Raw genomic sequence first — 144179 nt, 5'->3', positions numbered from 1 at the left:
TTGTTCGGAACTCGCTTCCATAGTTCATTTCTCGAGGATCTTACCATGTCATCTCGTCAATTTGTGTTGCACCTTTCCTTCTCAGGCATCCAGAGTCTGAGGTATCGTGACACCAATCAGATCTGAATCTCGGTCAGATATGATGGTTGGGACATATCCCCAAGAGTTATAACATTGGTCTCTACATAACCCGGTAAGGTGGTGTCTTTGCTTAGCACCCCTGGCCAAAGGCCCTATTGTTATAGATTCCTTTTTAGCAAGGTTAACCATTCTTCCATAAGGAAATTGTAAGACCTATTCTATAGGTTGTTCCTGATGAATCCTTTGTTTATCCAAGTCCGACCTTTGCTTGAAGACCATATCAATGCTATCTCGAAGCATGTCGGTGGTACTCCGATCTTCAATAAAAACATTTGAAGCACAATGCTAAATTTTCGTTATCAATTATTCAAACACCGATGTTTGGATAATGTCATGAACTTCCTCTTCCCTAACCTAAATGGTTCTCTTCTAACCATTGTCCTTGGGAAGGATATACCCCCGAAATATGTGTTAAAACACATTATTCTTTCCATTGTTCTGATTAAATCTGATAGACATTTTTCCCTTTCCATTGGTTTGTTTAAACCCTTTCTATGATCTATATGATATAAGCAGCAATACTTCCCTGCTTGTACAAACATCTCGATGTACAATTCTGTCAGCAAGATCCTGTTACTATTGTTGATGACATTCCGGTAACCACCGATGGACGAGAACTTTGCCTATTGGCCCACCTCGTTCAACGAGCAGGAGAATGGTTCTCTTCGTCCCTCGCCCTTGGTACCGATGTTGTTGCTGACATAACTGACAGGCTATCCTCTGACATGCCTTGCTTATAGGATCGTGCAAGATGTCAGCGCCCTTTCTACTTTTAACCCACATGGTGGGCCCATAACCCACACTTCCACAGGATCGAAACCTGACTCTCCTGTAAACCCCCTGTTCCCAAAGTTTATTCCTCGCGCGTGGCTTCGTACCACGAGCCATGTTCCGAGATATCATCAATTCTGGTATCAGACGCAATACTTACTCTCGCTACTCTGAACCCCTTTCTCACTCTGGTTCAGGCTTCGAGCAACTATCTATCTGCTTGGAACCTCTTATGTACCTTTGTACCTTACTCTTGATGTATTTTAAATAGGTTCAACTCAAGAGATACTCTTATGCTCATTCATGGGTTAACCCCCAGATTGTTTCCCTCATAAGCATTCTGTCGTAGCCGAGCTGCCCCTTACGTATTCGTAAGTACGTTGGAGTTCCCAAAGAAAGGACACCGACTTCATCTTGATGACCTAAAGTAGCGAAATGAAGACATCAATGTATTGGACCGGCCTCTTCGAGAAGAGCAAGCCAGGATGAGAAGACCCGCTAGCTTCGTTACCAAACCTTCCCCCTTTCACTACCTCTTAAATCTCGGGAAGAGATTTCTTGTACTGGAGAAGAATTGTGACGCCCGGGTAATCAAGCTACAGTAATTCTCTGCTAATGGTGCCACGTCACTTTGATTACTGTTGCTAATCTCGCGTTAGTTCGAAACCGATTCAAATTCAAAATCAAGCAAACAATAAAAGTTTTCAAATATTAAAACTAAAATGTTCGGAGTGAACCAAATATTGCATAGGTAATTATGGTGGAGAAACCACACCTTTATAAAAATGTTTAAATACTATAAGATGAATAAAACATCAGTAAAACAATTATTTAAATACCTTTTGTAATTAATAAAATGTCAAACTAATTTATTTGAGGACTAGACTTTTTGTGACTATGGACAAAGTTAAAATACTAATTTAGATGGTACGTGTATATTTGACTAAGACTAAAATTAATAAGAAACAAAACTAAATCAGCAAAAGGAGAAATATATATAAAGAAAAGAAAGTAAAACAATAGGTAAGGAACCCCCCTGGCCGTTCTGCCACCAGGCCAACCCCAGGCCGGCCCAGCTCCTTCCCCCGGCCCAACCGCGCCTATAACCCCCCTATTACCGAAACCCTAACCCACCTCGCTCCCTCGTCTCCCTCCCAGCGCCGCCTCCCGCACACACACGACACACGCACGCAGACGTGCAGAGGAGGGGCACCCCTGTTCGGTCCCCTCCTCTCGACGCGCACCGCGCCCAAGGACCGCCGCCTCCGCCCTGCAGCTCCTCCAACGTCGCCGTACCGAGCCCCTCCGCCGGATCCCCCTTGTCCCGATCTGTATCTGCACCGGAGCCGATCCCTAATGCCTCGCCACCCCGTCGCCGGATCGCACCCCATCTCCGTCGCTCGTCCCCGACCTCCTCCCCGCCGAACCACATCGCGCCTCGCCGCTCCTCGTCCCTCCAACGCGGGTGAGGCTCGGGCTTTGGCCTTATCTCCTCCCACCCCCCATCAATGACTGCACATGCCGCTGCCCGCTGCTTCACCCCGCGTCGTCCATGCGCACGCAGCGCAGCCCCGTCTCCGCCATCCACCCTGCACCGTGCCTGCGGTCGCGCCACACGGGCTCGCCCGCTCGCCGGCCTGACAGCGCCATGCTCGTCCGCCAACAGCACCGCCCTCTGTTGCTGCTGCCGCTGCCGCTCGCCGCGCGAGTCGAGCCTGTCGTGCCCTCCACCCCTGTCCGCGGCGCCCGTCTAGCTCCTGCTCCGGCCAATGCCTCGCTGTGCCGCTCGAGGACCCCGCGCCCTTCGCCTCGCTCCCTGACTAGCTCGTCGTGGCCAACGGCCCTGCCGTCCCGCTCACCACCAGCGCCCATGCGCCGCCCGACCACCCCTCGTGTGCGCGCGTTGGCTCCTGTATGCTAGCGCCCACGCCCGCGTGCCCCTGGGCGTGCGCACGAACGGGGCGCGCCCGTAACCCGTCGCCCGTGCCCTGTATGGCCCTCTGGGCCTATGACATATGGGCCCCACGCCCCTTTTATTAAAACGAAAAGAAAAGAATAAAAAGGAAGTAATAAAAGTAGATAATTAATTAGTTAATTAGTTAAATAATTAATTAACTTAATTAAATCTGTTAAATTAACCTAATCACTTATTACACTAACTAATCATGTTTAGTCAAACTCTGTCAATGACAAACGGGATCCAGCTGTCAGTTTAACTGGTCAATGGTCAGAGTTGACCGATGATGTCATGGTGAAGTCATAAATGCGTTTCAATAAATTGATATGTTAATTCTTGAAAATGATTAAATCTTTATAAATTAATATCAAATAATCCATAGCTCGGTTGAAAATACTTTGTACATGAAAGTTGCTCAGAACGACGAGACGAATCCGAATACGTAGCCCGTTCGTCCGCCACACACTCCTAGCATAGCAAACACGCAACTTTCCCCCTCCGGTCCATCTGTCCGAAAATGCCAATCACTGGGGATATTTTCCTGGATGTTTCCCTCCTTCGTCAGTATCACCTACTACCGCGTTAGGGCACATCTTGCACCATGTTTGCCATGTTACACTTTTGTGATGCTTTGATTGCTCTGTTATTTATTATGTTCCCCCTCCGTTACTTCTTTTCGGTAGACCCCGAGACTACCGACGACCCCCAGTTCGACTACGGTGTTGACGACCTCTCCTTGCCAGAGCAACTAGGCAAGCCCCCCTTTGATCACCAGATATCGCCTATTCCTTCTCTCCACTGCTTGCATTAGAGTAGTGTAGCATGTTACTGCTTTCGGTTAATCCTATTCTGCTGCATAGCCTGTCATTGTTGCTACAGTTGTTACCCTTACCTGCAATCCTAAATGCTTAGTATAGGATGCTAGTGTTCCATAAGTGGCCCTACACTCTTGTCCGTCTGCCATGCTATACTACTGGGTCGTGATCACTTCGGGAGGTGATCACGGGCATATGTTATATACTTTATACTGTTACATTACTTATGATACTGTTCGGAGATGGGGGCTGAAGGGGCAGGTGGCTCCATCCCGGTAGAGGTGGGCCTGGGTTCCCGACGGCCCCCGACTGTTACTTTGTGGCAGAGCGACAAGGCAGGTTGAGACCACCTAGGAGAGAGGTGGGCCTGTCCCTGGTCAGCGTCTGCGGTTACTTCAAAATAACACGCTTAACGAGTTCTTGGTATTTGATCTGAGTGTGGCCATTTGGTCTATACGCACTAACCAACTACGTGGGAAAGATATGGGCACTCGACGTCGTGGTATCAGCCGAAGCCTTCGTGACATCAGCGACTGAGCGGCGCGTGCCGGATTGGAACGTAAGCCTGGTCTTGTATTAAGGGGGCTAGTTCTGCTTCCGGCCGCCCACGCAACGTGCATGTGTGCAATGGGCGATGGGCCCAGACCCCTGCACCATAGGATTTAGACCGGCGTGCTGACCTCTCTGTTGTGCCTATGTAGGGCTGCAACGTGTTGATCTTCCGAGGCCGGGCATGACCAAGGAAAGTGTGTACGGCCAAATGGGATCGAGCGTGATGGGTTATGTGGTGCACCCCTGCAGGGATGTTTATCTATTCGAATAGCCGTGATCTTCGGTAACAGGACAACTTGGAGTTGTACCTTGACCTTATGACAACCAGAACCAGATACTTAATAAAACACACCCTTCCAAGTGCTAGATACAACCCGGTGATCGCTCTCTTATAGGTCGACAAGGAGAGGATCATCGGGTAGGATTATGCTATGCGATGCTACTTGGTGAACTTACCATCTACTCGCTTCTACATGCTGCAAGATGGAGGCTGCCAGAAACGTAGTCTTCGACAGGACTAGCTATCCCCCTCTTATTCTGGCATTCTGCAGTTCAGTCCACCGATATGGCCCCTTTACACATATACCCATGCATATGTAGTGTAGATCTTTGCTTGTGAGTACTTTGGATGAGTACTCACGGTTGCTTTTCTCCCTGTTTTCCCCCTTTCCCTTCTACCTGGTTGTCGCAACCAGATGCTGGAGCCCAGGAGCCAGACGCCACCATCGACGACAACTCCTACTACACCGGAGGTGCCTACTACTACGTGCAGGCTGCCGACGACGACCAGGAGTAGTTTAGGAGGATCCCAGGCAGGAGGCCTGCGCCTCTTTCGATTTGTATCCTAGTTTGTGCTAGCCATCTTATGGCACCTTATTTAACTTATGTTTGTACTCAGATATTATTGCTTCCGCTGACTCGTCTATGATCGAGCACTTGTATTCGAGCCCTCGAGGCCCCTGGCTTGTATTATGATGCTTGTATGGCTTATTTTATTTTAGTGTTGTGTTGTGATATCTTCCCGTGAGTCCCTGATCTTGATTGTACACGTTTGTGTGTATGATTAGTGTACGATTGAATCGGGGGCGTCACAGGACCTCGGTCTAGAATGCGCGTACCGTGGGAGAAGCTGACCGCCATGCGTCTCCACACGAATATCGCTAGCGGTGGCCGCGCTGACCGCCGTGCGCCTCCACAAGAACGTCTCTAGCGGTGGCGGCGCGGCTAGTGGACGGCAGTCTACGAGAGCGTACTGTGGGAGCGAGAGGATCGCCGTGCGTCCACTCGACGAACCGCGGCGCCAACATATCGGCGTGGCGGGGAGGGCGGCTTTGGCGGAGCGAATGGAGTGGAGGGGGACGGGGCGGGGGGGTTGGGGAATATTATTGGCTAGTTGGCCGAAGGGCGATTGAATCTAGGATTTGGGGGGAATTTTTTGTGGGGGGAGGATTTTCATGCGGTGGGCGGGGGGAGTTTGGCGCATGGTCGGTTTCTCCAAGTACAGTCCCACGTGTCAGTGAAGAGGCAAGCCGAAGCACGTTCCGTTTGCATGAGCCGTGTGCAGGACCGAACGTGTGTGGGGTGCAATGCGACCGCGACAGGGGTGCTGTGAGTGTACCGCCTTTTTCCCTTTTAAACTAGGTGTTGCGCCCCCTCAAAAAAAATCTTGTTGCTTTGCGCGATCCATCGATACTACTACTAGTAATCCGGTAATCCCGACTAAAACGGCGCGGCCGGGTCTTTTCCCGCGCGATATGCTGGGAGGTTGGCTTAGTTTTGTTTTTAGGACGAGTAATGCTACATCTACGTAGTCCCAGTTACGTAATTAACATAATGTGAAACGTGTGAGCTGTTGATTGTAGATTGGGGGAGGGGCCCACCACCATGAAAATCAGGGGAGGAGAGAGAGAGGCAATTTATGTTAACCCTTTCGTAGGTTCCCGTAGATGTAGAAAAATGTGAAATGCGTGAATGTGCATTTGCAGATAAGGCCTTCCCTCGTTCATCCTTTTCTCCCACAAGATCTTGATCTTCCGTGCAACGCATGGGCATCTTGCTAGTACTCCTACAATATCCTATATTATTGTGAAAGTTCATATGCACCGGCCGAGATTAATGCAAACACGGCATATTTTCATTACATTTTTATAGGACATAAAAATAAAAGAAACCCGACCCTAAACCTATTCTACGGCGGCGACCGACGTCCTCCATCTGCGATCTCCACGTACGGGGGTGGGGTTCAAGACCCGTGAAGTGAAGGTGCGGTCTCCCGCGAGGAAAAGTAGAACACGGGAGACGGACCGGCCAGTTGGCACACCATGCCCTGCCGCCTCCCATGCCCTAGTCATCCTCGGAGGAGTCCCCGACCTCGGCGGTGCCGGACGTTGGACGTCGGCAAGTAGGACGCGTGGCTGACGGTGCTCCCGTCATCGGCCGCCAGCGTGGCCACCGCTTGTGCGGCGACTTGAGCGAGGGCAGCGACCTCGAGCTCCATCCCCGAAGACAAGATCTCCCGCAGAGTGTTCGCGCTTGCGGTCATGGCGGATGTGGTGCCAGGTAGGAGGATGATGCGCTATGGTGTGGAGGTTAGCTGGGCATTGCCGCTTTAAGTAGCGCATTCAGGTGAGGCCAAGCGTCCTGGTGTGTCATTAAGTCGTCGGAGTTGGTTCCTCGGGCACCGAGCCTCTTAACGACGGCATACGGACGGACGACATGAATGCGGGCAGCAGGCGCCAGCTGGGAACGCACCGCGCGACGGCGTGAGGGACGAGGGTTTTTGGTGTGCCAGGGTAGTCAGCTGCGGTCGTGGCAACGTTGGAGATGCCCTTTGCTCACATGCGATCGACGCATGTCATTGAAAAAGCAAGACGACCCGGCATGGTCTCAGGTCCTGAGGATGCAGTTGGCCGCGCTACACCACTCCGCGGATGCGTCCCGGCGCCCCGTGCATCCTCGACGAGCCTGGTGTTGGGGTGTGTTTGGATTGTGGCCAAAGTGCACCTTACCAAAATTTTGGTCATGACCCAAAGATTGGTCTTTATTTGGATGGTTGCCATTTTTTTAGGGTTTGGTCATGACCCAAAAATGGATGGTTGCCATTTTTTTGGCATGCCAATGCACTCTAGCCAACTCTAGTTCATTTTTCTTGCCGATGTCGGCCAAATCATAGGCAACCAAAACCTCGACAAAAATTTTGGCTACCCAATGCATTGATGGGGCAACCTTGGGTACAAACCAAACATACTGTTGGTCGTGCCACAGCACTAACGCCACCCTCGGCACACTGAAACCAATAGTGTGTAGCGACGATGAGCGTGTCACTCACCGCGGTCGCCGTGTCCAGAGGCGGTGCTAGAGCTGCGCCACGTTGTTGGCCCCCACGACCCACATGAACGGTTGCCGGTGGCGAGGAGGTCGTGGGCCAGCTCCTCCATTGGACTAGTTTGCGCTACGTCGTCCCGACAGGTGTGCCCCACATGTCGGTTCCCCTGTTTTCCCGGCCATACTCGAGCGTCAGTGCTCCGCGTTGCGCATTAGGCCTTTCACTATGTAGGCCAAGCGAGACAACTTATTGTTTATTTGAGCCTTTCAAGTATAATCATGTGGCGTTTGCTTATTTCTCATTCCTCTCCAACCCTCTTCTCCATCGATCATGTCGCCCTCCGGTCGAATCCATTCTCCCGCATGCCTCATTTGAACATTCCGCCGAGTATCATTCGCATGTGGGCCTAGACCATGCTTGTATTTCCAATGTTTATTTGTAATTTGTCCGACATGCATACAAACAAACAGTTCGTTTGAAGTTTCACTTTGCCTCCACTACGTGTCGCTTCGCATCTTAGTTTTGACATCCCATTCGGTTCATGCCTCGACACATGTTGACGAGGTCGATTGATGTTCAGAGATCAATTGCGTGTCGTGCAAGGAGATAAAGGTTTGGTATGTTTCTATGATAGAAATGACCCGCGCGGGGGGGGGGGTCTGTGGGGATCAGAGGGAGTATATTGTACGTTCATAAGCGAAATGAATGTATTGTACCCACCCTAGTCCTCTTTCAATCGATCTCCAGACCCCGAGATGAAATCGAGAGAGAACGAGTGGGGGCATGTGTGATACCTAAGGCCCCGCATGTCAGTAACTCTATGGGTTCGGCCACGTCAGGGGATCCTCATCCGTAGTATACTACCTCTGTTTTTATTTACTCCGCATTAAATGATGCGGGCGGGGGAGGGGGAGGGACGTCGGTTTGCTGTCAACTGCGGTCCCACAAGCGAGCGAAAATGCAAGACGAAGCGCGTTCCATTTGCTGAGCGATGTGGTGGGTCCAGCGTGCCGGGCTGCAACATGAACGCGACAAGAGCGATGTACACTCAAAACCGATTGACCGGTCGTCACCGGAACCACTATTCGCACCAGAACCTTCGCTGCTCGGCCTACGCAGCCACTGCCCTAAAACCACACTTAATCTCCAGCCCCTTCCCCCACCTTTCGATCCCCTAGCCCGCATCAAGCGTCCCCTAGTTCGCCGGAAAGCCATGGTGCACCGCAAGATCACGTACTACAAGATGCTGACGCCGGAGCGCCGCGCAGAAATCGCGGCGGCGGTCGGTGCCAGATACCTCTGTTCCCAAGCTCGCTTTGCGGTGGGCCAATCCCCGAGTTCTCTGGAGCCAAGCTATCAGGAGGAGGAAGCCGATCCAATGTTCATGGCGGAGGTCGCGGCGCAGAAGGCCCCTGATGGGTATGAGAGATGGACATCGACTTCGTGCCGGCGTTCGAGTCACCCATGGTGCAGGCAGACCAGCGGTTCAACCTGGCGATACTAAAGGAGGACCGGGAGGCAGAGGCTCAACTCGACGCGGAGCGCGCGCATGCCGCTGCCATCGAGGCTCTCCTGCAGGCGGAACCGGATGTCGTGGATGTGAACCGGGCGGCGGAGGCTCAACTTGAGGCGGAGCACGCGGATGCCGCTGCCATCAAGGCCCTCCTGCAGGCGGAACCGGACGTCCTGGACTTGTACCGGGCGGCAGAGGCTCAACTCGACGCGGAGCGCGCGGATGCCGCTCTCATCGAGGCCCTCCTACAGGCGGAACCGGACGTCCTGGAGTTGAACCGGGCGGCGGAGGCTCGACTCGACGCGGAGCGCGCGGATGCCGCTGCCATCGAGGCCCTCCTGCAGGCGGAACCGGACGTCCTCGACTTGAACCGGGCGGTGCTCTCGTTCGTGCAGAGCGCCCGCATTCTCCGCGTGAACGAGTAGTTGGAGGCCGAGGACAACCACGGTGCGGAGACACACGTCGGCAGCTACGGCTGGTTCGCGCCGGCAGCCAAAGACGACGAGGCCGTCTTGTTCCGGGAGCAGTGATAGTTTTTCTTTATGTTGTTGTTTTTATGGATCTTTTGCTATGTAAAAACATATATTGTTATGCAAGTCGCCTGACTTGGGTCAGTCTACCATTTCAGGCGGTTGTATGAATATCCTAGGTCTCCTAACCCTTCTTCCTCACCTCTTCTTCTTCCCCAACAGACCACTGCACGGGCCGTACGGATACTCCCCAACATGCGATTGGATAAACATACTCTATGAAAGAAAATTATGTGTCAGCGGTGGGATGGCTGAGTTTGATTTGTTCACATGCGACAACACATGCCAGTGAGGGTGCGTTCCCTTGGTTGGGTTTGCGGCGTGCAGGAGCGACTGTGCATGTGAGGGTGCAGTGCGACCGGGGCGTGCAGGACCGACCGTGATAGGGTGCGGTGCGACCGCGACAGTCGTGCGCAAGTGTACCTCCTTTTCATTTTGAAAACTTTAGGCAAGCTTGGCAAAAATGTGTGGCGAAGTATGGCAATGCAAGGCCTAGACCCAAACAGGATAAGTACGTAGTAGTACGTACTAGGAGTACTAGTGTTAAAAAAGAAAGGCGGGGTTTTCCTTCACGGGATTAATCGATACAAATCCTCATTTCACGTGTCAATTAATGCGTATTTTTTCCCCAAAGCCCAAAGAGCTAACCATCTCACTCCTCATCGCTTGATTAATGCAGCGCCATGCAAACCAACCTTCTCACTTCCGCATGCATGCAGGGGATATTAATGTCCTTGGTTGCTAGTACGAGGCAAACCCCATCAATTTTGCCTCGATTAGTGTTAGTGGCCTTTTGCAAATTGTAATATTGATATACTGGCCTTGTGTACAAAAAATGGAGGTAGTAACTATATTTGACTTCCTTCCCCATTGCGGTGACGTCGACGATATCTCGAACGTTGTGGTTTGGCGAAGTGCGTTCGACGGAGAACACCATTGAGGGAGACCACAGTAAGTCGTTCGCAAGTGCCGCCTGCAAGCCGAGACAACCGCCTTATTTGCATCTAGGAAGTCTGTTGAACCAAATGACGCGTAAATGTACAAGTACTACTCGTACACAATAGCGCCGTCCGTCCAGCTTAGTGCGGTGAGATGGTTTCTCGAAGAAGACGATGGAGAAGCGGAGTCAGCGAAGAGTGAAATGATGGTTGATTCGTCCGTGCTTTGTGATTTGATGCCTCACTGCTTTGTGATTTGTGATAGAAGGGACAGGGGAGTAGACTCTGTCCTCTATACTGTACATGCGTCCAAGCACGGGAGAAAGAGGAGAGACGTTGCATTTTTCTATTCCTTCAATCAATCAATCAATCAATCAGGGAGCTTCGGTTCCATCCTTTTGGCTTTGACAACACCATCCACAATGGTTCCCACGATGCCAAAAGCTATTTTCACATTTGGCTACACATTGTGATGCCCTTAACCGTACAACTTGGTTTTGCTCCCGTGTGCTATCTATACAAATCTCAATTATATTGATCTAAAAAATTATAGAATCAAGATTAGTAAAAAGGAGGTGATTTTGCCGCGCGGATGGCGGGGGAGGTTTCTTATTTTTAGAGGATGTTGTCCTGGCGGTTTGCTAACATGCGGTCCCACGTGTCAGTGCTTTACCAAGCCGATCTGCTTCCCACATGAGGCAGAACAACGGCAAAAGCAACACGTGGTTAACTTGAAGAAGATGAGGGAGAAGCGGATTCAGCAACGAGTGAAATGATGGTTGCTTCGTCCCTCCAACTTAACTGTGGGAAAGGTGCAGCTTTGTGATTTGACGCCTCATTGCTCATTACTACGCCGGCACCATGACTGGGTGCTTCACCCCGGCTGCTCTACACTGTATTCCGGTATGGCACGTGGACCCGGTAGCTTGATGCCCCACATGTCGGCGAAAGGGACTAGAATAATTATGAAAGCGAGGGCTCCACTCTTACGACGGAGGAGTACACGACACGACGGCCCAGTGAACTGTCACTTGTACTGTATATAGTACTATACTTTTGTTGTTTCGCACGATTCACCGATACAAACCCGATTAAACAGGAAAGGGCGGGATTTTTCCCGCGCGGTATATGATACTGGCCATACATTTCAAAGGCAATTTTAATGTATGCAAACTGAATAATTAAGTAACAATATGATATCTAGTAAAACTAAAAACACATATGATTTATTGTGTTAGAGTGTAGTAGTAGTGTTGTATTGCATAGTTGTTAGATGTAACATGCGAGAACGTGTAGATATGTAGTTTTGGAGGGCCTACAGAGAGAAAAGCGTAATACGTTCACCGAACTTCAGAATAAGCTGATTACGGTCACTATATACATTTTGCGGTGATTATACGGTCACTTGCTCACGGTTCAGCATCGGATTGCACTCTGTTGACCGGCCAAATAGTCTGCGTGGCACCATGTTGACTAGTTAAATTGACCATGTTCCTTGTGGGTCCCACCTGTCAGTTCGCATAGGGAAAAGGTCAGATAAACACAAATTTACGCAGGCGCGACAAGACTCCACCCCGTGTGCGGGAATCACCTGGTTGTGTATGTGTCTGTCAGGGCCTGATGTGTGCGCATGCACGTGTAGGTTGAGCACTTGAGCGTGAGAGTGTGTGTTGGTCGTGTGGTGTACTGGTGTGTGCATGCATGCGTGCGTGTGTGCGTGTGAGTGTTGCGTGCGTGCGTGGCTACGTGTGTACGTGTGAGTGTTGCGTGCGTGCGTGGGTGCATGTGTTCGTGTGAGTGTTGCGTGCATGCAGTTTGTGTGCATGCGTGCGTGTGTGTATAATCACCACACCAGCTCCTGTGTGTTAAAACAGACGGCTCAGCATACCAATACAAGGCCACCTTGTCCGCTGTGCCCGCGGTCATGACTTCGAACCACCATCCAATATTTTTTTGTCATTTGTTTTCATTCTTACTAGCAAGATGCCCGTGCGTTCCATGTAACATCAAGATGCATTTGTATGACTAGTTTATCTTGTGAGAGAAAAGGATGAACGAGGGAAGGCCTTATTTGCAAATGTGGAGAGGTGTGTGGGTACCTTTTTGCAAAATTGTCATAGTTTCTTTCCTATCCGTCAGATATAAATCGGACGGCCTATATTGCAGGATGGCAGGCACACCATCATCACCAACTCTGTTTTTTATAAGAGTGTATTTTATCCCTACTCTTATAAAAAACCATAGTCGGTGATGATCATGTGCCTGCCATCCTGCAATATAGGTCGTCCGATCTATATCTGACGGATAGGAAGGAAACTATGGCAATTTTGCAAAAAGATACCCACACCCCTCTCCACACTTGCAAATAAGGCCTTCCCTTGTTCATCCTTTTCTCCCACAAGATAAACTACTCATACAAATGTATCTTGATGTTCCGTGCAACGCATGGGCATCTTGCTAGCATTTTATAGGAGTGCAGATGTAGAGTAGATACAAGCCGACAGGTGGGCCCGATGGTAGTGAGATAATGTGATGCAACACTAGAGGTGCCACGTGGAGCGTTTAACTGGTCAACTAGTCGTGTCTTGAGCAAATACAGAGTTGTACGGTGAGCCTGTGACTGTATAATAACCACAAAACGTAAATGGTGACCGTAATGAGTGGATTCTGAAGTCCAATGTACGTATCGTGCTTTTGCTTCAAATACAATGATCGTCACTGTATATATCACGAGAGAAAGATGAAACATGTGTGAATGTGCTGGGGGCTTACTTTTAGAGGACCTGGAGATAGTTTGTGTGCGTACGTGAAAGGGGCGTAGAGGGGGGTATGCGATGGAGAGAGAGATGCTCTTCGTTTCTCTTTATTATGACTAACTTTATATATAGTATAAAAATATACAAATTCACAGTGCGGAATAAATATCATTGTGGGCACCATGCAATGCAAGCGTTCATACTCCTCCATATAACTTTGTAATGTTGTATATATGTAGAAATTCTAAAATATTTTTTGGCCACACTTTATTCAAAAGGAATGTTGTATGCGAAATAAACGTGAAGAGAGGGCTTTTTAGATCAATGGGGTACGTGATGTAACATGTGTGAATGTGTAGTTGATGCATTTGGCAGGGCCTAGAGAGGTATGTGTGTGTATTACGTATTCGAGAGAGGCATGGATAGAGGGGCCGACAGGGGGCGTGGGAGAGATAGCACGAGAAATGAGAGTGGTCTAGAGAGAGAGAGACGAATATGACGTCACGGCGAGAGATTCCCTTGAGTGTGTATATGCAAGGGGGAGTGGATAGAGGCACCAGGAGAATATATTTTTTGTGTGTGGTGTCTGTGTTGGTATGTGTGGGTGTGAGAAGATAACGAGACGTGGGGGCAGAGGGTGTGTCACCGCGTGAGGTCCGGTGGGTCGAGGTGAGGCCCTTCGTTCGGTTCCGTCCTGCGCCACATTGGTCGGCCCGTGACGCATTTAGGGAGACCCATGGATGACTAGTCGTACAAGACAAAGATAGCATAATTGTGAAGGACTCTATGTCCACTGACAAAGCCGGCTAGGATTTGTAACCCTAGGTTCTCGGACTAAGGTAACCCCTTTATCTCTGATATTACTATTCATTCCAACCTAACTTTAAGGGGCATCCTACAGAATGCTCTGCTAGAATCATACTCGTCGATTAGGAAGAGAGGTGTGAGACAATGCGTGAGAGACAGGCCTAAAGATAATGTGCGTACAGGAGACACGTAGGCAGGTCTATGTATATAGAAAGGGTCGATGGGGATTGTGCGTGTGTATGCTTGCGAGAGGAAGAGTGCTTGTGATAAAGGTTAGTGAAAACAGTCGTAAATGGTTACGAGAGGGAGGGAGGGTTATATCGAGAGCATGTGTGCGAGAAAGACACCTCGGAGAGAGTGTGTGAGCATGTGTGAGAGACCACCGATGGAGAGTGAAACTACACGTACAAGACTGCTGTACACATTGATTAAAGATATAAATTGTATCCAAATATTAGGATGGGATCATGATATTTGCAATTCGCGTAAGGAACGGTCATTGATCCATCAGACATCTAGATTCTATCGAATTTGAGCATGTCTATGTTATTATTCGACACAATTGATCCACATAGTTAGTATTTTGAACTCCAGACAATGCATCGCTTTAGCAATCGAATATAAACGTGAGTATAGTTCATGTTGTGTGTGTAAAGCACATTATACATACGAAAGTTACACAATGAACATTATAAATAGCTACCTATGAACTAGCATACATTTGAATTCAACTTAAGGTGGTTTAAAAAATCGAATTCAACATGAAGTCCATTCAATTATTTGAATTTGATATCATGGCATTTGTAAATCATACCTAAATTATGGGGGCACCAATCTTTGCTCTGATTTTGTACATAATAGCATATGTAGTCGTGTACAAAATAGATTCTAATTTAGCTCCTCCATTCCAAAATAATCGTAGTTATAGGATTTTCAAGTGTCAAAATTTCAAAAAGAAGCGGATAATTTAATGAGGTTTTCAAACATACAAAGTCAAATTTAACGTTGTCTATTTAGGTCAATCCTCAAAGTTCAAGAGTACTCTAAACGTGAATGCTTGTGTTTCAAAATTTCGAACGAAGCGCCAAAAGAGCCTCTACTCGCCCGAAACCGCGTGAGACCAATGTTTGGTAGTACAAGGAAATTACTTTTCTAATAACTCCGACCCGTGAAACCTACCGGCCCGACGTCCAAAGGTCTAAACCGTGGAAGGTTTGTAGCTTCATCTAGACGCCACGCAACCGCCTCCGAAAAACATTCATACACAATGGCCGCCTAAGCACACATGCGTGCGGCCGAAATCGCTCCCGCCCACTATTTGGGACACCTGGGATTACCATCCTACCCCCGACCCGCAGTAGGTCCGAAATTTAAGAGGGGGGCAAAGTTTGTACTTTCCCTAAATTTCAAACAAGCGCGTCCCATCTTCTGTTCAAAAAAGCCAAAAACAAGCGCGTCCCAGACCGAAACATGGTTCTCCCCCCTCCCCCCCCCCCGCCCGCCCGCCCGTCCAATTCCCCATTTGTACTCTGTGGGCGCAAAAACTACCTCTCCACCAGCCGCGAAACCCCGACGTCCTCCGTCCGCCACCCCATTCCACCCATCAACCGCCGCCCTCCTCCATCGCGCCAGAGCCGATACCCCGACATCGTCGTCCACTGCAACCTCAACCGCAACGCTTTCCACGGCTAGTAGTTGAAGCTGAGGCCGAGCCGTCCGTACCCGAGCTAGTTCAACCACGCCGTCCTGCGCCTCACCGCTGCCGCTCCAACTTCGCCACCCTCCACCACACCGGAGCTGTTCCTGCTACACCGTCCTTCACCGCCTCGGATCTGCTTCCCCTCCGCCGACATACGGCCATGGCAACACAGTCAACAATTTGGCCATGGGTTCGTCCAAGCCTGCACCCTCCAGAACATCGGTTTCCCCGGCAAAAAGAAGAAGCTCGGCGCGACATGTGGAGGCGACCACACCGGCAACCGAAAATGGTACTCCTCTTCCCTTATTCGTGCAAATCTTACATGTCTGCTTGCACGGTATTCATCCCACAGAAGACACTAGTTGACCGCTTCTTCTTGATACTAGATGTTCCTAGTAACTCGCGATGCACAAGGTTTCTCCTCATATACTATTTCACCTTAGCTAGAGGTCCGTCGCCCCCCTGAATTTCAATTCCTGGTCAGTTGATTCCCAATTAACGAAAGCATTCCCCGGCGTAACAGGCGCTAGTCTTCCTATTACGCCGGGGAAGCAGCGCCTCGTTGTTTATCTTAGGGGCGTGTGGGGCCTAGAGCTACTGGCGCCCGATCTGGAGGTCGGCCGGGATTAAAGGGATGGCCTGGGGGCGCTGCCAAGCACGGCGGTGGTGTGAGGTCGAGGGGAGGGCGGGGCGGCGGAGGCAGGGGTCTGGGCCGGTGGTCGCTGGCGGTTCGAGAAAGATCGTCAACAGTGACTGGCGGGAGGTAGACGAAGGCCATCTGCCCGTTCCTTATAGATCGGACGGTTCATTAAAAAATCGACTGACCTATTTATTTTCAGTCGACTGTTATCTTGATATGACCACATGTGGTGGTGTGCTGGAGGAGTACCTGCATTTCCTGTGCTCATATATTACAAAATCATACGGAGTAGAATCTAATTTTGTTTGCCATGCAATGTTGTAGAGCTATCATATGTCTCCTGTCATTTATTTTTCAGCCACCTGCTATCTGCTACTTTTACAGTGCACTAGTTCTGCACACACTTCACCCATACTCTCACTATTGTGTTTTTATGCAAGGGTATTTCAGACTCTGCTGCTATGAGAGAAGCAAAAAAGAAAAGAGAGAAGTCGCTCCAGCGTCGTACGCGGATAGGCCAGACACGTTTCAGCCTTATAATAGGTGCAGTGTCAGCAGATGGAGACGGTAAACGTAGCTCTGGAGTTGATGACCTCGCTCGCAATGAACCACCATCCCAGGTGCTTGCTTTAACTTCGCGGTGTCATATGTGGTTGCATGTTCCATATGGTGTCTAGCTTGTATTCGAAAGGCCGAAGTCGGTCTTTATTAAGATAAGGAAAGATATTTTTTACATGAACCACCATCCCGTGAGCACCAGAAGACAAATAGCTAGTCAGGGCACTGGCCGAGCCAGTGACAAGCCCAGCAAAGAGAGGCATCACCTGGAAGCCAACTAAAAAGCCGCGATGGTGGCGAAGCAGCCCGCCTCCCACCAGGCTCTCAGGTCCTAGATGATCATGCTCACCACTCCAGCCGGATGTCTAGCTTGTATTGCTTCCAATTTGGTTAAATTGCATCTGCTTAGCTTACACATTATACCTTTGAATATGACATGCCTTTCTGTTTTTGGTACATACTAGTACATCTGTGTATTAACCATGTTCTTACATCAAACTAATGTTCTTGTGTATCCCTCATCAATCACTTATGATGAGGCAGTCAGGCAAGTGGATTACTCCTCATTTAAAGAATGCAGCGTCAGCCTCCCGACATGATTCTCAAGAAACAGCAAGGCTAGATGAAGATAGTGAACGTAGCTCTGTAGTTGATTACCGCATTTCCCCTACACTAGCATCGCAGGTGCTTGCTCTAACTTGGCAGCGTGATATGTGGTTGCATGTTGCATATGGTGTCTAGATTGTAATTCTTCCAATCTGGTTAAACTGCATGTGCTATTCTGCTTAGCTTATACATTATACCTGTTAATGTGACATGCCTTCCTGTATTTAGTACATAGTACATCTGTCTATTAAGCATGTCCTCACATAAAACTATTGTTTTTTGTATCCCGCATAAATCAATATGACGAGACACCTTCAGTATATGCAGTGTGATATTAGTTGCATCTTTGATATGATTTATAGCATGCGCTGCTTCTAATTTGTTGAAATGCCATTTATGATGGGACACTTTTAACTTGGCAGAGTCATATTGGTTGCATCTTTCACGTGGTGTCTAGCTTGCATTGCTTCTTATTTGGTGAAATGGTTTCTGCTTAGTTTACACAAACAGTTGTGAATATGCCATGTCGTCCTGTTTTTCATATTATTCCATCCTGGAATCATGTGTTTGCCTTACATCAAAGTAGTGATTGTCAGTATCATGCACGAATGAGTTCTGAAGAGTGAATTTTATTGCTTTTTCTTGTCAGTTTTACTTGACAATTCAAAATCAATAAAGCGGAAGGAAGTTAGCAAGGCAGCGGATGAAGGTGCTCCTTCCAAATGGAGGGCCTCTACAGATTCTACTCCTCCATCCCCCCAAGATGATTTCCAAGACAACACATGCATAGACACTCAACGTAGCTGTGTTGGTGATGAGCACGTCTCCCCTAGTGCACCATCACAGGTGCTCCCTCTCACTTGGCACTGTTATATGTGGTTGCATGTTATGTATGATGTCTAGCTTGTATTGCTTCTAATTTTGTTGAATTTCATCTGCTTACTTTACACATTATACTTGTGACTAAGACACGTGTTCCTGTTTCTAGAACATATAATATATGTCTATCACACCATGTTCTTACATCAAAGTACATTTGTTCTGAAGAACTAAATTCTTATTCATTTTTCTTGTCGGCTTGACTTAACATGGCACAGAGAAAGAGGAAGCAAGATAGAACGACAGGGAAAGGGAAGCGGAACAATCCTGCAGATTCTGCTGGTACTGATGGTGCAATAGAAGGTCAAAGTCCAGTGGAAAATTGTACCGACAGGGTATCCCATGCTACACGAGCTGCAGAACAAGCCAGACAGAAACAAATAGCTGCCACCAAACAAGCAGAGACAACCCTAGTTGTTGCAACACCTTCCACAGTACCACCAGCTGCACGATTTACTCGTTCGTCAACTCAGCTAGTAGCACGTTCCCAAGCTCCCAAGCTCCCATGCCACCTGACACTACTTCCGAAGCACTCTTGACACAAGATGAGTTGGCAAGATCAGATGAACTTTGTGAGCTTCAACAGCAAGAAGGTAGTTGCTGGAGTCAAGTTACAGTTGCATGCTTCTTTATATGTAGTCTCACAGTTTGATGTACACTAACACTTCCTATGTTTGTTGTTGGACTAGCACCTAGGCAAAGAGGAAACAAACATCAGGGATAATGCTCGATAGGTTAACGAAATCTAGAGGAGGAAGAATGGAGATCCATTTTGAGGCAGGTTTAAAAAGGCCAAGTGATGCTACAGAGTCAGCCAAGTTAGTATTAGAGGCAGCGGTTGCTGTTAGGTGTCATGTACGTATCCTCCCAACATGGATTCGGTACAGGAATGCAAAGACGAAACCCAGTTCAACACCTTCCTCGACCATTTATCTGTAAGTATGGTTATGTATGGAAACTAGTAATATCGTCTTGCTCTGTCCAATACTTTCTAGGTTGCTGATAATGAGACTCCCATAATTTTCAACGGATGAGGTTCAAGTTGGATAGCCAAGATGATGCAACCAGACAAGCTTTCACCCATGTTTTCAAGTCTGCTCTGCGATAGTATCGGTATAACTTGAGGAAAACTCACTTTGAAGGCAAGGCTAATAGTGAACTTGCCCAAACATCTCCAGTGGAAAACATATCTGATGAAGACTGGAGAGGCCTTGTTAAACACTGTTCCGATCCGAAGTATCAGGTACATTATATATATGTCATTAGATCACATGTTGAAGTCCTATTTACGCATGTGCCACACAAATCTATCTTCTTGTAGGTGAACTGTTCAAAGAACAAGGCCAACCGTACGAAAGTGAAATTCCAACAGACGACGGGATCTCGTAGCTATATTGCACACTGCGAGGCTCTTGTAATTAGCTGCTGTTTCACTCTTTTTGTTGTACCATATTATCAGATCTATATTGACTTGTTCCAAATGCAGAGAAAAGCCCGCAAGGACCAAAAAGTACTTGAACAAAATGTTGTGGAAATCTTCAAGGACTGTCACACCAGCAAGAAGAAGGGCATGACTACACCAGTCAAAGCCGCTGTTGTAAGTCCTTAATCCTCATGCCTTTTAACTACTACTTACTCTGACTTGTGCCTTGAACTACATGGTTTGCAGCCAATGTCTATTACTCTTTTCAATTTTATACACAATTGTCTTAGCGTATCATTGCACCTTACAAGGTTTAAAAGAGAGGAGTGATGTTCCTTTGATCTTGACCTGTAATCTAGTTCCATGCTGGACTTGCCCACACAACATTACAATTGCCTGTTTGTCTGTTCTCAGTTGTTTTGTGATATGAATCATGTCATACTATGCTTACCGTATTATAAACTTCGTCTCTTTATCCTTAGCCCTCAATACAATGTGAAGAAATAGACAATACATTAGCGATGATACATGGTCATATGTTTGGAACCTGGTTTTATTATGTACTTTGCAATAAAATACAACTATTATTTTACATGGGTTCACCAGAATAAGTTCTGTATATAGACCAAAGCTATTTTGTTTGGTTTTGCTGCCTCCTTAATATCTTCTGTTCTGGTACTACTAATGTAAAACCACAACTTTTCAGCGAGCTATGGAAAAAATGGTGGACCGCCACCTTCTGAAGGTGGTGAGGCAACTATAACTGCAATGTCAGCTCTTGCTGCAGTGGGTCAGTACCTGTCCACTAACAGTGCCAAAAGCACGTTCCTGCGTAATACTGGCTTGGTTGTTAAGGCAATCTCGTCCAAACTGCCTCATGATCAAGATATGCAATCTCAAAACAATGTTGTATCTGCGCTCCAGACACAAGTCCATTCCCTGACAGAGACCCTTTGTGAAACAAGGAGAGACATTGTTCGATGTTGTCAAGATATGCATGGTTTTGAAACCAGACTATCAGACATTTGCTTTGTTGTTCAGGAGCCTAGGAGAACTGAAGGCGAAGGTTATGGTGCTCCATCGGACAATACAGCACGAAAACGTAACAGTCAGGTCAAATGAACTGAGCTTCTAAACTTCTGGTGGTGCATTTATCTGCTAGACTGTTAACTTTTATGCCAACCTTCCTTTTGTTTTATAGTTGTAATTTGTTTTGGTGCGATACAAAATTTGTTCTTAACATGCAGCCACCGGCTGAAGAAAACAGCAAGCCATTTTTGTATAGTGTAGGGTGTTCCCTATATAACACTGGTGGCGAACTTTGAAGCCCACCGGCTGTAGTTAACATGGGCCTCCTACGGGCCGTAGAAACAATGGGCCTTCTAAGGGCCGTAGAAACAGTGGGCCTTCTACGTGGCGTAGAAACAATGGGCCTTATACGGGCCATAGACACAATGGGCCTTCTATGGGCCGTATCATCAATGGGCCTTCTACGGGCTTATGATCGGTTGGCCAAACATGGGCCAATAACAGACCACATTATGGCCGTAAATGGGCTAGAGTTGAAATCGTCCGTTCATGGGCCGACCATAACGGGCCGTCGTTAATCGGCCGTATTTTGATGACGCTATGAAAACAGCCCAACGTATTAACGGGCCACAAACGGGTCGACTGTAACCACGGGCTGAATTTGGCCCACAAGCAGAAAATGACAGTAACGGGCCGTAAGTAAACGAATGTGGAAATGAGCCCAAGAATAAATGGGCCCCGAGAAGGCCGAAAGATAACATGGGCTGGAAACGGCCCAACAGAATAATGAGCCGTTAATGGGTATAAAGTGATACACTGTTCATTACGGGCCAGTTTCACCACCTGCCGTTAATGGGTATAAAGTGATACATTGTTCATTACGGGCCAGTTTTACCACGGGCCGTTAATGGGCCAAGAGTAATAAGGGCCTCATATGGGCCGAAAGACGTCATGGGCCATACATGGGCCGGAAGTTAAAACGGGCTGGAATTATATTGGACGGCCCAGATGACGCTACTGGGCCTAATTCGGATAGGCCGTAAACGGGCCCTGGGTTAGCGGTCTGTAAATGGGCTATATGCGAACATGCCATTAACTGGCTTGCCGTGGGCCGGCCCGCCACCTTTTGACCAAGTCAAACGGGCCGGTCTTTTCACAGGAATGGGCCTCTGTTGGGCCGTGCCACATGTCGACGTATCATAGGCACTTTGGGTCCAATGAGTGGATGACATCTGTCCCAATGGTGAGCCGACACGTGTTTCCTCCAGCCAATGATGATTTTACACGTGGAAAATCCCCATTGGTCGGGGCTGTTAACGGGTTATCGCATCCAAAACCGGACCCGATAGCTTAACGGCGTTCCGTTACGGTGGATGCCACGTGTCGGTCACCCTTGATGAAAGCACTTCTGTGACGCGTGATTTATCGTCATGGAAGTGGACACTTCCGTGATGATAATTTTGGTAATGTCATGGAACACTTCTACGGCAGCACAGGTATGACTATCTTGATTCTGTCATAAATTTGTCATGGATGTACATGCATGACAGAAAACGTGACCTAGTGTGACAAACACGTATCATCACGGAAGTGTATTTTTTTGTAGTGCTTGTCCACGGCACCGGATCTGCTTCGCCGGTACTCTCTTCAACCACAGCTCATCTGCAGTGGCTCCTTCGTACTCCCCACCGGAGACGCTTCGTCCACACCCCCCGAAGCCGCCCCACCGACACCCCCATCGACTGCCTCTGATCCTCTTCGCCGACACCTTCCTCAACCCTACCAGAGCCACTTTGCCGACACCATCATCAACCCTACCGGAGTAGCTTCGCCTATAACATTCTCAACCCTACCAGGGCCACTTTGCCAATGCACAAGTCCACGGCCTCAGATCCGCTTCGTCGCACCCTCGTCCAACCTACCGGAGCAGATTCTGACGCCCGTCCACGGCCGCATATCCGCATCGTCGACACCATCCTGAACCCAACCACCGGAGCAGCTTCACCGACGCCCTCATCCACGGCCTCAGATCCGCTTCGCCCACACCGTAGTCCACCCTACCGGAGCCGCTCCACAGACACCCTACTCGACGGTTCTAGATCTCCTTACCGGACCCCGACAGCCAGCGCAGCGTCATCACCCTTGACATTTCTAACCTGATTCCCACTGTCTGGCAAGATGCCAAGCACCCGCGAGGGCCTAGGTACTTGTCACCTTTAAACCCGTCCAGCATCACCTGCCCGATGTACTTCAAATATACTAACAGGTCGCTGTTACATGTTATACAACACTAGAAGGACGATGTTTCTTCTGGATCTAACAGCTTGGCCAACCAAGATCCTGGACTGAGGCATTGCTATGATCTTGTAAGTGTGTCTCTCTCTCTTGTATTGTTGTGTGCCTGCCAGCGTGCTTTGCTAGGATTTTCGACCAGTAATCCCTTTGTGCAGACAATGATTTCTACTGTTGGCTGCTAAATTAGATATGTAGATGGCATACATGATACTCCCTCCGTTCCTAAATATAAGTCTTTCTAGAGATTCCAATATAGGCTACATATAGAGCAAAATGAGTGAATCTACACTCAAAAATGCATCTATATACATTTGTATGTGGTCCATACTGGAATCTCTACAATGACATATATTTAGGAACAGAGGTAGTACATTACACAAAATCGTAGGTAGCATGTAGGAATTCCAGTGCACTACATTAGGCTCCCTTAGAGTGCCTGCTAGTCCAGCACACAAAGTCATGGCTAGTTTATGCTACGCACACAATCACTAATTGGTGGTTTAAATATGCGCAAGGGATATGCAATGTATTATCATGTACAAATGTCTGAAATTAGCCATGTCAACTTGCATATAGGGTTACGCAATGAAAAAGTACAAGATGTATGTGGCAATTTCATGGAACATCGCAAAAAAAAGGAGAGGCAGCGGTGAGCCTATACAGTGTGCTATGGTAGGTCACTCCGGCCCAGTTCTTTTGCAGGATTCTCCCAGAATCTGCCCCTCTCTAGCTTCCTACAATCTTTGACCCCCTTTTGTTTTACAATCCTACCTAATTAGACCCTAACTAGAGGATTGTAAAACAAATGGGGCTCAAAGATTCTGGGTAGGGGTCAGATTCTGGGAGAATCTGGCAAAAGAACTGGGCCTCCATTGCAATCATCATGACATGTTATTTGTATGTCAGTTCTATTGGCCAAGTTTCTTAGGGACAGTTATTTCGAGTTATCCTAAGAAAATAAGCATCTTTGAACTTGAGCTCCAGGTAATAAGCCAACCAGTTCTTTTCATTGCCTGCCTTTTCAGCTTATCTGTGGTATGATCAGTGAAAAGTCTAGATTGCATTATGTTTTGTCATTTTGCTGCCCATATGAAAATTAATTTGACTTGCAAACACCACAAATTGAACCCAGTGCAGTAATTAATATGATAGGAAAACAGACCATGAATATTTGTTCAAAATGCAAATACAAAGATACCATCTACTTGGCACAATCTACATTGGTCAATGTCTTCCATAGAGATCCCATCGACTAATTTAACTGAAGAACGCATGACCTAAATTTAAATGAAGAACAATTATTTATCGAAATTCGATGGTCCAAGTGGCTGGTTATTATCATATAGCAGCACCACCTGAAAGCATCATATAGCAGCAGCAGCACATAGCAACTCATCATACAATAGCAGCAGTGTGCAATTCAGCATATACCAGCAGCAGCTCATAGCAATTCATCATATAGTAGCAACAGGAGCAACTCATAGCAATTCATCATATAGCAGCAGCAGCAGCTCATAGCAATTCATCATATAGCAACAGCAGCAGCAGCTTATAGCGACTCATCATATAGCAGCAGCAGCTCATAGCAATTCATCATATAGCAGCAACAGCTCATAGCAATTCATCATATAGCAGCAGCTCATAGCAATGCATCATATAGCAGCAGCAGAAGCAGCTCATAGAAATTCATCGTATAGCGGATCAGAATAAAAATTTGGCAAAAAATCAAAAGAGATCCTCACCTTGGTGGATGAGCTCATCCTTCAACAACACCTCAAGGCCACGGCCTGGGAGGAGGGGAGGGGAACGAGGTGCCTTCTGCCGCAGTGTGACATCAGCTATAGTTGTGCGGCGCCCGCCGGAGTAGTGCGTTGGACGGACCACAGCGGAGCAGCTGCTGGAGACCATGAGAATGAGGGGCGGCGCCAGAGGGAGGAGCGGCCGGGGAGATTTGGCCCTACCCGCCGGCCATGTAGCCTACCTGGACAGAGTATCATCGAGGACCAGGCCATATGGGACCAGTGGCAACGGCTCGCTGGAGGAACCCTAGCACTGCAGGCAAGGGATCGAGGTAGAGGGAAAGGGGAGAGGAGATGCAAGCGGGTAGGGCAATGAACGCTTGTGTGTTTGTTTTTACATGAGGGTCAGGTGTGACGCGGGCATGAGCAGTGGCATTTTGAGTGTAATATAGGCAGACAACAGAGTCATTTCACTATTCCCCTTCCCTTCAATTTTTAGTGAGCTTCTACCCGAAACACCCCCCTCCAAAGTGAAATAAGTTAAGCCCAAGCCCATAACTCAAAAATGACTTCTTTACATCTTTTATGGCTTATTTTGATAATAAGCTCTAAAAAGGTGGAATAGAACTGGCCCTTAACCTGCAATTCAATTGTGCGTGCAATGATGAATCACTCCTGCCTGCTATAGTGTACATTTAGGCATCACCATACATGGCATAACCTAATACATGTGCATTTCATTATAGAATCTGAAATATGTAATGTTTATGTTAGTTCATATGTTGCACATGATGTTTAAATGCCCCTTAAATCCGGTCAGTCAAGTGATGGTCTTAAACCTCCTTCTATGCTTCTTTTCTTGACATGTAAGATTTGCTCACACATCTGTTCAATTGCTTGTTTGTGTCAGCCAGCCATACTAGGACTGTTTGCTTTGATTACTTGCTATTCTTGACCTAATAGAGCTTGTCAACGATTTAAACACTAAGGGCTGCTGTAGTGGGGGCTTGTATAACTGATAGGTGACATAAAGGTTTGGCTGTACACTAAAGTAGGCTCTCCAAGAGTACCTGGAGATCCAGTTCGAAGGTATGCATAGTTTTTACATAGTGCACACATAGTAAATGCTCATTTCATTGTGTGCAAGAGATGTGGCATGTTTCATTATGTGGTGTTGTTTTGTTATAATATCATCCTTTTGTGTTGTTCACAGACTGGAAAGTGTGCATATTTATCTTCCAAGGAGACCAGTAACTAGTTTGTGTCACCTTGCAGAGGGGGTGCAATGAAGATAAGATTGAGGATTTCCAAGTACAAGATGTTAGGAAGGAGCCTTGCAAAAGAAGGAGGAGCAGCGCTGAGCCTGTTCAACCAGTTAAGGTAAGTCACATTGTATTACAATTACCAGGACATCCTATTTGTCTGACATTGTGCTTGTGTAGGGTTCTTCACCTGTAACCCAGTCATTGGGCCATTGATTAAAACCTCCTCCACTCACTACTATATGATGTTCTAACCTTTTTGTAAATCAGATGTATGTAAACACATTTTAATGTGTCTGTTCACTCATTATGGATGTAGTCTAGTTTTAAATATCTAAAACATCTTATAGTAGTGAACAATGTGAAACTGCTTCCTGCCATGGTAGAGTTGTCGATGGCATAAATGTCAAAACCAAACGCATATTCACATCATTAGCCTCCCTATCATTACTAGGATATTGATTACATACTAGTCGAGATACTTCATAGGGGGCAAACAATATTACATTACTTGTTCCTTTATATAGTAAATGTAGCTAGGCCATGGATGTTATTGAGGCATGCATGTATTGTTGGGGAACGTAGTAATTTCAAAAAAAATCCTATGCACACGCAAGATCATGGTGATGCATAGCAACGAGAGGGGAGAGTGTGTCCACGTACCCTCATAGAGCAAAAGCGGAAGCGTTATGACAAGGCGGTTGATGTAGTCGTACGTCTTCACGATCGACCGATCCTCAGTACCGAACGCATGGCACCTCCGTGTTCAGCACACGTTCAGCTCGGTGACGTCCCGCGAACTCACGATCCAGTAGAGCTCGAGGGAGAGTTTCGTCAGCACGACGGCGTGATGACGATGTTGATGAAGCTACAGACGCAGGGCTTCGCCTAAGCACCGCTATGATATGACCGAGGTGGATTATGGTGGAGGGGGGCACCGCACACGGCTAAGAGAGATCAATGATCAACTTGTGTGTCTATGGGTGCCCCTTTGCCTCAGTATATAAAGGAGGAGAGAAGGGGAGGCCGGCCAGCCCCTATGGGCGTGCCAAGTGTGGAGTCCTACTAGGACTCCAAGTCCTAGTAGGAGTCCACCAAAGGGAAGGAGGGAACAAGGAAGGAGAGGGAAGAGAGAAAGGAAAGGGGGGCCGGCCCCTAGTCCAATTTGGTTTGGGCTAGGGGGGCCGCGCACCCTGCCTTGCCCTACCTCCTCTCTTCCACCACTTGGCCCCTGAGGCCCAATACTTCTTTCCCGTATTCCCGTATCTCCCCGGTACTCCGAAAAATACCCGAATCACTCGGAACCTTTCCGATGTCCGAATATAGTCGTCCAATATATCGATCTTTACGTATCGACCATTTCGAGACTCCTCGTCATGTACCCGATCTCATCCGGGACTCCGAACTACCTTCGGTACATCAAAACACATAAACTCATAATACCGATCGTCACCGAACGTTAAGTGTGCGGACCCTACGGGTTCGAGAACTATGTAGACATGACCGAGACACATTTCCGGTCAATAACCAATAGCGGAACCTGGATGCTCATATTGGCTCCCACATATTCTACGAAGATCTTTATCGATCAAACCACATAACAACATACATTGTTCCCTTTGTCATCGGTATGTTACTTGCCCGAGATTTGATCGTCGGTATCCTCATACCTAGTTCAATCTCATTACCGGCAAGTCTGTTTACTCGTTCCGAAATACTTCATCCCGCAACTAACTCATTAGTCACAATGCTCGCAAGGCTTATAATGATGAGTATTACCGAGAGGGCCCAGAGATACCTCTCCGACAATCGAAGTGACAAATCCTAGTCTCGATCTATGCCAACTCAACAAGTACCATCGGAGACACCTGTAGAGCACCTTTATAATCACCCAGTTACGTTATGACGTTTGGTAGCACACAAAGTGTTCCTCCGATAATTGTGAGTTGCATAATCTCATAGTCATAGGAACATGTATAAGTCATGAAGAAAGCAATAGCAGTAAAACTGTAACGATCATAATGCTAAGCTAATGAATGGGTCTTGTCCATCACATCATCCTACTAATGATTTGATCCCGTTCATCAAATGACAACACATGTCTATGGCTAGGAAACATAACCATCTTAGATGAATGAGCTAGTCTAGTAGAGGCATACTAGGGACACATTGTTTTGTCTATGTATTCACACATGTATCATGTTTCTGGTTAATACAATTCTAGCATGAATAATAAACATTTGTCATGAATTAAGGAAATAAATAATAACTTTATTATTGCCTCTAGGGCATAGTTCCTCCAGTCTCCCACTTGCACTAGAGTCAATAATCTAGTTCACATCACCATGTGATTTAACATCAATAGTTCACATCTTTATGTGGTTAACACCCATAGTTCACATCTACATGTAACCAACACCCAAAGGGTTTACTAGAGTCAGTAATCTAGTTCACATCGCTATGTGATTAACATCCAAAGAGTACTAAGGTGTGATCATGTTTTGCTTGTGAGATAATTTTAGTTAACGGGTCTGTCACATTCAAATCCGTAAGTATTTAGCAAATTTCTATGTCTACAATGCTCTGCACGGAGCTACTCTAGCTAATAGCTCCCACTTTCAATATGTATCTAGATCGAGACTTAGAGTCATCCAGATCGGTGTCAAATCTTGCATCGACGTAACTCTTTATGACGAAATCTTTATCACCTCCATAACCAAGAAATATTTCCTTATTCCACTAAGGATAATTTTGACCGCTGTCCAATGATCTACTCCTAGATCACTATTGTACCGTCTTGCCAAACTCCTGGTGAGGTACACAATAGGTCTGGTACACAGCATAGCATACTTTATAGAACCTGTGACTGAGGCATAGGGAATGACTTTTCATTCTCTTTCTATTTTCTGCCGTGGTCGGGTTTTGAGTCTTTACTCAACATCACACCTTGCAACACAGGCAAGAACTCCTTTGACTGATCCATTTTGAACTCTTTCAAAATCTTTATCAAGGTATGTACTCATTGAAAAATCTTATCAAATGTCTTGATCTATCTCTATAGATCTTGATGCTTAATATGTAAGTAGTTTTACCGAGGTCTTTCTTTTGAAAAACTCCTTTCAAACACTCCTTTATGCTTTCCAGAAAATTCTACATCATTTCCGATCAACAATATGTCATTCACATATACTTATCAGAAAGGCTGTAGTGCTCCCACTCACTTTCTTGTAAATACAGGCTTCACCGTAAGTCTGTATAAAACTATATGCTTTGATCAACTCATCAAAGCGTATATTCCAACTCTGAGATGCTTGCACGAGTCCATAGATGGATCGCTGGAGCTTGCACACTTTGTTTAGCACCTTTAGGATTGACAAAACCTTCTGGTTGCATCATATACAACTCTTCTTTAAGAAATTCATTAAGGAATGCAGTTTTGTTTATCCATTTGCCAGATTTCATAAAATGCAGCAATTGCTAACATGATTCGGACAGACTTAAGCATCGCTACGAATGAGAAAAACTCATCGTAGTCAACACCTTGAATTTGTCGAAAATCTTTTGCGACAATTCGAGCCTTGTAGATAGTAACACTACTATCAGTGTCTGTCTTCCTCTCGAAGATCCATTTTATTCTCTATGGCTTGCCGATCATCGGGCAAGTCAACAAAAGTCCATACTTTGTTCTCATACATGGATCCCATCTCAGATTTCATGGCCTCAAGCCATTTCGCAGAATCTGGGCTCATCATCACTTCCTCATAGTTCGTAGGTTCGTCATGGTCAAGTAACATGACCTCCAGAACAGGATTCTGTACCACTCTAGTGCGGACCTTACTCTGGTTGACCTACGAGGTTTGGTAGTAACTTGATCTGAAGTTACATGATAATCATCATTAGCTTCCTCACTAATTTGTGTAGGAGTCACACGAACAGATTTCTGTGATGAACTACTTTCCAATAAGGGAGCAGGTACAGTTACCTCATCAAGTTCTACTTTCCTCCCACTCACTTCTTTCGAGAGAAACTCCTTCTCCAGAAAGGATCCATTCTTAGCAACAAAGATCTTGCCTTCGGATCTTTGATAGAAGGTGTACCCAACAGTCTCCTTTGGGTATCCTATGAAGACACAATTCTCCAATTTGGGTTTGAGCTTATCAGGATGAAACTTTTTCGTTTAAGCATCACAACCCCAAACTTTAAGAAACGACAACTTTGGTTTCTTGCCAAACCACAGTTCATATGGTGTCGTCTCAACGGATTTACATGGTGCCCTATTTAACGTGAATGCAGTTGTCTCTAATGCATAACCCCAAAATGATAGTGGTAAATCGGTAAGAGACATCATAGATTGCACCATATCTAATAAAGTACAGTTACAATGTTCTGACACACCATTACGCTGTGGTGTTCCAGGTGGCGTGAGTTGCGAAACTATTCTGCATTGTTTCAAGTGAAGACCAAACTCGTAACTCAAATATTCTCCTCCATGATCAGATCGTAGAAACTTTATTTTCTTGTTACGATGATTTTCCACTTCACTCTGAAATTCTTTGAACTTTTCAAATGTTTCAGACTTATGTTTCATTAAGTAGATATACCCATATCTGCTGAAATCATCTGTGAAGGTGAGAAAATAACGATACCCGCCGCGAGCCTCAATATTCATTGGACCACATACATCAGTATGTATGATTTCCAACAAATCTATTGCTCGCTCCATTGTTCCGGAGAACGGTGTTTTAGTCATCTTGCCCATGAGGCATGGTTCGCAAGCATCAAGTGATTCACAATCAAGTGATTCTAAAAGCCCATCAGTATGGAGTTTCTTCATGCGCTTTACACCAATATGACCTAAACGGCAGTGCCACAAATAAGTTGCACTATCATTATTAACTTTTCATCTTTTGGCTTCAATATTACGAATATGTGTATCACTACAATCGAGATTCAATAAACCATTCACATTGGGTGTATGACCATTGAAGGTTTTATTAATGTAAACAGAACAACAATTATTCTCTGACTTTAAATGAATAACCATATTGCAATAAACATGATCAAATCATATTCATGCTTAACGCAAACACCAAATAACATTTATTTAGGTTCAACACTAATCCCGAAAGTATAGGGAGTGTGAGATGATGATCATATCAATCTTGGAACCACTTCCAACACACATCGTTACTTCACCCTTAACTAGTCTCTGTTCATTCTGCAACTCCCATTTCGATTTACTAATCTTAGCAACTGAACCAGTATCAAATACCGAGGGGTTGCTATAAACACTAGTAAAGTATACATCAATAACATGTATATCAAATATACTTTTGTTCACTTTTCCATCCTTCTTATCCGCCAATTATTTGGGGTAGTTCCGCTTCCAGTGACTATTCCCTTTTGCAGTAGAAGCACTCAGTTTCAGGCTTAGGTCTTTAGCTTTGGGCTTCTTCACGGGAGTGACAACTTGCTTGCCATTCTTTTTGAAGTTCCCCTTCTTCCCTTTGCCCTTTTCTTGAAACTAGTGGTCTTGTCAACCATCAACACTTGATGCTTTTCTTGATTTCTACCTTCGTTGATTTCAGCATCATGAAGAGCTTGGGAATCGTTTCCGTTATCCCTTGCATATTATAGTTCATCACGAAGTTCTAGTAACTTGGTGATAGTGACTAGAGAAATCTATCAATCACTATCTTATGTGGAAGATTAACTCCCACTTGATTCAAGTGATTGTAGTACTCAGACATTCTGAGCACATGCTCACTAGCTGAGCTGTTCTCCTCCATCTTGTAGGCAAAGTACTTGTCAAAGGTCTCATACCTTTCGACATGGGCATGAGTCTGAAATACTAATTTCAACTCTTGGAACATCTCATATGCTCCGTGGCGTTTCAAAAACGTCTTTGAAGCCCCGACTCTAAGCCGTAAAGCATGGTGCCCTAAACTATCAAGTAGTCATCATATCGAGCTTGCCAAACGTTCATAACGTCTGCATCTACTCCTGCAATCGGTCTGTCACCTAGCGGTGCATCAAGGACATAATTCTTCTGTGCAGCAATGAGGATAGTCCTCAGATCACGGATCCAATCCGCATCATTGCTACTAACATCTTTCAACTTAGTTTTCTCTAGGAACATATCAAAAATAAAACAGGGGAGCTAAAAGCGAGCTATTGATCTACAACATAGATATGCTAATACTACCAGGACTAAGTTCATGATAAATTAAAGTTCAATTAATCATATTACTTAAGAACTCCCACTTAGATAGACATCCCTCTAATCATCTAAGTGATCACGTGATCCATAACAACTAAACCATGACCGATCATCACGTGAAATGGAGTAGTTTTCAATGGTGAACATCACTATGTTGATCATATCTACTATATGATTCACGTTCGCCTTTCGGTCTCAGTGTTCCGAGGCCATATCTGCATATGCTAGGCTCGTCAAGTTTAACCCGAGTATTTTTGCGTGTGCAGAACTGGCTTGCACCCGTTGTATGTGAACGTAGAGCTTATCACACCCGATCATCACGTGGTGTCTCGGCACGATGAACTTTGGCAACGGTGCAGACTCAAGGAGAACACTTGTACCTTGAAATTTAGTGAGAGATCATCTTATAATGCTACCGTCAATCAAGCAGAATAAGATGCATAAAGGATAAACATCAAGTGCAATCAATATAAGTGATATGATATGGCAATCGTCATCTTGTGCCTGTGATCTCCATCTCCAAAGCACCGTCATGATCACCATCGTCACCGGCGCGACACCTTGATCTCCATCGTAGCATCGTTGTCGTCTCGCCAACTATTGCTTCTACGACTATCGCTACCGCTTAGTGATAAAGTAAAGCAACTGCAGGGCGATGGCATTGCATACAATAAAGCGACAACCATATGGCTCCTGCCAGTTGCCGATAACTCTGTTACAAAACATGATCATCTCATATAATAAAATTTAGCATCATGTCTTGACCATATCACATTACAACATGCCCTGCAAAAACAAGTTAGACATCCTCTACTTTGTTGTTGCAAGTTTTACGTGGCTGCTAAGGGCTGAGCAAGAACCGTTCTTACCTACGTATCAAAACCACAACTATAGTTCGTCAAGTTAGTGCTATTTTAACCTTCACAAGGACCAGGCGTAGCCACACTCTATTCAACTAAAGTTGGAGAAACTGGCACCCGCCAGCCACCTGTGTGCTAAGCACGTCGGTAGAACCAGTCTCGCATAAGCGTACGCATAATGACGGTCCAGGCCGCCTCATCCAACAATACCGCCGAATCAAAGTGTGACATGCTGGTAAGCAGTATGAATTGTATCGCCCACAACTCACTTGTGTTCTACTCGTGCATATAACATCTACGCATAAACCTGCCTCGGATGCCACTGTTGGGGAACGTAGTAATTTCAAAAAAAATCCTAAGCACACGCAAGATCATGGTGATGCATAGCAACGAGAGGCGAGAGTGTGTCCACGTACCATCGCAGACCGAAAGCGGAAGCGTTATGACAACGCGGTTGATGTAGTCGTACGTCTTCACGATCGACGGATCCTCAGTACCGAACGCACGGCACCTCCGTGTTCAGCACACGTTCAGCTCGGTGACGTCTCGCGAACTCACGATCCAGTAGAGCTCGAGGGAGAGTTTCGTCAGCACGACGGCGTGATGACGATGTTGATGAAGCTACCGACGCAGGGCTTCGCCTAAGCACCGCTACGATATGACCGAGGTGGATTATGGTGGAGGGGGGCACCGCACACGGCTAAGAGAGATCAATGATCAACTTGTGTGTCTATGGGTGCCCCTTTGCCTCAGTATATAAAGGAGGGGAGGAGGGGAGGCCGGCCGGCCCCTATGGGCGCGCCAAGTGTGGAGTCCTACTAGGGCTCCAAGTCCTAGTAGGAGTCCACCAAAGGGAAGGAGGGAAGAAGGAAGGAGAGGGAGGAGAGAAAGGAAAGGCGGGCCGCCCCCCTAGTCCAACTCGGTTTGGGCTAGGGGGGCCGCGCACCCTGCCTTGCCCTGCCTCCTCTCTTCCACCACCTGGCCCATGAGGCCCAATACTTCGTTCCCGTATTCCCGTATCTCCCCGGTACTCCGAAAAATACCCGAATCATTCAGAACCTTTCCGATGTCCGAATATAGTCGTCCAATATATCGATCATTACATCTCGACCATTTTGAGACTCCTCGTCATATCCCCGATCTCATCCGGTACTCCAAACTACCTTCGGTACATCAAAACACATAAACTCATAATACCGATTGTCACCGAACGTTAAGCATGCGGACCCTACGGGTTCAAGAACTATGTAGACATGACCGAGACACATTTCCGGTCAATAAACAATAGCGGAACCTGGATGCTCATATTGGCTCCCACATATTCTACGAAGATCTTTATCGGTCAAACCGCATAACAACATACGTTGTTTCCTTTGTCATCGGTATGTTACTTGCCCGAGATTCAATCGTCGGTATCCTCATACCTAGTTCAATCTCGTTACCGGCAAGTCTCTTTACTCATTCCGTAATACTTCATCTCGCAACTAACTCATTAGTCACAATGCTTGCAAGGCTTATAGTGATGAGTATTACCGAGAGGGCCCAGAGATACCTCTCCGACAATCGGAGTGACAAATCCTAGTGTCGATCTATGCCAACTCAACAAGTACCATTGGAGACACCTGTAGAGCACCTTTATAATCACCCAGTTACGTTGTGACATTTGGTAGCACACAAAGTGTTCCTCCGGTAATTGTGAGTTGCATAATCTCATAGTCATAGGAACATGTATAAGTCATGAAGAAAGCAATAGCAGTAAAACTGTAACGATCATAATGCTAAGCTAATGAATGGGTCTTGTCCATCACATCATTCTACTAATGATTTGATCCCGTTCATCAAATGACAACACATGTCTATGGCTAGGAAACATAACCATCTTAGATGAATGAGCTAGTCTAGTAGAGGCATACTAGGGACACATTGTTTTGTCTATGTATTCACACATGTATCATGTTTCTGGTTAATACAATTCTAGCATGAATAATAAACATTTATCATGAATTAAGGAAATAAATAATAACTTTATTATTGCCTCTAGGGAATATTTCCTTCATGTATGCATGCTGCCAACTCAACTGTTCAATTGCTTGTTTCTTTCACGCATAGTTAAATTGCTCTTTTCAATTGCTTTATTTGCCATCAGTTAATCAGATGCCCAAACAATGATGCCTGATGTTGGGTACTTGTATAACTATTAGTTGACATAATTAAAGGCCTTACCATTTAATTACTCTGGCGAAGTGTGCCTGAAGCTTTGAAGTCTATTAACCAACTATTACTGCATGAGGCTCACAATCTAGTTTATACTAGGCTAATGATTGCATAGTTTTGCTTGCTGTAGTAGGTTTGTATGAATCCCTCTTTTGTTCATTATGCTCCCTAAGACTTCAATTGAGCTACAGAATAGCCAACTGCTTGCTTACTTATATGCAATGTGCTGTCTAAATTTGTAACATGTCTGTGTTTTGGATTTGGCCCCAACATCATGCTCCTCTGGTGAGCTAAGAGAGATTTCTGTCTGCGGGCTGCACAGACTACCATTTTTATAATTTTTAAAATATCACCTGCTTATGCTTCATGATGTGTAACATTATTGTTAGTCCTGTTTTGCCATGTACAAAATAGTCTGTCTTGCTCGCTTCACTGTTGTAACTATATTTTTGCCCTAGTCATGTGTACTTAGAGAAACATTTCAGTATGAAGTGACATCAACACAAAGATCTGCGAGCAGTGCGGCAAGGCCTTTACCAAATGATTATGGATTGGAATTGGAATGTGTTGATGTTCTCGAGCATCAACTAGAGGTGGCAAGACAACGTGTACATGATTCTCAACGTGCAATCAACAAGTTGAGACCGGACTTGCGGGTATTAAATGCAGGAGTCAAAAAATGAAACGAGACACTAAGGTAACCATGAAGGAATTGGAGATTTTGCAGACTGAAAGTTGTGCTATCTGAATCCGACCAATCCTATTTTCTGAAGAGATTATAGTTCAAAAGGTAAGTTCTGTTGATGCGTGTCCATGATGTATGAGATTTATTTGCCCAGTGTATGTAATTTGCTGTTTGTGTACGCTTTATTATCACTGGTGCCGAACTATAATGCCGAGTGGGTATAATCGGCTGTAATTTCTTTATTGTACAGTGTAGGATTATTCTACGTTTCTATGCCTTAGTCTTTTTATCGTATAGTGTATGTTTTTTACACGCGATAGTACAGAGTAGGATAATTCTTTGAATATGCTATATCGTTGAAACGGGGGCCAACACGCCCAAACATTTCCTGGACGCCATATGAACGAACAAACATGTGTAGTCAAAGCGGGCCTGTAACACCCTGGTTTTTGGCCCTTTTCTTTTTCTGTTTGATTTATTGGTTTTTGCTCTGATTTTCTTTTTGGAGTGGATCTGTTGACTTGAAACCCTTTTTCTGTTAAAGGAATAGTCATGTTTGCCCTATGTTGTGAAGCAACCTATATTTCCGTCACTCCCAAAATTCCCAAATAATTCTCATAATTTCTTTGGGTCATATATTGCTCAAATATAACCAAACTTTCCTGTCCTAGCCCCCTCCTCTCCTGGCTATATAAGCCGTCCCCGACCGCTCCCAACCTTACCATCACTCCCTCTCCTTCCCAGAAGCGCCCCTGACCACTGCTCCGAGCTCGAGGACTCTCATTCCCTCCCATCGCTGCCACGGCCGCCGCCCCCTCCCGCCTAAATTCCGACGAACCGTGGTCTATCTCCCTCTCCTTTCTTCACCACTGGAACCAGAACACTCCAACGATCCTCCCTAGCTCTTTTCCCTGCCTCCGGAGCGACCATGGCCTCGACCCCAACTCCGGCCGAGACGTCGTCCGATGCAGCGAATGCAGCCACCGTTCTCGAGCTCTCGGTGACGGCGCCACCCATAGGAGGGTCCGTCTCTGTCTCCTGGGCACGCCGGTGGGTCGGGCACCGCAGATGGTGGTTGGAGCTGCGAGAACGGCCGCTGGCGCTGGCCCTGCCCTCTGCTCGCGCGGGCGAGCGGGAGGTTGGAGAAGAAGATAGGCCAGGTGGGCCCCACCGCCCACGGACCCCACAAGTCAGCCGCACACGCGTTGACCCCGGTGCGGTGACGTTGATAAGTGGACGCGGATTTCCCAAAATACGTTTTCACTTGACCGAAAGTGTATTCCACTTCTTCTTCAGGCCGAATGTAACATCCCAAATTTTCAATTTGGTATGTTATACATAGATCATCATTGCATATCATGTTTTATTGCATTTTGACAAATCCTCGATAAATCCTAAGCAACTCAAGGACCCTCGGAGAGAGTTGGGGATTTTCTTAAATTTTCATATTTGATTTTCATCAAATAATAAGACGAGGATTTTGGTTTTAATTATTTTCTCTCCGGAAAAATATTTCATTTTAAAAATAAATGAGAGGAGAAAATATGACTTCTCCAAAACAAGTTAAATACTGGAGAAAAAGTGTTAAAATCATTTATTGGATTTATTTGGATTTTATTTGCAATTTTTATTGCATTAAAAATATTGCATGTTTTCAAAATATTTATTTTGTGTTAAAAAATGTTCACCCTATTCTAGATTTTCTAACTAGACGGGGAAAATTTATTTTATATTTTTCTGATTTTTATTTATTTTTCTACGAATTATTTTTTGCGGAACTTATTTAAAAAAATGTGCGACGCCCGCTGGGCCGACGCCCAGCCGAGCGCCGGCCCGCCCGCGCCTCTCTCCTTCTCCCGCACGGTGCCCGCCGCCGGAGTCCGCCATGGCCACGAGCTCGCCTCCCGCTCGGCCACCCCCTTCCCCAAGCCACCCCGGACCCCCCCCCCCTCCTTAAATACCCCCCCTCTCTCTTTCCTCTCAAGCCGTCGCCGCCGCCGCACGGGAAGCCGCCGGAGCCGCCGCCCCTCGCCGCCCCTCGCGCCCCCCCGAGCCCCGCACCCCGCCGCCCGAGCCCGCGCCCGCCGGAGCCGCCCGACGAGGTACTGCCTCGCTGCCCCGTTCGTCGTTGTCGGTTTTTGTTAAAAAAACCCTAGATCGGTTTTTTTCGGTTTTATTATTTTGCGAGCGTTCACCGAACCGTTCGTTTTAACGAACGCGTTCGTCGGTTTTTCTCTGTTAACGAACGTCCGTTCTTTAACCGTTCGTCCGTTTTTCAAGCGCCTAGAGTTTCGTCTCGAAATTCTCTTTCCGTTTAACCTACTCAAACAAGTTTTTTCTACAGTAAAATTTGACCTAAATCCAGATTAGTAAACGAAGTTTCTTTCTTTCGCCGTTTGACTTTCGTTGCTTCTTTCGAGTTGATTCTTTTTGCAAACCGGAGTTCTTATGTTGAACTTTCTGGTTGGATCTTTCATTCGAGTTTTACCTGTGCATTAGATGAGTACTGATTGTATGCTTGTTTGTTTGCGATAGAGTACCCGGAGTGTGCCGCTTGTTACTTCGAATCGCTAGGTTTTGCGGATCATCAGCAAGGCAAGTAACACTTTGATCATATACCTTCCATACCCAGTTTTTATTGCATTAGATCTGTTTTCCTCAAACACTTGCATGATTAGGATCTAATTAAATTGTGGGTATTGGGAAGTAGATGTGGTAGTACCTATTGCCCTGTTTCTTATCAAACCCTTGGGAGTTACTTCTACGTTTGCTATTATTATTGCCATGCTATGCTCGTAGACGTGGATTGGGTTTGAGTGAAATTCATGACAGATGTGAGATTGTTAATTAATGGTTTACTTAAGGTGGCAACTAAAACTCACATCTGGGTGGATTGAGGTACCTGGGTATTCCAGGATTGCCCTGTTTTTCTTTTGGACCGCCACCCAGGTTCAAAGGGATCATGAGATTATTCATGCTAGAAACTTCCATGTGCAGCCGCAAGCTATTATGGGCTCTAGCATAGTTGACTAAGTTGTGTGAACTCTTACAGTGGTAGACTAGCAGATGTAGGGGAAAGTAGGTGTAACTGTCTACCCATATGTAAGGTGCAAACACTTCTGAAAGACTGTGTCTCGGTCATCCGTTTCTCAAACAACATGTAGTGCGAGAATCAAGCGGAGGCGATCGAGTCTTGTGGGGAAAAGTGCACAAACCTCTGCAGAGTGTATAAACTAATCATGGTTAGCCGTGTCCCCGGTTATGGACAACTTGAGTATCTAGTACTTGGATTATCATGTGAATCTCATCACTATGTTACTACTAATTAATTTGTTGGGTTATTGATGACATTTAATTGGGATTGAGATGCTGTCAACCATCTCAATGTTTCACAACCACCATGATAGTTAAATAAAATTTATTCCTTTGAGGTAGGATAAAATTGGCTTTTCGCAAAATTGTAACCATAGAGCTTTCCACCAGCCATATATGCATGTAGTATAGCATTGTTATTGTTCATTATTCTCTATGTGTTACATTGCCAGCATATTCTATGTGCTGACCCGTTTTCGGGCTGCAACGTTTCATGTTGCAGACTTTTCAGACGACGAGTAAGGTGCCTTAGGTCGTGGTCTTATACTCAGTGATGCCGCTGGAGTTGATGGACTCACTTATCTTCCAAGTCTTCCGTTGTTATCGTTGTTAGGTGGCCTTAAGCCATGTTTATCATACTTATTCTCTTTGGAGATATTCGATGTAATAAGTGTGTGATTGCTACTCTATTATAAATCCTCCATGTGTACTGTGCGTGTCAGCATTACTGATCCAGGGATGACACTGGTGCACAGCAGCACAGACCATTTGAGGTCTGGTCGCGACACCGAAATGCATTTTCCTTTCTAGAAAACATATTTTCGGAAAAGATGTGTTTTGTTTTTTCTGCTAAGGACCTGTTTGTGAGGATTTTATTACAGTTAGGCCCCTGGCAGAAAAACAACTATACCTTTTCACTCACAACTCCGATTCAGGTGATTCGAAAGCCCACTTCTTCATCTCGTCGAGCCCGTTCCGCTGGTATCATTTTCATGATGTTGTCACATTCTAAAAATGAAAATTTTGCCCTTGCCCTTAATCAGCCCCCTCCGGGGGAGATCGTTTTCCGGCGGTCCTTTCCACGAGTTCCTCGCACTTTTTCCCGATGAATCCATCCCTTTCAGGCAAGCCACACCCTCCACTTGCATGACTGCAATGCAATGACATGGTTTATCTATTTAAACTCATTTAAAATATTGCTTTAGCTACATGACTTTGTGCATGGCATTTCCTGGAGTTGTTCTGATCTTGCTATTGCCATGCTACTGTTAGGATTACTAGTATTTATGCTTGTAGTTGATGGATATCATGTTGCCATTCGATTATTAGTGGCAAGTGTTATTTTCATCGTGATGGTAGTTGATATTATGTTTTGGAGTATGATTTTGGATAGGATGATTGCATGTGGATCTTAGCTGGATAGCTCGTTCTTGCTATTGGAGGAGTAGTATTATTGTTCTTGGATTCAGCATGCTCTTAGTATTTTGTTTATCCTCGGAGATTATGATATGACTATATCATTCTTTGGATTATTTGTTGGATATTGCTATGACTTGGATCAGAGGTTGATAGATGATATCGGATCATCAGTTATCGTAGATATACTTTGGGGATAAATTCCGTCATTAAGTTGGTCAGGTGCCACCAAACCGGTCTTTTCCAGTGCAACCACATTTGCCTTTATGGGAAGGCCCTAATGTGGTCTATTTTAATGTCTCTCGCCGGTGCCTCCAATGAGGGAAGGGTATGGGCATGCGTTACCCTGGCCCGGTAAGCAGACATAACCTTGTGTGCCCGTGGTTGGTATTGAGATCTCATGTCCCCGTTTGGGACCGTTTTTGTTTTGCCACGACGGTGGCCGTTGGATGTCACGAGTTGACATCGGGGCCACCCAGGACTGAACCCAAAAGGGGAGTTGGTCGGAGTGGCCGGGAGAGTGTCATGGCAGTAGACTGGTTTTGTCGGAACGCCGTTGGTCCACCCGAATGGGAGCAAGAGGCCATGGGTTTTGTGATGTGGGTACAGTGTGCTAACCTCTACAAAGTGTGTGTTTAATCTATCAATAGCCGCGTCCTCGGTCATGGGCACAAGTTCGTACTAAGTCACACCGTTCGATCAACACTCACATGATGGAATGACTTTTAGATGATTTATATGTTGATATATTTGAGCAGTACAGTTTGGCAGGATGATGATATTGGGATGATCTTGACGATGATCATTCAGTTTGTGATGTGGTCACGCAATGATCACAAGGGGGTATTGATCACAAGGTGCTCGGGGTGATTTATTGATTGGCCGGATAGCCAAGAGTGAGATGGTTCTTGAGATGGTGGTTCAGCAGTAATATTAGTTGTTTCATATCATGCTTAATATTTGCTTCCACATCATAGTAGTTGTTAATAACTTAATCTGTTAAATTCTATGTTATTGTTTTGCCTTGATGCTTTTGGTTGTTATGAGCTTGCAAGTACATTCAATGTACTGACCTGGCGTGTCATGCCAGATTGCAGGTGATGTCGTGATTGATTGCTTGTCGAGGTTTCCGTTCGTGCGAGCTAGATCGTGTCCCAGCCAGAGTCGCTGCAGAGTGGAGTTCACCACCACCGTCATTGTTCCGCTGCTAGAAGTATTCCGCTGCCACGAGTTGTTCTGCTGCTAGCATAGAGCTACCGTAGCAGGCGTAGTGTCGTCGTGCTGATGTGATATGTTGTAACATCAGACCCTTGTACCATTATCCTTTGTAATAAGAGCTATTTTGTTCTATGTCAAGCAGTGTCGTATTCCAGAAGACTTGATCTCTGGGCTGGAATACGTGGTGTTCCAGTTTCCCTGAGCCGGGGTGCCACAAGGCCTTAATTGGGCTGGTCAAAATAATATTTAGTGGATGCCAAGTGATGTGGCCCACCATAACAACAGCTCTTAGCAGGTCGTTAACAGGACGAAAGCTTGATAGGGCCGTATAAATGGAAATGGCATGCGGGCCTCTAGAAGGCTGAAATAAATGTAAATTTTGTCTCGGCCCTACAACCTTGAGGGCGGCGCCGAGGATGAGGACGCGGTCGACTTCAGCAAGGGGGATGCGGAGTCCACCAACGGCGGCATGTCGCCAGGACAAGTCATCGACGTCTCATCTCACACCGGCGATGCATAGGCCGGCACGGCGGCGGATTTGTTAAAATTATGCGTACTTAGGCTTTGTTTTTAATGCTAGTCTTTTGTTAGAGCAATGTTTAGGTCAACTGGCTCTGTTTAATTACTAAAATTGCTCGATTCAGTAAGTGTGGTCTGTCTGCTGTACGCTCTTTTGTGTGCCCAAATTAGGAAGCGATGTTAAATTATGCAATGACGTACCCGGGGAAATTTCCACCAAAATTTGAATTATCAAACTCATCCCATGCGCGTAAAGCAGAAGAATCGTTTGCGATGCACACAATCATTCAAAGTGAATGGTCCGGCGGCACCGCGCGCAAAGTTTCCCTCCACATTTCCAAAATTTTGGCCTACCGCCAAAATATCTATCCCCACCCCCATTTCTCCCCGTCCACAGGTCACATTTCCCCTGTTTCCTCCTTCCTTCCTTCCAAGCTAAGCTATAGCCGCTTCCTCGCTCTCGCCGCCTCGCATCCTACTGTCGCGGTCGCCATGGTCTTCTTCAAAGACCTTTCCAGCGGTTCCTCCTCCGGCGACTACTCCTTCACCACTCGGGTATGACTCTCTTCTCTCTCTCGGGCTATGACTTGGAATGAAGGATTTTTACCCGGTGGTCAATTTGAGTCATTTCTTCCTCTTGTAGCTCCCTAGGACCATCAGTGGCAACGAATGGAGCGGGATGGCTAAAGATCTATCTGCTCGTTTTCACCATCAATCTCCATGCGTGAAGCTAGTTGCGTTTGATTCTATGGACAGTCGGAGGAAGTTTCTGGCATGTGCAGAGAAGGTTAGACCCTCTTTCGTTGTTACAAATCATTTGTTAGATGTGATTCAGACACTGTCACAGTCCCAACCCATTCATACCACACCTTCAACCAAATGCATCCTAAGACAGTGTCACAGTTTGTACCTAGTATCTTAAATTGTTGCCATCTCATCAGCGGTGCCATTAGAAAATTATTTGGCACCGCTTCAGCAGTTTGTGCAGCCAACTTTGGTCCACACATCCGAGCAGCCAAGCAGTAAAATACTAAATCTTTATGGCATGAAGGAACTGGGCATCGGAGCAACTACGTGCTCCAGAGTCCGGGTCCCTGATTTTTTTCCGCTGCATCGGCTTGCCAGTGCAGGGCACCGGTGCGAGATGTAGCAACAGTTGTCTTTACCCCAGTTTTGGCATACATAGTGGATGGCCTTAGTGCTATTAGTTCTATGTTACTAAATTTGTGCATGTACACACCTATTAGTATCAATTTGCTGTCATCCAAACACTGTCGCTATGCTGTTGCAGTTATATTTACCTTCCTCATAAAATGTTCAATTTGTTATTTATTGTACATGAGTAAGAACTTGTAGCGTCGTTGTAGTTAATTATAGCTTCTGATGTTCCAGAATTTGGTTGCTGTCTCAGTACCAATTATTTCATTTGCACATTGATCTTTTTGAGAAGATATGTCATAATTAACATGTTTCTTCAGTTTTTCAAAATAAGCATTGGTGATTTTCTATGTTGCTATAAACCCATTTCCCCTACAATTGTTACTGATCTAGTTTTAAATATTATAGGATGAACGGAAGTGTTCTTACTTGGAGTGGGTTGATCAAGAGTGGCCACAGTCTTTGAAGATGTGCCTAGCGAAGCTCTGGAGCATGTATGAGGAAGAGAACACACGTAGGCTTAGAGAAACTGTTGTCAACGCTGAAGCACATTTCAAGATGTGGGATAAAAAGTTGAAGGTGGAGAATGAGCTCAGATTTTTTAAATCAGACTTTGCTAAGATGGTGTTGGCGAAGGAGGAGGCACTTTCCCAGTTGGCCCATGCAAAACAGGTTCTTACTGAACTGAAAGCAGAGGTGGATAAGACGAGCCTGGATGATCTCGATTAGGGAAATGAATATATTGTTCTTATGAAGTTGAACTAGCTATATGTTGTACTGTGCTATTTTCATGTAGCTACCATACTGTGATGTTATAATATATTTATGTGCCTGATATGAAATTGGCAAACATATGTTCGATATGAAATGTGAATTTGCATAATACTGGAATTATTAATTGTAAACTAATAAACCTGCTAAATGTGTCATGGACCTTTGCAAACGGTTCTAGCAGTAAAAGCGCTTGCGATGGATAGCCCGATGCCTCGCAGTTTTCTTCATCAAATCATGTGTGATATAGTTGATAAAAGCAAACAGTTAACCAAGGCAGACCGTGTGTGATAGTTACACCTTTCACACACGAGCCTACACATAAAACTGTGTGGGATGTATGTCCGAACGGAAACGTTTTCCCTGGATTGATTGTGTGGGATGTACATAAGAACGGAAACGTATTCCTTGGATTGACTGTGTGTGATATACATACGAACGGAAATGTTTTTCTGGGATTCACCGTGTGGGATGTACATACCTACGGAAATGATTTCTGGGATTCACCGAGTGGGATGTACATACCTACGGAAATGATTTCTGGGATTCACCGTGTGGGATGTACATACCTACGGAAATGATTGGGTTTCGATGCCTCGCCCGATCGCACACAGCCCCAGCCTGGGTCCCAGGAGGGCCTATCCCCGACGATTTCTGGATCGTGTGGGAAGGACCCCCCCCCCCTATCGCCTATACTCACTTGGCGACGGTTCCAAATGTCGTCGCGAAAAGGGGTTAAACACTGTTTGTTTAGGACCGACGTGTACTTAAGCTATGAAAAATTTCCACGGTGTGGAAATTCTTCCGAATTTTTGGACTAAAATAAGTATGAATATTTCTTCATCCTTTACAGACTGTCCTGTTTAGACAGATTACTATTATGTTTGCATATGTTTGCTTGTTTAATGATTCTATTTGAGGATAGGAGTATTAGATATGTAGATGCATTTAGTATGCAATGTTTAATAATAATTTTAGTGATTTAGAATGATAAGGTTTAGCATTGATTTATACTAACTTATCTCACAAGTTCTTGTTGAGTTTTGTGTGGATGAAGTTTCTAAGATTTAGGAGAAACCGCGATATGAGATGAATTAAGAAGACACAAGAGCTAAAGCTTGGGTATGTCCAAGGCATCCCAAGTTAATATTCCAAGAAGTATCAAGCATCTAAGCTTGGGGATGCCCCGGTAGGCATCCCACCTTTCTTCATCAACAGCTATCTGTTAGTTTTGGTTGAGCCTAAGTTTTTATTTGTTCACATGATATGTGCTATTCTTGGAGTAACCTTCTATAGTTGTTTGTTGTTCGAATAAAATACCTAGATCTAAAAGTTTTTAATGAGAGAGAGAGAGTCCTAACATAGCTACTTAATTATTTAACTACTCATTTGATCTTCACTTATACCTTTTTTGAGTAGTTTGTCATTTACTCTTGTGCTTCACTTATATCCTAAGAGTGATTTGTTGAATGAATTGAATATCATAAATTTGAAATTATATGTGCTTCAGATACTTGTATCATGCTTAGTAGCAGTTTCACATTTGGTTTATAAAGTAAAATTTATTGAAGTTTGACAATCACAATATTGGTCATACAAGCAATTCATGAATGATTAGTATATGGAAGAGAAATTTCACATACAAATATAATATCTAGGACATCTTTTATGAATACCCATTAATTATTTTCAAACTTGGGCAAATTAGTTGAAGTTGGACAAGGAAGACAGCATAATTAGTACAGAAATTAGTTGAAGTTATATTGTTATGAATCCTCCAACATGTGGTGCTTGTTTAGAATCTTTTGCTAGCAAACATTTCTGTACTAAGCAGGAATACTACTTGTGCATCCAAAATTCTTGAGCCAAGTTTCTTCCATGAGTGTCCACCATATCTACCTATATACGATATTACCATGTCATTCCAAGTAAATTTGCATGCGCCATCTATAAAATCTTCAAATAAACATCTATTTTGTGTGCCCGTGCCGCTCATGGAGCGACGGGGTGGCCAGTATCTTCCATGCTAAGCGGGTTATTCTCATGATGGGTGTTTATTCACTTGTCCTCGCATGAGAGAGGCTGGTATAAGGGATGCCCAATCCCGTCAATCAAAAAAATATAATAAAGAAAAATATAATAAAATAAACCCCCTCTGGAAAGTTGATTGTTTGGAGGGCACCTGTGAATTCGGCTAGCCATGGATTATGATTGTATGGTTGAGGGGGAGTAAACTTTTCATTTCCGCATGGGAACTGTCAATAATGTATTTAGCATGGAAGATATTGAATACCTTACTTGTGACATTGGCGGGAAATGCGCACCACTCAAAATGTATTCATCTCTGTTTTAAGCAATGAGCTCTGGCACCTCTGCCAATCCATGCTTCCCTCCGCGAAGGGCTTATCTTTTACTTTTTCTGTTAATTTTATTTTTATTGAGTCAATTTCTTATTCTAACCTATTATTTAGTTGGTAATCATCATGTGGTGGGGAAAGATCCAGATATATATGGCCATTCAAATATATTTGATCATGAATTATTATTGTTGACAATTATCTCTATGATAAATGAGTTGGGAGGCAAAACATTAAGTCCCTATCTTTCTCTGTGTTCGATGAATACTATTTGTTCTAAAGATATGCTTTGAGTATTAGAAATCATAGAAGACTATATGATAATTGAGTATGTGGGGCTCTTACTTAGACTTTATTGAAAATAATATGCATTAGAATTGTTTGGTGACTAAGAACATACGTTGTTAAGTTTCAGGAGAGTGCATTGTTTGAACCATAACATGTGAATTGATTGCTACTTTATCAAGATGAGTTTTATAAGAAAGAGTTGTTGTTAATGATGTTAGAAAAGGTGATTGAAATTATCATTGATCAAACTTATGCATTATGCTAGCATTCACACTTCATAAATCATTTCCTTTATCATTTACCTACTCGGGGACGAGCAGAAATTAAGCTTGGGGATGTTGATACTTCTTCAACGTATCTATAATCTACCATTCTAAAGAAGTTGCTCCCCACTTCTACCTATTCTATCACCATGCACACTGTCCACATCAGCTTTATGCCACATCATCAGTCAGTTGCAAAATCATCCAATTAATCTTATTCCCCTACGGTCATGGCGTTGCAAAAAAAATCTTTTTTCCACTCTAGCAGCAGCTCATCCTGGGGATTTCAACCTCGCCTCTCTAAAACACCGTTGCTACTCTTTCCCCTTCAACCTCTCCATTTGATACGTCGTCCTCTTCTCCTTCCCACTATGTCCCCACCATAAACACACAAGAAACGGATGGTGGCATGCGAGCAATCATCTGTCTTCAACACCAGTCGAGGGATTTTATTGCCCATCTCCTTCCGGTGATGGGACAAATTGGAGCCGCCCGGGATTCGGTGTCTCCTCGCCGCTACCTCTACCACTTTGCGGCACCGCAGATGCTTGCTGCCGGATCCAAATCCCCCTGCTGGTATGCCTTCATCCACCAGAGTTAAAGCCCCCGTCGTGACTCATCTGAATCCCCGTGTGGGCTGAACAGGACAGATCTGCAGCCATCACCGCCATCGCCACGCTGCTCTGTGACTACATCTTCTTCTTCCCCAGTCTGGTGACGCGCTCGAACAACACCTCACCTAGCACCATGGGCGGCATCTCCAGCTCTCCAGCACCTCCCCTATGGTGGGTGAGGCCATGAGGCACTGGCTGTGGATGTGGACTTGCAGGCGCTCCTTCTCGCCGACGACAACGAACTATTCCACCTCAACCAAGCGAGGACGGAGCGTCCAGCACCGTGCTATCCATCATCTGCATCCGACTGTGAGGCGGAGTATGAGACCCCGTTTGCAAGAAAAAACCATGGTGCGCGTTCTTACTTCCTCTCCTTGCTTCCTCCTACTCGGGATTGTTCAACCTGCAATTAGTTCGTTGACTATAGGCTAGGTTACCGTCTGCATTAACCCTGTTCTGTTTTGCAGTTGAGAATCATATGGTGATGCTTTGGAATATTTAACCCTTAGAGCCTTTATACACTTATAAGGCTGAAGAATATACCACTCCAAGTGTTAGCTTTGCAAGGGGTTCCTGTTCTGCCAAATAAAGGATACGAATGCCATCTACCATACATTGAAAAGTTTCTACAAGGAGATAGTGTGCAGTTATTTTGTTCCGATGAATCTTTCTTATGCGAGAGTATGTATGTGTGAATTTTGTTTACAATTTATGGATGATGATTGGAAAGTACATGGGTACTGCTTTGAAATTAGGAAGGACTAAGGAGGAGTAGCCTAATTAACCAGAGTCAGTACAAATTTAGGTTATGTAGTGTGCCAATGTTGATAGCTCCTAGGTACGACTAGCTGGTTGTAAGGATGGTCCTGGTATGCAATGATCTAATGATCTTGAGTGAAGTGGACCTCTTAATCCTATTTACTTGGACTATCTGAATTTGCATCTTCCTTATTTGTTATTACACGTTGCGATGTGTCCTCTCTGTTGCACTGGTGAGTGAGCAAGTCGTTGTTCCTACACAAGATTCAGTCACCTTCTGCGTCGTAGGATTGTCACACACTAATACTTCGTAGGGCTGTCACATACTAATATTTTTAATGGCTGGACATATAGATTTGTTTGGATAATTTGTGTTGTTGTTGCTTATTTAAAATTTGATTGTTCTTTGACTATTTGTTTTGATTTGAGTAGTTACACCAACACCTTGAGGTACTATTAGTCTGCTATTAACTCACCCACTCTCATTTTGTTTGTGCAAACATTTTTTTAGTCATGTCGACAAGGTAGTTGATGAAAATTCAAACAAGCTGCAAGTGAGGTGACCGGTGTAATCTTTATAATGTAGTCAAAGAATAACCCCATCTCCCTCATGTTGTTCTAATTCTACATATGTTATTTTGAAGTTATTAATTTGTTTTTTACTCTTTGATTTAACGACTTCTCTTGACCATGTATGAAAGCTAAAAATATATTGGTAGCATGATTTCTTTAATCATACATTTATTGTACACAAAATGTAACAGATGTCCTCCTATCTAATTGTCAAGTTGCTTTATACACAGGAAGGTAGTACAATATATGTCCAGCCTTCAAATCAGATATATATGAATTTTATGCCAAGTGAGGCTCTTTCAGTCTCCATGCTAGAGTCTGAAGATTGTGGTCTTCTCTGAGAGCTTCTTGACATAGGTTTGCCAAAACAACATGTTATCACCATTATTATCAATCCATAACGAACTATTATAGTAGTTTCAGGTTTTTCTTCCAATGTTGGTAAGTGGTCATACAACATTGCTAGCTGAGGTAACTAACTGCAGATTGTCACTCAAGATTGTACGCAATAGGGTAGGCAACATTCAAGGAGCAAACTAACAAAACGTTAGTTTGTATAATTTCCTGGTTGTTTTTCTTGTCTTGAAGTTCTTGTAGTATAAATATTTTGTCCTATTTACATATAGTAGATATTGGTGCTTGCCATTGAACTGCGCGACAATGGCACATTATCAATGCCAGTATTTTCACATGAAGGGGCTGTGTATGACTGCTATTTTATTATTCTCACTGCCATTCACAACCATGACCTATCAATTTTAATACTATATACTCATTTGTTTATGTCATATACTTTTATATTGTTGAAATTCATCTATAAATTACTGCAGCAACGCGTGGGGTATCATCTAGTTTACGAAGTATTCATGCCATGTTTACAATAATTTTATATAGTTTTGGTATGATTTGAATGGAACTAACCCGGACTGATGTTGTTTACAGTAGAACTACCATGGTGTTGTTTTTTGTGCAGAAATAAAAGTTCTCGGAATAGGCTGAAAATTTACGGTGATTTTTTATGGACAAAAAGAGACCCATGAAGTTTTGAGGAAGGGCCAGAAGAGCCATGAGGGCATGACAAGCCTGGGGGCGCACCCTCCCACTAGGTTGCGCCCCTTGAGCTTGTCACTTCCTTGTGGACCCCCTGACATTATTCCAACGCCAAATATTCCTATATGTTGAGGAAACCCCCAAAAGAAACCTAGATGAGTTGTTCCGCCGCCACAAGCCTCTATACCAAAGCAATCTCCATCAGAGGCCTGTTTTGGCACCCTGCCGAAGAGGAAAATCATCACCGGAAGCCATCTTCATCACCCTGGCGGTCTACATGACGAGGAGGGAGTAGTTCACCCTCGTGGCTAAGGGTATGTACCAGTAGCTATGTGTTTGATCTCTCTCTCATGTTCTTGATCCGGCACGATCTTAATGTAACCATGGGCTTTGTTAATATAGTCGGATCATATGGTATTTTTCCCTCTCTACCTTGTTGTGATGAATTGGGTTTTTACCTTTGAGGTTTCACTATTATCGGATTGAATTTTTTTGGATTTGATAACACTTGGTGTATGTCTTGCATGTGGATACCCGTGGTGACAATGGGGTGTTCTATTGATTCACTTGATATATGTTTTGGTATCCAACTTGCGGATTATCGTAACATTGGGGTAATCTATGCATCGGGGTTCATACACATTTTCGTACTACTTTCTCCGGTAGAAACCTTGGGGCACTCTTTGAAGATCTTTGTGTTGGATTGAATATTATGAATCTGAGATTGTTTGATGCATATCGACAGATACTTGTGGTGACATTGGAGTATCTAGGTGACTGATACGTCTCCAACGTATCTACTTTTCCTAAATCTTTTCCTCTTGTTTTGGACTCTAACTTGCATGATTTGAATGAAACTAACCCCGGGCTGACGCTGTTTTCAGCAGAACTATCATGGTGTTGTTTTTGTGCAGAAATAAAAGTTCTCAGAATGGAACGAAACTTTGCGAGGAATTTTTACCCAATAAAAGAGAATTTCTGGGTCGAAGAGCCACCCGAGGGGGGCACCTGAGCGGGCACAACCCACCAGGGTGCACCTGCCCCCCAGGCGTGCCCAGGTGGGTTGTCCCCACCAGGTGGCCCTGCAAACCCTGAAACCTACGCTATAAAATCCTATTTTCCAGAAAAAAATCACGAAGAAAGAATAACCGCGTTCCACGAGACGGAGCCGTCGTCACCTCCTGTTCTTCATTGAGAGGCGAGATCTAGAGTCCGTTTGGGGCTCCAGAGAGGGGGATCTTTGTTCTTCGTCATCATCAACCCTTCTCCATCACCAATTCCATGATGCTCCCCACCGGGAGTGAGTAATTTCTTTGTAGGCTCGCTGGTCGGTGAGGAGTTGGATGAGATTCATCATGTAATCGAGTTAGTTTTGTTAGGGCTTGATCTCTAGTATCCACTATGTTCTGAGATTGATGTTGCTACTTTGCCATGCTTAATGCTTGTCACTTTGGGCCCGGGTGCCATGATTTTAGATCTGAATCGTTTATGTTATCACCTATCCATGTTCTAGATCTGATCTTGCAAGTTATAGCCACCTACTACGTGTTATGATCCGGCAACCCCGGAGTGACAATAGTCGGGACCACTCCCGGTAATGACCGTAGTTTGAGGAGTTCATGTATTCACCGTGTGTTAACGCTTTGTTCCGGTTCTCTATTAAAAGGAGGCCTTAATATCCCTTAGTTTCCAATAGGACCCCGCTGCCACAGGAGGGTAGGACAAAAGATGTCATGCAAGTTCTTTCCATAAGCACATATGACTATTTACGGAATACATGCCTACATTATATTTATGAACTGGAGCTAGTGTTGTATCGCCCTAGGTTATGACTGTCACATGATGAATATCATCCAACAAATTACCGATCCAATGCCTACGAATTTCCTACATATTGTTTGCGCTATGTTACTACCGCTGCTGTTGCTGTTGCCCTTGCTACAAAATTACTGCTATCACTGTTACTGTTACCATTGCTGCTGCCACTATTATCAAACCTATCATATTACTTTGCTACTGATCACGTTGCTGCGGATAATTAATCTCTAGGTGTGGTTGAATTGACAACTCAGCTGCTAATACTTGCAAATATTCTTTGGCTCCCCTTGTGTCGAATCTATAAATTTGGGTTGAATACTCTATCCTCGAAAACTGTTGCGATCCCCTATACTTGTGGGTTATCAAGACCTTTTTCTGGCGCCGTTGCCGGGGAGCATAGCTATATTTATTGAGTGACTTGGGATTATTATCAATTATTCACTATGAAGAATCTGAAGGATGCTAGGACTAAGATTTTTTCCTCTAAGACGAGGGGAGGTAAGGAACTGCCATCTAGCTCTGCTTTAGATTCACCTTCTGTTATAAGTAAACTTGCAACACCACCACATGTTATCAATCCTGATATGTCGCAAGTTATTGATGATGCTACTTCTACTATGAATGATGCTTATGATGATGCTAGTACCTTGCATGATGATGATGTGCCACTAGGTGAATTTCTTGATGAACAAATTTCTATAGTAAGACAACATGATGTTGTTGAATCTGATGATGAGCTTGAAACTGGAAATCCTGAAACACTTGCTAGAACTAGCCTTCCTAGATATGAATTGCCTAAGGTACCAGAAGGTTATGTTATGAATGAGGAGACAACTAGAGATATTCTTGCATCTAAGGATAGAGATGATTTAGAAAAATTACTATGCAAGTATAAAGAAAAATCTCTGAATGCTAGAATGAAATATGATCATGAGTTTGCTACCTCACCTATCTTTATTGATGATAAGGATTATGAATTCTTTGTCGACCCAGAGTTAATTACTTTGGTTGAATCTGATCCTTTCCATGGTTATAAAACTGAAACTGTTGTGGCACATCTTACTAAGTTGAATGACATAGCCACCCTTTTTACTCATGATGAGAAAACTCGCTATTCTCAAATTATTTCAGTTCTCATTAAAGGGTGATGCTAAAGCTTGGTACAATACTCTTGCTCCTGGTTGTGTCCGTAGACCCCAGGATATGATTTATTACTTCTCTAAAAAATATTTGCCTGCTCATAAGAAACAAGCTACCTTACAAGAAATATTTAACTTTGTGCAAATTAAAGAAGAGAGTCTCCCACAAGCTTGGGGGAGGCTTTGCCAATTACTTAATGCTTTGCCTGATCATCCTCTTAAGAAAAATGAAATACTTGATATCTTCTATAATGGACGAACTGTTTGACAAGCTAAAGAATTATTGAATAATATATTGAAAAATTATGATGATTGGACTCTTCCCGAACCAACGCCTAAACCCACTCCGAAGAACAGGGGTATATTATATCTCAGTCATGAAGATATGGAAGAGGCAAAGAAATCTATGAAGGAAAATGTATTAAAGCTGAGGATGTCAAAAATTTACCTCCTATTAAAGAGATACATGGGCTTGATACACCACCAATGCCTAAGGTGGTAGAGGTAAATTCTCTAATGAAATTCAACGATCATGATAATCCTCACAATATGCACCCTAGCCAATGCCTTTATGAGTTTGAGAATTATATTAGAAAACAAGATCACTTCAATGCAAATGTTATGAAACAATTGAAATATAACTCTGATATGATTGCTCACTTGAGTGACCTGCTATTTAGAATCTCAAATGATGTTAGAGGTGTGGAAAAGCATGCTTATATGGTACAAACCCAGTTAGAACAAGTTGCTAAATCTCAAAGAGAGTTGCTTGATGAAATAAATAACAATATACATGACTTTGCTGTTAGAGTTGCAACTAGTGGAGGTAAAATGACTCAGGAACCACTTTATTCCGAGGGACACCCAAAAAGAATTGAACAGGATTCACAAAGGAACAACACTACTGCACCTAGTCATTCTAAAAAGAAGAAGAAAAAGAAAAATGATAGGACTTTGCATGCTTCTAGTGAACCTGAAGTAGAAAAGCCTCCTGATAATGATAATTATGTTTCTGTTTCTGATGCTGAAACTCAATCTGGTAATGAACATTCACCTAGTGATAATGAAAAATATAATGCTGATGTTCATGAAGATGCTCAACCAAACAATGAAAAAGAACCAGACAAAGATGTTGAAATAGAACCAGCTGTTGATCTTGATAACCCACAACCCAAGAATGCACGATATGATAAAAGAGACTTCATTGCTAGAAAACACGGTAAAGAAAGAGAACCATGGGTTCAAAAACCTATGCCTTTTCCACCTAAGTCAACTAAAAGTAAAGATGATGAAGAATTTGAACGCTTTGCTGAAATGCTGAGCCAGTCTTCTTCCGTACTCGCTTGACTGATATCTTGAAAATGCCTCCTTATGCAAAGTACATGAAAGACATCATCACTAATAAGAGAAAAATACCGGGAGCTGAAATCTCCACCATGCTTGCTAATTATACTTTTAAGAATGGAGTACCTAAAAAACTTGGAGATCCGGGAATACCAACTATACCTTGCTTCATCAAAAGAAATTATGTGAAAACTGCTTTATGTGATTTAGGAGCTGGTGTTAATGTTATGCCTTTCTCTTTATATAAAAGACTTGATTTGAATAAACTCACACCTACTGAAATATCTTTGCAAATGGCTGACAAATCAGCTGTCATACCTATCGGTATTTGTGAGGATGTGCCCGTTGTTGTTGCTAATGTCACTATTTTGACTGACTTTGTTATACTTGAGATGCCCAAGGACGACAACATGTCGATTATCCTTGGTAGACCCTTCTTGAACACTGCAGGGGCTGTTATTGATTGCAATAAAAGCAAGGTCACTTTTCATATCAATGGTAATGAGCATACGCTGCACTTTCCGAAGAAACAATTCCAAGTGAATGGTATTAATGTTATTGAAAAATCTCTGGCGATCACTATTGGAAGTTTTCAACTACCACTACCTACTACCAAAAAGAAATATGAAATGCTTATTGTTGGGGACATTCATATCCCCGTTGAGGTAACTTTGTGATTTACGAAAGTTCTTCGATTTCATGCTAATCGAAAGTGGTTGTTAGTAAGACTTGATCAACCTTATTAATGGATCATTTTTGAGAGGTATGAAGTTCCTGAATTTAGTGAGCACTACCTTCTGTCCCTACCTTTTATTTTTTGTTCCTACAAGTTAAATAAAATAAAATGCCATGTTTTGTCTGTTTTCTGAATTTCCCGTGCGATAAAAAATGACCCAAAAATAAAAGTTCTCAGAATGCTCTGAAAATTTAATACGATTTTTTCTGAATATTTAAGAATTTCTGGTGCAAATAATATCAGAGGGAGGTGCACCAGGTGGGCACAACCCACCTGAGCGCGCCACGACCCCCAGGCGCGCCCTGGTCGGTTGTGGTCCCCACGTGGGCCCCCTCACTTATCTCTTCACACCATATCATCACCTACCTCCGGAAAAAATTCACCATTGCTCTCTCTCTCTCTCTCTCTCTCTCTCTCTCTCTCGTGTTCTTGCTCTCAAACCCGCGGATTTCGATCTCTTTGCTCGAAGCTCCATTTCCGAAACTGTTTTGGGGGATTGTTGCTTGGTATGTGACTCCTCCGTTTATCCAATTAGTTTTTGCTTTAGTGGTTTATATTTTGAATAATTAGTTGCTCTTGGTGCTGCTGTAGATGAGCTTGCATGTTGAATTCTTAGAGTTCTAAGTAGTTTGAATGCTTGCTATGGCCTCTAGGCATCCCTATGAGTAGTTGCTATCAATCTTGTAAAGTTTTGTTGAGAAAAAATTGTGGACTAAAAATTTCAGAAATTTTGTTCATAGGAAAAGGATGAATATCTTTAGGAAATTTTCTTCCAAGAAGAACTCCAAGGGAGTTATTGGGGAGTCATCTGATAGTGATCTCCACCCCCGGAGATTGGCGAAGGTACGGCCATGCGAATGGCCGCATACCCCGTTCATGGAAGAGGCTGGAATCCTTCAAGAGTTCACACAATATGCTGCTAATGCCGGCCTCACCGACTTCATCGCAGCTGAATGTGAACCGTATCATCTCCTCACAAACATCTTTGTTCAAAGTTTTAATTTCCTTTATAGGAATAATCCTCCTGAAGTGCAGTTTAATTTATGTGTTGAACCCCATCAGATACCGCTTACTGAATTTTGTGAGATATGCTTGCTTCCTTCTAATGGTAGTTTGGCAGAGCCTAGGCCCACTGAGTTTAAAAGCTTTTATCGTACTCTGACAGTGGGTGATGAGAGAGGGGTGTCGAGTATCACTGCTGCTGGCTTGCATTTTCCCGTTGTTCATTATTTTGCTCTTTTCATTGCAAAATGCTTGCTTGCTAGAGAGAAGGTGGGTGCACTCAGTTCACCAGACCTTGCTGTTTTGCGTCGTGCACTAGAGGGCAACAACACTTATAGGTTGGGAGCTACTGTGGCACGTCGCCTCCACATTAATAAGTCCAGGGGTAGAATACATGGAGGTATTTAAGCCACTCGTTTGACGGCTCGCTTTAATGTTCAGATACGCCTGCATGATCATCCCCTGCCTAAGGTTTACTTAGATCGCGCTGCCATGAATTACCACCAGTTTACTGATGTCGATTATCTTGACATTCCTATTCCGTATAACCTGGTTTTTAGTGTGAGAACTCGTGATATTATTCCATTGCCTGCACCTGCTTTGTTTGATCCTGTTGCCAGGGGTGGATACAGGATTATGCCTGCGGATATCATCGCCTACCGGAACAACCAGGCTGCAGCAGAGGAGGAGCCTCAGCAGTGGGATCTGTGGATGCCCGCTCCTTAGCACCCCAACTATCATCCAGGCTACTGATCGACTACCAAGTTAGGCCAAAAGCCTAAGCTTGGGGGAGTACGTATTCCCACTGACATTACATTCATGTTCATCTCATTCTAGTTGTCGGTGTTCACACTTTTTCATTGTATTATCCATGCTTAATTTTTATTGTCTTGCTTTCTTCTTGTGTGTTTGAAAAGCTTTGAGAAAATCCAAAAATATTTCCTGCTTCTTTTTTATTTTTCTTTCTAGAGTAGTTAGCTGTATCATTAAAAAGAAAACCCAAAAAGATTTCCTTGTTCTTCTTTTGCTTGTTGGGAGCTTTCTCGTGTAAATAGTTTTTCTCGTTTTTGCTTTTCCCTTTTATTTTCTTGTTCTAGAAAACCAAAAACTCCAAAAATATTTCAGTGTGTTTCTCTGAAATTCTTTTCTGTTTATTGAGTCGTACCAAGGAGAAGACCATGATGAAAATGTTGAATGGCTCTCATATGCATTATTGTTGATCTAACAAAGAGCCCAGTTTACCTTGTCTTCTCCTGTTGAATAAAATGTTTGCAGATTCCAGCTTAGTCCATGGCATTCTTGCGCTATTATTATTTTCATATCGTTCGGTCGTGCAAGTGAATGGCAATAATGACGACATTCGATGAACTGACCGTGGCAGAGAGAAAAGGGCACGAACTCGACTTGTTCTGTTTTTGTAAATATGTTTAACCTAGTATCCATGATTCGGCCCATTATGATTAAACATGTTTGCAATGACAATTAGAAATTATAGTTTCTCATGCCATGCATAAGTAGCTAGGAGTGGATAATGATTTATCTTTGATATCACCATTGCGTTAAAATGATTGTGATGTAGTATGATGATATGGTATCCTCCTCTGAATGTTCGAGTGGCTTGACTTGGCACATGTCCATGCATGTAGTTGAATCAAATCCAACATAGCCTCTATGATATTTATGTTCATGGTGTTCATATCCTACTCATGCTAGTGTCCAATGTTACTTATGCATAATGCATGTTCATGACCGTTATTGCTCTCTAGCTGGCCGCTTCTCAACCTATTTGCTAGCCTTTGCCTGTACTAAGTGGGAATTCTGCTTGTACATCAAAAACCTTGAACCCAAGTTATTCCAGATGAGTCCACCATACCTACCTATATGCGGTATTACCCTGCCGTCCTAAGTAAATTTGCATGTGCCATCTCCAAAAACTTCAAATAAATATCCTTTTGTGTGCCTGGATTGTTCATGGAACGACTGGAGGTAGTCGGTATCTTCAATGCTAAGCGGGTTATTCTCAGGTCGAGTGTTTATTCACTCGCCATCGCACGAGAAAAGGGCGGTAATAGGGATGCCCAGTCCCAAACTGCAAAAAGAATTGATCTCTCGAATAATCAAACAAAAACTCAAAATGGAGTCATAACCTTTACTTTTCCACTTGGGAACCGCCACTAGCGTGCTTAGCATGGAAGATATTGATAACGGATGGTTGCGAAGTAAACAAGAAGGGTGCACCTCTCAAAATTTCATTTACCTCTATTTTAAAAACTTGAGCTCTGGCACCTCTGCAAATCACTGCTTCCCTCTGCGGAGGTACTATCTATTTACTTTTATGTGTGTCATCACCTTCTAAAATAAGCGTCAGAACCTAAGAGCACTGCTATCATGCTGATGTATTGTGTGTAGCTAATATTGGGTGCATCATGACTGGATCTTTTCTACCATGAATTACAATGTTTAGTCGTTGCTTGAACTTTGGAGGTGCTCTGCATTTATGTTATGCGATCTCAGAAAGGGCTAGCGAGATACCACTATTGTCATATTATATCATGGTTGTTTTGATAACGTGTTGCTGTTTGAGATATCTTATTATTGCTCACTAGATGATTATGTCATTGATATGAGTTAATATAATTTTTAAGAGTTATTGTCGACATGGTTAGTTATAATATTGGCTGGAAACCTGGGTGCTGTTTAAGCTTATTTATGCAAACAAGAGCAAAAGAGTTCGTAAAAGTTTTTCTTTTTCACTTTCGGTTTATCAACTGAATTGCTTGAGGACAAGAAAATGTTTAAGCTTGGGGGAGTTGATACGTCTCCAACTCATCTACTTTTCATAATGCTTTTCCTCTTGTTTTGGACTCTAATTTGCATAATTTAAATGAAACTAACCCCGGACTGATGCTGTTTTCAGCAGAACTACCATGGTGTTGTTTTTGTGCAGAAATAAAAGTTCTGGGAATGGAGCGAAACTTTGCGAGGAATTTTTACCTAATAAAAGAGGATTTCTGGAGCCAAGAGCCACCTGAGGGGGGCACCTGGGTGGGCACAACCCACCAGGGCGCGCCTGCCCCCCAGGCGCACCCAGGTGGGTTGTCCCCACCTGGTGGCCCCGCAGACCCTGAAACCTACGCTATAAAGTCCTATTTTTTCAGAAAAAATTAGGGAGAAAGAATTATCGCGTTCCACGAGACGGAGCCGCCGTCACCTCCTGTTCTTCATCGGGAGGCCAGATCTAGAGTCCGTTCGGGCTCCGGAGAGGGGATCTTCGTTCTTCGTCATCACCAACCCTTCTCCATCGCCAATTCCATGATGCTCCCCACCGGGAGTGAGTAATTTCTTTGTAGGCTCGCTGGTCGGTGAGGAGTTGGATGAGATTCATCATGTAATCAAGTTAGTTTTGTTAGGGCTTGATCTCTAGTATCCACTATGTTTTGAGATTGATGTTGCTACTTTGCCATGCTTAATGCTTGTCACTTTGGGCCCGGGTGCCATGATTTCAGATTTGAACCGTTTATGTTATCACCATTATATCCATGTTCTAGGTCCGATCTTGCAAGTTATAGTCACCTACTACGTGTTATGATCCGGCAACCCCGGAGTGACAATAGTCGGGACCACTCCCGGTGATGACCGTAGTTTGAGGAGTTCATGTATTCATCGTGTGTTAACGCTTTGTTCCGGTTCTCTATTAAAAGGAGGCCTTAATATCCCTTAGTTTCCAATAGGACCCCGCTGCCATGGGAGGGTAGGATAAAAGATGTCATGCAAGTTCTTTCCATAAGCACGTATGACTATTTACGGAATACATGCCTACATTATATTTATGAAGTGGAGCTAGTGTTGTATCGCCCTAGGTTATGACTGTCACATGATGAATATCATCCAACAAATTACCGATCCAATGCCTATGAATTTCCTACATATTGTTTCTGCTAAGTTACTACCGTTGTTGTTGTTGTTGCCCTTGCTACAAAATTACTGCTATCACTGGTACTGTTACCATTCCTGCTGCCACTATTATCAAACCTATCATATTACTTTGCTACTGATCATGTTGTTGCAGATAATTAATCTCCGGGTGTGGTTGAATTGACAACTCAGTTGCTAATACTTGCAAATATTCTTTGGCTCCCCTTGTGTCGAACCTATAAATTTGGGTTGAATACTCTACCCTCGAAAACTATTGCGATCCCCTATACTTATGGGTTATCAGTGACATTAGAGTTGATCGATACGTATCATATGGTGTTATTTTAGCACGAACTCTAGGGCTACTTGTGACACTTATAGGGATGGCTCAATATATTGATCAGAAAAGATAACTTTGAGGTGGTTTCGTACCCTACAACAATTTCATCTTATGTTCTCCGCTAGATAAGAACTTTGGAGTGACTCTTTGTAGCACACTGAGGGATTGTTATATGATTCAGTTATGTTAGCACTGTTGAGATATTGCACTAGTGAAAGTATGAACCCTAGGCCTCGTTTCTAAGCATTGCAATACCGTTTGTGCTCCGTTTTATCACTTGCTACCTTGCTATTTTTATATTTTTAGATTACAAAAATATATATCTACTATCCATACTACACTTGTATCACCATCTCTTCGCCGAACTAGTGCACCTATACAGTTTACCATTGTATTGGGTGTGTTGGGGACACAATAGATTCTTGTATTTGATTGCAGGGTTGCTTGACAGACCATCTTCATCCTACGTCGCCCACAGATTGATAAACCTTAGGTCATCCACTAGAGAGAAATTTGCTGCTGCCCTACAAAACTCTGCGTTTGGATTGGAGGCCCAACACGAGTCTACAAGAGTAAGTTGTGCAGTAGACATCAATCCTATTGCTCCTATGGTTCTTGGTAGACCATTTCTAAGAATTAATAAAACTGTGATAAATGTGTTTGAGGGGAATGTTAGATTTGACTTACCCGCTAAAAATCCTTTTGTGAGACATTTTCCCAGGAAAAAGAAAATAAAGACCTACTCCGGAGAAGGCATTTTTGTCAATGCCAAAAGCTATGGTCTCGGTGTGTTTGCACCTACATGAGCATCACTACGGTCGAGCTAACTGACCGAAAACAAGCGCTTCGTGGGAGACAACCCACGCGAATATAGACAAGTAAGTTTATTTTTCTTTTCAATAGAATGACCGTTGAAGTTCTAGATAAAGAAGTTGAGTTTGAAAGAGTTGTTCTAATGAAGACTTTGTTATGTGCAAATTAAAATATATGTTGTATTGACGTTTGAATGCCTGTAAATATGCCTATGTATTGTGTTGGAACTAACCCTGCAGGAAAATGGAGAAAAAGAGAAGTTTCGAAAGAAACAAAACAAAAGACGGCCTATTGTGCGACCACCATGGTCGTTTGGGCGGTCTCGTATAAGCGGTCGTACATCCTCGACTAGAAGAAGAAAAAGATCAAAGCGCTCGACGGCAGGCGCCGTCGGTCATTTTAGCGGTAGCATGAGGTATACACAGAAACAACTTCGCCTACAGAGTGAACAACCTTCCATTTTAGCGGTCGCATGAGGTATACACAGCCTTCCATACGAGCGCTTACGCTCGCATGCCCAGTCATCTGGCGCCCTGGCGACCACAAGTAGGCTGTGGAAGGAGGTATTTCACTCCCTCTCTCTTTTCTTCTTCTTCTTACTCCAAATCTCTCCAAACCCTAGCGAAACTTCGTCTGATCTCTCTACTCGTTCGATTTCAGTTCAAATCCTTCCTTGTGATAAACACAACGCATTTTATAAACATCAACACTTTCTTGTAAACAACAACACATCAAAACATCAACACATAGACATAAACACTAGTACATAGTCATACATTTTAAGTTTGCAAACTCACGACAAAGGGTAGAGGTAATTTTTTTCGTACTTGTAGAATTTATAAGGCTACATGGGTATGCTAGTATGAACTATATGATCTCATACGCGTAGCCACTCTATCTGATGGGTTTGAGATTTCTCTATTTACATATCCATGGGTATTTTTTTATCCCATACCCTTACCTTAATAGGGTTTTTACCCACAGGGTGCATGGGTAATGAGTACCCATTGCCAACCCAAGGTAAGGTGATACATGCTAGTAGTACAATAAAATTTCAGTTATTTGCTGAAAACAAATCTCTATTAGCTGAGCTGGCTTGTGGACGGGAGCTCCCAACGTGATGTCGCTTGTTCGAATCCTGCGTATTTTAGTGTTTTGCTTATTTCTTTCTTCCAACCATTAATAGGAATGACAGGTGGGTGTGTTCCTCTAATGTTTTTCTTCACAAATTAAAAGGTGAGTCCCACACAAAACCACGTCCACGTCATATAAAAAACCCACCGGAAATAGTATGAGGGATTAAAGTTATCTGTTTTGAGTAGTTGAGGGACTATATTTTGCTGGTTTTACAGTCGAGGGACCATTTTTATACTTTTGAAAAAGTAGAGGGATGAAAATTACAATTTTCCATTAAAAATGACATTTGCGAGAATATTTTTTATGAACAGGAGCATGGGCTCTCAAGAGCTGAATTGAATTTCCGTTAAACATGCAGTTTTGTGATGGTATGGGTGTTTAACATCTTGTAAAAACTCTAAAAAAAGGACTGCAGTCCTTGTCGCCGACGAGCGGCACATCGTTCTCATGCATGTATGTATGCTACCGATTGCACCCGAAACCTGCGAAACGTTACCATCAGCACACTGTACACGTACGCTCCCCTGCATTTACGCCGATGCAACCTTCCACGTTGACACGACACGGTTAGTTTTTTCAAGCCTCCTTCTCTCATTTCGGAAAACACACCGACCATTAATTTTCTGTGCACAGAGTCGGCCAAGCACATGAACACGGGCACGGTCGGTTTTGCCTGCTAGCTGCGGCAACCACTCGGTCGACACGTCCGGCCGGTCAGCACGCACCACGCTCCGCAAGAAGACTACTCCACTCCAGTGCCGGTCTCATCGATCGTAATAAGCAGGAGTACGTGCCACCATACCGACACTTGCGCCTGAATGAGCTGCAGATGCACTCCGACCATACCGACTTCTGAGCTCTGACTAGCTAGCGGCTGTGGCAGCAGGACGAGGACGCGGGACTTCGCTCCGTTATGACGCGCAAAAACGCGTGGGGTGGTCGTTGGGTACGTCGTCTCCCGCCCGGCCGGACGTTGTTGGGCTCACGGTCACTCACGCAAGTGTCGAGCGGCGTTTGGCTACATATTCCGTCTCGAGATGATAAGATTAAGAATCTAACTAAGATTGGGTTGGATAAACGTACGTTGCCTTTCCACAGATTTGCTGATGCAAACGCGCGTGGCGAGCTAGGCTTGTAAAACATGTTGCTTTTGCGTGGTCAAATGAACCTCCTTTTCCACGACCGGTGGATAACATGACATAATGTGTTCTGGTTAGTATAGTTACATGTTGATTTCTGACAGTCAAAGGTGGAGCTTGACAGTAATTTAACTTACCCATCACACTGTAATTATCCAGTGCAATCCAATCCCGATCACTCCCATCTGCATCCCCAAAGCCCGTCAGGCTCAAACCATGCCCATGTCCTTGTCCATGTCGACGACGAGCGGTTGCTCCTGCATGTCTGCCTCTGGGCCCCTAGATAGAACGCTCTACCTGCGAAACGTGTACATCAGCGCACACTAGTGTGCACACACGTAGGCCACCCTGCATTTACGCCGATTCACCTGCCGCGTCAACGGGACGGTTCTCTCCGTTCGTAGATGCTTCCAAGTGCAGGAACTACCAACACGGTTCCACGAACTGGACGTACGTACGCAGCGCAGGAGACCACCGGATGGCCGGTGCAAGGCTGCAATGTGCGACATCACATCGATCGAACGATCGATCTCACTGTCGGTCGGTATCACCGTACTGTGTCATGGGAAGTGGGAACACAATTCGCAGATTTTTCCCGATCAAACACCTGCGCCAACGTGAACCGGTCACGCGTGCGTGCACTCGCGCTCCGACTGCCTACTTGTTCGGCTGGCTTGTAGGCTAGGATAGGTTCCGTTGGAACGCGCAAGATATCGTCGTCAGTTATTACTCGGTAGTTAGCTTAGATACGTCCGGTTAACTGCGGCGCATGCACGCTTGTGCAAGTGTCGGCCGGCGACGTGAGCGGAGCCGGAAAGTTAGGGGACAGTGCCGCGTTGTGTAGTCGATAAAAGCATCTCCAGCCGTTGGCCCCTCAGGACGCGTAAAAATCGCCTTCGGGGGTGAGCCGGCGATACAATCGGCGTTGGGGCGGTTTTGCGCCCAGCCGTCGCCCCAGGCGCCGATATTGGCCCACTTTTCAGCCCTCTTTCGGCAAATAAAGGATCCATATGGGTGAGAATAGGCCCATATTCGACGTGGTTCGCCGTGGCTCGGCTTTGAATTATGAACATAAATATTTTTTCATCACATAGTTCATCACAGAAAAATCAAATAGTTCAACAAAATAGTACAACAACAAATAGTTCAATACAAATTATATAGTTCAACAAATAAAAACTCATATTTCATCACACGTCGCGCCCGGCGTCGTCCTTGAGCCTCCATAGGTGCTCCACCAGATCATGCTGCAGCTGATGATGCACCTGTGGGTCTCGGATCTCCTGACGCATACTGAGGTAGGCAGTCCAGGTTGCCGGTAGCTGGTGATCAACTTCGGCTAAAGGATCATGCCTATAGTATGGTTCAGTGTCAAACATTGGGACTTCTTGCTTGCTCTCGATGATCATGTTGTGCAAGATGACACAGCAAGTCATGATCTCCCACATTTGATCTTTCGACCAGGTCTGAGCAGGGTACCGGACAACAGCAAATCGAGATTGGAGCACACCAAATGCTCGCTCGACATCCTTCCGACAAGCCTCCTGCACCTTGGCAAAGTGGGACTTCTTGCCTCCTGGTACAGCATTTGAGATAGTCTTCACAAATGTAGACCATCTCGGATAGATGGCATCAGCTAGGTAGTACCCCTTGTTGTAGTGCCGCCCATTGATGTCGAAGTTCACCGGAGGAGAATGACGTTCAACAAGCTTGGCAAAGACAGGAGAGCACTGCAACACGTTGATGTCATTGTAAGTTCCTGGCATATCAAAGGAGTGCCAAATCCAGAGGTCCTGTATGGCCACCGCCTCAAGTACCACACTCCAACCGCCTTTGGCACCTTTGTACATCCCCTGCCAAGCAAATGGACAATTCTTCCATTTCCAATGCATGCAGTCGATGCTTCCAAGCATCCTAGGAAATCCTCTTGCTGCATTCTATGCTAGGATCCGAGCAGTGTTTTCCGCATTGGGTGTTCTCAAGTATTGCGGTCCAAACACTGCCACCACTGCCCGACAGAACTTGTAGAAACACTCTATGCTGGTGGACTCGTCCATGCGCCCATAGTCGTCGAGTGAATCACCGGGAGCTCCGTATGCAAGCATCCTCATCGCTGTCATGCACTTCTGGATCGAGGTGAATCCAAGTTTGCCGGTGCAATCCATCTTGCACTTGAAGTAGCTGTCGAACTCCCTGATGGAATTCACAATCCTGAGGAAGAGCTTTCGGCTTATCCGATAACGGCGCTGAAATGTTTTGTCGCCGTGAAGTGGAGCATCGGCGAAGTAGTCGGAGTAGAGCATGCAGTAGCCTTCGAGACGATGCCGGTTTTTTGCTTTCACCCGCCCCGGCGCCGAGCCACCTCGCCGCGGCTTTTCATTGCTCGCCAGCAGCTGGACGAGGGCGGCGAGCACCATGAGATGCTCTTCTTCCTGGACGTCGGCCTCGGCTTCCTCCTCCAGCATCGCGGCGAGCGCTTCCTCGTCATCCGAGTCCATCGCCGAGGCAGGAAAATCGCCGAACACCTTGCGCCCGGTGGGCGTGTACCCGCCGCTAAACTGCCCCTCCGCGACCGGAAACGGCGGCCGGAAACGCCCAGCTGCTGTTGGAGGGGCTGCCACGGCGAACCTCCGCTATTTTTCCGGCGGGGATTGGCTATCTAGCAGTGAAGGGCGGCGGGCGGCGCCGGGATATAGCTAGTGGCGGCCGAGGGCGCGGGGGTGGGAGGCGAGTCGGGGAAGAAAATCTTGACTTTTCACCTGACGGTGTGGGCCAGCCGCGCTTTTCCCCTGCGCCGGAGCCCCCGATCGCCCTAGTGCGCCGGGTTCGGCCTGCGACCGCCGGGCGGAAAAAAGGGCCGAACCAGCGCTTTTCGGCGTCCGGGGGGCACGACTGGGCCATTTTTGACGCCGACGTCGAAAAAGTGGCCTGAGGAGCTGTTGGGGACGCGGTTGGAGATGCTCTAAGATTTTAGTGTTGTCAAACGAACCTCCTTTTCCACGACAGGTGGATAACATGACATAATGCGTTCTAGTTAGTAGTTACATGTCGATTGCTGACGGTGAAAGATGGAGCTTCACACTAAATTAACTTATCCATCATGGTACGCATTAAGCTTCGAATAGGAGAGAACTTATCCAGTGCAGTCGAATGTCGATCACTCTCATGTGCATCTCCAAAGCCCGTCGGGTTTAAACCATGGCCATGGCCATGGCCATATCCACGTCCTTGTCCATGTCCACGACGAGCGGTTGCTCCTGCATGTCTGCCTCTGGGTCTGCGCCCCTAGCTAGAGCGCTCTACCTGGGAAACGTCTACGTCAGTGCACACACGTAGACGTAGGCCACCCTGCATTTACGCCGATACATACATGCAACACCTGCCGCGTCAACGGGACGGTTCTCTCCGTTGGTAGACGCTTCCAAGTGCAGGAAAATCCACACGGTTCAATGGAGACTTGCGCAGGATGGACGCACTGGCCGGTGCAAAGCTACAATGTGCGACGTCACATCGACCGATCGATCTCACCGTCGGTCGGTATCGTCGTACGGTGTCATGGGGACACAAGCTGCGGAGTTTTCCGATCAAACACCTGCGCCTACGTGAACCGGTCATGCGCTTGCGTTCACTCGCGCTCTGAATACCGACTTGCTCGGCTGACTTGTAGGCTAGGAGTAGGATAGGTTCGTTGGAGCCGTCGGTTACTCGGCAGTTAGCTAGATGGATACTGTACGTCCGGTCACCTGCCGACCGGACGCTCGGCGCATGGACGCTCATGCAAGTGTCGACCAGCGTTTGGATTGCCGGCCGGCGAATAAAGAGTGCTACTAAACCATGCCTTTTTGCTGATTCGCTGATGCGCTAACCTCTAGCGACAGGGATAGTACTAGTATATTATATTGTACTCCCTCCGTCCCATAATGTAATATGTTTGTTTGACACTACACTAGTGTCAAAAAGCGACTTATATTATGGTTATGGTGGGACAGAGGGAGTAACTCTTTCCACAGTCAAAGTGCGCGATGATAGCCATGGTCGACAGATATGGATAACGCGATGCCTTTTGTTTCCCTTTGACCTGCAGCACGGGTCCTCCATTGATGGACCGACATTGGGCCCAAGCTTATCGACTTACTCCTGCAAGGCCTATTGCTGCCAGCTACGTGCAAGAAGTAGCCGGATGCGGTGCGATGTACACCGTACACCTGCGTCATATACATGTACACGCGTGCGATTACCGCGCATGCATGTCAGCGCACACTTTCAGTTAATGGCCGTGCGTACGTAAGCGTCTGGCGGTACGTGCGTTAGATAAACCAAATTCAGTACGTAGTAGTTATCACTTAGTATCAGTGTATCCAGCCATACAGCTCTCTCTAGTGCGTTCTGCAGACGGAGTTCGCATGGTATACTGTCAGGATCGAACTATCCTACTGTCTGTGAGGATCTCCTTCGCAATCTGTTCAACCTGCCTTACGCCCGCCGTCGTTCACTTTATTTTTTCTTGATTTGTCTTCAACATATTCCAATCATACAACCATTTAGTGATCATGTTAACATAGAGCGCAGGGATTAGTAACCCTGCTATTATCAAACACTACCTTCTTTCTAAGTTTTCATAATGTCCAGAAGATAGCCGGAATCCCAATTGTCGGGAGATCTCTATCACTTTTATTAAATTTTCTGATCCAAATCAAGAATAAGCGTTGGATGTTATCAGGAATGTCATGCATGCCAAACGAGCATTTCATGACCATCCACAACAGTCTAGCAATGGAACAACGAAAGAAGAGATGATTAATATCGTCTTCCCTCCCACAAAAAGAATATTTACTGTCTCCAGACCACCTCCTCCTGATCAAGTTATCTTTAGAGAGTATACTCACTCTCAAAGTGAGCCACATGAAAACTTTGACCCTAGGGGTCATTTTAACTTTCCATAGAAAGTTATGCGGGTACCTGAAACCAGTTTGAACCATATATCTATAACAAGATTTAACAGTATATTTCCCATTGCCCATCAGTGTCCATCTCACTACATCTCTCTGCTCATTCAGAGTCACACTCCCACAAGCCTCTCTTATATGTTCCCACAATTCCAAAGATTCCCTATACAAAGTTCTCCTAAACCTGCCATTATTCAAACCTCCTCCCAAAATATCAGCAACAGATAAAACACACATTATATAACCTGGGATAGCTTCTTTCAAAGACTTAGGTCCTATCCACTAGTGTTCCCAAAATCTGGTACTTTACCATTCCCAACGCAAAATCTACATAAAAAACACTTTGTGTTTTAAGAGCTCAGTCCAAAATTGTGAGTTCCCACTTTATGCTTAATGCCAATAATACAAGTATTTTCGATATATTTACCAGCAAGCACATCCTGCCACAACCCTTCTGTGTTATAAATTTCCCACCACCATTTACATAACAGGGCTTTGTTCATTAAAGCAAAGTTCTGTGTTCCCAGTTCCCCCATATCTTTAGGTTTACAAACTTTAGACCATATGACCAAATGATATTTTTTTTCTTATCAATACTTTCTTGCCATAATAATCTTGCTCTAAATAAACCCATTCTCTTATTTACCCCATAGGTAGTCCATAAAAGGACATCATGTAATAAGGTATGTCAGTCAAAGATGACTGAATCGGAGTGATCCTACCAGCACTAGCCAACAATCTCCCATGCCAAGTACCACATTTATTTTCATTTTCTCTTCTGGAGGTTTCCAGTGTTTAATTCTAATCCTTTTTATCAATAGGGAGGCCCAAGTATTTCAAAGGAAATTCGCCTACACGGCAGGCGAAGATTTTAGAGTTCGCATCCCCACCCCCACAATCTAGTTGGTCCTCGCCCTTCAATCTGGATCGATCTCATCTTCCACCTCGCGCACACATCTCTTTTCGCCGAAAAAGCATGTGATACGTCTCCAACGTATCTATATTTTTTGATTGTTCCATGCTATTATATTATCTATTTTGGATGTTTTATATGCATTTATATGCTATTTTATATGATTTTTGGGACCAACCTATTAACCTAGAGCCCAGTGCTAGTTTCTGTTTTTTCCCTTGTTTTTGAGTTTTGCAGAAAAGAAATATCAAACGGAGTCCAAATGAGCTGAAAATTTACGGTCATTTTTTATGGACCAGAAGAAGACCCCGAAGCGAAAGAGTTGGGCCAGAAGAGCCATGAGGCATCCAAAAGGGTGGAGGGCGCCCCCTTAGGGCGCTCCCCCTGACTTTTTGTCGCCTCGTGGACCCCCTGACGTGAAACCGACGCCAAAAAATCCTATAAATCTAGAAACCCATATAAAGAAACCTAAATCGAGAGTTCCGCCGCCGCAAGCCTCTATAGCCACGAAAAACCAATCGGGAGCCCGTTCCGGCACCCAATCGGAGGGGGAAACCATCACCGGTGGCCATCTTCACCATCCCGGTGCTCTCCATGACGAGGAGGGAGTAGTTCACCCTCGGGGCTGAGAGTATGTACCAGTAGCTATGTGTTCGATCTCTCTCTCGTGTTCTTAGTTTGGCACGATCTTGATGTACCGCGAGCTTTGTTATTATAGTTGAATCATATGGTGTTTCCCCCCCTCTACCTTCTTGTGATGAATTGAGTTTTACCTTTGAGTTTTCACTATTATCGGATTGAATACTATTATGGATTTGAGAACACTTGTTGTATGTCTTGCTTGGGATACCCATGGTGACAATGGGGTGTTTTATTGATTCACTTGATGTACGTTTTGGCACTCAACTCGTGGATTCCCGAGGTGAAATTGGGGTAATCTATGCATAGGGGTTGATGCATGTTTTCGTCCTTGTTTCTATGGTAGGAATCTTGGGGCACTCTTTGAGGTTCTTTGTGTTGGATTGAATATTATGAATCTGAAGTTGTTTAATGCATATCGTATAATTGACCCACGGATACTTGTGGTGACATTGGAGTATCTAGGTGACATTAGGGTTGATTGATGTGTGTCATATGGTGCTATTTTACTACGAACTCTATGGCTGTTTGTGACACTTATAGGAATAGCTCAATGGATTGATCGGAAAGAATAACTTTGAGGTGGTTTCGTACCCTACAAGCAATTTCATCTTATGTTCTCCGCGATAGGAACTTTGGAGTGACTTTTGTCGCACGTTGAGGGATTGCCATATGATCTAATTATGTTATCATTGTTGAGAGAACTTGCACTAGTGAAAGTATGAACCCTAGGCCTTGTTTTGAAGCATTGAAATACCGTTTTAGCTCACTTTGACCACTTGCTACTGATGACTCACAAGTATATGGGATCAATATTAGCTCTTTTCGATAAGTAAGAGTGTCGAACCCAACGAGGAGCAGAAGGAAATGACAAGTGGTTTTCAGTAAGGTAATGTCTGCAAGTGTTGAAATTGTAAGTAACAGAGTAGTTTGATAGCAAGATAATTTGTAACGGGCTAGTAATGATAATAGTAGCAAAAGTGCAGCAAGGTAGCCTAATCCTTTTGAGGCAAAGGTAGGCCAAAACGGTCTCTTATAATAGGCAAAGCATTCTTGAGGGTACACGGGAATTTCGTCTAGACACTTTTATCATGTTGGTTCGATTTGTGTTCGCTACTTTGATAATTTGATATGTGGATGGACCGATGCTTAGGTGTTGTTCTTACTTGAACAAACCTCCTACTTATGATTAACCCTCTCGCAAGCATCCGCAACTACGAGAAAAGTATTAAGAATGAATTCTAACCATAAAATTAAACTTTTGGATCCAATCGGTCCCTTACGGAATAGCGCATAAACTAGAGTTTAAGCTTCTGTCACTCTCGCAACCCATCATCTAATAACTACTCCACAATGCATTCCCTTAGGCCCAAACATGGTGAAGTGCCATGTAGTCGACGCTCACATGACACCACTAAGGGAATCACAACATACATACTATCAAAATATCAAACACATATCAAGTTCACATGATTACTTGCAACATGATTTCTCCCGCGACCTCAAGAACAAAAATAACTACTCACAAATGATAATCATGCTCAAGATCAGAGGAGTATTAAATAGCATAATGGATCTGAACATATAATCTTCAACCAATTAAACCATATAGTAATCAACTACAAGATGTAATCAACACTACTAGTCACCCACAAGCACCAATCTATAGTTCCGGTAACAAGATTGAACACAAGAGATGAACTGGGGTTTGAGATGAGATGGTGTTGTTGAAGATGTTGATGGAGATTGCCCTCCCCAAGATGGGGGAGTTGTTGGTGATGATGATGACGATGATTTCCCCCTCCGGGAGGGAAGTTCCCCTCGCGGAATTGCTCCGCTGTAGGGCAAAAGTGCTCCTGCCCAAGTTCCGCCTCGAGACGGCGGCGCTCCGTCTCGAAAGTTCTCTCCTTATTTTTTTTCTAGGTCAAAATGACCTATACACCAGAAGATGGGCACCGAAGGTGGGCCTGGGTGAGCACTACCCACCAAGGCGCGCCTGGGCTCCCTGGCGCGCCCAGGTGGGTTGTGCCCACCTAGTGGCCCCCATATGGTACTTATTTGCTTCAATATTCCTCAAATATTTCATAAAAAATCTCCGTGAAGTTTCAACTTGTTTGGAGTTGTGCAGAATAGGTAGCCTGACGTGGCTCTTCCAGGTCCAGATTTCCAGCTGCCGGAATTCTCCCTCTTTGTGTGTACCTTGCATATTATGAGAGAAAAAGGCATTAGAATTACTCCAAAAAGCATTATTATGCATAAAAACATCATAAATAACAGTAGGAAAACATGATGCAAAATGGACGTATCAACTCCCCCAAGCTTAGACCTCGCTTGTCCTCAAGCGAAAACCGAAATCAAAAAACATGTCCACATGCTTAAAGAGAGAGAGAGAGAGGTGTCGATAAAAACAAAATACGAACATAGAAGCATCATGTTGATTATTATAACAACAACAAATTTAAACATAAAACTTTTGTCATAGAACTTTTATCATAGACTTCTCATGAATAAGTGACAATTCATCACACAATCGAAGTATAAAGCATAAACTCTATTAGAAACCAACAAACTAGGTTCTCAGTCAACTTTGCAACTACAATTCATTATCTTTTCAGGAAGGGTCACGTATCGGAGCCTTTAGGCAAGTCCACATACTCAACCGTCATATAGTCTTCTATGATTGCTAACACTCACCGCATACACATGAGCAAAACGTTTCAACCGGACACATAGAAAGATAGGGGCTTATAGTTTCGCTTGCCAACTTACTCACCTCAAGGGTGATGTCAACAATAATAACTCATGCTACCCATATTCAACTGGACATATGTGTCAAGATCTTTCCTCACCACATGATGCTTGCCAAAGGTGAAAATAAAAAGGAATAGAGAGAAAAACTTTGACTCTTTGCATAAAAGTAAATACATAAAAGTAAAATATAGGCCCGTCGCAGAGGGAAGCAGAGGTTGCCATGCGCTTATTTGTTTGTATGCTCAACCCCTTAGTGCAAAAGAACGTCATGTTGCATTGCCCCTTGTGATAGCGACCTTTATTATGCAGCACCATCACAAGTTCGTACAACGCTCAATTTTCTCTTACACTAAATGATCTCACACTTTTAGAAGCAATTTTTATTGCCTTATTGCACCCATGACAACTTACTTGAGGGATCTTGCTCAATCCCTAGATAGGTATGGTGGAGTCTTGAAAATAAGATTTAGGTTTAAGGGTTTTTGAATGCACAAGTAGTATCTCTACTTAGTGCGGAATTTTTGGCTACCAAAGATAGGGGGCAAGCACCACATGTTAAAGGATCTATGACAATATAACTTCTGTGTGAATATGAACAAACATAAATCATTAAGTTGTCTTCCTTGTCCAACGTCAACCATTTTGGCATATAATATTTTGATGGGGGCTCACAATCACAAAAGATTTCTAGGATAGTGTATTTATATGTGAATCTTCTCTTCCCTTATTATTTCTTTCACGAATTGCATCATTGACCAATGCTATGTTTGTCAATCTCTAATAAAATTTTCTACTTATACTTTTCCTTATGTGGTGTCATCACCGACCATAAGATTAGCATATGATATTTTTCATTTATTTCCTTTCTTTTTATTGCAACGTGAAAGTAAAGAAAACAAAAACTCAAACTAAACTTTATTATATATCTCGCACACGATTACAAGGATAGATCACTAAGCAAACTCTTGAAAGAAAGGATCGAACTAAACTTTTATTGATCTAAAGCAAAATATAACTATGGATCGAACTAAGATAAGTAAATACAAAAGATAGTAGGGATGATATGATTCCGTGGCACCTCCCCCAAGCTTGGGAGAAGCCAAGGGGAGTGCCCATACCCAATACTTAATTTTCTTTCGGTGATGAAGAAGAAGGTGGTGGTGGAGTAGCAATTGTTTCCTTCAAGATCAAAAGGTTCTCCAATCTACGGACGATACTCCGGAGGAAGATGATGTGCTCTTGATGCAGAATATTTTAATGAGTAGAATATTTATTTTGCACACGAACCGTTTCAATGATCCGAAAGGCTGCAATCTCAGTAGGGGTAAGGTGAGCATAGTAAGGTTTAACGATATCTTCTTCTTCTTCTTCCTCTGCCAGCAGTGCTTGCTCAACCACCGGGACTTGATCTTCAGCAGTCTCCTTGCCCTTGTCTCCTTTGATGGCTTCTACGGGCTCCTCTCTCTTCATCTCAATCTTCATCAACCAAGCATCCTCTTCCATGTTGTTGTTGGAGGAGGAAGACATGATGCCTGGCCTGACAGATCTGACTGAAAACAGCAAGAAAAGAGAACAGAAGATTTCTCCACGATACGGTGGTCAACAGGTTCGGGGGGTATATAAAGATTTTTATCTTGGGAAACAAGCAAACTGAAGAAAAACGGAGTCCGGAAGGTACCCCAGGTGGGCACAACCCACCTGGGTGCGCCTGGCGCCAGGTGCGCCCTGGTGTCTTGTGCCCACCAGGGTATGCTTCCTGGTTGTTTCTTATTTTCCTAATTTTCTAAATATTCCAAAACTGACAAAAAATATTTTTGCGGATTTATCGGAGTCCGTTTACTTACCGTATCACGTACCTCCTTATTTTCACGATTCTGGTGTTCCGGAAGGACTCTTTTATGTGTTCTTCCGATGTCAAAGTTTGGATAATATTACTTTCAACATTAATGGGCGTACCTGAGATATAATGTTTTGTTCGTTGCCCATTAACAACCTTCGGGTTAGTACCTTCGGCATTATTTATTTTGATAGCTCCAGACCGATAAACCTCCTCGATAACATAGGGTCCTTCCCATTTTGAGTGGAGTTTTCCTGCAAAGAATCTGAAATGAGAGTTGTACAAAAGAACATATTCTCCAACCTTAAACTCGCGCTTTTGGATTCTTTTATCATGCCATCTTTTAACTTTTTCTTTAAACAACTTGGCATTTTCATAAGCTTGGGCTCTCCATTCATCTAAAGAGCTATTATCAAATAACATCTTTTCACCAGCAAGTTTGAAATCATAGTTGAGTTCTTTGATTGCCCAATATGCTTTATGTTCTAAGTCAAGAGGCAAATGACAAGCTTTTCCATAAACCATTTTATAAGGAGACATACCCATAGGATTTTTATATGTTGTTCTATAAGCCCAAAGTGCATCATCTAATTTCTTAGACCAATTCTTCCGAGACCTATTGACAGTCTTTTGCAAGATTAATTTTATTTCTCTACTGCTAAGTTCAACTTGACCACTAGACTGAGGATGATAAGGTGATGCAATTCTATGGTTAACATCATACTTGGCAAGCATTTTACGGAAAGCGCCATGAATAAAGTGTGAACCACCATCAGTCATTAAATATCTAGGGACTCCAAACCTTGGGAAAATAACTTCCTTAAGCATTTTAATAGAGGTGTTGTGATCATCACTACTGGTTGGAATAGCTTCTACCCATTTAGTAACATAATCAACAGCAACCAAAATATGTGTATACCCATTAGAGGAAGGAAAAGGTCCCATGTAATCAAATCCCCAAACATCAAATGGTTCAACAACAAGTGAATAATTCATAGGCATTTCTTGACGCTTACCGATATTACCTACTCTTTGGCATTCATCACAAGATAAGACGAACTTACGGGCGTCCTTGAAGAGAGTAAGCCAATAAAATCCAGATTGCAATACCTTGTGAGCAGTTCTATCTCCAGCATGATTCCCTCCATAAGCTTTGGAGTGACATTTCCGTAGGATTTGTCCCTGTTCATGCTCAGGTACACAACGTCTAACAATACCAAAAGTAATGTCTTAAATCATAAAATATTTTTTTTCTTTTGTTGGTAAGTAAAGCTAGGTGGCAAATATTTAGCAACAATGTAATTAGCATAGTCAACATACCAAGGAGTACTATGAGAAACATTTATTGCAGCTAACTGCTCAACAGGAAAACTATCATCAATAGGTAGTGGGTCATCAAGCACATTTTCAAGCCTAGACAAGTTATCAGCTACGAGGTTCTCAGCTCCTTTTCTATCAATGATATGTAAATCAAATTCTTATAACAAGAGAACCCTACGGATAAGTCTAGGTTTAGCATCTTTCTTTTCCATAAGATATTTAATAGCAGCATGGTCTGTGTGAACAGTTACTTTGGAATCAACAATATAAGGTCTAAATTTATCACAAGCAAACACCACTGCTAAGAGTTCTTTTTCAGTAGTAGCATAATTTCTTTGAGCACTGTCTAGAGTTTTACTAGCATAATGAATAACATTCAGTTTCTTATCAACTCTTTGTCCTAGAACAGCACCAATAGCATAATCACTAGCATCACACATAATTTCAAAAGGCAAGTTCCAATATAAATTTTAGAAAAGTCTTTGATAAATCTCCTATAGAAACCGACATGACCTAGGAAACTACGAATACCTTTGATATCTTTAGGACATGGCATTTTCTCAATTGCATCAACCTTAGCTTTGTCCACTTCAATACCTTTTTCAGAAATTTTATGGCCCAAGACAATACCTTCATTAACGATAAAGTGGCACTTCTCCCAATTCAAGACAATATTTGTTTGCTCGCATCTTTGCAAAACTCGATCAAGATTGCTTAAACAATCATCAAAAGACTTCCCATAAACAGAGATGTCGTCCATGAAAACCTCAACAACCTTTTCACAAAAATCAGAGAATATAGTAGTCATACATCTTTGGAAGGTAGCAGGTGCATTGCATAAACCTAAAGGCATACGTCTATAAGCATAAATTACAAAGGGACAAGTAAAAAGTAGTCTTTTCTTAATCAGGTTGAGAAATAGGGATTTGTGAAAAACCAGAATATCCATCAAGGAAGCAAAAATGTGTGTGCTTAGATAATCTTTCTAGCATCTGATGGATAAAAGCCAGAGGGTAATGATCTTTTCTAGTGGCTTTGTTTAATTTTCTAAAATCAATTACCATTCTATAGCCTGTAACAATTCTTTGTGGAATAAGTTCATTCTTGTCATTAGGAACAACAGTAATACCTCCTTTCTTAAGAACACAATGAGCATGACTTACTCATCTACTATCAACTATAGGATAGATTATACGTGCTTCCAGAAGTTTTAATATCTCCGTTCTTACCACCTCCTTCATCTTCGGATTTAACCGTTGTTGGTGATCAACAACGTGTTGGGGAACGTAGTATTTCAAACTTTTCCTACGAACACGCAAGATCTATCTAGGAGATGCATAGCAACGAGCGGGGGGAGTGTGTCCACGTCCCCTCGTAGAAAGAAAGCGGAAGCGTTTAGTAACGCGGTTGATGTAGTCGAACGTCTTCGCGATCCAACCGATCCAAGCACCGAACGTACGGCACCTCCACGTTCAGCACACGTTCAGCTTGATGACGTCCCTCGATCTGTTGATCTAGTTGAGGACAAGGGAGAGTTCCGTCAGCACGATGGCGTGGTGACGGTGATGATGAAGTTACCGGCGCAGGGCTTCGCCTAAGCACTACGACGATATGACCGAGGTGTGTAACTGTAGAGGGGGGCACCGCACACGGTTAAGAGAAACTTGTGTGTCTTTGGGGTGCCCCCTGCCCCCGTATATAAAGGAGGGAGGAGGAGGCCGGTGGCTAGGGAGGAGGCGCGCCATAGGGGAGAGTCCTATTTGGACTCCCGGTCCAAGTAGGATTCGCCTCCCCCCTTTCCTATTCCAACTAGGAGAAGGAGGCAAGGAGGAAGAGGGGAGAAGGAAGGAGGGGGGCGCCGCCCCTCCTAATCCAATTTGGACCAGCCCATGGGGGGGTTGCGGCCACCCCTTGAGGCCCTTCTCTCCTTTCCCCTAAAGCCCATTAAGGCCCACTAACTCCCCGGCGAATTCCCATAACCCTCCGGTACTCCAAAAAAATACCCGAATCACTCGGAACCATTCCGATGTCCGAATATAGCCTTCCAATATATGAATCTTTACCTCTCGACCATTTCGAGACTCCTCGTCATGTTTGTGATCTCATCCGGGACTCCGAACAAACTTCGGTAATCAAATCACATAACTCATAATACAAATCGTCATCGAACATTAAGCGTGCGGACCCTACGGGTTTGAGAACTATTTAGACATGACCGAGACACATCTCCGGTCAATAACCAATAACGGAACCTGGATGCTCATATTGGCTCCCACATATTCTACGAAGATCTTTATCGGTCAAACCGCATAACAACATACGTTGTTCCCTTTGTCATCGGTATGTTACTTGCCCGAGATTCGATCGTCGGTATCATCATACCTAGTTCAATCTCGTTACCGGCAAGTCTCTTTACTCGTTCCTTAATGCATCATCCCGCAACTAACTCATTAGTCACATTGCTTGTAAGGCTTATAGTGATGAGCATTACCGAGAGGGCCCAGAGATACCTCTCCGAAACACGGAGTGATAAATCCTAATCTCGATCTATGCCAACTCAACAAGCACCATCAGAGACACCTGTAGAGCATCTTTATAATCACCCATTTACGTTGTGACATTTGATAGCACACAGGGTGTTCTTCCGGTATTCGGGAGTTGCATAATCTCATAGTCAGAGGAACATGTATAAGTCATGATGAAAGCAATAGCAATAAAACTAAACGATCATTAATGCTAAGTTAATGGATGGGTCTTGTCCATCACATCATTCTCTAATGATGTGATCCCGTTCATCAAATAACAACACATGTCTATGGTCAGGAAACTTAACCATCTTTGATTAACAAGCTAGTCTAGTAGAGGCATACTAGGGACACTCTGTTTGTCTATGTATTCACACATGTACTAAGTTTATGGTTAATACAATTATAGCATGAATAATAAACATTTATCATGATATAAGGAAATATAAATAACAACTCTATTATTGCCTCTAGGCATATTTCCTTCAGTCTCCGACTTGCACTAGAGTCAATAATCTAGTTCACATCGCCATGTGATTTAACACCAATATTTCACATCTTTATGTGATTAACACCCATAGTTCACATCTCCATGTGACCAACCACTACTGCATGATGCTGCTAACGCGACACTACGATGAGAGACCCTTCGATGAAACTGTGTGCGATGCCATAATCGCAAACGATGGTGTAAAAAACCGTCAAAAAAGGTGCAAAATGTTTGCGATGGCGGAGCCATCAAACACGGTTCAAATTTTAGTTGCGTGTGCGATGCAGGGCATAAGGTTCAGTTCAATTAACTGTTTGCGATGAGGAGGAACAAAAGAAACGGGCAGCCAGATGGAGGTGTGTGCGATATACAACATATGATTCACTCGGATGAACTGTTTGTGATTAGGCAACACAAAAGAAACGGTCAGCCAGATGAAGGTGTGTGTGATGTACGGCATGCGATTCACTCGGATGAACTGTTTGCGTTGAGACAAGAGAACAGAAACGATTCAACTTAACAAGACGTGTGTGTTGTGCGATGGGATTGCATACATAACAACATATATATATATATATATATATATATTATAGACACACACACACACACTTATAAAGAACATGTTTGCATAACCAAATTAAACATCCACTTACATAGGTGGCTACTACAACCATGGCATTTGCACACACCAAAGTAAACTATTACATGCATAATTACATAGGTGACTACTACACACATGACATTTCCACACACCAATAAATTAAACTATATATTACATGCATGATTAACTAGCATAAACGATCATCTGATCATCATCTACTTCTTGTGACGCTTGCTATGCTTGTGGCTCGATCCGGGCTCGTCGATTTGGGTACCGAGGCACTTCCTCGTGTCAATGATCCGCATGTGCATCTCGTAGCTTGGTGAAATCCTCCAAAATCCCAATGCTTACAGGCCTGCTATAAAAACCCTCACGGCCAGCGAGTCCCGCATCGCATTTCCCCTCCCTCCCTGTAGCTTATCTCGTCGGCTTCTCCCACAATCGCCAATGGCACCGGTCCGTCGTCGTCGCTCAGCCACTCCACCGTCATCAGAGGACAGCTCCAGCTGGGAGGCTACACCGGGGCGACGGCGCAGTCCCCGGCATAGTGTAGTGCGCGTGGCGTCCCATTTGGCTGTGCGCGGAACACCCCCCACACGCTCCGCCGCAGCTGTTGCCAGCCGCCGTTGCTGCCACACCACCGTCGAAAGCCAGGGCCATCTCCCGCTCCGCCTCCGCGGCCCGAAGGCGGGAGGTGGCCGTCGTGGCCACCACCCCACTATTGGCCACCGTGGCCATCACCCGCTCTGCCACCGCGGCCCGAAGGCGGGAGGTGGTGGTCGTGGCCGCCAACCCATGGTCGACCGTCGGTCATCACCCGATCCGCCACCGCCGCCCGAAGGAGGGAGGCGGAGGGGGAGGCCCGCACATGCGTCAGCGACCTTGCGCGCTACATCGAGTTCCTGCGGGAGGAGGAGGAGCGCCTTGTCGAGCATGCAAAGAGCCTTACCACAGCCGTGGCCGCAGCACACGCCGACGCAGAGGCGAGGAATCAGGAGATCTACGAGGAGTCCGGCCGCTTCGAGAGGGATCGTTTGGAGCGGCAGTGGGCGTTCGAGCTAGCGAGCGTCGCTGAACGTGCAGTAGCGGCAGGCACCATATTGCATTTCTCCAGCTCGTCGGTAGGCTCCTCCTCCTCTGCCTCTTACTGAGCGCGCTCGGCAGAGGAGAGGCTGCCGGAAGTAGCACAAAGCCCCTCCGTGGTAGTAGTAGTATTTAGGGGCAATTTTGCTCAGTTCATTTGACTATAGATGTGTGGTCGAACTGTACAGCGTACTTAAAATTAGCTAGTATATATAGTTGAACTAGCTATTTCAGTACGTGGTTGGCAACAATTGGGGAAAAGTTTGATCGGTTCAGCTGTCGAGTTGAACTGTTTGTATAAATTAAGAACGTCTGCTTAATCTATGAATGAAATCTATGCTTAATTACTGAATTTTAGTTGCAAAAATTAGATAGTGCTAGTGATTTCTAGCTGCATATTTTGACAAATCGCATTGTTACAAGGATTGACAAATGGCAACGTTACTAGATCAACAAATGTAAATCTTTCCAATTTGACAAATGGCAACATACCCAATATGACAGATGCAAATCTTACCAAATTGTTTGTACGTGGTTGCACACAGAATCCAAAACAACCGTTTGCGTTGAAGGGATGCACAAATCCTGCGCTGCGGATTTTCCCTCGACTTAAGGGGGAAGACCATAGCTCTCACTATGCATACGGGTGTTCTATCTAAAACGTTTGCGATCAAGAGCTGCACAAATCCTGCTCGGCACATTTTCCCTTGGCTTCCTGGGGAAGCTGTCGGTTTGCATACGGGTGTTCTAACTAAAACGTTTGTGATGAGTGTTTATATTTAAAAACCGAATTAAACTGCGGCTTGGGCACCATTAATGGAGAGGATGCGAGCAAGGCGGGCGGCCATGGAAGTCAAAGGGCTCGCTTCCCAGTGAGCCTGCGCAGCGTACAGCTCGCACGCTTCCCGGTGAGCCTGCGCATTCAAGGAAAGCTTGCACGCCTCTCGGTCAGCCTGCGCACCGGACGACACTCACACACCTCCTGTTCAGTCAAGGTCAAGCAGCTGTCCGCACGGCACCTCCTACAGCCATTAAAACCAAGACATGTGGCGTCACGTGAATGGTTAACAGAACGCACACAATTTAAATTATACAAAACGTTTGAGATGTTACAGTGGCAGCTATTTGTTTCAAAATGCCTTTGTTGGCTGTTATTCGAGTGCGCCTTCTGTTAAAATGGACACGAAAAATACCATAGCATGTCGGGTGCCATTCCATTATAGCATGCCAAGTTTCATGAATTTCAGACGAGTTTTGGATTTACTAGAATTTAAAATCAAAGTATCTCAACGTTTTGCTGGCAATCAACAGTGCTCTGGTGTTTTAAATTCATTCTCATTTCTTGCATGGGACCTAAGCATGCCCCGAAGGACACATATTTGATTTTTAACCAATTTATATGCACTGGAGCTTGTGCATGTAGTTCAAATTTGAATTATGCACATGAAATGCCTGGAAAACCCAGTTAATGTATAAAAATATCCAAACGAACCCCAAAAATTCCAAAAGTAAACACAACACTCCTGTTGTTCTATGTTGACACTAGAAGTTTTTTGAAAGCAATAAGAGGCAACAGATATTGTTTCGTCCCCAAAGGTGGCACGTTCCCTACAGAAACCATCACGCTTGTTGTGAGAAGCTAAGGTTTGTGAGAAGCTTATACCCAAACCTGCCCCAAATAGGACAAAATTTTTACCATGACATTTTGATGCTGCTCCATGATAGCATGCCAAGTTTCATGAATTTCAGATGAGTTTTGGATTTACTAGAATTTAAAAACTATGTATCTCAATGTTTGCGGCCGAGTGACGGTGGCAAGGTGTTTGAAATTCATTCCCATTTCTTGCATGGGACCTAAGCATGCAACCAAGGACACATATTTGATTTCTCAACCAGTTTATATGCACTGGAGAATGTGCACGTTGTTCAAATTTGAATTATGCGCATAAAATGCCTGAGAAACCCAGTTAATGTATAAAATTGTCCAAACGAACCCTGAAAATTTCAAAATTTAACACAACACTCCTGTTGTTCTATGTTGACACTTGATTTTTTTTGAAAGCAATCAGAGGCAACGGATATCGTTTCGTCCCCAAAGGTGGCACGTTCCCTACCGAAAGCATCACGCTTGTTGTGAGAAGTTTATACCCAAACCTGCCCCAAATGGGACAAAAAAATTACCCCGGCATGTTGATGCCGCTCCATGATAGCATGCCAAGTTTCATGAATTTCAGAGTTTGGGATTTACTAGAATTTAAAAGACATGTATCTCAATGTTTGCGGCCGAGTGACGGTGGCAGGGTGTTTGAAATTCATTCCCATTTCTTGCATGGGACCTAAGCATGCACCGAAGGACACGGATTTGATTTTTCAACCAGTTTATATGCATTGGAGCATGTGCATGTAGTTCAAATTTGAATTATGCACCTGAAATGCCTACAAAACCAAGTTAATGTATAAAAACGTCAAAACGAACCCTGAATAATTCCAATTTTTATGACGACACACCTATAGTTGAATGTTCACTGCAGATAAAAGTTCTAGCAATTCAAACACCATCCTTTGCAGCTGTTACCCCATTACGTAATTCAAATCAAGACGAAAAATCAAGTAGATCGCACACAGTTTATTATCACCAACCATGTGAGATGCAGCACAAAATATCTTGGAGCACCGTCGGTGTATAGTACGCCCATGTCTTACGCGAGAAGGTGCGTCGGCTACAGTCCACGACCGGCGTGTCAAGCACACTAGCTCACTCCCCAAATATCATTTCACTGTTCAATCGTCGTCGGTGAAAGATGGGGACGTGGACCCGAGTCGTGAGGGCAACTTCGGCGGCCCACTCCGGCGAGAGCGCGGCCGCTGCCGCGAGGCACGTGCTAACAAGCTTCATGAGAGCGACCGCAATCTGCGTCCGGGTGGCCAAGGCAGCCCAAACGGCCGCTGTTGCTTCTCAGGCGGCGGCAGCAGCATCTGCCTCGGGGATAGCAACTGGCGAGAGTGGCACAACAGTTGTCCGTTCCGCAGCGGTGGCCTTAGCCCTGATGGAGGCCGCCCACCACCATGTCGAGGCCGTCCACGCCCAACTCGTGGAGCTCACCACAAAAATTGAAGGAAGCTTCTCCGACAACGGTCGGCAACCCATGGCCGAAGAGTTGGCAATCACCGAGAGAGTTCGAGCAGCCATCCGTTCCTGCACAGCATACCTTGCCACGACGCAGCCCGCCAAAGCCCAGATCGCGTCCGCCCACGCCCACCTCGTGGCGGCCTATTCCAAAGATATGGCGGACGCGGATGGCGAGATGCTTGCCGAGTATGGTGCGATTCATGCCATGTAGCCCCTTCCCCATGAGACCGTCGGGCGCGAGCTGGACATGGAGATGGTGGCGGAGATCGACGAGCACCAGCAGTAGTAGTACTCTTTGTTTCGTTTAATTAATAGCGCCGGTCTTTAATTAGTTAGAGTAATGTTTAGGTCAGCTAGCTCTATTTAATTGCTGAACTTTCTCCATTAAGAAGTGTGGGTGTGCTGTAGTCTCCTTTGTGTACCCAAATTATGCAATGACGTGGATGACCACTGTAACCATGGAAATTCGAACCAAAATTTTTGACGTTCAAACTCATCACACACGGGTTAAGCTATCTGAATCGTTTGTGATGTTCACATATCGTACACGGTTCTGAATAAGGGACTGTGTCTGATGACACTTTGCGCGCCAGTTTTTTGGCTGAAGCGATTCCAAATTTTCGGCTTCCGCGGAAATATCTACCTCCCCGCCCCCCCTTACCAAAAGCCACATTTCCCCCCTTTCCGCCTTCCTTTCCAAGTTGAAACCTTCACTCCTTTCTTGCTGCGCCGCCTCCTCGCCGGCGACCCTCCTTCACGCTACTCGGCCTCGCCTATCCAGGCAGGTAATCCACACCCGACCCCCATCCTCCTCCTCCTTCCACATCCCACATGCCCCGACCGCGGGCGTGAGCGCGACACCTTCCACCCAAATCAGCGACCCCTCCACCAAATAAGCGCCGGCCTAAGCCGTGGTGCACGCAGTATAGCCAGGATCTCGAGGAGCATTTGGCAGCGGAGAAGCAAATCGCGGCCGCACGCGCGGATGGGTCGCGATGGCTGCCGTTCGAGCCGACCCCCAGATCTTGGAGGAGCACCTCGCCGTCGAGGCCACCGTTGACGCCTCACGCGCCGGCGCCGCGACACGGTTGGCTGCTTTAAACGACAGTTCGTGGCGTTTTCTCGAGGCCATCGTTTGCTAGCTACTGCCTTTCCTTAACAAATTCTAGTGAATTGTGCTATCTACTTTTACCATGCAATCTTCTGCTATAGTGTATATGTTCTATATGTCATGCAATGTGGTGTTCAGTTAACTGCTTGGTTCAATTCTGCAAATGCGATGTTCAATTCTTCAGGGTGCAATATTTCCAAGTTGTTAAGCATACTTGGTTTGGTTAACTGTCTGATCTTCTATTACGAGTATGTTATATTGTGCAATGTGGTGCTCAGTTAACGTTTGGTTCATTTGTTGTGGTGTTTAGTTAACTGCTTGGTTCAATTCTGCAATGCGATGTTCAATTGTTGTGGCTGCATTCTGTTATTGTATACCATGTGAGAAATAAATCGAATTTGGCTGTACTAAGTACATGAGAAACAAATACAATTGCTATATTTCCAAGTTGTTAAGCATGCTTGGTTTGGTTAACTGTCTGATCTTCTATTAGGAGTATGTTATATTGTGCAATGTGGTGCTCAGTTAATGTTTGGTTCATTTGTTGTGGTGTTTAGCTAACTGCTTGGTTCAATTCTACACTGCGATGTCCAATTGTTATGGGTAGAATTTTGTATTGTTGTGCATGTGAGGAATAAATCGAATTTGGTTGCACTTAATACATGAGAAACACATACAAGTGCTATATTTCCTAGTTCTTAATTATGCTTGGTTTGGTTAACTGTCTGATTTTCTATTAGGAGTATGTTATATTGTGCAATGTGGTGCTCAGTTAATGTTTGGTTCATTTGTTGTGGTGTTTAGCTAACTGCTTGGTTCAATTATACACTGCGATGTCCAATTGTCGTGGGTAGAATTTTGTATTGTTGTGCATGTGAGGAATAAATCGAATTTGGCTGCACTTAATACATGAGAAACATATACAAGTGCTATATTTCCTAGTTCTTAATCATGCTTGGTTTGGATAAATGGGTTTTCCATGTGGCTTGAATTAATCTGATGAATCTGCAATGTGCTTATTTTTCATCAACATATTTTACTGATAGCATGCGAACGCTTACTTAACCTGATGACTAACTACCTTATATGTGTTGCAGGGAAACAATGGGAAGCACTGAGGTTTACAATCGAGGTTAGCACATGCATGGTCCGTTGTCTAATAGCACATTATTGTGCAATTGCAGGAACCATTCTAATATTTAGGTTTTTAACAATTTGGTCTTGCACATGTAGGTCCTGCTATCAGAGGTTTTGACCCACTGTTCGACCCTTTTTGCATATGGGGAAATGAGTTGTCCATGAATATCAGTCAAGTCAAGAAACTCGGAAAGATTGTTAGGATAAAGAAATTAGCGACAAAAAACAACAAGATCTTCGTCTGCACAATGAAGAAGACATCAGTTCACTACATGATGGTACTAACTATTATACCTTGCCTTTTTATTCCTTTGCCCCATTTCGAATATAGAGAAGATATTTATGCACATCCTTGTTTTCAAGCCTTTCCAAAGCAGTTCACTGATGATTACCTCTCAAACCACTTGTATGGTCAGGAGGCAAGGAAGTTATTCATACAACACCCACGGTTCAATATTGAACTGTTCCTGAAGAGGACGAAGGATGGACGGTCAATCATCCACAGGCACTGGCCTAAAGTTACAAAGACCTTCAACATCAATGAAGGCTCAATATTCGCCTTCTGCTTCAGCAGTTTTCCAGATGAGATACATCTGTCTATGTACCGTCTATGATGTTAATTTCGAAAGGTTATAGATGTTGCATGTTAAACTTGGTCCTGGTGTAGTTGTGTAATGGGGTAGCTGAGTGCTGAAGCTATATGATGTTGTACTCTAATGTATTTCAGTTATGAAAAAGAAATATATTGTGTGCTTAATATGAAATGTCAACAGATTAATAAATGGATTATGAATAATCGGATAATTAGCCTGCTGATTTTTTTATTGCAAACGGTTATTGAGAAAACACCGTGTGCGATGCATTCAATAACGCACACAGCTTCTAGGAGTAAACCGTGTTAGATTAATGAACAATCACACACGGCATCCTCTTGAAAACTGTTTGTGCTAGGCCACCTGGCGCAAACGTTTACCACATAAAAACTGTGTGTGATGGACATCCCTTAACACACAGTTTCTTCTAGGCACCGTGTGTGATGAATTCAATAACACAAACGATAAAATTGTTAATACCGTGTGCAATGGAAACACTATCACAAACGATTTAACCGGGAAGATTGTGGTGATGTACTTGCGAACAGAAATGTTTTCCTTGGAGCGACTGTGTGGGATGTATATACGAACGGAAACGTTTAGCGCTGGTTGACCGTGTGGGATGTACTTACGACCGGAAATGATTTCGCCTGTATAATTGTATTTTTTAGCACTACTATACGTATTTCTGTATTTGAGTGCTTGTCGGTCGCACACGACCTCATTTTGCCGAGCGTGTGTGCCAGGAGGGCATATCCCCGACGGTTTCTGGGTCGTGTGGGAAGGACCCCCCCTATCGCCCACACTCACTTGGCGACGGTTCCAAAGGCCGTCGCGGAAAGGGGTTAAAAACCATTTGTTTAGGATCTCGCTATACTAGTGAACACTCAAAAGGTTTACTAGAGTCAATAATCTAGCTCACATCGCTATATGATTAACACCCAAGAGTAATAAGGTATGATCATGTTTTACCTGTGAGAGAAATCTTAGTCTATGGGTCTGCAACATTCAGATCCGTATGTATTTTGCAAATTTCTATGTCTACAATACTCTGCACGGAGCTACTCTAGCTAATTGCTCCCACTATCAATATGTATCTAGATCGAGACTTAGAGTCATCCAGATCGGTGTCAAAGCTTGCATCGACGTAACTCTTTACGACGAACACTTTGTCACCTCCATAACCGAGAAATATTTCCTTATTCCACTAAGGATAATTTTGACCGCTGTCTAGTGATCCACTCCTGGATCACTATTGTACCCTCTTGCCAAACTTATGGTGAGGTACACAATAGGTCTGGTACACAGCATAGCATACTTTATAGAACCTATGACTGAGGCATAGGGAATGACTTTTCATTCTCCTTCTATTTTCTGTTGTGGTCGGGTCTTGAGTCTTTACTCAACTTCACACCTTGCAACACAGGCAAGAACTCCTTCTTTGACTGTTCCATTTTGAACTACTTCAAAAACTTGTCAAGGTATGTACTCATTGAAATTTTTTATCAAGCATCTTGAACTATCTCTATAGATCTTGATGCTCAATATGTAAGCAGCTTCACCGAGGTCTTTCTTTGAAAAACTCCTTTCAAACACTCCTTTATGCTTTCCAGAAAATTCTACATTATTTTTGATCAACAATATGTCATTCACATATACTTATCAAAAATGCTGTAGTGCTCCCACTCACTTCCTTGTAAATACAGGCTTCACCGCAAGTCTGTATAAAACTATATGCTTTGTTCAACTCATCAAAGCGTATATTCCAACTCCGAGATGCTTGCACCAGTCCATAGATGGATCACTGGAGCTTGCACACTTTGTTAGCACCTTTAGGATTGACAAAAACTTCTTGTTGTATCATATACAACTCTTCTTTAAGAAATCCATTAAGGAATGCAGTTTTGATATCCATTTGCCAGATTTCATAAGATGTGGCAATAGCTAACCTGGTTCGGACAAACTTAAGAATCGCTACGAGTGAGAAAATCTCATCGTAGTCAACACCTTGAACTTGTCAAAAACCTTTTTGTGAAAATTCGAGCTTTGTAGATAGTAACACTACTATCAGCGTCCGTCTTCCTCTTGAAGATCCATTTAATCTCAATGTCTCACCGATCATCGGGCAAGTCAATCAAAGTCTATACTTTGTTCTCATACATGGATCTCATCTCAGATTGCATGGCCTTAAGCCATTTTGCGGAATCTGGGCCCATCATTGCTTCCTCATAGTTCGTAGGTTTGTCATGGTCTAGTAACATGACTTCCAGAAAGGATTACCGTACCACTCTGGTGCGGACCATACTCTGGTTGACCTACGAGGTTCGGTAGTAACTTGATCTGAAGTTTCATGATCATCATCATTAGCTTCCTCGCTAACTGGTGTAGGAATCACTGGAACTGATTTCTATGATGAACTACTTTCCAATTCGGGAGAAGGTACAATTACCTCATCAAGTTCTACTTTCCTCCCACTCACTTCTTTCGAGAGAAACTCCTTATCTAAAAAGGATCCATTCTTAGCAACGAATATCTTGCCTTCGGATCTGTGATAGAAGGTGTACCCAATAGTCTCCTTTGGGTATCCTATGAAGACACATTTCTCCGATTGGGTTCGAGCTTATCAGGTTGAAACTTTTTCACATAAGCATCGCAGCCCCAAACTTTAAGAAACGACAACTTCGGTTTCTTGCCAAACCACAGTTCATATGGTGTCGTCTCAACGGATTTAGATGGTGCCCTATTTAACGTGAATGCAGCCATTTCTAAAGCATAACCCCAAAACGATAGCGGTAAATCAGTAAGAGACATCATAGATCGCACCATATCTAATAAAGTACGGTTGCGACGTTCGGACACACCATTTCGCTGTGGTGTTCCAGGTGGCGTGAGCTGCGAAACTATTCTGCACTATTTCAAATGAAGACCAAACTCATAACTCAAACATTCACCTCCACAATCAGATTGTAGAAACTTTATTTTCTTGTTACGATGATTTTACACTTCACTCTGAAATTCTTTGAACTTCTCAAATGTTTCAAACTTATGTTTCATCAAGTAGATATACACATATCTGCTCAAATCATCTGTGAAGGTCAAAAAAATAACGATACCTGCCGCGAGCCTCAACACTCATCGGACCGCATACATCAGTATGTATTATTTCCAATAAGTCAGTTGCTCGCTCCATTGTTCCGGAGAACGGAGTCTTAGTCATCTTGCCCATGAGGCGTGGTTCGCAAGCATCAAGTGATTCCAAAAGCCCATCAGCACGGAGTTTCTTCTTGTGCTTTACACCAATATGACCTAAACGGCAGTGCCACAAATAAGTTGCACTATCATTATTAACTTTGCATCTTTTGGCATCAATATTATGTGTATCATTGTGCTCGAGATTCAGTAACCCATTTACATTGGATGTAAGACCATAGAAGGTTTTATTCATGTAAACCGAACAACAATTATTCTCTGATTTAAATGAATAACCGTATCGCAATAAACATGATCCAATCATATTTATGCTCAACGCAAACACCAAATAACATTTATTCAGTTCCAATACTAATCCCGAAGGTAGAGGGAGTATGCGATGGTGATCTTATCAACCTTGGAATCATTTCCAACACACATCGTCACCTCGCCCTCAACTAGTCTTTGTTCATTTTGTAACTCCTGTTTCGAGTTACTATTCATAACAACTGAACCTTTATCAAATACCTAGGGGCTACTATGAACACTAGTAAAGTACACATCAATAACATGTATATCATATATACTTTTGTTCACTTTGTCATCCTTCTTATCCGCCAAGTATTTGGGGTAGTTCCGCTTCCTGTGACCATTTCCTTTGCAGTAGAAGCACTCAGTTTCAGGCTTGGGTCTAGCTTTGGGTTTCTTCATGGGAGTGGCAACTTGCTTGCCATTCTTTCTTGAAGTTCCCTTTCTTTCCCTTGGCCCTTTTCCTTGGAACTAGTGGCCTTGTCAACTATCAACATTTGATGTTTTTCTTGATTTCTACCTTCGCTGATTTCAGCATCATGAAGAGCTCGGGAATCGTTTTCGTCATTCCTTGCATATTATAGTTCACCACAAAGTTCCAGTAACTTGGTGATAGTGATTAGAGAATTCTGTCAATCACTATCTTATCTGGAAGATTAACTCCCATTTGATTCAAGCGATAGTAGTACTTAGACATTCTGAGCACATGCTCACTAGTTGAGCTATTCTCCTCCATCTTGTAGGCAAAATACTTGTCAGAGGTCTCATACCTCTCGACTCGGGCATGAGACTTAAATACTAATTTCATCTCTTGGAACATCTCATATGCCCCGTGGCGTTCAAAACGTTTTTGAAGTCCCGGTTCTAAGCCGTAAAGCATGGTGCACTAAACTATCAAGTAGTCATCATATCGAGCTTTGTCAAACGTTCATAACGTCTGCATTTGCTCCTGCAATAGGTCTATCACTTAGCGGTGCATCAAGGACATAATTCTTCTGTGTAGTAATGAGGATAATCTTCAGATCACGGACCCAGTCTGCATCATTGCTACTACCATCTTTCAACTTATTTTTCTCTAGGAACATATCAGAAATAAACAGGGAGCTATATCGCGAGCTATTGATCTACAACATAGATATGCAAAAAAATTTAAAGTTCAATTAATCATATTACTTAAGAACTCCCACTTAGATAGACATCCCTCTAGTCATTTAAATGATCACGTGATCCATATCAACTAAACCATGTCCGATCATCACGTGAGATGGAGTAGTTTTCAATGGTGAACATCACTATGTTGATCATATCTACTATATGATTCACGCTCGACCTTTCGGTCTCAGTGTTCCGAGGCCATATCTGCATATGCTAGGCTCGTCAAGTTTAACCCGAGTATCCTGCGTGTGCAAAACTGGCTTGCACCCATTGTATGTGAACGTAGAGCTTATCACACTCGATCATCACGTGGTGTCTCGGCACGACGAACCGTAGCAACGGTGCATACTCAGGGAGAACACTTATACCTTGAAATTTAGTGAGGGATCATCTTATAATGCTAGCGCCGTACTAAGCAAAATAAGATGCATAAAAGATAAACATCACATGCAATCAAAATAAGTGATATGATATGGCCATCATCATCTTGTTCCTTTGATCTCCATCTCCAAAGCATCGTCATGATCACCATCGTCACCGGCTTGACACCTTGATCTCCATCGAAGCATCATTGTCGTCTCGCCAACTATTGCTTCTACGACTATCGCTACCGCTTAGTGATAAAGTAAAGCAATTACATGGCGATTGCATTTCATACAATAAAGCGACAATCATAAGGCTCCTGCCAGTTGCTGATAACTTGTACAAAACATGATCATCTCATACAACAATTCATATCTCATCACGCCTTTACCATATCATATCACAGCAAGCCCTGTAAAAACAAGTTAGACGTCCTCTACTTTGTTGTTGCAAGTTTTACGTGGATGCTACGGGCTTCTAGCAAGTATCGTTCTTACCTACGCATCAAAACCACAACGATTTTTCGTCAAGTGTGCTATTTTAACCTTCAACAAGGACCGAAAGTAGTCAAACTTGATTCAACTAAAGTTGGTGAAACAGACACCCGCTAGCCACCTGTGTGCGAAGCACGTCGGTAGAACCAGTCTCACGAACGCGGTCATGTAATGTCGGTCCGGGCCGCTTCATCCAACAATACCGTCGAATCAAAGTAAGCCGTTGCTGGTAAGTAGTATGACTATTATCTCCCACAACTCATTGTGTTCTACTCGTGCATATAACATCTACGCATAGACCTGGCACTGATACCACCGTTGGGGAACGTAGTATTTCAAAATTTTCCTACGAACACGCAAGATCTATCTAGGAGATGCATAGCAATGAGTGGGGAGAGTGTGTCCACGTACCCTCATAGACCGAAAGCGGAAGCGTTTAGTAACGCGGTTGATGTAGTTGAATGTCTTCGCGATCCAACCGATCCAAGCACCGAACGTACGACACCTCCGCGTTCAACACACGCTCATCTCGATGAAGTCCCTCGATCTCTTCATCCAATTGAGGACGAGGGAGAGTTCCGTCAGCACGACGACGTGTTGACGGTGATGATGAAGTTACCGGCGCAGGGCTTCGCGTAAGCACTACGACGATTGTTGGGTAACGTAGTAATTTCAAAAAAAATCCTACGCTCACGCAAGATCATGGTGATGCATAGCAACGAGAGGGGAGAGTGTTGTTCACGTACCCTCGTAGACCGAAAGCGGAAGCGTTATCACAACGCGGTTGATGTAGTCGTATGTCTTCACGATCCGACCGATCAAGTACCGAACGCACGGCACCTCCGAGTTCAGCACACGTTCAGCTCGATGACGTCCCTCGAACTCCGATCCAGCCGAGTGTTGAGGGAGAGTTTCGTCAGCACGACGGCGTGGTGACGATGATGATGTTCTACCAACGCAGGGCTTCGCCTAGCTCCGCAACGATATTATCGAGGTGTAATATGGTGGAGGGGGGCACCGCACACGGCTAAAATATCGTATATCAATTGTGTGTAGAGGTGCCCCCTGCCCCCATATATAAAGGAGCAAGGGGGAGGCCGGCTGCCTTGGGCGCGCCAAGGAGAGGGGGAGTCCTCCTCCTAGTAGGAGTAGGACTCCCCTTTCCTAGTCCAACTAGGAAGAGAGGGGGGAAGGATAGAGAGGGAGAGGGAGAGGGAAAGAGGGGTCGCGCCCCCCTTCCCTAGTCCAATTCGGACTCCTCATGGGAGGGGGCGCGCCACCTCCTGGCTGCTGCCCTCTCTCTCCCCTCAAGGCCCACTAAGGCCCAATACTTCCCCGGGGGGTTCCAGTAACCCCTCCGGCACTACGGTTTTATCCGAAACTTCTCCGGAACACTTCCGGTGTCCGAATATAGTCGTCCAATATATCAATCTTTATGTCTCGACCATTTCGAGACTCCTCGTCATGTCCGTGATCACATCCGGGAATCCGAACAACCTTCGGTACATCAAAACATATAAACTCAGAATATAACTGTCATCGTAACTTTAAGCGTGCGGACCATACGGGTTCGAGAACTATGTAGACATGACCGAGACACCTCTCCGGTCAATAACCAATAGCGGAACCTGGATGCTCATATTGGTTCCTACATATTCTACGAAGATCTTTATCGGTCAGACCGCATAACAACATACGTTGTTCCCTTTGTCATCGGTATGTTACTTGCCCGAGATTCGATCGTCGGTATCTCGATACCTAGTTCAATCTCGTTAGCGGCAAGTCTCTTTACTCGTTCCGTAATACATCATCCTGGAACTAACTCATTAGTCACAATGCTTGCAAGGCTTATAGTGATGTGCATTACCTAGTCGGCCCAGAGATACCTCTCCGACAATCGGAGTGACAAATCCTAATCTCGAAATACGCCAACCCAACAAGTACCTTTGGAGACACCTGTAGAGCACCTTTGTAATCACCCATTTACGTTGTGACGTTTGGTAGCACACAAAGTGTTCCTCCGGTAAACGGGAGTTGCATAATCTCATAGTCATAGGAACATGTATAAGTCATGAAGAAAGCTATAGCAACACACTAAACGATCGGGTGCTAAGCTAACGGAATGGGTCAAGTCAATCACGTCATTCTCCTAATGAGGTGATCTCGTTAATCAAATGACAACTCATGTCTATGGCTAGGAAACATAACCATCTTTGATTAACGAGCTAGTCAAGTAGAGGCATACTAGTGACACACTGTTTGTCTATGTATTCACACATGTATTATGTTTCCGGTTAATACAATTCTAGCATGAATAATAAACATTTATCATGATATAAGGAAATAAATAATACTTTATTATTGCCTCTAGGGCATATTTCCTTCAGTCTCCCACTTGCACTAGAGTCAATAATCTAGATTACACAGTAATGATTCTTACACCCATGGAGTCTTGGTGCTGATCATGTTTTGCTCGTGGAAGAGGCTTAGTCAACGGGTCTGCAACATTCAGATCCGTATGTATCTTGCAAATTTCTATGTCTCCCACCTGGACTAAATCCCGGATGGAATTGAAGCGTCTTTTGATGTGCTTGGTTCTCTTGTGAAATCTGGATTCCTTTGCTAAGGCAATTGCACCAGTATTGTCACAAAAGACTTTCATTGGTCCCGATGCACTAGGTATGACACCTAGATCGGATATGAACTCCTTCATCCAGACTCCTTCATTTGCTGCTTCCGAAGCAGCTATGTACTCCGCTTCACACGTAGATCCCGCCACGACACTTTGCTTAGAACTGCACCAACTGACAGCTCCACCGTTCAATGTAAATACGTATCCGTTTTGCGATTTAGAATCGTCGAGATCAGTGTCAAAGCTTGCATCAATGTAACCATTTACGATGAGCTCTTTGTCACCTCCATAAATGAGAAACATATCCTTAGTCCTTTTCAGGTATTTCAGGATGTTCTTGACCGCTGTCCAGTGATCCACTCCTGGATTACTTTGGTACCTCCCTGCTAAACTTATAGCAAGGCACACATCAGGTCTGGTACACAGTATTGCATACATGATAGAGCCTATGGCTGAAGCATAGGGAACATCTTTCATCTTCTCTCTATCTTCTGCAGTGGTCGGGCATTGAGTCTTACTCAACCTCACACCTTGTAGCACACGCAAGAACCCTTTCTTTGCTTGATCCATTTTGAACTTCTTCAAAACTTTGTCAAGGTATGTGCTTTGTGAAAGTCCAATTAAGCGTCTTGATCTATCTCTATAGATCTTAATGCCTTATATATATGCAGCTTCACCGAGGTCTTTCATTGAAAAACTCTTATTCAAGTATCCCTTTATGCTATCCAGAAATTCTATATCATTTCCAATCAGCAATATGTCATCCACATATAATATCAGAAATGCTATCGAGCTCCCACTCACTTTCTTGTAAATACAGGTTTCTCCAAAAGTCTGTATAAAACCAAATGCTTTGATCACACTATCAAAGCATTTATTCCAACTCCGAGAGGCTTGCACCAGTCCATAAATGGATCGTTGGAGCTTGCACACTTTGTTAGCTCCCTTTGGATCGACAAAACCTTTCGGTTGCATCATATACAACTCTTCTTACAGATCCATTCAGGAATGCAGTTTTGACATCCATTTGCCAAATTTCATAATCATAAAATGCGGCAATTGCTAACATGATTCGGACAGACTTAAGCATCGCTACGGGTGAGAAGGTCTCATCGTAGTCAATCCCTTGAACTTGTCAAAAACCTTTCGCAACAAGTCGAGCTTTATAGACAGTAACATTACCATCAGCGTCAGTCTTCTTCTTGAAGATCCATTTATTTTCAATGGCTTGCCGACCATTGGGCAAGTCAACCAAAGTCCATACTTTGTTCTCATACATGGATCCCATCTCGGATTTCATGGCTTCAAGCCATTTTGCGGAATCTGGGCTCACCATCGCTTCTTCATAGTTCGTAGGTTCGTCATGGTCTAGTAACATAACCTCCAGAACAGGATTACCGTACCACTCTGGTGCGGATCTTGATCTAGTTGACCTACGAGGTTCAGTAATAACTTGATCTGAAGTTTCATGATCATTATCATTAACTTCCTCACTAATTGGTGTAGGTGTCGCAGAAACTGATTTCTGTGATGATCTACTTTCCAATAAGGGAGCAGGTACAGTTACCTCATCAAGTTCTACTTTCCTCCCACTCACTTCTTTCGAGAGAAACTCCTTCTCTAGAAAGGATCCATTCTTAGCAACGAATATCTTGCCTTCGGATCTGTGATAGAAGGTGTACCCAACAGTCTCCTTTGGGTATCCTATGAAGACACATTTCTCCGATTTAGGTTCGAGCTTATCAGGTTGAAGTTTCTTCACATAAGCATCGCAACCCCAAACTTTAAGATATGACAACTTTGGTTTCTTGCCAAACCATAGTTCATAAGGCGTCGTCTCAACGGATTTCGATGGTGTCCTATTTAGAGTGAATGCAGCCGTCTCTAAAGCATAACCCCAAAACGATAGCGGTAAATCAATAAGAGACATCATAGATCGCACCATATCTAATAAAGTACGATTACGACGTTCGGACACACCATTACGCTGTGGTGTTCCGGGTGGCGTGAGTTGCGAAACTATTCCGCATTGTTTCAAATGTAGGCCAAACTCGTAACTCAAATATTCTCCTCCACGATCAGATCGTAGGAATTTTATTTTCTTGTTACGATGATTTTCAACTTCACTCTGAAATTCTTTGAACTTTTCAAATGTTTCAGACTTATGTTTCATTAAGTAGATATACCCATATCTGCTCAAATCATCTGTGAAGGTGAGAAAATAACGATATCCGCCACGAGCCTCAATATTCATCGGACCACATACATCTGTATGTATGATTTCCAACAAATCTGTTGCTCTCTCCATAGTTCCGGAGAACGGTGTTTTGGTCATCTTGCCCATGAGGCACGGTTCGCAAGTACCAAGTGATTCATAATCAAGTGATTCCAAAAGTCCATCAGTATGGAGTTTCTTCATGCGCTTTACACCGATATGACCCAAACGGCAGTGCCACAAATAAGTTGCACTGTCATTATCAACTCTGCATCTTTTGGCATTGACATTATGAATATGTGTATCACTACTATCGAGATTCATTAAAAATAGACCACTCTTCAAGGGTGCATGACCATAAAAGATATTATTCATATAAATAGAACAACCATTTTTCTCTGATTTAAATGAATAACCGTCTCGCATTAAACAAGATCCAGATATAATGTTCATGCTCAACGCTAGCACCAAATAACAATTATTTAGGTCTAAAACTAATCCCGAAGGTAGATGTAGAGGTAGCGTGCCGACGGCGATCACATCGACTTTGGAACCATTTCCCACGCGCATCGTCACCTCGTCCTTAGCCAATCTTCGCTTAATCCGTAGCCCCTGTTTTGAGTTGCAAATATTAGCAACAGAACCAGTATCAAATACCCAGGTGCTACTGTGAGTATTAGTAAGGTACACATCAATAACATGTATATCACATATACCTTTGTTAACCTTGCCATCCTTCTTTTCCGCCAAATACTTGGGGCAGTTCCGCTTCCAGTGACCAGTCTGCTTACAGTAGAAGCACTCAGTTTCAGGCTTAGGTCCAGAATTGGATTTCTTCTCCTGAACAGCAACTTGCTTGCTGTTCTTCTTGAAGTTCCCTTTCTTCTTCCCTTTGCCCTTTTTTCTTGAAACTAGTGGTTTTACTGACCATCAACACTTGATGCTCCTTTTTGATTTCTACCTCCGCTGCCTTTAGCATTGTGAAGAGCTCGGGAATTGTCTTATCCATCCCTTGCATGTTATAGTTCATCACGAAGCTCTTGTAGCTTGGTGGCAGTGATTGAAGAATTCTGTCAATGACGCTATCATCCGAAAGATTAACTCCCAGTTGAATCAAGTGATTATTATACCCAGACATTTTGAGTATATGTTCACTGACAGAACTATTCTCTTCCATCTTGCAGCTATAGAACTTATTGGAGACTTCATATCTCTCAATTCGGGCATTTGCCTGAAATATTAACTTCAACTCCTGGAACATCTCATAAGCTCCATGACGTTCAAAACGTCGTTGAAGACCCGGCTCTAAGCCGTAAAGCATGGCACATTGAACAATTGAGTAGTCATTAGCTTTGCTCTGCCAGACGTTCATAACTTCTGGCGTTGCTCTTGTAGGAGGCCCGGCACCTACCGGTGCTTCTAGGACGTAATTCTTCTGTGCAGCAATGAGGATAATCTTCAAGTTACGGACCCAGTCCGTGTAATTGCTACCATCATCTTTTAACTTAGCTTTCTCAAGGAACGCATTAAAATTCAACGGAACAACAGCACGGGCCATTTATCTACAATTAACATAGACAAGCAAGATACTATCAGGTACTAAGTTCATGATAAATTTAAGTTCAATTAATCATATTACTTAAGAACTCCCACTTAGATAGACATCCCTCTAATCATCTAAGTGATTACGTGATCCAAATCAAATAAACCATGTCCGATCATCACATGAGACGGAGTAGTTTCAATGGTGAACATCACTATGTTGATCATATCTACTATATGATTCACACTCGACCTTTCGGTCTCCGTGTTCCGAGGCCATATCTGCATATGCTAGGCTCGTCAAGTTTAACCTGAGTATTCCGTGTGTGCAACTGTTTTGCACCCGTTGTATTTGAACGTAGAGCCTATCACACCCGATCATCATGTGGTGTCTCAGCACGAAGAACTTTCGCAACGGTGCATACTCAGGGAGAACACTTTTATCTTGAAATTTTAGTGAGGGATCATCTTATAATGCTACCGTCAATCAAATCAAGATAAGATGCATAAAAGATTAACATCACATGCAATCAATATAAGTGATATGATATGGCCATCATCATCTTGTGCTTGTGATCTCCATCTCCGAAGCACCGTGCTCGTGATCTCCATCTCCGAAGCACCGTCATGATCACCATCGTCACCGGCGTGACACCTTGATCTCCATCGTAGTATCGTTGTCGTCTCACCAACTTATTGCTTTTACGACTATCGCTACTGCTTAGTGATAAAGGAAAACAATTACATGGCGATTGCATTGCATACAATAAAGCGACAACCATATGGCTCCTGCCAGTTGCCGATAACTCGGTTACAAAACATGATCATCTCATATGATAAAATATAGCATCATGTCTTGACCATATCACATCACAACATGCCCTGCAAAAACAAGTTAGACGTCCTCTACTTTGTTGTTGCAAGTTTTACGTGGCTTCTACGAGCTTAGCAAGAACCGTTCTTACCTACGCATCAAAACCACAACGATAGTTTGTCAAGTTGGTGCTGTTTTAACCTTCGCAAGGACCGGGCGTAGCCACACTCGGTTCAACTAAAGTGAGAGAAACAGACACCCGCCAGTCACCTTTAAGCAACGAGTGCTCCGAACGGTGAAACCAGTCTCGCGTAAGCGTACGCGTAATGTCGGTCCGGGCCGCTTCATCTCACAATACCGCTGAACCAAAGTATGACATGCTGGTAAGCAGTATGACTTATATCGCCCACAACTCACTTGTGTTCTACTCGTGCATAGCATCAACGCATAAAACCAGGCTCGGATGCCATTGTTGGGGAACGTAGTAATTTCAAAAAAATTCCTACGCACACGCAAGATCATGGTGATGCATAGCAATGAGAGGGGAGAGTGTTGTCCACGTACCCTCGTAGACCGAAAGTGGAAGCGTTATTCACAACGCGGTTGATGTAGTCGTACGTCTTCACGATCCGACCGATCAAGTACCGAACGCACGGCACCTCCGAGTTCACACACGTTCAGCTCGATGACGTCCCTCGAACTCCGATCCAGCCGAGAGTTGAGGGAGAGTTTCTCAGCACGACGGCGTGGTGACGATGATGATGTTCCAACCGACGCAGGGCTTCGCCTAAGCTCCGCAACGTATTATCGAGGTGTAATATGGTGGAGGGGGGCACCGCACACGGCTAAAGATCTCAGGATCAATTGTTGTGTCTCTGGGGTGCCCCCTGCCCCGTATATAAAGGAGCAAGGGGGAGGCAGCCGGCCAGGGAGAGGCGCGCCAAAGAGGGGGAGTCCTACTCCCGGTGGGAGTAGGACTCCTCCTTTCCTTGTGGGAGTAGGAGAAGGGAAGGGGGAAGGAGAAAGAAGGAAGGGGGCGCCCCCCCTCCCTAGTCCAATTCTGACTAGCCCATGGGGAGGGGTGCGGCCACCCTTTGGGGTCTTCCTCTCCTTTCCCGTATGGCTCATTAAGGCCCAATACGAATTCCCGTAACTCTCCGGTACTCCAAAAAATACCCGAATCAGTCGGAACCTTTCCGAAGTCCGAATATAGTCGTCCAATATATCGATCTTTACGTCTCGGCCATTTCGAGACTCCTCGTTATGTCCCCGATCTCATCCGGGACTCCGAACTCCTTCGGTACATCAAAACGCAATAAAACTGTCATCGTAACGTTAAGCGTGCGGACCCTACGGGTTCGAGAAACTATGTAGACATGACCGAGACACCTCTCCGGTCAATAACCAATAGCGGAACCTGGATGCTCATATTGGCTCCACATATTCTACGAAGATCTTTATCAGTCAGACCGCATAACAACATACGTTGTTCCCTTTGTCATGGGTATGTTACTTGCCCGAGATTCGATCGTCGGTATCTCGATACCTAGTTCAATCTCATTACCGGCAAGTCTCTTTACTCGTTCCATAATACATCATCCCGCAACTAACTCATTAGTCACAATGCTTGCAAGGCTTATAGTGATGTGCATTACCGAGTGGGCCCAGAGATACCTCTCCGACAATCGGAGTGACAAATCCTAATCTCGAAATGCGCCAACCCAACAAGTACCTTTGGAGACACCTGTAGAGCACCTTTATAATCACCCATTTACGTTGTGACGTTTGGTAGCACACAAAGTGTTCCTCCGGTAAACGGGAGTTGCATAATCTCATAGTCATAGGAACATGTATAAGTCATGAAGAAAGCTATAGCAACACACTAAACGATCGGGTGCTAAGCTAACGGAATGGGTCAAGTCAATCACGTCATTCTCCTAATGAGGTGATCTCGTTAATCAAATGACAACTCATGTCTATGGCTAGGAAACATAACCATCTTTGATTAACGAGCTAGTCAAGTAGAGGCATACTAGTGACACACTGTTTGTCTAATATGTATTCACACATGTATTATGTTTCCGGTTAATACAATTCTAGCATGAATAATAAACATTTATCATGATATAAGGAAATAAATAATACTTTATTATTGCCTTTAGGGCATATTTCCTTCAACGATATGACCGAGGTGTGTAACTATGGAGGGGGCACCGCACACGGTTAAGAGAAACTTGTGTGTCTTTGGGGTGCCCCCTGCCCCCGTATATAAAGGAGGGAGGAGGAGGCCGGCGGCCAGGGAGGAGGCCCGCCATAGGGGAGAGTCCTACTTGGACTCCCAGTCCAAGTAGGATTCGCCCCCCTTTCCTATTCCAACGAGGAGAAGGAGGGAAGGAGGGGGGCGCTGTCGTGGATCTAAGACTGACAGTAGAATGGGGGGTAGGTATGTAGAGGCAAGATCCTAGCTATGGCGACGTTGTACACACGAGTTTTACGAGTTCAGGCCCTTCTCAGAAGAAGTTACAGCCCTACGTCTCGGAGCCCGGAGGCGGTCGACTGGATTATGCGTGTGTGTGTTACAGGGGGTGCGAACCCTTGTGCCTGTGGAGGGGGTGGCTTATATAGAATGCGCTAGGACCCCAGCCAGCCCACGTTACAAAGGGTTTAAGGTACATCAAGAGGGGGGCGTTACTAGTAACGCCAGTAATAAAGAGACATAATGACCATTAAAGCTATGTTGTAATATCCGACCGTTGCAGTGCGGAGTGGCTTTAGATCTTCTGGCGGTCGAGTGACAGTCTCCATGGTCGAGTGACTTCAAGTCTTCCGAGTGGAATGCCTCATGGTCGAGTGGATGATGACTCCTCTTTGAATGCTTCTGGTTTTAGGGTGATGTCCTAGGGGAGGGTGTCTAGGTCAGGCCTATGACCCTACCCTAGGTACATAGTTTCATCATTAGCCCCCGAATGGTTCAGGGTTTGAGTGGAGAAGGAGTTGATAATCTCTCTGATTCAACCTTTGCGCTTCAGAAACGTCTTGTCCAGGGATCAAATGAACAATCATGATGACTTCAACTTCTTGTTCAGTCGCCTTGATCCATTCTTGGTTTTGTCGAGTGAACTTTCATTGTTAAGCTTCGAGTGTTGATATGGGAAAAATCTTCCGTCTGACGGGTTGTTCTGCTATCTGCGGATTTTGCGGGATTCGAATTTCGGGAAGCGCGTCGGGCGGAGGAGGCCGCAGTAATCAGGATGGATTAGGCAGGGCCGCCTCGATCTCCATGCTGCCTTTTTCGCCATGTATCGCGTGCGTGAATGTTGCGGGATTTGATCGGATCGCCTGGGCCCACGAGTCAGCCACTCGGAAGTAACCTCATATAAGGCGTCGGATGAGGGTTTTCGCACAGTGCGTTCCCATTCTTCCCCTTCCTCCTCCGCTTTCTCCACCGCATCTGCCTCTGTTCTCGGCGCCATCACTCCGTTTGAACCCGGTCTGCTGCAATGGGGACGGAGAAGACGGTGGCGTTGGAGCGCGCTAAGAAAGCGACGGCGAAGGCGAAGGGGAAGAAGACCAGCCGGGGCGGATCTTCGTCGAGGTCCGGCCTGCCGCCCGGCTGGATCCAGGGCGACTGGATTCGCTCGGCGATCCGTCAAGATGACATCGATGATCTGGTCGAGGGGGGACTGATCCCCCACCAATCGGCGCGGCTCCCGGGGGACGAGGTCGAGCCGCGGCCGCAGGACGGTGAGTGTGTTCTCCTCGCTACTCACGTCGACCGCGGGTTTTCTTTGCCTCCCCATCCTTTCTTTCGAGGTTTCTTGAACTTCTTTGCGGTGCAACTCCAGCACTTTTCCCCAAACACCATCGTGTATCTTGCTGCTTTCGTGTCCATGTGCGAGAACTTCCTGGGTTGTCGACCACACTGGGGTCTCTTCAAGCACATATTCACGTGTCGTTCTCAGTCGGTCAAGAAGGCCAACCCGAGTGACGAGAGGACGCATGTGATCCAGATGTGCGGGGGTCTTGGAATTCAGATGAGGGGTAAAAGCTCTTTCCCAGCCATGATCCTTCCCGAGTCGGTCCGAGGGTGGCAGTCGACCTGGTTCTACTGCAAGGACCAGCCAACTCCAGGACAGCCGACTGGACTTCCCCCCTTTCCATGGCCCGAGTGGAGAAGCCCTCCGCCTTGAAAGTGACCCCAGAGGAGAAGGCGCAGGTGAAGGTGCTGGTCGAGCGAGTAGTTCAGCTTGTCCGTGATGGGGTAACCGGCATGGATCTGTTGGAGGTCTTCCTCAGGCGACGCATTCAACCACTTCAAGCTCGTGACCATCCGATGTGGATGTATTCCGGCACTGACGACACCACTCGGATCCATCCAGAGGAAGTTGATGAAGCTACGTTGGAGGGGTGGCTGAGGGGTATTACTGGCAACAAAGATAACCCTAGGGGATCCAGGAGGATCCCTCCACTCAACAACACGTACGAAACAGACAAGGTACAACTCCAAATGGTCGAGTGTCTTCTTGATTTATCAAGTAACTATTTGCTGTTACCCGGCTGATTTCTGTCTTGATTGTTGTCTTCCAAGCCCTGACTGAGATGTACTAGATGCCCAACGGGGAGCAGGAGCAGGACCCAGAGGGAGAGGCGAGCGGAGGCGAGAGCGGCGAGTGGCATTCTGATGGTGAAGAGGACGATGATAGCGACGACCCGAGCGATGAAGAAGAGGTCGACTCTCCTCCCCATAGGGAAAGGTGATCCAAGCTCACTCACGATCCAGCAAGCGTCCGCGGCAAAGCGACCGCGCAAACCGGGCAGTCATCAAAGCGCCCTCGGACGTCCTCTCCAGCGCCGACTGAAAAGGCACCGAAGCAACCGAAAGCTGCACCATCCAAACCGCCGAAATCCTTGCCCAAGATCAAAGTGGCCATCCCCATTGCTTCCGGGTATTAGTTGGACTTGATTTCTTGGTTTAGTGTGAATTTGGATTTGAGTCGACTCATTTCAACAGACATGACCGACTGAATTCTGGAATTTGCAGTGCTGCTACCTCTGGGACTTCTGCTTACAAGAATGAGGACGAGGAAATGGAGGATGCAGTCACCTCTAATCCGAGTACCACTCTCATAATCTTGTCTTTATTTTCTCGACCGTTTCGTTGGTCGACTGAATTCTGGTGGTCGATCTTTTTCGTAGCTCTTCCCAATGTCATTGACCTTCCGGATGACGATGAAGATGTGCCGCTGAGGCCCTGGAAAAGAGGAAGCAGGAAGACGTCAGCTGACATGCCGCCTCTGTCGATGCCGGTGATGGAACCGGTGATCCAGGAAGCCGGTGACACCAATCGGACTGCTGTGACTTTTGCCATACCGCCGACGAGTGCTCAGTCTTCAGCATCGACTGCCCAGACTCCAGTCGATCCATCTTCACTCTTCGCCGCACATCACGTCCCAGAGGACCAAGCGGGTGCTGCCAAGGAGGCTATTCGCCAAGCGAGCATCATGATGGAGCGGATGAAGGTGATCCGAGAGGCTAGCCAAGCTGCTTACGACGCCAGTTCAGCACTTCAGAGCAACGTCCAGGTTAGTTGATCACCGACTGACCCTTCAGCTTGCCGCTTGTTCTGTTAGGATATGGTACCTGAAAACTTTCTTGGAGGAATCTTACCATCGGTCTGCGTTTTGCATTTGTCCACCCACTGGGTGTTTTGACTTGTCACTAAGTAAACTTGCACTTTGAGCTGACTATGTTGTTGTCGATTGAATTTTTGAACCAGTGGGGGCACGCTGAGTGCACCCACTGGGTGTAGTCCCCAAGACCATAGTTGACTGCGGGCAGTTGACTGTGGTCTGAGAATCGGAATTTCCTCACTTGTCCTGGACGGACCATGACGAGTGGAACCTGAACCAGTGGGGGCACGCTAAGTGCACCCACTGGGTGTAGTCCCCGAGACCGTGGTCGACTGCGGGCAGTCGACTATGGTCTGAGAACAACTTTTTTTACACTCAACCTGGACAGACCATGTCGAGTGGAAACTGGACCAGTGGGGGCACGCTAAGTGCACCCAGTGGGTGTAGTCCCCGAGACTACTGTTGGATGTTTGATTCGGCAATAGTCTTAGAATTTGTTGACTTTAACGCTTTATCACTCCGAAATAACCGATATTTTCATCTGTCGACTGACTTGTTCTTTGATCGCAGAAATCTTGTGAACTTGGACCTCGTTTTGCTGATCTGGAGCAGAAGCAGATTCAGCTCAATCTTGATCTGGAGCTGGCCAAGACAAATCTGCAGAAAGCCAAGGACGAAGCCGTTGGTAAGAAAGACTTGTCGTCTGATTTATCTATGAACCGGATTTCATTCTTCTTTTTCTGAACCAAGCATTGTTTCTTTCAGACAAACTGAACCAAGCTCTGGCGAAAAAGGATCAAGATCTAGCGGCCGCACAGAAAACAACTGATGAGAAAACTGCACTCGCTGAATAGAAGCTAGCTTCAGTCGGCAAACTGGAGGAAGAAAATGCCAAGCTAAAAACTGCCCTTGACGAAGCCAATAAGGAAGCGACTCGCCTGAAGAAGGACAAGAACAATCTGAATGAGAAGATGTAAGGCATTGCTCGCAAGAGGGACGATCTAGAGAACTATCTGGGAGGTCTTGCTAAGAAGCTGTTCGTCATGCTTGAAGGTATTTTCTTTGACCCGACTGACTTGTTACTGTCGAATCGACATACAACCACTGACTCATCCTTGAATTGCGCATGCAGAATTTTGCCGGAACTTTGAGGAAGAAACCGGGCGAATTGAAACAAGTTTGGACCCCATCAACTCTCCAGTGAAGGATGAGGCTGCCATGAACGTACTCCGACTGGAATCTCGCATTGCTAGTGTCGTCGACTATCTCGCTCGACTGAAAGACGCAATGTCGCGGATCGACACAGCTCTCTGGCCAATGGCGACGCTCCAGAACGACCTTGAGTCTCTGATGACTCGGCTCAATGAGGTTCCCGGTCGAGTGCAAGAATGGAAGAAGTCTTCTGCCCGGTGCGGCGCTGATGTGGCTCTATCCCTGGTTCGTGTCCACTGCAAGAAAGCGCGAGAAGAGAAGCTGGCAGCGATCAAGGTTGCCACTACCAAGAGGCACGACTTCCAATCTTTCATGGAGACCTTCATTGCTGCTGCCACTCGGATTGCTGACGGAATCGACCTGGACGAATTCGTCGAGCCTGCTAGCCCTCCTCCTGCGGAGTGAACAAACTTTTATGCCCACTTTAAATTTGCCTCCGAATGCCGAGTGATTTTGTAACCATTAAACTCCTTCGGGCTTGATGCCCGAGTACTTTAATCCGTGGTCTGGAACCTTAGGATTTATCCGAACTTGGTCTATCTCTGAAATATGCTTGTGTTTACTGCCGAGTGGAACTTGTCCTTCACTCGGAATAACCTTTGTACTTGAGATGCAGCTCTAAGGAAGGGATTCCAGTCGTCCTGCATCTCGTCGACCTTGTGGATAGGGATGGAGCGTACGTTATACTTGTGGCGTAGCTCCGAGGAGAAGGTTACAGTCGACCTGCACCTCGTCGTCCTTGCGAATGGGGATGGAGCGTACGTTGTACTTGTGACATAGCTCCGAGGAGAAGGTTGCAATCAACCTGCACCTCGTCGTCCTTGCGGATGGGGATGGAGCATACGTTGTACTTGTGACGTAGCTCCGAGGAGAAGGTTGCAATCGACCTGCACCTCGTCATCCTTGCGGATAGGGATGAGTTTCAAACTTAGGCGAGTACTGGACTGCAGCTAAGCCTCCGAGTGGGAGGGTTGCTCACCACTCGGTAGGATTTTTAAAACTTAGGCGAGTACTGGACTGCAGCTAAGCCCCCGAGTGAGAGGCTTGCTCTCCACTCGGTAGGATTTTTAAAACTTAGGCGAGTACTGGACTGCAGCTAAGCCCCCGAGTGGGAGGGTTGCTCACCACTCGGTAGGATTTTTCAAACTTAGGCGAGTACTGGACTGCAGCTAAGCCCCCGAGTGAGAGTGTTGCTCACTACTTGGTAGGATTTTTAAAACTTAGGCGAGTACTGGACTGCAACTAAGCCCCCGAGTGGGAGGATTGCTCACCACTCGATAGGATTTTTTTTAAAACTTAGGCGAGTACTGGACTGCAGCTAAGCCCCCGAATGAGAGGGTTGCTCACCACTCGGTAGGATTTTTAAAACTTAGGCGAGTACTGGACTGCAGCTAAGCCGCCGAGTGGGAGGATTGCTCACCACTCGGTAGGATTTTTAAAACTTAGGCGAGTACTGGACTGCAGCTAAGTCCCCGAGTGAGAGGCTTGCTCATCACTCGGTAGGATTTTTAAAACTTAGGCGAGTACTGGACTGCAGCTAAGCCCCCGAGTGGGAGGATTGCTCACCACTCGGTAGGATTTTTTTAACTTAGGCGAGTACTGGACTGTAGCTAAGCCCCCGAGTGAGAGGCTTGCTCATCACTCGATAGGATTTTTAAAACTTAGGCGAAATAGATCCGCAGCTAAGCCCCCGAGTGAGAGGCTTGCTCACCACTCGGTAGGATTTTATAAACTTAGGCGAAACAGATTCGCAGCTAAGCCCCCGAGTGAAAGGCTTGCTCATCACTCGGTAGGATTTTATAAACTTAGGCGAAACGGATTCGCAGCTAAGACACCCACTGGGGGATTTCAGATACAAACATAAGCAACGACAATCATTTTAGAAGACTGTAAAACTCTTGTCTTTGATAAACAAACTACAAAGGTACTTCTTATTACATCTCAACAGACTGAGTGCTTAAGTATAAAAGGAGCGGAGCAGCTCCGCATTCCAAGCACGCGGCTCGTCTTTCTTGTGGTCGACATTGTAGAGGTGGTACGCTCAGTTGTGGAGCACTCTGGTGACAATGAAGGGGCCTTCCCAGGCAGGAGCAAGCTTGTGTGGTTTCTGCTGATCCACTCGAAGAACCAAGTCTCCCTCTTGAAATGCTCGACCCCTCACGTTTCTGGCATGGAATCGACGCGGGTCTTGCTGATAGATGGTTGACCGGATCAAGGCCATCTCTCTTTCCTCTTCTAGGAGATCAACTGCATCTTGCCGTGCCTGTTCTGCTTCATCTTCTGAGAAAAGCTCGACTCGGGGCACATTGTGGAGCAAGTCACTCGGAAGTACAGCTTCAGCTCCATAAACCAAGAAGAATGGAGTTCTGCCAGTCGACCGATTGGGAGTCGTCCTCAGTCCCCACAACACTGATGGAAGTTCATCGACCCAGGCTCCTGCTGCGTGTTCGAGATCACGCATCAGTCGGGGTTTCAGTCCTTTGAGAATCAATCCGTTTGCTCTTTTAGCTTGTCCATTCGACTGGGGGTGGGCGACTGAAGCATAGTCGACTCGAGTACCTTGAGAAGCACAGAAGGCTCTGAACTCATCATAATCGAAGTTCGACCCATTGTCAGTGATGATGTTGTGTGGAACACCATATCTGAATGTTAATTCTCTGATGAAACTGACAGCAGTACTGGCTTCAAGGTTTTTGATAGGCTTGGCTTCAATCCATTTGGTGAACTTGTCGACTGCTACAAGCACATGAGTGAAGCCGCTCCTACCAGTCCTCAGAGGTCCAACCATATCCAATCCCCAAAGCAAAGGGCCGGACGAGTGGAATGGTCTTCAAGGACGACGCAGGCTTGTGAGACATGTTGGAGTAAAACTGGCAACCTTCACATTTGTCGACTATTTCTTTTGCCATCTCATTTGCTCGTGGCCCGTAAAATCCCGCTCGGTATGCTTTGGCCACAATGGTCCGAGAGGACGCATGGTGACCACAGGTCCCCGAGTGGATGTCATTGAGGATCACTCGACCTTCTTCTGGTGTTATGCCTTTCTGGCAGAATCCAGTCACACTTTCTCTGAACAACTGTCCTGTTATCACAGTATAGGCTTTGGATCGACGGACGATCTGTCGAGCCTCTTCTTCATCCTCTGGGAGTTCCTTTCTAAGAATGTACGCGATATATGGTACTGTCCAATCGGGAGTGATGAGCAAAACCTCCATGATCAAGTCGACCACGGCTGGAACCTCGATTTCAGTCGGATCAGTGGCACTCTTTGGTTGTGGGGGCTCTTCAGTGAAAGGATCTTCTTGAACTGAAGGTGAATGAATATGTTCCAAGAACACATTGCTGGGAATGGCTTCCCTCTTGGAACCTATCTTTGCCAGATCATCAGCTGCTTGATTTTTTAGTCGGTGTATGTGTTGGAGCTCTAACCCCTCGAACTTCTTTTCTAACTTTCTCACTGCATTGCAATAACCAGTCATAGCTGGGCTTCTGACGTCCCACTCCTTCATCACTTGATTGACCACTAAATCCGAGTCGCCATAGACCATGAGGCGACGGACGCCGAGTGAAATGGCCATACGCAACCCGTACAGAAGTGCCTCATATTCAGCTTTGTTGTTGGAGGAGTCAAAGTGAATCTAGAGAACATAGCTGAGTTTGTCACCACCGGGGGATACCAACACCACCCCAACACCAGAACCATTCAGCATCTTAGATCCATCGAAGAACATGGTCCAATGCTCCGGGTGAATCTGAGTCGGAAGTTGCTGTTCGATCCACTCGGCGAGGAAATCTGCTATTGCTTGGGACTTGATAGCTTTCTTTGCCTCAAACTTGATATCCAAGGGAAGGAGTTCAATCGCCCACTTTGCCACTCGACCAGTTGCATCTCCGTTGTTCAGAATCTTTGATAATGGAGCGTCGCTGACGACTGTAATGGAATGATCAGAGAAATAGTGTGCAACCTTCTTTGTGGTCATGTAAATCCCATAAACAAGCTTCTGATAATGTGGATATCTTTGCTTTGATGGAGTCAGAACTTCAGAAACATAATATACTGGGCGCTGAACTTTATAGGCTTTTCCTTCTTCTTCCCGCTCGACCGTGAGTGAGTACTGTACTGACAACTTGTCCAGTGGCTGCAATGTAAAGCAGTAAAGGCTCTTTGTTGATTGGGGCAGCGAGCACCGGCTGGGTGGAAAGCAGGGCTTTGAGCTCTACAAACGCTGCATCAGCTTCGGGAGTCCACTCGAACTTATCAGACTTCTTCATCAGTCGGTAAAGAGGCAATGCCTTTTCACCGAGGCGAGAAATGAATCGACTCAAGGCGGCCAAACAACCAGTAAGCTTTTGGACATCGTGCACACGCACAGGGCGTTTCATCCGGAGTATAGCACCAACTTTCTATGGGTTAGCGTCGATCCCTCGTTCGGAAACGAGGAAACCGAGAACTTTCCGCCAGGAACTCCGAATGTGCACTTTGATGGATTAAGCTTGATATCATACCTTCTGAGGTTGGCAAAAGTTTCAGCAAGGTCAGCCAGCAGGTCGGAACCCTTACGTGCCTTGACCACAATGTCATCCATGTATGCTTCCACATTCCAACTGATTTGAGTGAGCAAACACTTCTGAATCATCCTCATGAATGTGGCTCCGGCGTTCTTCAAGCCGAATGGCATGGTGACGTAACAAAAGCAACCGAATGGAGTGATGAAAGCCATTTTTATCTCATCGGTTCCATACAGTCGGATCTGATGATACCCGGAATAGGCGTCCAGAAAAGACAATCGCTCACACCCCGCAGTCGAGCCGACGATTTGTTCGATGCGGGGGAGAGGAAAATGAAATGCACATGCGAAGTGAATCATCCTTCTTGGGGACCATGACAACATTGGCGAGCCACTCGGAGTGGTAGATTTCTCGGATGAACTCAGCTGCAAGGAGCCGAGCCACTTCTTCACCAATTGCTTTTCTCTTCTGTACGGCGGACCGTCGAAGATGTTCCTTGACTGGTTTTACCTTCGAGTCGACTCGCAAACGATGCTCAGCCAGTCCCCTGGGTACACCCGGCATGTTAGAAGGTTTCCATGCGAAGATGTCCCAGTTCTCACGGAGGAACTAGACGAGCGCTTCTTCCTATTTGCTGTCGAGTGAAGTTGAAATATGAGTAGGAGCAGCACTAGGATCGGTCGGGTGAATATGAATCGGCTTGGTTTCACCGGACGACTGAAATGCAGAATCAGTGGCAGGCTTCTTGGAGTGGAACAAATCACTCGGATCTGCGTTCTTCTGGTATTCTTGCATTTCGACTGCTGCCATTTGTGCATCGGCGATTTTTGAGCCTTTCTGGAAGCACTCTTCTTCCTTGTGTCGATTGCTAGTGATAGTGATCACTCCTCTGGGACCAGGCATTTTCAACTTGAGGTACACGTAACATGGTCGAGCCATGAAACGTGCATAAGCAGGCCTACCCAGAATAGCATGATAAGCACTCTGGAAATCCACCACTTCAAATGTCAACTTTTCCTTGCGGTAATTCTTGGAATCACCGAAAACCACATCAAGTGCAATCTGGCCGAGTGATTCGGCTTTCTTGCCAGGTATGATGCCATGGAAACTCATATTACTTTCACTAAGCTTGGACATCGGAATGCCCATTCCCTTCAAGGTCTCAGCATACAAGATATTCAGGCCACTACCACCATCCATTAGCACTTTAGTCAGTCGAGTGCCTTCAACAACTGGGTCGACCACCAGCGCTTGCCTCCCAGGGGTGGCTATATGTGCTAGATGGTCTGACTGGTCGAATGTGATGGTAGTCTGGGACCACTTCAAATAACTCAGTATTGCCGGAGCAACCATGTTCACCTCTCTGTTAATAACTTTCAGTCGACTTTTGCTTTCAACATCAGCAAAAATCATCAGAGTGAAATTGACATTGGGAAAACCATCATCATCTTCTTCCCTATCCTCACCCTTGTCTGACTCCTTTTCCTTCTCCTTGGGTTGTTTCTCTTGGAACTGCTGGATCAGGAGCTGACACTGTCGAGTGGTGTGTTTTAGGGTAAATGAGATTACCCTCTTCATCTTTTTTGGTATGAATGTGGCACGGTAAATCCAACACAGCATTCCCATCTTGATCTTTAACTTTCTTAGGGTTCCATGGCCCTTTGGGCTTCCCTTTGAACTTCCCTTGAGCCACAACTAAAGCTTCACCAGGAGCAGCTGGTTCGGCCTTGCGTTTCTGTTTCCGACTGGAATTCCCTCCTCCGGTTTCTTGGGCGACTATTTTGTGCTTGCCACTCCGGAGCCGGTCTTCCTCTTCACCATTGGCATACTTGGTGGCGATCTCCATCATCCGACTCAGGGACATATCCCATGTCCGACCAAACTTCAGGTTCAAATCTCTGTACTTAACACCCTCCTTGAAGGCACAAACTGCTTGGTGATCTGACACATTCTCCACTGTGTGGTGCAATGTGATCCATCTCTGGATATAACCTCTCAAGGTCTCATTCGGTTTCTGCACACAGGACTGCAACTCTTAACCCTGCTGGTCATTTGCATGTACCTTCAAAGGTTCTAACAAACACTCGGGCAAGTTCCTCCCAACTATATATGCTGCCAGGTGCTAACTAATTCAACCATGCTCTGGCTGAGCCTTCCAACATCAGAGGAAGGTGCTTCATGGCCACTTCATCATTGCCGCCACCGATCTGTACAGCCACTCGGTAGTCCTCGAGCCAAGTGTCAGGCTTGGACTCACCGGTGAACTTGCTGACTCCAGTCTCCAACCTGAAGTTGGGAGGAATCACTGCTGCTCTGATGGCTCTGCTGAAACACTCGGGACCTGAAACATGCACTCTGCTGCCAGCCGGATAATCCCTATCATGGCCTTCTCTGTGTGCTCTGTTCCTGTCAACCAGACCTTGAACGAGAATAGATCTCGCATCAAAGCCCGGCTCTCTGGGGTCAACTGGAATTCTTCGTCCGCCACTGTGAGGGCGTCTGTCATCGTGTTGTCGAGGCACATATGACCCACTCCTCGGGGGAGGCGTGAGTATCGTCGTCGAGTCGGTGATCATACTGCTCACGGTTTCTGTACTGATCTCGCCGGTCTCCATGTCCCTCACGCCGCGGAGGCGATCTCGGCCTGTGAGCCGACTGAACGGTGTCTGCCATCACAGATCTGCTATGAATCCTATTCCGTGACTGAGATACTGATGTCTTCTGCTCTCCCGCTGCCCGGAGTAAAGCCCAGATCTGCATCAAACCTCTGCCAGCTTCCGACTGGGAAGGCTGAATTGACCCTGCTATTCGGGCTGCAGCTGTGAGATTCTGAATTGGAGTTCGGTATACCTGAGTTGGAGGCAGAAAAAGTAGTCATCAACTGGACACAGGAATCCGCTGCCGAGCACGCTCGTCGAGTGCTTGCTGGAGGTTCTCCAGTCAAGTGCGCTCAGCCAAGTTGGCTAGGCGCGCCTCCTCCAAGGCCCGGGCCTCGGGGGTTTCTCCAATGATAGGAGTGTGAAGTGCATCCATGTTACGGCGGCGAAGCTCTTCCCTCTGCTGCGAAGAGAGGGGCTCGGGGCGGTACTCCTCGTGGACGCGCGACAGATCGCCGCCGCCATCGCCACCATCGTCGCGGGGGAAGCCAGGAGGACTGCATGGTCCATTGACCATCAAGACTTCCGCCGCGGGGTCACTGCTGTCGCACTTGGATGCCGTCTCGACGGAGCCAGTCGAACAGGCCGTAGAGAGCGGGCTCGATTGCCGCGACTTGTGGAGTGGCCGACTAGCGAGCCACCGCGTGCCTCACCCACCGCTGGAGTTACGACCGACCGGAACGCTTGCGCTGGCGGACAGCAGGGAGCGAGGACGCCACAGGAGCCAACCGATACTGAGTCGACGGCTGCCGAAGAAGGACGACGCGGACGCACGCGCGAAAGTGTGTCGCCCCGCGGACGGGGAGCGCCTCGACGTCGAGCGGAGCTTCTTGGAGCCAGGCGGAGTCGTTGGCGACGAAGACGAGCGCGCCGAGACGGATCTCACGGCCCTTAGCCAATCCACCGCCGGAAACCATGATGATGGGAATCGGAAAAATTGCAACTTTACCAACAAGTCGCTAAGACACTTGCCCCACGGTGGGTGCCAACTGTCGTGGATCTAAGACTGACAGTAGAATGGGGGGTAGGTATGTAGAGGCAAGATCCTAGCTATGGCAAAGTTGTACACACGAGTTTTACGAGTTCAGACCCTTCTCAGAAGAAGTAACAGCCCTACGTCCCGGAGCCCGGAGGCGGTCGACTGGATTATGCGTGTGTGTGTGTGTTACAGGGGGTGCGAACCCTTGTGCCTGTGGAGGGGGGTGGCTTATATAGGGTGGGCCAGGACCCCAGCCAGCCCACGTTACAAAGGGTTTAAGGTACATCAAGAGGGGGGCGTTACTGGTAACGCCAGTAATAAAGAGACATAATGACCATTAAAGCTATGATGTAATGTCCGACCGTTGCAGTGCGGAGTGGCTTTAGATCTTCTGGCGGTCGAGTGACAGTCTCCATGGTCGAGTGACTTCAAGTCTTCCGAGTGGAATGCCTCATGGTCGAGTGGATGATGACTCCTCTTCGAATGCTTCTGGTTTTAGGGTGATGTCCTAGGGGAGGGTGTCTAGGTCAGGCCTATGACCCTACCCTAGGTACATAGCTTCATCAGGCGCCGCCCCCTCCTAGTCCAATTCGGACCAACCCTTGGGGGGGGCATGCGGCCACCCCTTGAGGCCCTTCTCTCCTTTCCCCTAAAGCCCATTAAGGCCCACTAACTCCCCGACGAATTCCCGTAACTCTCCAGTACTCCAAAAATACCCGAATCACTCAGAACCATTCCGATGTCCGAATATAGCCTTCCAATATATGAATCTTTACCTCTCGACCATTTCGAGACTCGTCGTCATGTCCGTGATCTCATCCGAGACTCCGAACAAACTTCGGTCATCAAATCACATAACTCATAATACAAATCGTCATCGAACGTTAAGCGTGCGGACCCTACGGGTTCGAGAACTATGTAGACATGACCGAGACACATCTCCGGTCAATAACCAATAGCGGAACCTGGATGCTTATATTGGCTCCTACATATTCTACGAAGATCTTTATCGGTCAAACCGCATAACAACATACGTTGTTCCCTTTGTCATCGGTATGTTATTTGCCCGAGATTCGATCGTTGGTATCATCATACCTAGTTCAATCTCATTACCAGCAAGTCTCTTTACTCGTTCCTTAATGCATCACCCCGCAACTAACTCATTAGTCACATTGCTTGCAAGGCTTATAGTGATGAGCATTACCGAGAGGGCCTAGAGATACCTCTTCGAAATACGGAGTGACAAATCCTAATCTCGATCTATGCCAACTCAACAAGCACCATCGGAGAAACCTGTAGAGCATCTTTATAATCACCCATTTACGTTGTGACGTTTGATAGCACACAAGGTGTTCCTCTGGTATTTGGGAGTTGCATAATCTCATAGTCAGAGGAACATGTATAAGTCATGATGAAAGCAATAGCAATAAAACTAAACGATCATTAATGCTAAGCTAACGGATGGGTCTTGTCCATCACATCATTCTCTAATGATGTGATCCCGTTCATCAAATGACAACACATGTCCATGCTCAGGAAACTTAACCATCTTTGATTAACGAGCTAGTCTAGTAGAGGCATACTAGGGACACTCTGTTTGTCTATGTATTCACACATGTACTAAGTTTCCGGTTAGTACAATTCTAGCATGAATAATAAACATTTATCATGATATAAGGAAATATAAATAACAACTTTATTATTGCCTCTAGGGCATATTTCCTTCACAACGGGTTTAGCATCAGGTTCCATATTAATCTTGTGCTGACATAGAGTGGGACTAATGCCGTTTAAGTCAGCAAGAGTATGTCCAATAGCGTCTCGGTGCTTCCTTAGAACCTTCAATAATCTTTCTTCTTCATGTTCTGAAAGGTTAGCACTAATAATAACAGGATATATCTTATTTTCATCAAGATAAGCATATTGCAAAGTGTCTGGCAATTGTTTTAATTCAAACACAGGATCACCTTTAGGTGGAGGAGGACCTCCTAGAGTTTCAATAGGCAAATTGTGTTTAAGCAGAGGACGTTGTTCAAAGAAAATATCATCTATTTCATTTCTTTCATGCATATGTAAATCATTTTCATGGTCTAGCAAATATTGTTCTAAAGGATCACTAGGAGGCACAACAATAGAAGCAAGACCAATTATTTCATCCTTACTAGGCAATTCTTTTTCATGAAGCTTTCTACTAAACTTGGAAAAGTTAAACTCATGAGACTCACCACCAAAACTAACACCGACAGTTTGTTTCTCACAATCTATTTTAGCATTGACGGTGTTCAAGAAAGGTCTACCAAAGATAATGGGACAAAAGTCATCTTGTGGGGAACCAAGAACAAGAAAATCAGTAGGGTATTTTATTTTCCCACACAAAACTTCAACATCTCTAACAATCCCAAGTGGTGTGATGGTGTCTCTATTAGCAAGTTTAATAGTGGTGTCTATTTCCTCTATTTCAGCGGGTGCTATGTCATTCATAATTTATTGATATAAGGTAAAGGGAATAGCACTCACGCTAGCACCTATGTCACATAAACCATGATAATAGTGATCTCCTGTTTTAACTGAGACAACGGGCATGCCAACAACGGGTCTATGATTATCCGTTCTATCGGGTTTGGCGATTCTAGTAGCTTCATTACAGAAGTAAATAACATGACCATCTATATTTTTTTCCAATAGATCCTTAACCATAGCAACACTAGGTTCTACTTTAATTTGTTCATCAGGTTTAGGTATTCTAATATAACTTTTGTTGACCACAGTTGAAACTTTAGCACGTTCCTTTATTCTAACAGGGAAAGGTGGTTTCTCAATATAAGCAGTAGGAACAACTGGATCAACATTATAGAGTATAGTTTCCTGTTTAGCTAGTTCCGATTCTTTAATTTCTTCTTTAATAGGTGGGTGATATTTAAACTACTTCTCTTTGGGGAGATCAACATGAGTAGCAAATGATTCACAGAAAGAGGCTACTATCTCAGAGTCAAGTCCATATTTAGTGCTAAACTTTTGAAAAGCATTTGTATTCATAAAAGATTTAACATAATCATACTTAAGCTTAATACCCGACTCTTTACCTTCGTCGAGTTCCCAATCTTCAGAGTTGCATTTAATGCTTTCCAAAAGATCCCACCGGAATTCAATAGTCTTCTTAATAAAAGAACCAACACAAGAAGTATCAAGCATGGATCAATCATTATGAGAAAGCCGAGCATAAAAATTCTGGATAATAATTTCTCTTGAGAGCTCATGATTGGGGCATGAATATAACATTGACTTAAGCCCCCCCCCCCCAAGCTAGAGCAATACTTTCTCCTTCATGAGGCCAAAAATTATATATGTAATTTCGATCATGATGGACTAGATGCATAGGATAAATTTTTTGGTGGAACTCCAATTTCAATCGATTCCAATTCCAAGATCCAATATCATCGCATAGCCTATATCATGCCAATGCTTTTCCCTTCAAAGATAAAGGGAAAACCTTCTTCTTAACTTCATCTCCGGGTAAACCTGCAAGCTTAAACAATCCACAAATTTGTTCCACATTTATCAAGTGCATATCAGGATGTTCAGTTCCATCTCCTGCATAAGGATTAGCTAGCAGTTGTTCTATCATACCCGAAGGAATTTCATATTCAATATTTTTAGTAGGTGCGGTAGGTTGAGGGGTAGCTAATTGTGGTTCTAGTCGAGGTGAAGATACCCCGAACAAACCCCTCAAAGGATTGTTTTCCATAGTAACAAGTGACAATAAATTTCAGCACACTATATAAATGTTTCCTTACCAAATTCCACTTACCAAAGGCGTTTCACTCCCCGGCAACGGCGCCAGAAAATATCCTTGATGACCCACAAGTATATGGGATCAATTGTAGCTCTTTTCGATAAGTAAAGAGTGTCGAACCCAACGAGGAGCAGAAGGAAATGACAAGTGGTTTTTAGTAAGGTAATGTCCGCAACTGCTGAAATTGTAAGTAACAGAGTAGTTCGATAGCAAGATAATTTTTAACGGGCTAGTAACGATAATAGTAGCAAAAGTGCAGCAAGGTAGTCCATTCCTTTTGAGGCAAAGGACAGGCCAAAACGGTCTCTTATAATAGGCAAAGCGTTCTTGAGGGTACACGAGAATTTCATCTAGTGAATTTTATCATGTTGGTTCGATTTGTGTTCGCTACTTTGATAATTTGATATGTGGGTGGACCGGTGCTTAGGTGTTGTTCTTACTTGAACAAACCTCCTACTTATGATTAACCCTCTTGCAAGCATCCGCAATTAAGAGAAAAGTATTAAGAATAAATTCTAACCATAGCATTAAACTTTTGGATCCAATCGGTCCCTTACGGAATAGCGCATAAACTAGAGTTTAAGCTTCTGTGACTCTCGCAACCCATCATCTAATAACTACTCCACAATGCATTCCCTTAGGCCCAAACATGGTGAAGTGTCATGTAGTCGACGTTCACATGACACCACCAAGGGAATCACAACATACATACTATCAAAATATCATACACATATCAAGTTCACATGATTACTTGCAACATGATTTCTCCCGTGACCTCAAGAACAAAAGTAACTACTCACAAATGATAATCATGCTCAAGATCAGAGGAGTGTTAAATAGCATAATGGATCTGAACATATAATCTTCCACCAAATAAACCATATAGTAATCAACTACAAGATGTAATCAACACTACTAGTCACCCACAAGCACCAATCTGTAACAAGATTGAACACAAGAGATGAACTAGGGTTTGAGATGAGATGGTGCTGTTGAAGATGTTGATGGAGATTGCCCTCCCCAAGATGGGAGAGTTGTTGGTGATGATGATGACGATGGTTTTTCCCTCCGGGAGGGAAGTTCCCCCGACGGAATCGCTCTGCCGGAAGGCAAAAGTGCTCCTGCCCAAGTTCCGCCTAGAGACGGCGGCGCTCCGTCCCAAAAGTACTCTCCTTATTTCTTCTAGGTAAAAATGACCTATATACCAGAAGAAGGGCACCGGATGTGGGCCTGGGTGAGCACAACCCACCAGGGCGCACCTGGGCTCCCTGGCGCGCGCAGGTGGGTTGTGACCACCTGGTGGGCCCCCTCTGGTATTTATTTGCTCCAATATTCCTCAAATATTTCATAAAAAATCTCCGTGAAGTTTCAGCTTGTTTGGAGTTGTGCAGAATAGGTAGCCTGACGTAGCTCTTCCAGGTCCAGATTTCCAGCTACCGGAATTCTCCCTCTTTGTGTGTACCTTTCATATTATGAGAGAAAAGGCATTAGAATTACTCAAAAAAGCATTATTATGCATAAAAACATCATAAATAACAGTAGGAAAACATGATGCAAAATGGATGTATCAGCTACCTTGCTGTTTTTATATTTTCAGATTATAAAAACCTATATCTACCATCCATATTACACTTGTATCACCATCTCTTCGCCGAACTAGTGCACCTATACAATTTACCATTGTATTGGGTGTGTTGGGGACACAAGAGACTCTTTGTTATTTGGTTGCAGGGTTGTTTGAGAGAGACCATCTTCATCCTACTCCTCCCACGGATTGATAAACCTTAGGTCATCCACTTGAGGGAAATTTTCTACTGTCCTACAAAACTCTGCACTTTGAGGCCCAACAACGTCTACAAGAAGAAGGTTTCATAGTAGACATCAAGATCTTTTCTGGCGCCGTTGCCGAGGAGGTTAGTGCTTGGAGGTATATCTTTAGATCTTGCAATTGAATCTTTTAGTTTCTTGTTTTATCACTAGTTTAGTTTATAAAACAAAACTACAAAAAATGGATTTGAGGTTACCTCATATGCTTCATCTTTTTAACGTCTTTAGTGAGAATGATGGAAAGGAAATTGTGCTCAAGTGTTAGAAGAAGAAGTCAATAAGATGTTTGGCATAAAATATTTGAATGATGAGCATGATTGCAATTTTGTTAGTATGAATTCTATTAATATCCATGATGCTAATGATATGCAAAGCCACAAGCTTGGGGATGCTATGTTTGGTGAGTGTGATATTTTTTGTCCCCCAAGTTTTGATGAGAATATTTATTATGATGAAAGCATGCCTCCTACTTATGATGATTATATTGATGAAAGTGGGTTTGGAAGAGTGTCAACTTTAGGAAGTAATGATCCCACTATTTTGGAGGGTGTTGAATCTTATTGTGATAATTGTGGAAGTGGATTTGGACAGGTCATGACTTTATTTAGTGATGAATCCACTATTTCGGAAGAGGTTCCAATTGATTATGAGAACAAAGTTGCTATCTATGATGATTATTGTGATGGCATGTATGTTATAAAGAATAATGATAACCATGAAACTTGCCATCGTGATTTTAATTTTCAATTGGATTATGCCCCACATGATAGTTATTTTGTTGAGTTTGCTCCCACTTCTATTCATGAGAATAAATTTGCTTATGTGGAGAGTGATAAATATTCTATGCTTATGGATCATGAAAAGAATGCTTTATGTGATGGTTATATTGTGGAATTCATTCATGATGCCACTGAAAATTATTATGAGAGAGGAACATATGCTTCTACATATTGCAGTAATATCATGTTTCCTTTCTATGTGTTGAAAATCTTGAAGTTTTGCTTGTTTTATCTTCCTATGCTAGTTGATTCTTGTTCCCATAAATTATTTGCTCACAAAATCCCTATGCATAGGAAGTGGGTTAGACTTAAATGTTCTTATCATATGCTTCGTTATGCTCCCATTATGTTTCAATTCTTATCTTTTATGTGAGCATCATTGAAATCATCATGCCTAGCTAAAAAGGCATTAAAGAAAAGCGCTTGTTGGGAGACAACCCAATATTTATACCTATTGTTTTTGTGTGTTCACATGATTATGCTACTGTAGTAATAATGTTTTATATCTTTTGTTTCAATAAAGTGCCAAGTAAGACCTTTGGGATGGTCTATGGTGATATTTGATTCAATTCTGTCCAAAAAGCAGAAACTTTTGCGCCCAGTCACAGAATTGTTAAAAATCACTGGAGCGTCGAACAATTCTGAATTTTTTACAGTATATTGATATACAAATTTCCCAGGTTTTCCTAATTTTTCAGAATTTTTGGAGTTACAGAAGTATGGAAAGTTTCCAGGTTACTACAGACTGTTCTGTTTTTGACAGATTCTGTTTTCATTGTGTTGTTTGCTTATTTTCATGAATCTATGGGTAGTATCGGAGGGTATGAACCATGGAGAAGTTAGAATACAGTAGATACAACACCAATATAAATTTAAAATGAGTTCACAACAGTATCTAAGTGGTGGTTTGCTTTATTATACTAACGGAGCTTACGAGTTTTCTGTTAAGTTTTCAAGTTTTGGGTGAGATATCGATATGAGGAGAATAAGGAGTGGCAAGACCCTAAGCTTGGGGATTCCGAGGGCACGCCAAGGTAATATTAAAGGAAGATCCAAGCAACTAAGCTTGGGGATGCCCCGGAAGGCATCCCCTCTTTCGTCTCCAACATCATCGGTAACCTCACTTGGAGCTATATTTTTATTCGTCACATGATATGAGTTTTACTTGGAGCATCAATTTATTTTGTTAGGATTTGCTTGCTGTTATTTAGAGTAATGTTTTGTATCTTTTAGTTCAATAAAAAGGTCAAGTATAGCCTTTACCATGCTTATTTTATAAGTCTATATGTTACTGTTTTGAAAACAGAATGTTTTCTATCATTGTCTGAATTCTTCTCGAAAGTCAGAATGTGATAAAATCTTGAAATTTTTACACAATGAGTAAAAAAAAATCTACAATGTGGTAATAGTTTAGAATTTTTGGAGTTAGGGAAGTATGATTCCTCTTGCATTCTTTACAGACTGTTCTGTTTAGACAGATTGCTGTTATGTTTGCATTGTTTGCATATGTTTGCTTGTTAATAATTCTATTTGAGGATAGGAGCCTTAAATATGCAGAGGCATTTAGTATGCAATGTCAAATTATAATTTTAGTGATTTTCTACAGTAGAGAATGGTAAGGTTTTGCGTTGATTTATACTAACTTATCTCATGAGTTCTTATTGAGTTTTGTGTGGATGAAGTTTTTAAGATTTAGGGAACCCGCGATATGAAAGGAATTAAGGAGACACAAAAGCTCAAGCTTGGGGATGCCCAAGGCATCCCTAATTAACATTTCAAGAAGTCTCAAACATCTAAGCTTGGGGATGCCCCGGTTGGCATCTCACCTTTCTTCTTCAACAACTATCGTTCAGTTTTGGTTGAGCCTAAGTTTTTGCTTCTTCACATGATATGTGCTATCCTTGCAAGGTCATTTTATTTTGTTTTGCTTGCTGTTTGAATAATATCCCGAGATCTTAAATTCTTAAATGTTGGAGAGTCTTCACATAGTTACATAATTATTCGACTACTCATTAATCTTCACTTATATCTTTTGGAGTAGTTTGTCATTTGCTCTAGTGCTTCACTTATATCTTTTTAGAGCACGACGGTGGTTTTATTTTGAAGAAATTGATGAACTCTCATGCTTCACTTATATTATTTTGAGAGTCTCTAAACATCATGGTAATTTGCTTAGGTTATGAATTTGGTCCTAATATGATGGGCATCCAAGAGGATATAATAAAAACTTTCATATAAAGTGCATTGAATAAGATGAGAAGTTTGGTTCCTTATGATTGTTTTGAGATATAAAGATGATGGTATTAGAGTCATGCTAGTGAGTAATTGTGGATTGTAGAAATACTTGTGTTAAAGTTTGTGATTCTCATAGCATGCACGTATGGTGAACCGTTATGTAACGAAGTTGGAGCATGATTTATTTATTGATTGTCCTCCTTATGAGTGGCGGTCGGGGACGAGCGATGGTCTTTTCCTACCAATCTATCCTCCTAGGAGCATGCGCGTAGTACTTTGTTTAATGACTAATAGATTTTTGCAATAAGTATGTGAGTTCTTTATGACTAATGTTGAGTCTGTGGATTATACGCACTCTCACCCTTCCACCATTGCTAGCCTCTCTAGTACCGCACTACTTCCGTCGGTACCATACACCCACCATATACCTTCCTCAAAACAGCCACCATACCTACCTATTATGACATTTCCATAGCATTCTGAGATATATTGCCATGCAACTTTCTGCCGTTCCGTTTATTATGACACGTTCCATCATTGTCATATTGCTTTGCATGATCATGTAGTTGACATCGTATTTGTGGCAAAGCCACCTTTCATATTTCTCTCATACATGTCACTCTTGAGTCATTGCACTTCCCGGTACACCGCCGGAGGCATTCATATAGAGTCATATTTTGTTCTAAGTATCGAGTTGTAATTCTTGAGTTGTAAGTAGATAAAAGTGTGATGATCATCATTATTAGAACATTGTCCCATGTGAGGAAATCAAAAAAAAAGAGAAAGGCCAAAGAAGCCAAATGAAAAAAAAAGAAAATAAGAGAAAAGAGAGAAGGGGCAATGTTACTATCCTTTTTCCACAATTGTGCTTCAATGTAGTACCATGATCTTCATGATAGAGAGTCTCCTGTGTTATCACTTTCATATACTAGTGGGAAATTTTCATTATAGAACTTGGCTTGTATATTCGAACGATGGCCTTCCTCAAATTGCCCTAGGTCTTCATGAGCAAGCAAGTTAGATGCACACCCACTTAGTTTCTTTTTGATCTTTCATAAATTTATAGCTCTAGTGCATATGTTGCATGGCAATCCCTACTCACTCACATTGATATCTATTGATGGGAATCTCCATAGCCCGTTGATACGCCTAGTTGATGTGAGACTATCTCCTTCTTTTTGTCTTCTCCACAACCACCATATTCTATTCCACCTATAGTGCTATGTCCATGGCTCACGCTCATGTATTGCGTGAAAGTTGAAAAGGTTTGAGAACATCAAAAGTATGAAACAATTGCTTGGCTTGTCATCGGGGTTGTGCATGATTTGAGTATTTTGTGTGATGAAGATGGAGCATAGTCGGACTATATGAATTTGTAGGGATAACTTTCTTTGGCCATGTTATTTTGAGAAGACATGATTGCCTTATTAGTATGCTTGAAGTATTATTGTTTTTATGTCAATATTAAACTTTTGTTTTGAATCTTATGGATCTGAATATTCTTGCCACAATAGAGAAGATTACATTGGTAAATATGTTAGGTAGCATTCCACATCAAAAATTCTGTTTTTAGCATTTACCTACTCGAGGACGAGCAGGAATTAAGCTTGGGGATGCTTGATACGTCTCCAACGTATCTATAATTTTTTATTGTTCCATGCTATTATATTATCTATCTTGAATGTTTTATATGCTATTTTATATGATTTTTTGGGACTAACCTATTAACCTAGAGCCCAGTGCCAGTTTCTGTTTTTTTCCTTGTTTTTGAGTTTTGCAGAAAAGGAATATCAAACGGAGTCCAAATGAGCTGAAAATTTACAGTGATTTTTTATGGACCAGAAGAAGCCCCCGAAGCAAAAGAGTTGGGCCAGAAGAGCCAGAGGCATCCACAAGGGTGGAGGGTGCCCCCTACCTTCTCGTCGCCTTGTGGACCCCCAGACGTGAACCGACGCCAAAAATTCCTATAAATCCAGAAACCCCCAGAAAGAAACCTAAATCGGGAGTTCCGCCGCCGCAAGCCTCTGTAGCCACAAAAAACCAATCGAGAGCCCGTTCCGGCACCCTGCTGGAGGGGGAAACCATCATCGGTGGCCATCTTCATCATCCCTCGCTCTCCATGACGAGGAGTGTAACACCCCGCATGTAACTTGCCATATTTGTAACTCCGACTCTTGCCATTTCCGGCTATGTGATATGTTTTTCCCTCCTTTGTCGGGTTTTGTCTTTCATTTTGTATTTTGTCATGTCATGCATTTTCATATCATGTCATCATGCGCATTGCATTTCCATACGTGTTCGTCTCATGCATCCGAGCATTTTCCCCGTTGTCCGTTTTCCAATCCGGCGCTCCTATCTCCTCCGGTGCACCCCTCTAGTTTTCTTTCGTGTGCGTGTGTCAAACTTTCTCGGAATGGACCGAGGCTTGTCAAGTGGTCTTGATATACCACCCGGAGACTACCGGTCAAGTTTCGTTCCATTCGGAGGTCGTTTGGTACTCCAACGGTTAACCGGGCATCCGCAAAGTCCATTTGAGTATCCAGAAAAAACCCCCTCCAAAACCAGCCCAAAACCCACCAAACTCTCTTCCATGCTCTAGGTCGTTCGATCACGATCGTGTGGGCGAAAACCGCACCTCATTTGGAGCCTCCTAGCTCCCTCTACCTATAAATATGTGGGCATCCCGAAATACAACCGCAGTCCAAACCCTAAAAAAATCCCTCCGCGCCGCCGGACGCGTCCGTACCCCGCCGGACACGTCCGCCGTCGCGCCCCATCCAGTCCCGTGGTGCCACGTGTCCTCGCCGGGTCCTCCCGCCGCCGCGGCCCGCGAGCCCGCCGCGGGCCCGCCGGCCCGTTCGCCGCCGCTCGCGCCTGCCCGAGCGCCCGCGCCTCCCCGCCGGTCTGCGTCCGCCGGCGCCGCCCCGCCGACCCGCCGCGCTCGCCGTCCTCCTCGCCGCCGGCGGCGCCCGCGCGCTCGCCGCCCGCCGCCGACCGCCTCCCCCGCCGGCCTCGTCCTCTCCCGTCGCCGGCCCTCCTCCCTTCTCCTCCCGCCGGCAAGCCGCGCCGCCGCCTTGGCCGCGCCCGAGCCCGAGACGACGCCGGCCTCGATCCCATCTGGGTCAACGGAGGTTGACTCCCAAAACCCTAGCTTTTTTTCTCCAAGTCCTGTTATTTCATCAGCATCTTGCTCTGTTCCCGATGCTATAACTCTGTGCATGTAGCTCCGATTCGCGCGTGTAATATGTCAAATTGTTCGCCTCGTGATGCTCTTCATTTTGTTCAATTGCACCATGTTCATTAGAGGTCATCTTGATGCCCAAAGCTTCATTGGAAGAGGGCTAGTTGCTGTTATTCTCTGGTTCTTAACAGAACTTGGAGATTTGTCATTTTTTGTATCATTTATTCTGTGCATCTTTTGAGCATGAGCTCTACATGTGTTTTGAAGTATGCCATGCCTTCTTTCCATGCCTTCTTTCCAGTGGTGTAGTCCTTGTCTGCTGTAATTTTGTTGCCATGTAAACTTGATGCTACAGAGAGATCCATGCATATTTTGGAGATGTTCAGTAAGGATGTTTTGTAGCTATAGTTGTAATTGATCCATTCCTGCAATTGTTTGCAATTATGGAGTGCCATAGCATGACTCAATCTTGCTCTACTTTTGCTATAAAATATTTCTGGCAGATTCTTAACATGACATGCATTTTTGCCAAGCTTATTGTAGTTGATCCATACATGCTATGCAATTTTTCTTGCCATGGATAGCTTCATAAACATGCCATCTTGCTGTAGGTGTGCTTGGTTTGTAGTGAATTTCTCTGTAGTGAGTGCATCAAGCTCACAAAGAGGCCTACATATTAATATTTCTGCCATGCTCTGTTTTCTGCCAAGTCTGAAACCTGATAACGAAACTTGCTATGTTTACATGCTTGCCATCATATCTTCTGGTTCTTTTTGGCTTATGGTCAGTAAGGGACTTTTGTCATGTGAATTTAGTAGAACACTACCATGCCTTGTTTGGCTATGTTAAGTTCCTGTAGCATGTTGATTTCTTGCTCTAAACATTGCTACCTGATGCTGATTTCTGCCATGTCCAGTTTTTCACAGAGTCTGTGAACCTGTAATCTTTTGCACTTTTTCCATGCATGTTTGAGCTTGATATGTTGTGAACTAACCGTAGCTCAGTGTTCATCTTTTGTCAAGCATCTCCTGTAGATTACTACCATATGCTTTGTTGCTATGTTGGGGTGATGTAGAATTGTTACTTGTTGCATTTTAAGTGCTATCTTGCTGTTTATCGCATATTAGTGTCATTCTTGTTTTGCTCGCCATTTGCAAACCGTGCATCCGATTCCGGTGATCTTTATATCGATTTCGACCGAAACCATCTCATCTTTCCAGTGGCATGCTTGATTTGCCAAGTTACTGCCATGTTCGTCATTTTCCTTCCGGAGCACGCATATGCATCGCATATCATATCTTGCACATCATACATGTTTTGCATCTTGTTGCTTGCGCATTTCTCGTTGTTGATTGTGGTTCCGTTTGTTTGTGCTCTTGTCTTGGGTAGATACGGGAGACGAGTTCGTGAACGAGGAACCTGTCGAGTACGCTAACGAGGATCAAGCTTTCGACAACTCTGAGAATCTTGCAGGCAAGATGACCACCCCTCGAAATCACTTCTATCTTTGCTATGCTAGTTGTTCGCTCTATTGCCATGCTCGCTACCTATCACTTGTTATATCATGTCTCCCATTTTAGCCATGTCAGCCCTAACCATCCTTTCCTAGCAAACCGTTGTTTGGCTAAGTTACCGCTTTTGCTCAGCCCCTCTTATAGCGTTGCTAGTTGCAGGTGAAGTTGAAGTTTGTTCCATGTCGGAACATGGATATGTTGGGATATCACAATATCTCTTATTTAATTAATGCATCTATATATTTGGTAAAGGGTGGAAGGCTCGGCCTTATGCCTGGTGTTTTGTTCCACTCTTGCCGCCCTAGTTACTGTTATACCGGGATTATGTTCCTTGAGTTTGCGTTCCTTACGCGGTCGGGTGATTTATGGGACCCCCTTGACAGTTCGCCTTGAATAAAACTCCTCCAGCAAGGCCCAACCTTGGTTTTACCATTTGCGACCTATACCTTTTTCCCCCGGGTTTTCTAGAGCCCGAGGGTCATCTTTATTTTAAACCCCCGGGCCAGTGCTCCTCCGAGTATTGGTCCAAACTGTCAGTCGCCGGTGGCCACCAGGGGCAACTCTGGGCTGGCCTATCGGAAGCTTGGACAATCCGGTGTGCCCTGAGAACGAGATATGTGCAGCTCCTATCGGGATTTGTCGGCACATTCGGGCGGCTTTGCTGGTCTTGTTTTACCATTGTCGAGATGTCTTGTAAACCGGGATTCCGAGACTGATCGGGTCTTTCCGGGAGAAGGTTTATCCTTCGTTGACCGTGAGAGCTTATGATGGGCTAAGTTGGGACACCCCTGCAGGGTATTATCTTTCGAAAGCCGTGCCCGCGGTTATGAGGCAGATGGGAATTTGTTAATGTCCGGTTGTAGATAACTTGTCACTTGACCCAATTAAAATACATCAACTGCGTGTGTAGCCGTGATGGTCTCTTCTCGGCGGAGTCCGGGAAGTGAACACGGTCTGTGTTATGTATGACGTAAGTAGGTGTTCAGGATCACTTCTTGGTCATTGCTAGATGACGTCCGTTCCTTTGCTTCTCTTCTCGCTCTCATTTGCGCAAGTTAGCCACCATATATGCTTTTGCCGCTGCAGCTCCACCTCTTTGCACCATTCCCCTTTAAGCTTAAATAGTCTTGATCTCGCGGGTGTGAGATTGCTGAGTCCCCGTGACTCACAGATTCTACCAAAACAGTTGCAGGTGCCGACGATGCCAGTGCAGATGATGGCGTCGATCTCAAGTGGGAGTTCGACGAGGAACGTGGTCGTTACTATGTGTCTTTTCCTGATGATCAGTAGTGGAGCCCAGTTGGGACGATCGGGGATCTAGCATTTGGGGTTGTCTTATTTTCATCTGGATTTTGACCGTAGTCGGTCTATATGATTGTATTTTGGATGATGTATGATGATATTTATGTATTGTGTGAAGTGGCGATTGTAAGCCAACTCTTTATCCCATTCTTGTTCATTACATGGGATTGTGTGAAGATGACCCTTCTTGCGACAAAACCACTATGCGGTTATGCCTCTAAGTCGTGCCTCGACACGTGGGAGATATAGCCGCATCGTGGGCGTTACAAGTTGGTAATCAGAGCCATCCCCGACTTAGGAGCCCCCTGCTTGATCGAATCGCTGGCGTTGTTGAGTCTAGAATAAAAATGTTTTGAGTCTTAGGATTATATATATCGGAGAGTAGGATTCTTTTTACTCCTCAGTCCCTTCGTCGCTCTGGTGAGGTCTCCTGACGTAGAAGTTTTGACTACTCTCTCCTCAAATTTCACTAAAATTTTTTTAGGATCACGCGGGTATCTTGGAATCGTTCCGATGGATTTGTGACGAGAACATTGTTCTTGGTGCCTCCTGTCATTTAGGGGTTGTGGCAGTGTCCCGGGGAGTTGAGCTCCGAGGTGTTGTCGTCACAATTTTATCGTTGCAGTTCTGGAATACCTGAGTTTCGCCGACATCGAAATCTCTTTTATGCAGTTGTTGGTGAGATCACCTCGACGCCACCCAGTACTGGGGCGGGAGTTCGGGAGTATTGCCATAACTTGTATAACGGATGTTTTTCGAAGGTTGAGGTAAACGATTTCCGAAGGTTTCTTGGTTATGTGTTGACGGATGGATACAGCTGGATCTAGGGATTGTTAGTTTGGGTGATATATATTTTGTGTCCCCTGTATCCCCTACACCAGATTGCATAACCAGAAAGTTTCGGGAGTTTATAAGTGGGAATTCAAGTAGCCTTAGGATTTCTTTCCGACAGATGCATGATATGAGATTGGGGTTCGACGTCTAGTGGTCCGCCTGTATACGGTTGATTTTACAGTGGTCTCGTTGTGTCTTAAGAGTCCATGGCTTTGCCGACTCGGGGACGCTTCGTATGTCATGTGCACAGCCTTGTACATGATGGTGCTGTACGATTGAGCCCGTGTGGGCCCCACCACGAAAACTTCGGACGAAACCTCTATCATATGTTTGTTCCGGCTTATTTTGCAAGCCAATACTTTATTTTATTTTGTATTGTGGTATTCGAGTTGATTCGAATTCATATGTTCATTCCATATCTTTCAAGTGGCTTCTCAACTTATGGAAGTGTGATGATTTACTACGGAATTCATTCGTTCATCTTCGTTCGAATGTTTATTGTGAAGACTATATGTTGCAATTTCTATCCGTTGATTCTACTTACCTATTTGTCTATCAAGATGCTAACGGATGTCACCCTCTTCAGGATGGCTCCGCCAACGCGTCAGAATCCGGATCGCAATGAAGGGAGTCAAGCGAACCCTCCGCCACCACCTCCACCTCCGGAGGCATGGCAAGCAATCATGGCAGCCACCAACGCCAATGCTCAGATGATTCTGCAACTCTTGCAAGAACGTACTCAAGGGCAAGGCAATCAAGGTCAAGGCAACAATCAGTTTCACTTTGCCACTCTCAACCAGTTTCTCGCAAATCAGCCCAAGTCTTTCAGCTACTGTGCCGAGGCCACGGATGCCGATGATTGGCTCGTGGACATCAACAAGCATTTTGAATGTAGCAATGTCAGGCCTGAGGACTTTGTCAAGTTCGCTTCTTTCCAGCTCAAGGACCAAGCTGCTGATTGGTATCAACAATACAAAGATTCCAGAGGAGGTCGTGTGATCACTTGGACTGACTTCTGTCGGGACTTCAAAGCGCACCACATTCCACAAAGTGTTGTTGAGAGCAAGCGTGAGGAGTTCCGCAATCTCAAGCAAGGAAACATGTCTGTGTATCAATACAACATTCAGTTTCAGAAACTTGCTCGCTTCGCTAAACAAGACGTTCCTGATGAGAAGAGTATGATCTATCACTTCAGAGGTGGCCTTAAAGAGGATCTGCAGTTAGCTCTCGTTCTTGTTGAGCCTACTCAGTTTGATCAATTCTACAATATGGCACTGAAGCAAGAGGCTGCTCAGCTCAAGTGTGAGGCTTCTAAGAAGAGAGTCAGAGACGCAGTTCAGTCTTCTTCTTCCTCACTTGTGACAGCTAAGCAACAGAAGTTCTGGTTGCCTCCTCCTCCTCCGTTTCGTCAGCCTTATCAGCAGAAGAACAAAGGTGGCCATGGTTCTTCAAACTCTTCCAACTCTGGCTATCAGAACAAGTCTCAGAATCAAGCTCCAAAGTCCAATGCTCCTTATCACCGTCCACTCTCAGAGGTGACTTGCAACAAATGTCAGCAGAAAGGTCACTATGCTAACAAGTGCTTCAACCAGAGGCGTCTTCCTCCTCCTCCTCCTGTCAGATCTTCCAGCAATGCAGTGGTCAAGCATAATCCAAAGTTTGCAAAGGTGAACATGATGAATGCAGCTCAAGCGGAGGAATCTACTGATGTGATAATGGGTAATCTTCCTGTTAATGATATTCCTGCAAAAGTTCTTTTTGATACTGGTGCATCGCTTTCTTTCATATCAAGACCTTTTGCATCCAAGCATGAATTGCATTTCCAAGGTTTGCCTAGGCCGTTAGCAGTTGTCTCTCCGGGCAAATGCATGAATGCAAGTTCCATGGTTCCGAATGTTACCATCAAGATGGGCGACTATAAATTCCAATCTTCTCCAATTGTTCTTGGTGACTCGGATATTGATCTTATTCTCGGGATGGACTGGCTTTCTAAGCACAAAGCTCAACTTGATTGTGCTGCCAGGGAAATTCAATTGACACACTCGTCTGAGGATGTGATTATTTTTGCCGCTCGTGATGAAACCATTCGGTTTTTCTCTCTCAATGAGAAGGGCGAATTGGATGCCATCTCTCAAATTCCAGTCGTTTGCGAGTATCAAGATGTCTTTCCAGAAGAGCTTCCGGGTATGCCTCCGCACCGGCCAGTTGAGTTCGTTATCGAACTAGAGCCTGGTACTGTACCCGTTTGCAAGCGTCCATACAAGCTTGGACCCAACGAGCTGAAGGAATTGAAGAAACAGCTCGATGAACAAGAGCGTCTGGGTTTGATCAGACCGAGTTCTTCTCCATGGGGTTGTGGTGTTCTTTTTGTCAAGAAGAAGGATGGCACGGACCGACTTTGTGTCGACTACCGTCCATTGAACAAGAAGACAATCAAGAACAAGTATCCACTTCCCAACATCAATGAGCTATTTGAGCAACTCAAAGGTGCTAAAGTATTCTCGAAGCTTGACCTTCGTATGGGTTATCATCAGATTCGCATTCGTGAAGAAGATATTCCCAAGACAGCATTCAGAACAAGCTTTGGTTCTTATGAATATACTGTCGTGTCTTTCGGCCTTGTCAATGCTCCTCCGGTGTTCTCTCGGATGATGAATTTCATCTTCAACCCCTATACCAATGAATTCGTTCTGGTGTATCTCGATGATATCTTGGTCTTCTCCAAGAATAAGCAGGATCATGCCAAACATTTGCGATTGGTGCTCGACAAGCTCAGAGAGTATCAATTCTATGCGAAGTTCTCCAAATGTGAGTTTTGGCTCGATGAAGTTCTTTTCCTTGGTCACATCATCTCTGCCAAAGGCATCGCTGTTAACCCCGAGAAGGTGTCCGCAGTTCTGGATTGGGAACCTCCTCAAAATGTCAAGCAGCTCCGCAGTTTTCTGGGTCTTGCAAGCTATTGCCGAAGATTCGTTGAGAATTTCTCCAAGATTGCAAAGCCTCTTTCCAATCTCCTTCAGAAGCATGTGAAGTATGTCTGGTCTCCTGAGTGTGACGTTGCTTTCAACACTCTCAAACAGAAACTAGTCACAGCTCCTGTCTTGACTCCTCCTGATGAATCCAAGCCGTATGAAGTTTTCTGTGATGCTTCTCTCCAAGGTCTCGGTGCTGTGTTAATGCAAGAGAAGAAAGTTGTGGCCTATACCTCTCGGCAGTTGAAGCCCAACGAGAAGAACTACCCCACTCACGATCTTGAGTTGGCGGCAGTTGTCCATGCATTGATTACGTGGAGACATCTCTTGTTGGGAAGACAAGTGGACATTTTCACTGATCACAAGAGTCTCAAGTATATCTTCACTCAGCCCAACCTCAACCTCAGGCAGACTCGATGGGTCGAAATGATTCAAGAGTACAATCCGAGTATCGAATATACTCCAGGCAAAGCAAATGTCATTGCAGATGCTTTAAGCAGGAAAGCTTATTGCAACAGCTTAATCCTCAAGCCTTTCCAACCGGATCTTTGTGAAGCTTTCCGCAAGCTGAATCTCCAAGTTGTTCCTCAAGGCTTTCTTGCCAACCTCATAGTATCTCCTACTTTGGAAGATCAAATTCGTGAGGCACAACTCCTTGATGCCATGGTGAAGAAGGTGAAACGTGGTATCGACAAGGGTCTTTCCAAATACAAGTGCTATCGCATTGATGACAGAGACACTTTGTTCTTCGAGGACCGGATTGTGGTTCCGAAAGGTGATCTAAGGAAAGTCATAATGAACGAGCGCACAATTCTCTCCTTTCCATTCATCCTGGAAGTACGAAGATGTATCATGACCTCAAGCAGTCGTATTGGTGGACTCGAATGAAGCGAGAAATTGCTCAATTCGTGAATGAATGTGATGTCTGCCGAAGAGTGAAAGCAGAACACCAACGACCAGCTGGTCTCCTCCAACCTCTTGCTATCCAGAATGGAAGTTTGATCATATCGAAATGGACTTCGTGACTGGATTTCCCAAGTCCAAGCGCGGAAATGACGCTATCTTCGTTGTCATTGACAAGCTCTCTAAAGTGGCTCATTTCCTTCCTATCAAAGAATCCATCACAGCAGCTCAGCTGGCAGAGCTCTACACCTCCAGAATTGTCTCTTTGCACGGCATTCCACAATTGATTTCTTCTGATCGTGGAAGCATCTTCACCTCTAAGTTCTGGGACTCCTTCCAGAAGGCCATGGGCACAAACATTCGCTTCAGCACAGCTTTCCATCCTCAAACTAGTGGCCAAGTCGAGCGAGTCAATCAAATTCTTGAAGATATGCTCAGGGCTTGTGTCATTTCCTTTGGCATGAAATGGGAAGATTGTCTTCCTTATGCTGAATTCTCCTACAACAACAGCTTCCAAGCGAGTTCGGGCAAGGCCCCATTCGAGATTCTCTATGGCAGAAAGTGCCGTACTCCTCTCAATTGGTCAGAGACTGGTGAACGCCAACTTCTTGGCAATGACTTAATCACTGAAGCTGAAGAAATGTGTAAAGTCATCCGTGATAATCTCAAAGCCGCGCAATCGCGTCAGAAGAGTTACTATGATAGTAAGCACCGTGATTTGGCTTTCGAGATCGGAGACCATGTCTACCTCCGCGTCTCTCCAATGAAAGGCACTCGTCGCTTCGGTATCAAAGGGAAGCTTGCCCCTAGATACGTGGGTCCTTTCAAGATCATTGGCAAAAGAGGCGACCTCGCCTATCAACTTGAGCTTCCTTCCAACTTCGCGAACGTGCACGACGTGTTCCACGTGTCACAGCTCCGCAAGTGCTTCAAGGCGCCTGAGCGCACTATCAACTTCGAAGAGATTGACCTCCAAGAAGATTTGTCTTATCATGAGCACCCAGTTGCTATTCTTGAAGAAACTGAGCGCAAGACTCGCAACAAGTCTATCAAATTCCTCAAAGTGAAGTGGTCGCACCATTCCGACCGGGAAGCCACCTGGGAACGCGAGGACCATCTCCGTTCCGAATATCCGGAGTTCTTTCAGTCCTAGATCTCGGGAAGAGATCCTCTCGTAGTGGTGGAGTGTTGTAACACCCCGCATGTAACTTGCCATATTTGTAACTCCGACTCTTGCCATTTCCGGCTATGTGATATGTTTTTCCCTCCGTTGTCGGGTTTTGTCTTTCATTTTGTATTTTGTCATGTCATGCATTTTCATATCATGTCATCAGGCGCATTGCATTTGCATACGTGTTCGTCTCATGCATCCGAGCATTTTCCCCGTTGTCCGTTTTCCAATCCGGCGCTCCTATCTCCTCCGATGCACCCCTCTAGTTTTCTTTCGTGTGCGTGTATCAAATTTTCTCGGAATGGACCGAGGCTTGTCAAGTGGTCTTAATATACCACCCGGAGACTACCGGTCAAGTTTCGTTCCATTCGGAGGTCGTTTGGTACTCCAATGGTTAACCGGGCATCCGCAAAGTCCATTTGAGTATCCAGCAAAAAACCCCTCCAAAACCAGCCCAAAACCCACCAAACTCTCTTCCATGCTCTAGGTCGTTCGATCACGATCGTGTGAGCGAAAATCGCACCTCATTTGGAGCCTCCTAGCTCACTCTTCCTATAAATATGTGGGCATCCCGAAATACAACCGCAGTCCAAACCCTAAAAAAATCCCTCCGCGCCGCCGGACGCGTCCGTACCCCGCCGGACACGTCCGCCGCCGCGCCCCATCCAGTCCCGTGGTGCCACGTGTCCTCGCCGGGTCCTCCCGCCGCCGCGGCCCGCGGGCCCGCCGGCCCGTTCGCCGCCGCCCGCGCCTGCCCGAGCGCCAGCGCCTCCCCGCCGGTCTGCGTCCGCCGGCGCCGCCCCGCCGACCCGCCGCGCTCGCCGTCTTCCTCGCCGCCCGCCGCCGACCGCCTCCCCCGCCGGCCTCGTCCTCTCCCGTCGCCGGCCCTCCTCCCTTCTCCTCCCGCCGGCAAGCCGCGCCGCCGCCTCGGCCGCGCCCGAGCCCGAGACGACGCGGCCTCGATCCCATCTGGGTCAACGGAGGTTGACTCCCGAAACCCTAGCTTTTTTTTCTCTAAGTCATGTTATTTCATCAGCATCTTGCTCTGTTCCCGATACTATAACTCTGTTCATGTAGCTCCGATTCGCGCGTGTAATATGTCAAATTGTTCGCCTCGTGATGCTCTTCATTTTGTTCAATTGCACCATGTTTATTAGAGGTCATCTTGATGCCCAAATCTTCATTGGAAGAGGGCTAGTTGCTGTTATTCTCTGGTTCTTAACAGAACTTGGAGATTTGTCATTTTTTGTATCATTTATTCTGTGCATCTTTTGAGCATGAGCTCTACATGTGTTTTGAAGTATGCCATGCCTTATTTCCAGTGGTGTAGTCCATGTATTTTTGCAATCTCTGTGGTGACTAGCACAAGCATGCAAAGTAAGCCCCGTAATAATTCTGATTTCAGAGACTTACTGATTTCTCTAAGTCCTTGTCTGCTGTAATTTTGTTGCAATGTAAACTTGATGCTACAGAGAGATCCATGCATATTTTGGAGATGTTCATTAAGGATGTTTTGTAGATATAGTTGTAATTGATCCATTCCTGCAATTGTTTGCAATTATGGAGTGCCATAGCATGACTCAATCTTGCTCTACTTTTGCTATAAAATATTTCTGGCAGATTCTTAACATGACATGCATTTTTGCCAAGCTTATTGTAGTTGATCCATACATGCTATGCAATTTTTCTTGCCATGGATAGCTTCATAAACATGCCATCTTGCTGTAGGTGTGCTTGGTTTGTAGTGGATTGCTCTGTAGTGAGTGCATCAAGCTCACAAAGAGGCCTACATATTAATATTTCTGCCATGCTCTGTTTTCTGCCAAGTCTGAAACCTGATAACGAAACTTGCTATGTTTACATGCTTGCCATCATATCTTCTGGTTCTTTTTGGCTTATGGTCAGTAAGGGACTTTTGTCATGTGCATTTAGTAGAACACTACCATGCCTTGTTTTGCTATGTTAAGTTCCTGTAGCATGTTGATTTCTTGCTCTAAACATTGCTACCTGATGCTGATTTCTGCCATGTCCAGTTTTTCACTAAGTCTGTGAACCTGTAATCTTTTGCACTTTTTCCATGCTTGTTTGAGCTTGATATGTTGTGAACTAGCCATAGCTCAGTGTTCATCTTTTGTCAAGCATCTCCTGTAGATTACTACCATATGCTTTGTTGCTATGTTGGTGTGCTGTAGCATTGTTACTTGTTGCATTTTAAGTGCTATCTTGCTGTTTATCGCAGATTAGTGTCATTCTTGTTTTGCTCGCCATTTGCAAACCGTGCATCCGATTCCGGTGATCTTTATATCGATTTCGACTGAAATCATCTCATATTTCCAGTGGCATGCTTGATTTTCCATGTTACTGCCATGTTCGTCATTTTCCTTCCGGAGCACGCATATGGATCGCATATCATATCTTGCACATCATACATGTTTTGCATCTTGTTGCTTGCGCATTTCTCGTTGTTGATTGTGGTTCCGTTTGTTTGTGATCCTGTCTTGGGTAGAGCCGGGAGACGAGTTCGTGAACGAGGAACCTGTCGAGTACGCTTACGAGGATCAAGCTTTCGACAACTCTGAGAATCTTGCAGGCAAGATGACCACCCCTCAAAATCACTTCTATCTTTGCTATGCTAGATGTTCGCTCTATTGTCATGCTCGCTACCTATCACTTGTTATATCATGTCTCCCATTTTAGCCATGTCAGCCCTAACCATCCTTTCCTAGCAAACCGTTGTTTGGCTAAGTTACCACTTTTGCTCAGCCCCTCTTATAGCGTTGCTAGTTGCAGGTGAAGTTGAAGTTTGTTCCATGTCGGAACATGGATATGTTGGGATATCACAATATCTCTTATTTAATTAATGCATCTATATATTTGGTAAAGGGTGGAAGGCTCGGCCTTATGCCTGGTGTTTTGTTCCACTCTTGCCGCCCTAGTTACTGTTATACCGGGATTATGTTCCTTGAGTTTGCGTTCCTTACGCGGTCGGGTGATTTATGGGACCCCCTTGACAGTTTGCCTTGAATAAAACTCCTCCAGCAAGGCCCAACCTTGGTTTTACCATTTGCGACCTATACCTTTTTCCCCCGGGTTTTCTAGAGCCCGAGGGTCATCTTTATTTTAAACCCCCGGGCCAGTGCTCCTCCGAGTATTGGTCCAAACTGTCAGTCGCCGGTGGCCACCAGGGGCAACTCTGGGCTGGCCTATCGGAAGCTTGGACAATCCGGTGTGCCCTGAGAACGAGATATGTGCAGCTCCTATCGGGATTTGTCGGCACATTCGGGCGGCTTTGCTGGTCTTGTTTTACCATTGTCGAGATGTCTTGTAAACCGGGATTCCGAGACTGATCGGGTCTTTCCGGGAGAAGGTTTATCCTTCGTTGACCGTGAGAGCTTATGATGGGCTAAGTTGGGACACCCCTGCAGGGTATTATCTTTCGAAGCCGTGCCCGCGGTTATGAGGCAGATGGGAATTTGTTAATGTCCGGTTGTAGATAACTTGTCACTTGACCCAATTAAAATACATCAACTGCGTGTGTAGCCGTGATGGTCTCTTCTCGGCGGAGTCCGGGAAGTGAACACGGTCTGTGTTATGTATGACGTAAGTAGGTGTTCAGGATCACTTCTTGGTCATTGCTAGTTGACGTCCGTTCCTTTGCTTCTCTTCTCGCTCTCATTTGCGCAAGTTAGCCACCATATATGCTTTTGCCGCTGCAGCTCCACCTCTTTGCACCATTCCCCCTTTAAGCTTAAATAGTCTTGATCTCGCGGGTGTGAGATTGCTGAGTCCCCGTGACTCACAAATTCTACCAAAACAGTTGCAGGTGCCGACGATGCCAGTGCAGATGATGGCGTCGATCTCAAGTGGGAGTTCGACGAGGAACGTGGTCGTTACTATGTGTCTTTTCCTGATGATCAGTAGTGGAGCCCAGTTGGGACGATCGGGGATCTAGCATTTGGGGTTGTCTTATTTTCATCTGGATTTTGACCGTAGTCGGTCTATATGATTGTATTTTGGATGATGTATGCATAATATTTATGTACTGTGTGAAGTGGCGATTGTAAGCCAACTCTTTATCCCATTCTTGTGCATTACATGGGATTGTGTGAAGATGACCCTTCTTGCGACAAAACCACAATGCGGTTATGCCTCTAAGTCGTGCCTCGACACGTGGGAGATATAGCCGCATCGTGGGCGTTACAAGGAGGGAGTAGTTCACCCTCGGGGCTGAGGGTATGTACTAGTAGCTATGTATTTGATCTCTCTCTCTCTCTCGTGTTCTTGATTTGGCACGATCTTGATGTACCGCGGGCTTTGTTACTATAGTTGAATCATATGGTGTTTCTCCCCCTCTAACTTTTCTTGTGATGAATTGAGTTTTACCTTTGAGGTTTCACTATTATCGGATTGAATACTATTATGGATTTGAGAACACTTGATGTATGTCTTGCGTGGGATACCCGTGGTGACAATGGGGTGTTCTATTGATTCTCTTGATGTATGTTTTGGCACTCAACTCGCGGATTTCCGAGGTGACATTGGGGTAATCTATGCATAGGGGTTGATGCATGTTTTCGTCCTTGTTTCTCTGGTAGGAATCTTGGGGCACTCTTTGAGGTTCTTTGTGTTGGATTGAATATTATGAATCTAAAGTTGTTTGATGCATATCGTATAATTGACCCACGGATACTTATGGTGGCATTGGAGTGTCTAGGTGACATTAGGGTTGATTGATGTGTGTCATATGGTGTTATTTTACTACGAACTCTAGGGCGGTTTGTGACACTTATAGGAATAGCTCAATGGATTGATCGGAAAGAATAACTTTAAGGTGGTTCCGTACCCTACAAGCAATTTCATCTTATGTTCTCCGTGATACGAACTTTGGAGTGACTTTTGTCGCACGTTGAGGGATTGCCATATGATTTAATTATGTTATCATTGTTGAGAGTACTTGCACTAGTGAAAGTATGAACCCTAGGCCTTGTTTTCAAGCATTGCAATACCGTTTTAGCTCACTTTTAACACTTGCTACCTTGTTGTTTTTATATTTTCAGATTACAAAAATCTATATTTGTCATCCATATTACACTTGTATCACCATCTCTTCACCGAACTAGTGCACCTATACAGTTTACCATTGTATTGGGTGTGCTGGGGACACATTAGACTCTTTGTTATTTGGTTGCAGGGTTGTTTGAGAGAGACCATCTTCATCCTACGTCTCCCACGGATTGATAAACCTTAGGTCATCCACTTGAAGGAAATTTGCTACTGTCCTACAAAACTCTGCACTTGGAGGCCCAACAACGTCTACAAGAAGAAGGTTGCGTAGTAGACATCAACATGGCAAAAAGCAGCAGCGCCCCAGCCCTACAAACATCGGCAGGAACAACTCACCGCTCTCATTGGCAGCCATCCTCGTAGCCGCCCACAGCTAATCGTCCTCGCAGCAGGTCCAGTTTTGCAGCATGGTGCCCTCCTCTAGTCGCTGCGACCTACCATGGCCGCACACATCCTCGTCACCGTCCGTGTCGGCCAGTTTGTAGAAGTGAACCACCGGCGATTGCAATAGCTCTGTGCACCACCGTTTGCAGCTTTTCTTGTTGATAGTTGTAGCTTTTTTTTGGTCGCGGCTCACCGCTCTCACTGTCGGCCATCATCGCCGCCTCTAGTAGCTGGACGTCCTCGCTGCCGATCGTAGCAGGTCCTAATTTGCTGCAATCTGTGTCATCATTTTGCAGTATGATGCCCCCCTCTGGCCGTCGCGACCCGCCATAGCTGCACACATCCTCATCGACGTTTTGTGTTGGCTGGTTCGTAGTAATGCACCATTGGCATTCACGGCACCACTGTTTGCAGCTTCTAGCCGACAGTTGCATATTTTATGTGGTCGCCGGTTGCAGCTCGCCGCCGTGCCTCATCTTATCACCGAGCATTTAACGGTTCCAGGTCCATCTCACCGATTGCAACAAAAATTTCACCGGTTCCAGCACCTCCGCGACTGCTCACCGTCGTGGATGCAACATCTCGAGTCACTGGTTCTAGCAAAAAAAATTGTCGATCCTGACACCTCCCCGTGACTGCTCGCACTCGTGGACGCTACATCCTAAAAAACTGGTTCTAGCTCGCCAGCTCGCCGGTTCCAGCAAAAATTTCACTGGTTCCAGCAATCAAGGTCGGTTACAGCACCCCCATGGTGGCTTAATCATAGCAACGATGGTGGGTGGTTCCAGCAACGACCGATGCAGGTTGCAGCAAGCCTTGTTATCCTAGACTTGGAGCATCACGGTAAAAATTGCCACCGGCATTTCCAACATCCAGCTGAGAGTGGAGGAAAAAAGGTGTGAGGCAGCGGTTGTTGGGATAGCTCATGGCGGTCTTGTGCTGATGGCATGGCCATGAATCAGGCGACAAGGAGTTGGGAGGAAGAAGTGAAAAGAGGAAGATAATTGCGACCACGGCGCAAGGGGGGAAATGAGTGGAGGAGAGCTGCGCATGAAGAGACAAGGATGGCGCTTGAGCAGTGCGTGAGACCCACCAGCCTGTGTGGCACCACATGTGATGGTCTAGAGCACGAATCGCCCACATGATCGAAGGGCCCATGTGTGACCGACGCGTCACTTTGGTCGGTCGACCGAAAGCGGTCATTTACCTAGAGTTTATGATAGTCGGAACACGGCAGCCATGGGGGTCAACCCAATTACAATAGTTACTCCCCGCTAGAAGGAACATGCATGGCTTCATAGCCTTACAAGAGAGTGAAAAAGTAAAGCTAAACGAAAAGTGAAAAGCAATGGTACTAAAGGTAACTCAAACAATGACAGATGAATGCCTACTAGCTGTTCATCTGGAGATCTACGGACACAGATGACTTGCCAACGTGCAAAGCGGTAAGTAGGCCTAATAGCCATAGGATTTGGCAAATTACGTCTTAATACAATGTTCTTCGATGAACATACAAACATCCGTTGTTGCCTATTTAGGCGTTGCATCTAGGCCTTCATTTGTGGGTTGATTTTCACTCATTTTGGGGTTGCTCACCTAGGTCTCTCTCTGTCTTTGTCATTCATTTCTTCTTTTCTTAAGCTTCGAAATCACTAGTTAAGGGTACCCCTGGCAAACGTCACTCCTACTTTCTCAGGTGGTGATGAGTGGCGCACAATCTAGAAGTTTTGATGATATTTTTTCCCACGCACATGAAAGAAGGGTGTGTTTGTCTGTGCCTTTTCTCGTAGATCCCTTTTCAAAATGATATATCATTTGAACCGTGCGTCCAAATCTCGAACCATTTTCACTGTTGCGTTCCTTGTATTGATACTTCTGAAAATACATCCCACGTAAATAGGTTTTTATGAACTTTTTCGAGCAAAAATCGTTCTCTCAAAGTGAACAAAGATGTGGATGCAAATTGTATTGCTCCCAAGTGAAAATAACTTATGCTCCCGCAGAGTGAAGCATAACTATGCTCCACGTGCGAGCACAACACACGTGTGGTTCCGCATGAAGACACATGCTCTCTATGTGGGAGCACGACACACACGCTCTCCTGACAAATGAAAAAAGGTAGAAACAGAAAAGACCAAAAAAAGAATAATCATCAACCAGACTCACTTGCTCCTATGTTCAATCACAAGTCCCACCAACCAGATGCAACTCTTTTGCAGAAGAGTGAACTGGTCTACCATATACTCTATCACAATCGAACACCATCGGGTTCTTTCTCATTCTGCAATTAGTTTCAGTAATTTACGTTCGGTTGAGTTATTCCTCATATGTTGTTCTTTGGGACTTTATATCTGCTTTCTTCTCATGCAACCCTGTTTGTACTGAGATCATGATTTGCTTTGTATTCTCCCTCACTTTGTTGAAGACTATTTATTTTCTTGGTTCGTCTTATATTCATCTTCAGCTATCTCGTTATTCTTCTCGGTTTTGTTCTGATGGATATCTCACAGTAGCTTGTTTAGTTTTCCTTCGTAGAACTGCTCCTGACGGTTTTATTCCCTGTGTTGTTCTGAGAGTAATTAAGTTTCGAAAGAAATTTTAAATCTCCCATTCACCCCCCTCCGGTCGATATAATCCAGTCTTGCACTTAGGAAAGTGTTTAGCACGCAACACGTGATGGCGATCGCATGCAACACGTGAAACACTTCCACAGTTGGTCTATGAGAACCCATCTAGAGGGTACTTTCTAACTAGCTAGTTGCTCCTTGAACCTTTTGTGCGCGTGACAATTTTATTCCACTGTGTTGTTATGAGATTATTTAAGTGTTGATTTTTTTTCGAATCTCCCATTCACCCCATCAGGTCGATATACTCTAATCCTACACTTCAAAAAGTGTAGCACGCGACACGTGACGGCGTTGGCATGAAACACGTGAAACACTTCCACAATTAATCTATGAGAACCCTTCTAGAGGGTACCCTCTAACTAGTTGCTCCTAAACCTTTAGCGCTCCAGGAACGTAGCTAGTCCTGACAGAGAGCCATACCCAACTTGAGGGGTCTGAACCTAGGTTAAAAACGTGTTTGGTGATCCCTAGTGACACAACACACCGCACCTAGTGACACAACACCCCGCAACCAATTGACCAAACAAATAGCTTAGTATTGAGTCATTTCAGGGCATCAACATGGGTAAAATGTCCTTTGGTTACATTTTCTTTGAACAAAATACAATCACAGGTGCTTACATACATGCACATACACTTAGCCCATGAACGCACGCACACACACCCTACCCCTATGTTTGTTGGTATATTTTCTTTGAACAAAATACAATCGCAGATGCTCACATACATGCATATACACTCAGCCCATGAACACACGCACGCGCACCCTACCCCTATTAGCATCATCGATATACTGAGCCGGCACAACATTTTGAGATTGAGGAAGTCACCACATGCACCTCGTAGTCGACGGGCACATCGCATCCAACTGAGGGAACATGGATCAAAAGAATGTAATAAATTTACGAGCATCAATGGAAGTCTAGAACTTAAATCTTGTTGTGTTTGTTTCACCACAAGTTGGCAAGAAAAAAAAGAATTTGAATCTACACTCAGTTATGTTCTTTGGTTATAAAAGGGTTTTGTCTGTTTTCGCCTTTAACTAAGGATATTTGAGCGAAAGGAGCGTAACTCAGATGATTAGTTTTTTTTCTAGATAACTCAGATGATTAGTTTCTTTGTGATAGAACCAGTCGACCAG

The 144179-nt window shown here is 44.8% G+C and overlaps 1 long non-coding RNA gene across 2 annotated transcripts; it reads left to right on the top strand.

Annotated features, from left to right (window-relative positions):
- Nucleotides 1–47578: 47578 nt before the first annotated feature.
- On the top strand, nucleotides 47579–50718 carry LOC123052407 (uncharacterized). Of its 2 annotated transcripts, none has more exons than XR_006424692.1 (2): nucleotides 47579–47873; nucleotides 47948–50718. It is a non-coding gene; the product is annotated as an uncharacterized lncRNA (long non-coding RNA). The 2 variants fall into 2 exon arrangements; XR_006424691.1 differs by having other exon boundaries at nucleotides 47943–50718.
- The last annotated feature ends 93461 nt before the right edge of the window (nucleotides 50719–144179 follow it).

The sequence above is a fragment of the Triticum aestivum genome, chromosome 2D (genome assembly GCF_018294505.1).
Source record: "Triticum aestivum cultivar Chinese Spring chromosome 2D, IWGSC CS RefSeq v2.1, whole genome shotgun sequence".
Lineage (NCBI taxonomy): Eukaryota > Viridiplantae > Streptophyta > Magnoliopsida > Poales > Poaceae > Triticum > Triticum aestivum.
Note: the sequence above shows the minus strand (reverse complement) of the source record. Positions and strands in the feature narration are given on the sequence as shown.